Source organism: Equus asinus, chromosome X (genome assembly GCF_041296235.1).
Source record: "Equus asinus isolate D_3611 breed Donkey chromosome X, EquAss-T2T_v2, whole genome shotgun sequence".
NCBI classification, from domain to species: Eukaryota; Metazoa; Chordata; class Mammalia; order Perissodactyla; family Equidae; genus Equus; species Equus asinus.
In genome coordinates, this window is record NC_091820.1 from 94,134,146 (window position 1) to 94,278,324 (window position 144,179).

The 144,179-nt window shown below is 40.9% G+C and overlaps 1 protein-coding gene across 1 annotated transcript; it reads right to left on the reverse strand.

Annotated features, from left to right (window-relative positions):
* Positions 1-2,898: 2,898 nt before the first annotated feature.
* PCDH19 (protocadherin 19) lies at positions 2,899-98,569 on the reverse strand. The gene is made up of 6 exons (XM_014829977.3): positions 95,548-98,569; positions 92,613-92,753; positions 91,589-91,916; positions 44,272-44,330; positions 36,815-36,987; positions 2,899-4,146 (listed from the first exon to the last, which is right to left on the reverse strand). The coding sequence occupies exons 1-6, from the start codon at positions 97,692-97,694 to the stop codon at positions 3,548-3,550; spliced, it is 3,447 nt and encodes a 1,148-aa protein (XP_014685463.1). The 5' UTR covers positions 97,695-98,569; the 3' UTR covers positions 2,899-3,547.
* Positions 98,570-144,179: the final 45,610 nt, after the last annotated feature.

Sequence of the window (144,179 nt, forward strand, 5' to 3'; positions counted from 1 at the left end):
CTGGACCAGCTGCATCAGCATCACCTGGAAATTTTTAAATAGGAAAGAAAGCAAATGGGCCCCACCTCAGACCTCCTGAATCAGAAACCCTAAGTTGTGGGGTACATCAACCTGTGCTTTAAGAAGCCCTCGACCTTTAGTGGGCATCTGATCCATATGGATTGCTAGGCCCCATTCTCAGATTTTCTGCTTAAGCTGGTCCAAGGACAGAGAATTCCATTTCCAACAAGTTCCCAAGCGGTAGTGTTACTGCTGGTCCAGGCACTACACTTTGAGAACTACTGCCCTTCAGGAACTGCAGGATCCCTTGGCCCATTACCTATTTGGGCAATAAGGTGGGCCATAATTTACTCTACTGGCTTTAAGAGGATCAAGGGGATGGTAAGTTTCATTCTGAACAGATTCAAAGATTAGTCAACATAGAGAAAAGAAAAAAGAGATTCCACATATATGGTTCCCTTCTTCCTATTCCTTGTATATAGTATATTCCCATGTTTGGGAAAAAGCAATCAATCAATGCAAACTAAACCCTTTTATTACATGAAGAAGAAGTTTACCTGCCCAGGGATGTGCCCAAAGCAGTTGTTAGTAAAGAAAGTCATGCCCCAACACAACTCCTTCTCAAAAGGGACATCAGAGCAAGTGGAACAGAACTCCCTAGGATTTAGGGACTAAAATTACTCTCTCGTATTTAAATGTGTAACATGTTTACAAAGGGAAAAGGAAGAATACTTGGCCCTCTGACCTTTGTGGCTTTTCATCAAACATGTTGAAAAGAAGGGGGAAAAACATGAGCCAAGGGGAAATTTAGGATCCTTGCACAAAATTCCTATTTGCAGACACAGCCTGCTTATAAAACCAGTTTACAAAGCCCTCCTAGGACGCACTTGTGCTTCTGGGAGGATGTATACATCAGACAATTGTAGAGAAAAGAAGATATTTTCTTAATGAGGGTAAGTCTCTGAACACGCTCAATAAAGGGTTTGGAAGCCAAAAAATCTCTGACTGCCACTGAGAACAAAGTATTTTGATAGGAAAAAGGGATTGGTCCATAGTTTGAAACTGAATTCTGAGAAAAAATTGGAGTACAAAAGAAACCGAGAAAAGCAAAATCAATGCCAATCCTACTTGAACCATTTTAAACTTGGCTGGTAAGAGGCATGGCAGCCAGCGGTCTCTCTGGCTCAGCCGCCACATAACATATAATGTTCCCACTTGCCACAATCTTTTCAGCTCCCTCATTCCCACTGAGCATAGTAAGAAATACACCTGTACAAAAACTGTCAAATCTCATTTGAAAGTGACCTTGAGGTGGTAGCTAACAACATAATATCAGGATGGATCAGTTGAGGAACAGTCTAAATTCGACAGGCAGCCATAACTTAAAGGGAAAAAATTTAATTTTTAATGTGTTAATCAAAGTCACTTGCAAACAGAAATAAATACCTAATTCAAAATCTACGACTAAAATGAAATGAATCAAAGGGGAAAAAAGAGTGTATGAGAGAGAATGAAATGAGCCACAATGAAGGTGTTATGGTAATTGATCTCTAATTGTGTCAGTTTCAGAAGGAAATTTGCAGCCATACCAATATTTTGCATGAGGTAGTATTCAGCACTGAATAAGAAATAAGGATGAATTTGTAGCTTCATTATAGGTTCTTTTTCAGAAATATTCTCCCCTACCTAACCCCAACCCCACAGCCTTACCCACCCCCCTCCCTCAAAACCCTCTCCCTCCATAAAAGAAAATATTCCTAGTAATGTATAAAGCCAGGAACTCAGGCAACAATAACTAAAACATGTAAAAGAGCTGACTTATCTACCTAAACTTAAGAAAATAAATCCTCTTTTGCATTCTAGTGCTCTAACCTCTAAGTCTTTTTTCTGGGTACTCTCGAATGTCAAAAAATGAAACAAATGAGAACAGAACCACAAAACTTGTTTCTCTAGAAACAAGTCTTTTAAGACCAAGGCAGAGCAAAGGTGACATATTTGTTTATTTTTAAGTAACGAACTCTTAGGCCACAAGAATACTATGTTGGCTAGTGAATATTAATAGACAGTTAATAAATGGGGGAGTTGGAGCAATGTTAAACAAACAAAAAAAGAATGTGCGTAACGAACTTGTTAATAAAAAACGGTGTATTCCTAGCCTACAGCAAAGAGTTAGCTAAATCTAAGGGATTTTTATTTTAATAGTTTCCTGTTCACATTCTTAATTTAAAAAAGTATTAGTCATAAAAACATGAGTTCAAGTGTCCAAGTGTCTCCATTTAGAAGGCACAGAAATTGGATTTGTGATGCTGTTACTTGTTACCTGTCTTTTCCTAAATGTACACTTTGTACTGCTTACTCCATCCCTATTTATAATCCTACAATACAGAGCAACATGGAGTTCTCAGTTCCAGCCCATGATGTGCTTTGCAGTCTAATTGTAATCGTGATTGGGAAACACTGCATCAGGAAGTGTGTGTCTGAAAAGATGCTAATTTAGATCCCAAAATAGAGTCAGTCTTTTTGAGTTTTAGATGATTGGAGATAGGGAATTTCTAAGCCTGGAAACTGATAATTTCAGGAGCAACTTTCCTGTTTAGGGCCTGAAAATTAGAAAAATCAATCTCATAAAACTTTCAGCACAGTATTTCTGACAACTTCAAATTAGATACCAGAATATCCAAAAATGACTTTCTGCAATGATCTATCACGGATCTGGGCAGAAGACTGAACAGCAGGAAAAATACTCTGCAAGATGGTGAGTAATCACTACCTGGGTATCCTCCATGAGTGAGTATCCTCCAAGTACTCAGTCTACATGTGTGGTGTTGCTCATTCACTTGCCGTCTCAGTTGTTTGCGTTTTATTTTTGTCTGTAGTTTTATTTTTTTTTTTAAGAAAAAAACACCAACCTCTAAAAGCCTTTGGCCATCACCACACACATAGCAATTTGCAATATCAAATACAACAATAGCACAGCTAGCAAAAGGGTTCTTAAAGCAGGGGTGTCCACAGCAAAGTAGCGGCATTGGAAAGTACTTGAGCTTCAGAAACAATCTTTTGGGGGCTTGATTTCACGTCACTGAATTAATGAATAGTACACAATAAATGACCATTAACTTGTCTACACTACAAAACAGTGGCGAGCTTATTAAAGGTGTCCAGAGCTTTTTTTTTTTATCTTTTTTGGTTTTTTTAATGTAATCCTCCACAAACCATGGTAATTTATATTATCATTTTGACATAGAAAAATATATAAATTCAAACACTTAATACATAATACTTTTCACAACTGAATTTGTCTCTGTTTCCTCAACATCAAGGCCCCATGAACAACTCAAGCCAAAGCCAATTTGCTCCAACTGAACACCCCTGCCTGATGAAACGAGAGGGATTGTCACAGAATGATAGTCATTTATAAACAATACATTTAGGGAAAGCTCTGAAATACAGCCACTCAAGAACCAACCATTGGTGAGCAATTAAAACGATCAGCTCCTGCTTCTTCGCTAGCCAGCATGGTTTCTCTCTCTTCTTCCTCGAGACTGGTTTAGAGAACGATATCCTTCAGACGCTTCACGCCAGGAGACTCTTTGTCGCGACCCTCCTTCAGAATGGGGTTGACCTCATGCATGACTTTCTCGCTGTCAGCTCCACGGGGCTCAGCTTCAGAGGGACGAGAAGGGCCATTGTTGACGTTGTTGACATACTGCTCCAGGTCGCGGGCTGGGGGCGCCAGGGCAACAGTGTAAGACACGGAAGGCTTGGTGGGCAGAGGGCTCTTGAGGTGCAGGGGGGAGGTGACAGGGCTGATAGCCTCACAGCCATTACCTGCCTCCCGGATAGCGCCGTTGACCTTGGGGCTGCAGATGGTCACATCAACAGTCCTCCTGCCTTTCAGGGTGGGCCTCTCCTCAGCCGGGTGGTCGCTGACATCTTTTCCAAAGGTTGCGAAAGTCCGCTTGGTAGGGCCGCAGTCGTCATAAGCCTCAACATCAGCAGCAGTAGCTTCAATGGACAGGGCGATGACGTTCCTCACGTGCTCGGGGGACTTGGAGCGGGTGGGCATGGGGTTCCGGGGCATCCAGCACCTGTCAGAGTGGCCAAGAATCCGGCATTCTTCCCTGCAATGAAATCCTTCATTCTGATCTGTTTGGAGAAAAGAAAATGTCAATTTCATCAGCTTTTCCCAGGAATCATTGCTACTCCCCCGTGTTCTGGTTTCTTAGGTACTCACAGGCCCTCCTGGGAAATGGCACTTTTCGATAGTCCTTTACTGTCTTTTGGGACAAGTGTGAAGAATTGGATTTTTAAAAGGCTGTAAATCTTCCCCTGTATACTCTTCCCCTTTATTATTATTATTTTTATTGCTGTTCCTACTGCTGACAAAACTAAAAACCTAAAGGGAAACACATTATGATGAAAACATATATTTAAAAAAAAGTTTATCCTGAGTTTTAAGGTGCTGAGAGTCAGCATCTTTATCAACAACTCCTGCTAAAAATCAGTATTTGAAATTGGTTCCAGCAGAAGAGGAAGTGGAGGCAGCGCAGGGAATCCAACAGTCACTATATCTGAGAAACCTTGGCCATATTTTTGAGCAACAGCACTGCCAACCACATTTCCACTCTACCTGTCAATGATATACAGTACTTAATTTTAGGTTGATATCATGCTGTTTGAAAACCTAATCACATCACTTCTTTTTGACCGCCAGTCCCACCAGACAATCTCCTCACTAAGCCATTTACGTGACTTGATTTCCCATCAGAGGGTATATACTGAGATCTCTTCCTTCCATCTGACCCATAAGCTTCAACTGGCCCTATGCACACATCACCCATAGGTTGAGCATCATTTGATTATACCCAACTAGCCATCCCTCCTTATCTTCCTTATCTGCAATTTTATTAGGGTCACATTTCTTAAAGAAATCTTCCATGGATTACTTTAACCCTGACATAGAATATCTCAGCAGTTAAGATTCATGATTATTGGTGAGATATGTTTTTCTCTTTTCACATCAGGTTCACTTAGGGTTAAGGCTTTAATTTGGCTCTCAGAGAGGCTTTCTAAACGGGCTTCACCAAAGCATGGACCAGGGTTAACTTCTCTTCCTCTCCATGAAAAACTGTTAATCTCAATGTTTGGTTTATAGCCCTACTTTTCCAGATCCAGTTATATTTATGTTACATTCTTGCATGAGGATGACCTAAGGAAAATTTTATCACGTTGCACAGTACACCAAAATATGAGCAGCCCAACATTTATAGAAAACCTTGGGGCAGGATTGGAAGAGGTGGGGAGATAAGGAGAGATTGCAAAGACAAAAAAAATACACGCCAAAAAAAGTTGGAAATACATGCTATGACTGCTTTTTTGCAGGGGAAAGAAGTCTGTAATTCAGGATCTTGCCTGATATTTGTCTATATATAACACACCTTCCTTATACACTTGTATTCCTATTTTTTTTTGTTTGTTTCTTGATTGTTTTTAAAGAGTAAATGGCATAGCAAAGAGGTACTGCTCTGCCTCATTCATCAAAGGTTATTTTGATAAAGGGGCACATGGGAGGGGGCTCAAGAAATAATGGTTGAATAGGGTGTATACTTCATCATTTGGAGCAAAGGCGTTGGAAGCAGCCAAATGTCAAGACCTAATCCAGGCTGAGTCCAGATTTCCACACACCTCTGGGAACGGCCTTTGACCTTGTTTAAACTACCGAAAAGCCAACCAAAGGTAAGACCTCCTTCAGTGTACCTGGACACAATTTGCCAATTTATCTTTAAGATGGCCATTTTGAGCTCCCTTTCAGTGCTGAAGAATGAAATACTCAGAACATTGAAGAGTTGAAACCAAGTAACAAATGAGCATTATCACACACAAGATAAGTGCCTTCCATGTAGATAGGACAATGCTTCTGCAAACTCCAGCACAGTTCCACGTCATTGTTTCATGGTCACCTCTGCAAAATGAAGGGTTTGTCAAAGTCCTTTCTCTGCCTCTTCCCTGCAAATTCTCAATGCTGTCATCTGATAGCCTATCATCATTCAAAATGCCTATGTTCCTGGGAAGCAGGAAGTATGAAAGTAAGGGCAACATGTTGGGACATACTCTGGAAACACTTACTTTGTTAAGACCCAAAGACTATGAGTGGAAAAGTCTACAGCTGATCCACCCATAATCATTTCATCCAAATCTAGGGCTTTCCCCCGGAGACCCCAGGATTCCTCCAGTGGGACAGAATTCACATCTTCAGTTTCCCAAAAAGATATTTCTTCCTCTCCATCTCCTCTGAGACCCATCTGGCAACCTTCCAAGTAATAGCTCTAAAGAATTCGTGTGTTGGTTTAGGGGTGGAGAGTAAGGAGGTGGAAGTGGGGAAACAGTCCAATACTTAACTTCTATTTCTACAAATCTGAGTCCCCTAGAAGTCAGCCAAAAAAAAAAAAAATGTCCAGGAGGCTGTGGGATCCCTGTCCTTTTTGTCCCTAACTTAGGGCACAAAGGCATAGAGGCCTTTGAGCCCTGGAACCATGGACATGTGACCAGCTATGAAGAGGAAATCCCAGCTGACCTTCAGACTGATATTACAGGCCACTTGTTCGCATTCCTAAAGCAGACCAGTAGTGAACTACAATCTAGTAGAATCTTCCCAATGGGCTCAACATAAAGCTCTCATTTCTTTTAAGTTTTTAGTATCAAGTGGCTGTCTTCAAATTTGGAGACAGTTTTTTTTTTTCAATACAGTTAAGTAGGAGAATGCCATCCATGAATTACCCTGAATCCAAGTACAGTGCTCCTTCCCTATAGCAGGCTGCTTCAAATGAACCACATGAGGAGACCTGGATCATCAGCATACACAGAGGGAGAGCAGAGACCCCAGAGACAGACACCTCTAAGATCTTATAAATCTAGGAAGACCAGAGCAAGAAACTCAGTCTTCTCAGAAGCTTCTCTGCAAAGGAAGTGTTTGCTTTCAGTTTACCCCCTGCCTAAGAGAATAAGTCACTCCCTGGGAAGAGGAAAAAGTAAACTCAGTCAGCGCCCCCAGGAATGCAATCAGTCTAAGCCTACCCACCAACATCACTAAGCCTACCTCAGCCCTATATGAGACAGAATAATACGCAATTTTCTTGGATTAATTATGTGAACTTATTATGTGCACTGCTCTTACCTCATGCAAGTAAAGACTTGAATCTAAGAGACTCATTTACTCACAATATCTCACCCCTATCTTAGATCTGATATGTTTATTTCCTCAAATCCCTACCAAGCGCAGTGACTTGTTGCTTATCACTTTTGGTATCAGACAACACTTGGTGACATTTGTGTCAACACAATTAAAACCAAATCTAACCTAGCTGTAGTGTTTATAGCCATATGAAATATGAAAGAGAACATGGTGAATATGGATAGGCAGGAAGAATGTCTTCCCAGACGAAGGTCACCTACATTCATAAATGTACTGCAGATGAATCACCTTTCAAAAACCAAAACTTCAGTTTAGCAAGAAAATTAAGTGTATATTAAATGCGAGAAAGTCACAATACAAAGCCTCTTAAGAATAGCAATGAAGACAGACCAGATGTAAAAAAGCAAACAGACTACTTCTGGAATTGCAAAGGACTGGAAGATATTATGTGCCTACCTTCACGTAGTATTGTGGCTGGGGACGGAGGTACGAGACTAGAGAGGAATCATTTTGTATCATCGCAAATTAACTGTCAAGACGCTGGCTCCAGCTGAAACAGAGGTAGGCTAACAATTCACTAATTCCCTGCTAAGAGTCCTCTTATGAGCCTGTTTGTGACTCTATATGTTGCTACATCTTTCTCTGAAATTATTGTCCTGAGCCTAGGCAAAGCAAAATGTAAGACTCTAAAATCCACACATAGTTGTAGAAATTCAAACACATTACCATGTACAGATGAATGAAAGCAGGTGTCTTTAATTCAAATGTACACATGATTGGGGTGAATGATGAATTTGCAAATTGGTCTTCCCTGCTTCTGAACTTGTCTCTAGGATTTGCAAAAAAGTAAAGAATGAAGAGAGTGCACAGGTTCATAAGAGGGACACAAATCTCAAGGCCATAGAACCCCTTAGTTTAAAACAGATCAGATCATTTTAGACAACAAATAAAAAATACAGAGAAAAAATAAAGCTTCTTCAATCTAGGTAGTAATAAGTATTTTGGGGGTCACAATTTGTCATTAGGGATCTTGGTGACAGAATTGCAAAACCTCTGGCAAAAAAAAATATTAAATCTTAAATAAAAGCATCAGTCTTGCGAGAGCATGGGAGGCATAAGAGGCAGCAATGACTAAGTCATGATGGATGAGGAAGTAATTCAAATAGAAAAAAAGCAGAATATGTTATTTGTGCAGATAATAGCAAAACCTTTTGCAGCAATTACTCCCTTCCTCAGGACACAAAACTGCTGTCTCTTCAGATGTGGGCAAACAACGTGCTTCCACACTAGAAAGAGCCTACCCAAGGTCCCAACCAAAGTAAAAAAAGAACATGATGAAAACCCCATTGCGGGCTTCTCTAGACTTTCAAAGTTTTGGTGGAATAGAAGAGCTGAGAGGCTCTGTTGGGTTTGTATAGATGTCCAGCCACAATGGATGTGTTCAATAATGCTGGCAGTTCTTTACTGTGATTCAGTTTGGGTGTATGAACTCAAAGATCCCAATGATCAGAGACACAACTCCAACACTAAAATAGTTCAAGGTAACAGTTACAAGAGCAATGTGTTAGCTCCTCAAAAGTGATCTGCAATCAATGAGGCAGAAAGGGAAAGTTAAAGTGAGTTCCAGTTCCTGAGAGCTCAAGTCGTTAGCTCCTTCTAAGTAGCAGCAGTAACATAACCCACAAGCCAAGTGATGTGTAAATCAGAACAGCTTCCTGGATTGCACTCATATACATGCACTTAGCTTAATCTGTATCACCCCATGAACAAAGTAATCTATGAGCAAAGCAGGGCCAATTTCTGTGAGATATAATGGAAGGGATTGTGACAATAATTATGAAGAGGTTAAGTGCTGTTAAAATTGGTCATATGTACCTAATCAAGAAATCCTAACTGTTGAGAATTGTCCCCTCTTTACCTACCTAATTCCCATTCATCTGAAGTAGACATAACAAACTGCCTAGTAAATATTCACATCTATTTTTCATATTTAGAAACAGAACCCCACTTCTATTAGCATTGGCAATGTGCCAGCTAAAAAACTACATTTCCTAGCCTCCCTTCTAGATAGGTGTGACCATGTAACTAAGATTAGGCCAATGTTATAAAGGGAGGATGTCAAGAAAACTCCCTAAAAGGGGAGAGCTGATTTAGCAGGGAGACCCTTTTGTCCTATTCCTTCCTGCTTTGTCCTGTCTAAAATGGAGACATAATGGCTGGAGCTACAGCAACCATCTTACTACCATGAGGCAACCCTGAGAAATGCAAGACATGTACCTATGATGGCAGAACAGAAAGATACAAGGACTTTGGGATATTGAAGATAGTGTAGATGCACCTCACTAGACCTGAACTTCTTTTACATAAGAGGAAATGTAAGCCTCCTTCTTGTTTAAGCCACTGATTTACCTTTTTTGATGGGGGAGGGGAAGTCTTTATTACCCACAGTTAAACACTATTCATAACTGATACATTATCCCTGAAGTCCCAACTTAAATTTAACTTCCTTGGGGGAATCCTTCCCTGATCCCTTAGACTAAGGTGGGTCCCATACCACCTCCTTTTATAGCACTCACCATACTTGTAATTACTCGTTTAATATCTATATTCAGTGCTAGCTTGTAAACTCTAAATGAGAAAAGATTATATCTGTTTTGTTCCCTCCCATATCCACAGAACTTAGCAAAGCATCCAGCACAGAGCAGGTGCTCAATAACAGTTTAATTTAATTGAATGAAAAAGGTACAAGAAAGAGTGACAGCAACAGAACAAAACATCTTGGTCAACACATCAGATACTGTGCCACTGACACAACTCCTAAAAGTGGAAATAACTATTCTATTTAGTAGAAACACCATGGAAACCTACAAAGAAAACTATGTAGGTTTGTTAGAGGCAATATAGCAAACATAGCACTTGAGAAACATTACAGTCAAGTGTCATCTTAGCCTCTGAATGGTTTCCTGAACACTATATGCAGATCTTGAAGAGATCCATTATGGTTTTATGTCCAGTTGAAAATACCTTTGCCATGTACCTTGGAGTTTTCACTTCTAACAATAGTTAATGGGGCCTGTACTATGATAAGTTAACAACGCAATAAGCAGAAGTGTCTATTTTAGGAAATGAATGAGTTGTTCAAATAGCAAGAATTGTTTCTTGGCATCAAGTATGATTGTTGTTAATTCCTATGGAATATAAGCCAAAAATGGGACCTATGGCGAGACTTTTAGACCCACTGCAGATGCTGACTCTTTCTGGCATAATTAATTAAAATACACACAGCAAAACTCATGCTCCAGTCCAATACGCCAAAGAATTGCCAAAGGAAAGCATGATCCTGGAAAGAGTTCTTAAAAGCATTTTGAGGCCTGCAAAGAGTCAGGAGAAAGAACATCCATCCTCTATCTGTAAATTAACAAGGCAAGCAGAGTAGCAATGAGCTCAGTGGAAAAGGGAGAAAGGAAGAAATTAAAAAGGAAAGAGGAGGGAGGGAGAAAGTGAGGGAAGGAGGAAGGAAGGAGAGCAGGAAACACTATCTAGGCTTTAGACATTCCATCTTGGATTTGATCTGATTGGCATCTTAAGAACTAGGCTCCTTTTGGGTGTTTAGATACCATTTGATCATCTAGCGAAAATTCAATAAAGGCTTAAGACTGTAAAATGACAACTTCCCAGAGCCTTCCCAGGCTGTAATTCTGGGAGGAGTTTACACTTAATTCCTAAAGGATCCATAGTCTTGGCAAGAAAAGATGGAGCTCCATCTGTAAAATATTCAAGGGCACACCAGTGAAGGAGACATTTCTAGAGACTTGTGAACTGATGACACCAAGCTACCCTGTAGCTACTCCAGTGTGACAAGAAGTAACTCACAAATCACACTACAAACAGCGACTTGTCTCTTTCTCACTCCCTTCTTCTCTTTCTTTCAGCATTTGCTGCCATTTTGGTTCCTTACTAATGCTTTCTTTTTGTTCTCCTGTTCCTCAGCCTCCTGCTTGTGAGCAGCCCTTCCTACAGCACTATGGCCTGGCAAACAACAGGTAGAAGGAGTAGGATGCCAGATCTATGATTGGCATTCAAAACACCTATGTGGTATTATTTGACAGATGTCAAAGAAGAGCTATCCAAATACCAACCCTTGTGGCATGGAGAGAAATTCCCACATTTTTCATTCATCTGGGCACAGGTATTAAAGGTCCCCGTTAAAACAAGAGCCACTATAAAATTGAGATTATCAGATTTTCTTTGGTCATTTACAAAAGCCCTGAGTGAAGGGGACCAAGGATAGGAGAGTTTTGATGGGGTAAGAAAGGCTAGAAATGTCTGGAGGTGGAGATAGCTCAGGAAGGGCAAGGTGAGGAATAGGGTATGGGAACAAAGTTCCCAAGACTGGCAAAGGGATGTTGCCAAAAGAGAGAAGATAGGCAGAGAGAAAAGCCATCCCTGATTAGCATTGGCTTGGCATTTTCAAGATGGCTAACTAGTGAGCAGGAATTCTGTAAAGTTTAGTTTTAACTTGGGATAGAGACACCGGCTGAAAAGACTGATGAACCCCAACCTTGTCCTAGACCATTTGACAGATCGGCATCAGTTAGCAAGTGCCACCCAATATTTGGCCTCCGTGACGCCAAATGGCACATACATAAGCCTCTCCCCTTATACACAGTCTATACACCTGAAATTCACTGACTCTTAGTGCAACATTAAAATAGATTAAAAAGATGCCCCTTTCAGAATTCAAAGCAATTGAATTATCTTCAACGGAATCTTCACTGCTGAGCTGGTCGAAGAGAGAAAGTTAAAACATATTGAAGTGTAAGTGCTTGAGAATTTAATATTTATGATAGATGATAGTGTGGCATGTACAGTCATACAATCTAACTTGCAATTTGGGCAATCACAATAGTTCCTGGAGTTTTCATTTTTATACTGGGGCTCGATTCAACTCAATCCATAAAGAAGAGATTTCAAGATGTGTATAAGTATAAATCACTTGTGCTGATGCATGGGGAGCAAGGAAATGAAGCAGAAGGCTGCCTGGAAATTGAGACTGAGAAATAAGAGGTGCTGACAGTGACTGAGATAAGCAGAGATTGACTAGACTGGAATCTTTGTATTTTGGCTTCTATGGTGGAGAAAATTATCTGAAAAGGGGCTGAACTTCATCTAGGTGCTTAGAAACCATTTGAAAAAGCATCTTCACAAGGAAAATATGAGTTGTCACAGAAGGCCATTGAACTATTCCCCAAAAGGAGGAACACTGAGATACTGCAACTCTGAGCAAAGTGGGACTATTTTTGAAAGTTTCATTCTAAGATGTCCACAGAATTAAAGCCCTTAGCCTGTATCTGCTGGACACCTACAACGCCTAGGCACTTCAGCAAAGAGTTCAAACCAGTTGTTTTACTTTGTGTAGATTAAAAACAGTGAGACTGTTTCACACGTTCTACAGGTAGTTATGCTGCTGGGAAGAGAAGGCCTTCGGGTGATGCTTACAAGTAGCACTGAACCTAAAGTTATCACCAACTTGGTTTCACTCTTTCCTGGAAAATAAAGAAATTGCTAACACATCATTAGCTTGAGAGAAAAGCCACTTTAATGCTGGTCAGGAGCTTCTGGGTATTGGACAGAATATGTAGTGAGGATGGCACAAATAAGGCTGGTACAGAAGGCAAGAGGGACAGGGCATGTTAGCCAGGAGAAAAATCTTCCCTTTTTTAATGAAAATTTAATGTTGGAGGAAAAAAAGGCACCCAGCAGCTGGTGTTCCTCTTAACAGGAACTGACACTTCCTTCAGTTAAGTCCCAGGACATTCAGTTTGTAGAACAGTCAATGAATAATGTTGTAACTGTAACTTCTAAATTCTTTAAAGATTCTCAACTGCCAAAATGTTCATGTTACTGGGTGGAGAGGCTAAGAAACAACATTAGCAATTCTCCAATCATTTCTTCACATTTGAAAAAGAAAATGCTCAGGGAACCAATCACTGCCTCTTGTAATGATTCCAAAAGACCATGTGTGTCATATCATCAGCTAGGCAGGAATCACAGAAATGGTCACCAGAAGCAAATAAGAGTGTCAGACGGATTAATATCTATTAACTCCCTAGGTTGGACTATTTCTTACTAACAAAAGCCTCATGGAAAAGTCTAGCATTATCTTGATGTTTCAGTGTAACTTCGGCAACCATCTGGAATACTGTAATTGCGATGACACTGCTTCTGGGTATAGCAAACAGCACAATCGTTTAAAAAAATTCATTTCAAATATCTTCCTGGAAGCTAATAAATTTTATAGCAGTTTCAATCCTTCCTCATTGCAACAAAGAAAAGCTTAGTTCCAGACAAATTAAAAGTAAATTGATTGCCTTAGGGGAATCTATTCAAATATCACTTTTCCATGTTAAAAATCTTTTTTCCTAAAACATTAAAGAGAGAGAGAAAGAGAGGAGAGACAGAGAGAGAGAGAGAGAGAGAGAAAATGAAGCTTGGACGGGGGAGTGAGATGGATGATGGAGATAAAGAGTGTGAAAGGGATAGAAGCCAGTATATGAAAAAGAGAAGCTAAGGCAACAGAGGGAGAGGGAGAGACAACCCAAACCATTAAATCCTCGTTTGCAAAACCAGGTAGAAAGCAACTTAAAATAAAATGCAAATGTGTCACTGGGGTGCAGGCCTAACATTTGTGCTGGAATTTATGAATGATAACTATGAATAATGAATACCAAAATTGAAGGAATCAAACATCACATTCTATGTTTACTTGTCATTAGCCATCTTTCGTGGACAATGCTCAGTTTTATACTTTTGCTCTTTTCCTTAGAATTACTCTTCTTCCAGTTGTCCACTTAATCATAGCAGTAGGAGAAAGCAAGCTGTATTTTTCAGGATGTTGCCTCAAAAGCAATTATAAAATTCAGAAGTGAAGCCGATTAATCTATTCTTTGAGGAAGCTTGATTATTTGAAAGCACCTTGTGTTTCTCTTGCTGCTCTTATTAGGAAGAAACAGTCCTTTGTACCTTTAGCACATCGTGGTTCCAGTATGACTCCCTAGCCTTCAGCTTGTCCAACTCTTCTCTGAAAGAAAATGGCTGTTCCCCCAGAAGCATCAAGGAAGTCTTAGAATCTCTTTGGGCCACAGCTGTGAGGGCTTTTTCTAAGCTGGCTCAAACTTTGAACATAGGAATAGCAGAAGGCTTTTTGGTTGAGATGACCGGATTTAAGATACTCTGACGTAGCTCTAGAAAAATCTATGTAAAGCTGATATATAGTAAGCCTGGATTACAGTCACAAAAATATCACAGACACACACGTGCACACATACACACACTCACCCCCCACCACCACCAGTCCTCATCATCCTGAATATTCATTTCCATTCACAAGTTAAAACAACGGAGAATTATATGCCAATTATATCTCAATAAAGCTGGGAAAAAATTAATGGAACAAATAAAAAGATTACTAAAAACCAGTCTGGCAAATTTAAATGCTCTGTCCATTTAGCACAGATCATGTATCTTTATACCCTTAGAATAATCTGTTTTTCCAAAACATTTCATCTCCTGAACTCCAATTTTATTGCATTTGCCCCTTGTTGACTAAAATGCCAATCTTTCATGACCGGGTCTGTGAAACATGAGGTTAATGAAGGAATGCCATGCTGTGGCTGGAGAAGCCCTGAGGAGTCTAGTTCTATGTTCAGAAAACAAGACAGCACTGGGAGCAGAGAATTTGAAGCTTCATTGAAGCCTGCATGATTTCTATTCTCTGAGATTCCAATTTGGCAGTTACAGAGAGGGAGGGTGCAGACTTGTTTAATATAAGATGTTGGACTCTAGTACAAAAATATTCTAAGAGTAAACTGAAATTATTAATTAAAGAAAAAGCCTTCTTTGGCCCTGGAGCTTTCTTCTCCCTTTAATTCCACTTTGCAATCTTTTTTTATTTGCTTCTATCAGTTAGTGAACAGCAAATAATCTGGCTTGTTATTAAAACTGCAGATAAAATAATCAGCTTTGGCAAAATTCAAATGGTGCCTAGCTGAAGAGCTAAGGATCATCATCTGCTCATATATTAAGACATAGCACAACTCTTTTATCTCTCCTAATGGTCCTGGATTGGGGGCAGGGGGTAGAAAAGGGTTGGAAAGGAGAAAAGAGTGGGGCAGATGCAGAGTTATATTTTACAACCTCCTTCTGGTTTCAAAGAGCTCTCTGCTATTATTAATCTCTCTCTCTCTCACACACACACACACACACACACACACACACACACACACACACACACCCCACAGAATTATAATGCTGACATAGCTTCCTGGATAAGATGCTTATAGGACAGTAACAAACAAGGACATTGACAAATAGTTTTATTCTCCTGGGTAATCTTTGTCCCCTTCTTCCAGAGTTTATGCAGACTGAAAAGTTTATATGTTTAACACCCTGTTATCCATTCCAATATGGGAGGTCAGCAGGATTTCAACAAAGAAACCACTCATGAGTAATGATTTTACGGAGACAAGAGTGGGAAAATGAACTGTTTGAAATGAGTCTAATTCCTTGTGTGACGGCTAATAAAAAGAAACATCTGAACACAGTGCTTGAGAAGCATTTTTGTACTGTTCAACAGACTGAAAATAATAGCCTTTTTTCTGGTCTGCATTACCATTAATAACAGCCTTCCCTTCTGGTCATCTGTGTTTACAGAGGGAATAAAGATTGATACAAGAGCTCGCCTTTCTTCTGCACCACCCAACTAGACACAGACTGTCCCGATGATGTTTTTTTTTTGCACAAACCAACTTTTATTTTAAAAAGTAAAACTAATCAGAGTACCTAAATGTTTCAGAAATTACTTAGGAACTGTGAGGAAGCCAGAGAATTTCCAAGGTAGTTCTCAGAAAGATTGTTTGGAGAGTAAAAGGGGACACTCACATCTCACTTTTGTTTAAGGAAGCTCTTGAACTCTCCTGAGAGGAAATTTTCATTTGTTCTATTTACTTTCTCCTCATTGCACCCCGAAGATTGTCCAGAGCATGGGAATAGTAGATTGCACTAGACAGAATAGTAGATGCTCTAGATAGAATAATCCATGAACTGCAGGTTGTCAGCTCCCCTAGTGCATTTAAGATGGAATTGCCTTTACAAAATTTCAACACATTCACAGGCAGCGCGTAAGAGAAGGTTCCCCTGGAGTTCAATGGACCTTTTATTCCCACCTATAAATAATAAGTGCTCTCATGAATTAATTCTCATTCCTCTTTTCTCATCTCCCTGTCTCCATTCCGCAGTATTCAACACCTCTGCTGTGCTGAAAACAACCTCTTGTCTTACCATTCTGTTCAGACTTTGTCTTTCTTCCTTCAGCTTTGTAGCCTTTTCCCATCCCATCAAATCTTTTCTGCCTAGAAACTCACACCTCCAAGGAAGCTACAGGGAGGCAATCAGAAACAATAGCATTGGCCAAGTCCCTGACAGAAAATCTGCCAATGTGGAAAAGGCCTGTTCTCTGGGACACTTCCTCCTTCCCACCAAGGAAACTTCAGAGTAAGCCTGCTTGTTCTGTGGGGGCCCCTCTGAATATTAGAAACAGCTGTGTCTGGAATTTCCTCAGCAGGGTATATTCCAGCACCCCTTACAAGAAAATCTTGAGGAGAGGAATATTAATTGTACAACTACAAACATAGTCCACGTACCCTACAGAAGAGCCCACATCTCCCTATTAGGAGAGTGAATGGTTAACATTTATTGTAAAATAAAATTGAAACTTACAATTCCCTCAAATTCTAAAAAAGTTAACATGAATTTTATGTGTGCCCAAAAAGTCAAGAGTATTCAGTAAACTACTCAACTATTTGCTCATTGGAAACTCACAGTCTATCTAACACCGGTCCTCTCCTGTCCTTCACGTTAATATCATTAGGCCATCAGCCAAAGCCTGGGGAAGTAAGCTTCATCTTGGTGAATTGGAATCTCTAGTGTCAAATACAGTCAGCCTGACTAATGGGAACTACAGCTTGCCAAAATCTACAGCCTCCCTGTCTGTTCCACCCATCAAATATGCTTAGAAGTCCCAGGGCACAAACCCAGCAGTCTGCAGATCCCAATCAACTATCTATAGCTTAAGTGTAAGTGATTGTAGATGAAGTACAAGCCAAATGTGTTTCCTTTTTAGTTGTAGGAATTCCAGTGCTATTATGGCACCCATAATGCTCATACCTAATGATTCAGACAAGCATCGAGGAGCTAAGTGTTTCGGGATGCTCCGCACCGCTACAATTACAGCACTCAGCGTTGCACTGATAGGCATCCCTGTCTCCAGTTCCAGTGGCACCACATGCACAGTACTGACAGGATTGCCCCCTCCCAGGTTAAATACGATGGAAGATGTAGGGGTTCCCATATGCCCTGCTGCTAGTCTGGAGGCCTGTTTCTGCCTCTTCAGACTCCCACAGCTACTGAACAAAGGAATGCACATGTACACATCATGACCTACAACTCTCTAGTGAGTCTCTTATTTCCCTGACAAGCCAATACTGCATCAAATGGCAATTTATTGAATTTTCCTCCCCTTTCTATTCCTGAGTACTTCCCATATGATTCAAACTCAGTGCTCTACCAAACTAGCATTTCTTCTCAAACCAGAGGTTTCTCATCCTACAAAAGAATATTCTGTCTCAGAGACACTGCTTTGAAGTGAGCTGCTCAGGAAAATAGCTTTTCAATAGCCAGTTGTGTCAGGAGTGAATATAACTGACTGGGTTATCCCTAAATGCAATAGCATTCCAGTGCACTTAAAAAGTAATGCTTTATTTTCTTCCTTGATGAGGACCATGTCCTGACATTCACATCCAGTGGAAAGCCAACTGCCTTTGTGTTAACTATCATTGACTCTCCCCCAAGAATAACCTGGAGAATCCAAGGCATAGAAACCTGCCATCTCATCAGAAAGCCCATACCCTGGAGCTCAGGACTATGCACGGCCATGTGCCTCTTTAGAGGGACAGAACAATTACTAGATCCCAGACTCTACTGAACTGAGCAGAACCAACTTTGTACATAATCGTGGGTGGAGGGTGGGGATGGAGGAATTGGATGATCCATAATATTTGTATTTGTTATGGAGAAACCACATTTCCTTCCACGATAACAGTACTCATATATTAAAAGTCTTTAGCATTATTGAGCTAGTCATTATTTAAACAAATCTTAAGGACAAAGCTGAGTCCTTTCCAAACACAATATTTCTCTGCCCTTGCTTCCACTGACCACAGAGAGAATCAAACTGAATATAAATGCGGCTACAATTTTAATAGATATTTTATTTTTATTGTCATATTTAATATTTTGGCTTCCTTATTTTGTCCATCGTCTTCCATTTCTTTGTTTCCTAGCACCCTAACTGGAGCATCTTTGAGGATATGGCTTCAGATTTTCCTAACCCTTGCCTAGTTCTCATCCCCTACTGATAAGAAGCTATTAAGACAGTATAATTAACACCAGCTGCCCCATCTTCGCTTCTGACTCTAGGAGCTGAACAAGCTGACCTTGCAGGGTGTGGACTGGAGTGGGTGGAAGAATGTCTGGCTCTGGCCCAGCCATGGTGGGCCTCTCCCAAACTGCAATCCTCCTCCATTAGACAATACCTAAGTTCTTCAATCATGTTTACACAGCTGGAACTGTGCAGACCCTGAAAATCATGCAAAGCACAGGCCGGGTAAGACTGCTCCCTGCTTCATTCTGGATTTAATCCTGTTTATCTAAAGACTAAATGAATGTCTTAAATTCTCAGTGTTGGGGTAATGGCTACTGGGAAAGACAGACAAAGCTCCCCTTCTGGAGTGGAGTGTTCACTACCACGATTGCAGCAGCCCACAGGTGTGAAGCTTTCTGTCCACTAGTAAGTAAGCAGCAGCCAATAAAAGCTCAGTCCAGATGGAAATAGTAATAATAACAGGAAACACAACCATCCACCTCAGAAAACAATTCATTGTACGACTACATTGAAAAACTACTTATAGTGACAAGACTGGCACCACCTCAGTGCCGCAGAGTTTCAGCTATTCTGGCCCTGGAGAGTATGGGTGAGTCTGTTCTCCCCTTCACCGAACCCCTGCCCTGAGTTTGTCATGTTCCTGCTCACCAATATCAAGGAGAGCCCTCCCTGCAGCTCCATCAGCTCCAAAAGTTGGGAAAACATAGTGTAAGCTTGGTCCTAGGCATTTGGTAACCATTCCTGCTGAGGACCTAAAGCCATAGGGACTGATGAAGAAAATTTTTAACATTGCTAATTTTTGGAGTCCAAAAAACCAAAGGCAAACCTGTTTCAGCCACGCATCCAAAAGCAAGCTTCTCTCTAGAAGGAATGAGGCATACGTAAGTCAGATCTACTGGCGCAACTCAAGACTTAATCTGCTCCTTGCCAAAGGGAAGCTTACTACCCTGCAGCACATCTGAAGCCGGCTCTTCTCAGTGAGGTGTGCATTTGAAAAAGGCACCATCCCTCTCCCAGAGGTAGTACATATAGCATAGGGTCTAAGACTGTGGGCTCTGGAGCAAGACTGCCTGGTTCAAGACCCAGCTTTACCACTTAATAGCCCTACCCTATGGAAGTTACTTAAAGTTGTTCTCTGTGCCTTGGGGTTTTTCTTCCATCTATAAAATAGGAATAATAGCACTGACCTCCTGGGGTTGTTGGGATGGTTAAAAGTGGAAATACATGTAAACCAAACTAAAGAGTGCCTGGTACAAAGGAAGAATTCAATGCATGTTAGATATTGTTATCCGTCAGGAAGCTCTAACTCTTCGGGATAAATGGGAGTCCAAGCTGGCCTGATCCTTAGACTGTATAGCCAACTACTAGTAGGTATGAAGGAAAGGATGCTGGGAAAGACCCATGTTGAAGACATCACCCTCACCAGGCTCCCTTGGTGACCCAAATGCCACCATTAATTATTCCTTTGTATTATCATCACTTTAAGATATCAAATCCTATTTGGAAAAGGAGACCAGTGAGTTTTATTCCGGGTCCCTTGGAATAATTAGGATCTTGGGGAAATGGAACATGGAACAGGTGAGTTTATATGTGGGAAGAAAGAAACAAGCAAAGAAAGCCTGAGGGTGCAGGGCCCTGAGTAGAAGAGCTAATGGTGACAGAAACTATGAAAACCCAAGAAGATATTAGATGCCTGTGCACCCAAATGGAGGGGAAGGTGCAGGCAGATAGACATAGTGGCAGTGTAGACACAATTTTGCCAAGGGCTCACCTATGCATACTCCTTCTGAGAACGTAAGTGCAATGCTCTTTCCCTCTGTGCTTTCTTTCCTCCTAGGCACAGAGCTAATTCTGACTCTCTGCTGTGGTAGATCGCATCACTTAAAAAACACACACACACACACACGCAGAATGCATTCAAATTTAAAAACCAGACCTCAGAAAGGAAATATTGACAAGGCGCCTAATATGCTAAGTATGAGGAATTAAATTGAATGAGGCACTTGGGGCGGGGAGGCAAAAACAGGCTGCACCACACACATTTGGAATGACAGTACTAAACCGACAATGTAAAAGGCTTTTGGTTGATTAACAGGGAGTGGAACGTGATGGGGGGAGTTGGAGTGGAATGGAGAAGCTAACTTGTTATCTTAGACATAAGGGAAAGGTATGATAAGCACAAATCCCAACAATTAACAATGGAAGTGAGTAATCATAAAATTAAAGGCTGGGGGGCAGATAAAGTCAAAGCACCTGGGGAAAAGCAGCAATTGCCTTCTGAAACACAGGCACATAAAAGTAAAACAAAAAGACAAACGGGCAAGAGGGCTTCTTAAGAACTAAAGTAGAGAATCTGTGAAGTGGACAAATGAGGGCCATTTAACTCACTGACAAAGTACATTTGAGATCTTCTTATCCTCTATTTCTCCATCAAAACCACATCAGGGACATTAGGCTAGGTTCTCCTCATAGATGAATCAGCATCTCAAAAGGCTGAACGGTAGAATCACTGGAGATAATAAAGCAAATGGAGCTCTGAAAGATTGCTACATCCCCCATTTCATATGAATCGGGCCCCAAAAAGACTGAAAGGCACCAAAGGCAATGGGAATAACTCTAGCCATGTTAGGAGTTCCATCACCAGGAGATGGGCTAGTAGTCCTGAACTAATGACCAGCTAAGAAATCAAAGGCTACAGCTAATCATTCCATTTTGGGAAAGGCAGAGGCAGCTGCCAAAGCATCAGAGAGGGAACAGCTGTGTTCTTCACTTAGGGGAAAGACCTAATTAAGTTGAAAATTGCAAACTATTCAGAAATAGATGATTCAGTAAGGGAGAAGGAAGATGAGAACAAGAATTGGGTGTAAAAAGGAAAGGAGGATCATTTCCACGAAAATACACATACTTAAAAGCAGAGTTAAGCTAAACACATGCAAACAAAAGTCAAAGAGGAGGAAGAAACTCAGAACGTTTAGCACAAGCTAGCTTCACCAATGTTTCATCCTAATTTCCCTTGCCATGATGTAAGGGTTTTTACAACCCAAAGCCCCATGACTAAGAGTCAGATTTTCCATCCGGCTTTGGTCTTAGAAATACGGAGAAAAATCCAGCCAAAATGCCTTCTATTTCCCCAAGAATCTTTTCATACTAAATGAAAACTGAAGAGTCATAAAGAATAGCAGCAATAATGAGCCCCTACAAATCATTTCAGTCCAAACTTTTCATTTACAGATGAGGAAACTGGGGCCCCAAGAGAGGAAGTAAGTTGCTTGAGATCACAAATGAAGTTAGTAACAGATCCAGGACTGGAATGCAGACACCTGAATCAGGGCTTTTCCCCCTATACAACAAAAAACCCAATAAAAGGAAAAATAGGAAACAGCTCAGTAACTATTTGGAGGTGAAGAGTGATCACAGGGTGTTTTAACAGTGTGGAAAGTAATTTTTAGATCATCCTTGAGAAATGACCATCACCACAATGCCCATACAGTACCACAAAGAACAACCTAGAATGACTGGGCCTCAGCAAACTTGCAGTCCAATAAGCCAAAAAGAATGGAGCCATCTGATAAAATTTATAACATTCACCTTAAGGAAAATATCTGATCCAAAATAGCCCAGATCAGAGGAAATGATGAGAGGAACAGAGGCTAAAGACTTGAATTTCATCAGGTATTTTTTGGAAGAAAAAGTTTTAAACCCTAACCTGAGCAAGAAACCAGCAAAGTTAGAGGGAAGGAAACTTCAAGAAGACTCAAGCTGTGATTCAACTGAAGTGTTGTGGTCAACGGAATTGCAAGTGACACAGATAACACAGCAGACCAACTCAAAGAGTAAAATGTAAGAAACAAAGTGAAAGGCCAGTATCTATCCAGATGCCAATGCTGTAGACACACCTGGGTACTATCAAACATGCCCCCTGGGCTAGTAGGCAGACCGGTTATTTCCTTCCATCTTATAGTAATGCTTCTGATGCCCTGATCTTTCTGGCTTCACTGTTCTATGCTGCTGCATTTTCCCTAAGCAATATCTCTCCTAAACTGGAGGAGGTAGCCCCTTCATAACAGGAATGAAAACTTCCTGCCAGTCCAGTAGCCTTTGAGATTTCAAATGGAAAAGCAGAACAATGCCCTGGAGTCACATAACAAATCCAGGAAACACAAACTCTCTTCTAATCCTCGCCCTGTCTTAGAGTAAATCATTTCCCCTCCGGCATCTGTAAAATGGGGTGGATAGGAACTGCCCTGGGGATCAAACAGTGGTGGATGGCATCTGTTGTTTGGTAGTGTTCAGAGCAATGAGCTCATCACCATTTGTTCACTGAGGGCCTTCTCAATTCATAGGAGTGTGCTATGAGCTGTGTGTGTAGGTGGGGGGAGTAATAAAGGAGGGAACTGTACCAAATGAAGTGAAGCCACAAAAATCTTCCATAAGGGAACACTGAACCACTACAATCAAAAAAGTTCTTACTCAATGTCTTTGGAAATGTCTTTATGTTTTGTAAAAATATAATGATGAAAGAGTTGTCCCTAAAAGGGAAGAGGATAGAATCAGGCTGAGCTTAAAAGGGGGAGGGTTGGAGGAAGAACTAAATAAGAAACACCAAGGAAACAAGTGTGTGGAGAGAGGGGGACAGGGAGAAGAAGGGGGAAGGAAAGTCTGTAGTAAAGTTAGCAGTTTACAACTCACCCCATAGAGAAAGAATACGAGATTTGGTTTAGAGTGTTAGATTTTAAGAACAGACTGACTATAAGAGGTGTGACATGTTAGCCAAGGAGAAGGAGGAGTCTTAAACTTTGTTTAAGGAAAATGAAGACAGTTATCAACTGAGAATAGCCACCTTGCTTAGAAAAAGAGGAATAAACAGACAATCTAAGTCTACTGCACCCTTAAACTTATTCAGCCCTTAATACTAGGGTGAAAAGCCCCTCCCTTGGTAGAACCTCATTGGTCATTAGTTTTTACCTGTAATTTTTTTCAATAGACAAGTGACCCACTACTTCAGTTTCATTTTCATCCCATGCTTCATGACATTGCCATTGAGCAGCTTCCAAGAAAGGAATGCCAAAGGGAGGAAATTAAGATGAAAGAGCAATTACCCCTCAAAGCAAGGACACCATACCATCTGTTAACTTGAGTATGGCGCTCATTACAGATCCATGGCAAATGGCTGTATGCTCAGGAATCTGAAAAGACTGTGCCCAGAACGCAAAATACAGAATAAAAGAGCTTAGAAGTTGAAGGGTCCTAACAATTATCAAACCCCTCATTTTACATTAAAAAAATAGACAAAAAGTAAATTAATGTGATATAAACTGTATATAGGTATTGAAAAGGTGCCAAATAAAGGAGAGATCAGAGCAAACTAAGTATTTGCCAAGAAAAGCTTCTTATAGGACTTAAATTTTGCCCAAGATTTTAAAGTGAGAGAGATGTGGATAAGTGAAGAAGAGGGAAAATAAACCAATGAGAAGGACTTCATCAGCCTCATCTTACCACTATCATTGTTTGAGCATCCACTATAGAACAGGCACTTTTCTACCTGTTTTATATGCATTATCTCATTTAATCCTTACAACCACCCTAGAAGGTAGGTATTACCGGTATCCTCCATTCTACAGATGAGAAACCCAAAGACTAAACAGGACAAGTAACTTGCAGTTACATTGATCATGGAATGTCACGTTCAAGCTATGAAAGTTTTTTTCAGAATCTGCCTTTTTCAAAAACACAGTGCCTGTCCCTGTGTTGTAAGTTATTTTTGTATATCACTAATTCCAGACAGTTCTCTGTATGAGTTCTCTCTCTCTCTCTCTCTCTCGATCTCTCTCTCCATCTCCATTTGCTGGCAAACACAAACATGTCATAAGGTCCCTTACAAGCCAAGGCATTTTATGCCACAAAACCACAGCCTGTCAGCTAAATTCAACACACTATAACTAGTGAAGGTGAGCCACCTGAGTTACATTAAGATAAGACAGCTCTAAGCAAGGCAAGAGTAAAAAAGTATTCATTTATCAACTGTGCATTTGAGCAGCTCTCTCCTGGTATTTATACAGAGAGGATTTTATAAGGGGCTTTGGTTAGGGTTTTTTTCTATCATTAACAAATTCTTTTTTTCCGCTACAAAAAGAGGCAGGAATCCAAAAGCACATAAATTCCCATCATTACTCAGATGACACTGTCCCCATGGACCTGGAGTGAGCTCATTCATATGACAAGGAGACATGACCTTTCAGGTAGGAGCTGGGTATTTTTCACTTCATTGGCAGAAAAAAAGAATAGAAAGGATCCTTTGCAGGGTGACTTTTTTAGAAGAAAACTAGAAATGAAAAATGTATCCCCTCATTTATTTTTTCATGGAAGTCTGGACATGAGATAGGAACCAAAAAAAAAGAAAAGAATCAAAATGATGTCTGCCACACGTTAGCCGTCTAAGAGCAGTGAGGCAAAAGAGGGAGAGCAAGGAAGAAGGATTGGGGCCCTGGGGGTTGGGGCAAGCACATTTTTACACAGGAAAAGCAAAGCAGAGTCAATGTCACCAGAAAAGAACCAGAGCTTTGCTTGCCTCACCACAAGTGCTCAGGAATATGTGCATTTTGTAATGTAGATTAACGTGGGCCTCTCATCCAAGTTCCATAAGAACCTTTGGTGGACATCCTTTAACTTCTCAAACCAGAGCCTGGGCTAATTCAGAAAAACAATTTGACAGTGAAGGCAGCTTTTGAGCATCCAGACATTTCACAGTGAGTAAATCAAATGACAATTATCTAATGTTCCTTTGGACATTGATAGCTCTGGGCAAACTCCTGAGGCTGTCACCTTTGGTATCCCTTTTCTGTGCTTTTCCTCACTCTGAGACTCTTAGTGTTCAGTATTCTAGAAACCATACCCCACCACACACACACCAAATTCCAAACTTAGAAACAATCTAATAGCAGCCATTTACAAATTAGTGTGAATTTGAATAAATGATTCCCTCTTCACAAGGGTGGCTTGAAGTTTGAACTATAATTGTAAAATGAAATGCCTGACCCTCTGTTAAAGGATTACAGACTAGCAAGCAGATGAAAGACTTTGGACAGTGGTTTCTCTGAAATCATGCAAAGTGGATATTTCACTGACTGAATCTCTGTAATAGTAACAGCACTTTCTATTTTTCGAGCACTTACTATATGCCAGGAAGTTCACTAAGTGCTTTACCTGGATCATCTCACGACCACCCTGATAAGTAATTTCTATTTTTACTCCCATTTTGCAGATGAGAATATTGTAGGTTCAAAAAAATAAGTAATTTGACTAAGGTCAATAGCTATTAAGTGGCAAAGATAAGCATGGAACCTAGATTTGTCTTATTCCAAAATCTCTACTCTTAGTCACTATGATGCTATGCTTGCCTTTGGATTTACAAGCAGACTAGTGATGTCAATCTTGAGGAGAATGGAGTAGGGAAGAAGCAGTTTACTGACTCAATAGGACTTGCTCATGTTAGTCATAGCCTGAATTGATGGGACGCTGTCTATCTAGAAGACTCTAATGACAATTAGAATTCTCAGGTTTACCTGTGAAGATTAGCTAGATTGTACATATTAAAGGAAGTCTAGATTATGCCTCTCATGTCCATGCCAACCTTAGTTTCAACCACAGACATTTGTATCTTACTTCAGTTCTCTCTTAACTCCTCATTCTAACTTTCTCTACCTTTCTTAATCAGCTGAGATTCTGACTCTGAGTCTCAGTGTAAATGGCTATCACTCCTCTGTTAACTTTTTGGAATTCTATGCTTATCTCCCTCTCAGGGTTGCTGTAAGGGATAAATGATGTATTATAACATGAACTCCCTATCATGAGGATTTCAGGGACTTCTCAGGACTTTAAACATTCTATACTGATGACAGTGGAAACTTAAAATACCAAAGGGACTCCAAGTAATGCTGCAAGTAGAATATTAGGTTCAGTGCCTACATTTTTGGTATAAGTATTTTAATCTCTAAAGGATCCTAGATGATTAATATTAGGCTTCCGGAAGAAGTACCACTTTTCTAAATCAAATAAAACAATGTCTAACTTTGCAAATCTCACTTATTTAATAGACAGCCAATTTCTCATCTAGAGATTCTATCCCCTAGGCTTATGTAAGTCATTCATTTTAGGTAATTTTTATTTAGGACAAATGAGAGAGAAATATGGCACATAAAGGTGCTGTAAATGGATAAACAAAAGCACAGGATGAAGACATGGGTCCAACATGCTTTGAACACATCTCACAATGCTCTTTGCTCAATGACACACTTACTTCTGGGTGTGGAAACTGTCAAAGAGGGAGTGGGATGGGAGACTACAGCAGCAAGGAATGCTGCTCTTTCATCTTCATCATGCAAATTTAATAGTTTGAATGTTGGGTGGGCCCATTTGATAACCTATCATTTTGAGCTAAACAACTCTTCAACATAGACTTCCCTACTCCTAACAGTACAATGCTCATTCCTTGGCTCACCATCCTGCAGAAAGGAAGTAAAACACACCTCTAACCCCCTCGGGCAATCAAGAGGAATTTAGTCCAAAGCAGAAGGCAGACAGGCAGTCTGGAAGACAAGACTACACACCGGGAATGGGTATCTTCAGACTGTCAACAAATAATGTTGGTAGAAACATCTGCCGCCCACTTCAGTACCACCAGAATCTGGAGAGCATTATAAATTACACCAACTACAGAAGCAACTTTTCTGGCATTTTAATTACCAAAACATTACAGATTAATCACACAAACTTTACTTAAATGGCAAGTCAGTCATTTTCCTTCATGAGGGGAAACACCATACTAACGGAAGCCCTAAAGTGGATTGGGTTTCTTTGAAAATGGTGTTTTAAACCAAAGATCCAAAGCAGATAGTTTTATGGGTCTCTAATTAGCATCACAAAGGAAACACCAAAAGGTTAATAAGAGATGGTTAGTTTGGAATGGTGGTTTCCTGGTGCCAGCTCCAGCAGCTCAGTCTGTTTGCAGACTCATTAGCTGTAGAGATTGATTATTAGCTGAATTCAGGACGTGCTCACTTGCTGTGTTAGCAGTAAGGCTAGTAGGATTCCATACACCTACCCTACAGCTAACTAGGGCCCAACAGTAAGGTAATGTTTTCTGCAGCCAAAGAAGGAAGGTTTTCTTTACCTTCAACTTCAGTTGACATCAATTATAAATCTGAAAGTGTTTGGTGAAGCTCCGAGAGGCAAAATGAAATCTTCTAAGTTGACACTTGGCACAAACAAAGGTCTGGCTGCAGGTCTTTAAAATCCACTTTGTGCATAAACACTGTATTTCTGAATTCTCATTTTGCCACTAAAAAAAATCATCCAGTGTAACAATATCCAAACTCGATAGGGTACTCACAGATAATCACTCAGCTTCTAAAATAGTTTGATGGGCAGTGAGTCAAGCAAAAGAATTTGCATTTCGGGTTTCACTCTGGATTTTGCCTTCGATTTGTGTTCTGATATTAATAAAGTCTTTAAACCTTCAGTGTATCAATTTTTCTTCCAGAAAAAAATGGAACAGGTATTTATATGAAGCATGTCTCTGGAATAAAATGGCTCCTTGAACTAAAAGGGCTAAATTTTCTAGCTAATGAAGATAATAATAATAGTTCCCCCAAGTTTAAAATAGCTCATGTTTGCTTATGAATGATGGTTCAGCTTCTGCATCTGATTTCCTTTGGTTTATCAACAGTGCGCAGCCTGACTCTTATAAGCTGGAGGCATTTTTTTCCAATAAGTTGATTTTTAAATTAAATTAAAATCAAAACCATTCTTTTGGTTCACCTCCCAAATTAGAGCAACTGACATTCTCGTTAATGATTCAAAACAGCAGGTGGTGATGTCTTGGAACAGTTTGACCAGTCTAAATATCTTGGAACCTATACCATTCCTCTTCCCTCTCTTTTCTATGTATTAAAAGGGAAAGATTCTACTGTTCACACAGGTTGGAAACTCACACAGGGTGAAAGAGGAGGGGAAGAAAGCCAGTGGTCAAATATCTATTATTATCTAAGTTAAGGACAGAAAGGGGAGACTATATGAGCTTAGACATAGAGAAAGTGGCCACACAGAAATTGAAAAATTATCACTGGCACTGGATTTGAATTTGCAAACTCATGTCTGGGAAGCTGCCCCGCTGCAATCAACTAAGGTTATCAAGTTTCTCCAGGTGATTACAGCAGTGTTTGTTTACAGATACCTCTTTAAAAAGAAAGCAACATAATTAAGTTATGCTTTTATTGAAAGCAGATTACAGTTGCACTCCTGCATGACTTAGAGTCCAAGTACTAGAGAGTGAGTTTTAAGAACCCAAGCCTTAGCTACCCGGGGTAGGTGAAGATGAACGTGTTTTTAGGGTTCCAACTTCCGCCAAACTGAAATCTTCCTATTAAACTAAGATAGAAACCTTAAGAGTTTCATTTGCCACTAAAGTAGATATTACAACAGTTAAAAAGAACTACCTAACAATAAGACGATGTCATCTATTATTTCAGACTTAATAGCTTACAAGTTTGTTGTCTATACTGCTATGAAGAATAATGGAGTAAAACTATTATTTCTGATTACCAGGAACCCTCCAAAGACAAAGTGTCTCTCATGAGGCCACCTCAGTGAGAAAAAAAACTTTGAATGAATTCAACCACAAAGAGTTCATTTTCTGATCAACCCCTTTGGCCCCTTCCAGATTCAGTGCCTTTCAAATCACCTCTGCTACACACCATCTCACTTATTCCTCAAGCTATACAGTAGATCTTTGAATTGCATATTTTTGAGTGAAGTTCAGTGTTCATCATAAAACTTAAAATTCCACAACACCCTTCTGGCTTTGTGACCTGCACACAAATGTCCAGCCCCAAAGGATTTGCTCCAAAACAACTCTCTTTAGCACAAGCCACGGGGAACTGCTTTGGATTCTCTCTACATGGCAGAAAAATTGGTTTATGGGGCTCCATTCTGCCCAGTTGCAAAAGAACCTGTTTCATGTATCCACCTCGAGCTGTGTGTAAGCCTCTAAAAAGCAAATTTTCTGAGGGGTCTAAAGGTCAGCTCAAACCTTTTCCAATCTGGTGCTTGGTGATCTTTCCATGGCTGGAATTTTATTGGAGGTAAGCCTCATAGGAAGAGAATTTGAAAAGTCTTTCTTGTCAAAAAGCCACGTTTCCAAAGTGGATGTGTCAAATTAGCTTTCCTTGGGGACCAAAGTGAACAGGTAATGAGGCATCTGCTGACGACAGAGACCAAAAATACCTGGGACAAAGACCTGACCCTGGATGACAAGAAGCAACTATGGTAAGAGGGGAAAGCCATCTCACAAGTATTTTACCTGTACAAAAGAAATAACACATGATTTTCATATTCTTGAAATTGCTTTTTAAATTATGACTAGACCTAATTCCCCATATTTATTTCATAATAAAGGGGTTAAAGGGAAAATGGACAAAAAAATACTTCATAAATATTTACATGGCAAATTTAGATTGTTTTCCCATCCTGATGGAAAATTAATTTATGGTTCTTAATCATCTTATGATAGGACAGAAATAATGTTAAATAGATTAAAAGACTCAAAGAAGACAATCTTGATATTTCAATGGACTTTTTGAGTATGTGAAGCAACCTGTATGATCTAGCTCTACAAAACAATCTGATTTGATTCTCATCTGTTATCCTATTGTAAGTGTCCCTACTTATCATGGCCTACAGAACTTGCTTCATCATGAAGCAATTGGAAAATATTCACTTAGCAACTCACCTAAATATAGCACAATTTTATCTAGCATACTACATTGGGGCCTGGCTTCCACTATTCCTCCAAAGGGATCCCATTACACCAAAGTATCCTTTGAAATGCATTTTGCTTTCCAGCTCAAATAATCTTAATTAATTTCTTCACGGATCCTATGCAGTCTATTCCATACTGGACCATTTGTGCTATTGGGCCATAAACTCCTAGAGAATGAAATTCTTAATTGTTCAGTGTGCTCCCTTTATATAGCCATCATTCTCCAGTGCTTTCCAAGTGCTTAGAAATGCAGAAATTCTTAGTGTCAACCCATCAAGAAAGCCCCTGGCATTTATTCTCTTGATGAATAATGAATCCCTTACCACAGGTAATTATTTACAATAATAAATTTTAAAACAGATATTGAATATGAGACAATTAAAAGTTCCAAGTTGATCAGGAAAACATTCTTAGAAGAATAGTGATTCTACTTCAAAGAAGATGAACAGAACTGTCCTAAAAGAACTCTCTGACCAAAAGGCTCACGACAAAATAATACTAGCAAACAACTGCTAACAGCATGGATGTTTCCATTAGTTAAGGACAACTTTTTATTCCAGTGACTATCTTGCCAATAAAATGTAAATAATGCTTTGGGAGAAGTCCAATTATCTGGTGCAGCAATGTAGTTGAAATAAACAAAAACATCCACCTGTCACCTCTCTTCCCACCTGCCCAGCCATTGCTGAGACTAGGAATGGATAAAGTTTTTGGACATCAGATGAAAAGGGAGACTGGGCATTGAATACCATTGAGTGACGCTAAACCAGCAAGGTAACTGGTCATGTCACCATCTTACTGTGACATTAACAAAAAGTAAGCAGGAAGTTCAACCTCAGAGCAGATGGCTTTACAATGAAAATGTCTGCCATTGTGACATTGTTCAAATTAGAACATCAAAGGAGAATCTTTCATGATACTCTTACTGAAAATAAGATCTTGATTGTAACAGTTTTCTTTTATTGTTTCTATTGCTTTATCGACACAATATTAATAAGGTTTTTAATAGTCCCAGGCTCTATTCTTATAATCATTCCTAAAATCAGAATTATTCATTTCATCATTGAGCTGATTTTGGTCACCTCAGTAAACTCCAGATACGCAAAGTTAAAAAAAATGATAACTTTCATAGTCAATAACAGCAGTGGTTGACACATTCGATTCCTAGAGCCAGACACATAGTGGGCACTCAAAAATATTGTTGAATGAATAAATGATATATATCTGTGCATGGATTGTCCTTGCCTGGTATTAGAACACTGGATACCTGAGGCAAGATGAAGAAAACCTGAAAGTCACATATATAGATACACTGTATACATATGCATTCCTGTGTTCAAGTAATTAAACACTTCACCTGATATAATTACAAGGGGCTGAAGACATTTTTAAAAGATTCTATATGAGCAAAACCAGGGGGAAAATAACCACATGAATTTCAAAACAGTATATCTAGCCTCAAAGATGCTAATTCGGGTCCAGGGGGATCTAATCAACCTCTTTGTTGAAGTAAAGATAAAACTTCTTGACAGCAAATGCTATTCTGATAAAATGGAATTTTCAATTACTCTATGAACATCTGGTCCATGCTACCATTTCTGGAGCCCAGCATCACATTGCTTTGCAATGTCACAAAATATTCTCCACTGAAAATTCCCTATTTTGCCAAGAGACTAATTGAAATGAGTGTTTGAAAATTTAGTGAGGTGAGAGGTGAGTCAGGGGGATAGGTAAGAGGATAAAGAAGGGATGTTCAGTCACTGAATCATAATTTCATTAAAAGGCTAGTGGAAATGAAATTACACATTGTTGGTAGAGTGTTGAAAGTGTAAACATCTTAATACACCTGTGGTTGAAATTAGAACGTGCATAGTATGCAGCCTACAGAAGATTTTCATGGCTAATTTATAACAGCAGTTGCATTAGGCACAGATCAAGTTCTTCAAATCCATGTTTCACACAACAAACATGTTAAATGATATTCAGGTGATAAAACTAGCAAATGAACAAGTTTAGTAAAATGCAGAAGAACCTACACTTCCAGAAATAAAGCCATTATTATATTGCATTTGGGTGCATTTGGATGTGAAAAGCAGATAGATGTTATTGCAAATTTCTGTATGTTGCTTCCATTTGGTATCAATTAGCATGGGAGGGAAACCAATTCAGTGTTGTAGTGAACTTCAAATTAGGTGCATATTAGAGCAATTAAAGTCATCTTTTCAGTTGGTGAATTTATAATCAATAATTAAAATCATAGGTAGGAGGGACTGAGTGTGATTTGAAACAAATTAGTTGGGCTTGGAACTAGTATGTACAGGACATGATCCCTATAAACCCCAATTTGATATCAGGACTACATACTTAAGTAAGAAAAATGGGATATCCAAGTCATAGCAAATAGTCATGCAAAGAAGCAAGGAGGAGACAGAAGCCTATTAACTCCAGCACTACTCAACCCAGAAATAACCCTGATAGGAAGAGATTCAAACCCAGTGATACCCCCAATTGTGCAACAAACCCATTAGCCTCTGGCACCTCTGACCACCCTATTTGTCTGTTACTCTTCTTAGAGACTGTCTGCAGAAACTGCATAAAGCAAAAGTCTTGTCCCTGCCAGAAGGTGGTAATTTTACCAAATAACTCAAATTCAGGGAGAGAAGGCATTGGTTAAAAGATTTGAGTGTGACTCCCAAGCTTAGCACCAAATCACCTAAGGTGATTTAACAAATCAGGGGTAAAATCTGCTGAGTGACAACACTTACTTATTCTCAAGGCATCTGAGAGCTACAGAGAGATAGAATTCCACAAAGTGCTATATGCCAGTAGAAAGTATGGGATAAAGAATTGTCCATCACTTTCTTTTCTGAGAAGCCATAACAACAAGAACTGCAGTGCTTGGGACAAGCTGAGACATACTAATTCAACAGCACTGCCGATGATAAATGAATTTGTAATTCAGTCACCTGGCAATCAGGAAATTCAGCTCAGCCAGTTCATCAACCCACTGACCTGGTCTTAGGCATGTAGAGAGTGATACTAGGATTGATAATAATCCAGAAAGCAGAGATTCCTCTCATTTTCGCTTATCTCCACCCTGACCCAGCTCACGGATGTCTTTGGTTGGGGTAATCAAAACACAATCCGAAGTCAAGTGGCTAAAGCCCTGACTTCTGCCCTTTGAGTGTGAAAGTCTTCTAGACATTCTCCTTCCTTGGTTGAATATAGTGATTCTGGGTTCCCACCTCAAGGAATGTTCTCAGAGAAGGGTTAGTGAAAATTAAGCGTTACTGAAAATTAAGGGATCTTCTTTCCTCTGAGAGTAATGAAGCACCCTTGACATTCACACTGAGCATTCTTCTGCTGTAGTAAAGTTATAAGAACAAAGCCCAAAGAAACTTTTGGCAGTGGGAAGAAGCACAGGACCCAGGTGTCTCAGAAAGCAAGGAGCAAATATAGTTCGTACCTTTTTCTCACTGACAATCCGATATTAGCTCATTGAACAACCCATTCGTGCTCAAAGGAAAAATTAAGAGATGCATAAAATTATCTTTACTTTGGAAATCTTGAGATTCCCCATCAATCATGTGTCCACATATGTGCAAAGAAAGACGCTGTGCTAATATCCTGATTAGAAACATCTCAGAGAAAGCTACAGACATGAAATCAAAGGTAAGCCAAACTCCTCAAAACAGAGGTATAAGACACACTCTATTTGGTATACTTGGCCCAACTTTGAAGTGGTTCTGGTAGGACCAGAAGAAATATTATCAGGATCAAAGTTAGTCTGACAAGGTTGTTATAACTCTTGCTCTTCTCCAGAGACATCCACTCAAGCCTCAAGAATAGTTCATATCTGAAACCCCCAGGATTTCAGAGCACTTGGGGTTGAGATACCTATCACAATATCAATCTTTTTCCTCAAGAAATCTTTGAGACTGTCAGTGCAGGCATGAGTCCACAGGAGATTCCATTTTCCCTCCTTACCTTTCTAAATTGGTAGTCCTCAGAAGCAACAATACCATAATTGCCCTGGAATGAATCTAACTAGAACCATTCTCGTTAGAATGGTTACAAGATCAGGTATGCATGGTAAATTCAGTCGCTGATTGCCTTTCAACCACTGTACCTTAGGATAAAATGAGAAACATTCACTATGTGAATCCAGGTTTAAGACAGTAAAATGCTATAAAATGTTAATTGTTAAAATGGTTGCTGTTTTTTGAGGTGGCAATAATCAACCCAAGTGAACTGGTGACACAAGAGTTGTGTGGCTAGCCTAGAGTTGATTTAGGATACAACAATTAAGCATCATTATGGAAAGCTCAGAGGTACTGGGATAGCATAAGGTAGAGCCTGAGATGTAAGCAAGATCTGAGTTCCCTTTGTACCTAAACTTTAATGACTCAACCAAATTGAAAAGACCAAACCCAAGGGTTGTTCAAGGTTTAGCTACTGCTGGAATAATGGAAAAAATGAAGACACATACATGCAAATAGCACATTGAGAAATAAGATGTGAAAATAGAATAGCAAAAAGTTTGTGTCTATGTGTGTGTGATCATCATCTTATATATAGGAGAGTCTTGGGATAACGCCACACATTTGCTTTAGAATACACTCATTATTATACAATCTATACAGCATATATACACAATATATCCCATTTGTAAGAAGCACTCCCTCAAAAAGACTAGCTGCGATCCACTGATACTGTTTTCCTAGAGAAACGTGACAAAAAAATTATAATAGTTTTCTAGCCAGGCATAAAGTGAGAATCAATTATGACTATTTCCTTTCTTGGAGTCATTTCATTTAAAGAGCATCTAACTAAAACCCTTTCTGATATAAATGAAAAAGCATTTCTTTGAGACACAAGACTAGTAAATGATACATATCAGTCTGTATCCTGTGACACACTGCTAATCCTCTGAGAATTAAACAGTCTCTGTTTCAGTTATAGAAATGCTTAATTTCTTCACCTTTAGTCTTAGTAAGGTTGCCCAGAAAGTCTATTATCTCTGTGGATGTCACCACTCACCAATTAGGGAAGGCAGCAGTGCACAATCAGGAGTGACCTCTATATATTATAGACTTCGACACTTGGGTCTGCTAGGGAGGGGATGGATTAGACAATTTAATAGACTCTACAGTGACTAACCTTTTTTTCCCATGGAAAACATTTTCTTTTGTGGATTATACATTTTATTCCTTCAGATTCATTTACAAGACCCAAACGAAAGCATTTAATGATGTTTACAGTGAAATGAAACAGCTGAAGACCAGCACATAATCACCATATTTTGTTTTCTCATCTTTAAGTCTTTTAGCAGTAGGGCTTCCAGCTGAGCTTGCGTCTAGCTTCTCTCAAGACATAGCCAAGCATTCTGAAGGTTCACTGAGCCTAAACACCAAGCTGAATTCATAGTTCTTAATTGAAAAAGACAGGCTGTTTGCCTAGCATGCTTGCATCAGTAAAACATTGAAAACGATATTTGTGCCCAAGTCCATCTGAACATTCTGCTGTAGCTGAACTCTGCTAGTGCTTTTATACCCTGGTTTATGCCTAGCACAGTTTTAAATAGCTCCTCTTGCTAAAGCATGTGTGGCTGAGTTCACAAAAATAGACTCCTCTTCCGACATGAGGATGCTGCTCCTGACATGTACTTTGAGGTCTTTTCACACGCACAGAATGTTACATTGAGTCAGCCATGTTTTCTAATGCTGGTCTCTCCTATGACCAATGGCATGCATTTGTGTGGTAGCTGGGGGGATTTGGCATAGCAGCCCCACAGACAAAATGGGAAATTTGGTACTTTCTCTCCTCAGTAAAGAGTATGCAATCTGCCCTCAGAGAAGAGAGTCTCTCCCTGGGTAAGGTTAACCAGCCTGATATGGAAATAAAATCCATCCCTTTGGTCTCATTAGTGCTGTGTTCTATGCAACTTGATTGATCAGTTGAATTCATGTACTAAAGCAAAAAGAGGCATTTAGTCCTGGTGAGAAGGCATCTGTTCATTTCCTATGTGCTCAGTGCAGCTATTATTGAAGAGAATGTATTGCAATACATATATGTAGTCAGCTTTTAAAATGCCTGAGCATTATACAATCCTAGGAGATCCACTCAGGGAGAGTGAGGAAGAATCTTGTCAGGTATCAGAACACCTCAATACCCTACAGATGCTGCTGAGGCATGAGCAGAGTGCACACCCTGATAACACACTCATAGTACAGTAGCACAATGTGCCAACAAACACTCTAGGCTCTTTGGAATCTATGGTTGCAACTTACATCCAACCAGCCCTTACCATGGTCAGGCATCTGAGATCCCATGGAGGTCACACTGGTGTTCAGCACATCATTGACAGCAGTATCACAATACAGGCTCCGCTGGACATCATGCTCACTGTCAGTCTGGTCGCTCTCCTCATGCCCACTATCCTTCAGGCTGTTGCCCTCTAAGTCCTTGAAGGTGGAGCTGCTGGGTTGAAGAAAGAATGATAATTTAAAACTGTGATAGATCTGATTTTTAAAATCCTTCAGAGCCAGGATGATGTCAACACTGTGGTGAGGCCAACAGTGACTGGATTGCCCAACAGGGTAGGAAGAAGAGAAATTTCTGTGTAAAGGTAATGGAATGTAACATTGCAGAGAGGTTCCCACTAGTGGATGCGGATGCAGCTAACACTTTCATTCACTTTTCTTCACTGCGTTATTACTGGCAAGGCAGAAGAAGTTACAAATCTGAAATAATCACCTGAAAAGAATATCATCATTTTAAAAGGGTTTTTTTCTCTCCTTGTGTAACCAAAGTAAAATAATAATAGCTAATGTCTACTGAAGGATTACTATGCATGAGGCACTGTTCTAAGTGCTTGACACGAATTAACTTTTTTAATCATCACAACTCTATAAGAGAAAGGTGAGATTAACATTCCCATTTACAAATGAAAAAAACAGAGGCACATGGAAGTTAAATAACTTGCCCAAGGTCACACAGCTGGTAAAAATGTAGCAGATCTAAGACCAAACCCAGGTAGCCTGGCTCCAGTGCCTGGACCATTAACCACTATGCATACTCCCTCTCCAAAGGTGTCTACTGATCAACTGTAAAAATGAAAGTGGCAGAAATTGAGGTAATGCAATCAAAATAGAAAGGTTTATCAGGATCAGAGAACTCAGGTTTATTTTAACTGAGAAAGGCAGAGGGATAGATTCAATGAGAAAGAGGAGAGGCAACAGCTGTGAAGACGAGAGCCTTGGTGCATGGAAGGTAAGCTAAAAATGAGAACAAGAGAGTGAGCACTAATAAAACTGTGGGTGTAGTTATGCTAAGAACATAGAAACTTTCAGCTCAAGAGTTTGTGGGTAAATTTTTCTTGCACTTGTTAAATCAATCCACCATACAATACATTAAGCATACTATCCAAGAACCCCACACCATTTCTCATAAAATAGAGAATAATACATGAGGTACATCCACAGAGGCCCCACCTGCTATTTCTAATATTTGGTATATCCTGACAGAATCCACAGCTGTGCTACACCATGGACCATAAATTATGCATATGAATACCTAGTGAATGGTGAATCCATTCCCTAGTCAGCGAGGAAACAGCAAAGGCATACTCAAGAAAATGTGTTGTTGTCTCAACAAGAAAGAGTGGCACGTTTGTGAATTAGGACAAGTCCCAACAGACCTACTATACCTCTGAAAAGGGAGCCCTGTGGAGATGACACTGCAAACTCGCTTGATCTGCTCAACCTTGAATATCCACAGGCCTGGCTCTCAGAGGCTTTGATAAGAACACTCAGCACATATGATGAGGAGCTATGCCATGGCCACAATGGATGCATTGTCATTCTCCACACTCGGGTGAAAGGAATCACAGCAGATTTTCAACATATGACCAACCTAGATGTAGAATGCTTGCTGCCTTGAATATGAAAAGGAAAAGATCAAAAGGGCAGTAACTAGAAAGCCATAATTATAAGGAAATGAAGAGCAGGGGAGAATGACGCATTGACCTGTTTGCAAATGATTTTCAGAAAAGATAACTGAGCATCAACTGTATTAAAACTAAAATCACTCAATAGGCTAACTTACTCAGCTCCTCCAAATTTTATCATGCAGCTACTCAGTCCTGTGGACCCACCAGGATGCAGTTCTTTTCAAAAACCAATGAGCTTATAATTCTTTTATGGTCAAGATCAATTGGAAACACATGCTTTAAAGTGTGTCACTATTTCTAGCTTTATGGCACAGATTTTGGGGCTTCCTGTAAATACTAATTCCACAGCTTGAACAGATTCAAAGTTTGTTTCTTAGAAAACAATTTGGTCCTGCCCACATGCACTCTGGTACCTCAGCAGAAAGGAAATGACCTGCCTGGATGATATTACTGGCTCCTACATTTTAATAACAAGCATTAATTTTCAGACCTGCATCTCTGATATCTGAAGCATATGAAAATTTCTTTAATCCACAACACAAAATTATTACTTTAAGCCAGAGAAGTCAATCCTGAATTGACTGCATTTTAGCAGTTGCCCAAACCTGCTTGAGATATATGACCGTGAAGGATATAGTTAAGGACAATGCAATTAACCATCCCTTAGAGCAAGGTTTCTCAACCTTGGCATCATTGGCATCTTTGGCTAGATAATTCTTTGTTGTCAGAAGCTGACCTGTGCATTGTAGGATGTTTAGCAGCATCCCTGACCTCTACCCACTAGATGCCAGTAGTGCCCCTCCCAGAAGATACTATCAAAAATGTCTCCAGACATTGTCAAATCACCCCCAGTTGAGAACCACTGCTCTAGGCTCTTTAAATTCTATTCCTGTCACATATTACATTTCCAGACTGTAGTGGAAAGAGCACTGAACTTGGAGTCATTAGAACAAGTGATAATCCGTAATCTGCCACTTCATCTATGGGACCCTGGACCTGACATCTAATGTCTTTGAACCTCAATCTCCTTGTCTATAAAGTGCATTTGCTAAAACATACTTCACGAGGCCATTTTGAGGACTCAATGAGATACTATATATGAAGTACCAGGTACACAAAACGTTCAATAAATGGTTATTGTTTAATATGATAATTACTTCATATGGTAATGTCTTCATTGAGTTATAACAAAATGTTATTTCCTGGCTCCTTTTATAGGATTGATATAGGGGATGTATATTTAAAGAATGTTTCTATATCTTATGTAAACTACAGTCAGAGTTTTTCCACTGTGTTAATTTCTTCTAAAGTTCAGGAAAATGAAAAAAAAATTTCTCCTGTCAAATGTGTATGCTTCCTTTATCGACAAATGAGAACTATATGCCATGGTATACTTACCATTTTGTCTTGGCCTCTCGAAAGCTTCAAGGTAAATATAATGTTCAATTGCAGTGAGTTGGATGCCAGGGTCTCTATTTAGCTTCTCCTGATTGGTTTTGGATCTGCCTTTTTAAAATTTGATCATCTTTTTTATATGCATCTGAATATTATAAACTACATCAGAGCTTTTATTTTTTAGGTAGAAAGGAGAGAAATAACAAAATAGTAAAGGGTTGGCTACTAGAATCTAGAAGACTGGTACATGAGAAGTCATGTGTTCTTTGAAGAAAAGCAAGGAGTATAACTCCCCTCCCACAAATCTTGGAATAGTTAATTCTTTTAAAGATCAGTTTGCCCAACTGACAAACTAAACACCACTTGCTCCGATCTTGTAAGGACATTTAGTGTCTTAATGAACGGATTTGTGTAAAGCAGTTTCAGAACCAGTGAGCAAGATGCTACAAATTGTAAAACAGCCTGGTAAATGGCTACTCACCCAAAACAAATAGCGATTTATGCCAGGCATAAAAAATGCTGATTTCACTTGCTTTATTACCTGTGTACCTCTTGGGAGATGAAAGACTTGTAAACCAACTTTTGTGGGACAATAAATTAGGGGTACCTGTTTGCAACGGTACTGTAAATGCAAATGTTTCTATTACTGCTCTGCTGGCCAACAGAGGGACGAATTTTTTTGAAAACACCTAGAACAAGACTCTGCACATAATAGTTATTCATAAAATGCTTGATGAATGAACATTATTCAAATTTTGACTCATATTTATCCTTTAAAATATTAGAAATCTTTCCCCTAAAAAAGAATAATCTGAAAGGAAACAGGTCATGTCTTCCTCGTAGGTGACACACATACCCAGGGAATGCCATCTGAGAGTAAGAATGAGAAAGGAATGAAAGTCAACATAGTATTGTAATTATATTTCAGGAATACAAGGGAGATCCCAGAGTGGTTCCTGGACCACCTGTATCACAATCACCTTGGGAACCTGTGAAAACTGGAGATTCCCCAGGGATGGAGCTGGAGCCTCTATGTTTAACAAGCCTCCCAGGTGATTCTAATGCACATGAAAGGTCAGACATTGCTGGCTTAAAGGGGAGTTTAGTGCTAGTTTTCAATAGAAAAATGCTGAGGTTTTCTTCAACTTCTTTCATCCATTCATTCAATAAACATGTACAGCACTTGTTACAGACAAGGTACCATACCAGGTACTGCAAAACCACAGGATACTTTGGGTGGAAAAGGAAAGTACTACGCATGGTTTAGGAGCCGATGTTCATTTTTCATTTCCACACTGCTTCAGTCCCTTGTTCATTTCCTGTTTTCTTTTCTTTGAGCTACAGCCTCATGACCTGCTTGATATTGCTCCAAAAGCACCGCAGGGATGGATATCAGACAGCAGCACAGAAACCAGGCATGAGGAAAGAGTGCTGCAGCAGGGGCAAAGTACCACTGCTGGCTTTCCTTGCTCTGAGAAGATAGCAAGGAAACAAACATAGCAGGAAGGAAGTCCATCCAGAAAAAAATTCTGAACTGTCTTGGCTTGTTAACCTGAGACTCTGACATAAACCTTGGGTATACCCGCAGGTTGCAGGTGGCGTTCTAGAAAAAAAATATATAGAAATACAATGCTGGATTCCTCAGTGCAGAAGGACCCACTCGTCACCATTCCCAACTGTGATTTGTGCTAGGAGGACCCCCTTGCCCTCTGTCTCTCCATTGGTTGACCCGAGGTAGATAAATATGAGAGAGAAAAAGAAGCCTGCATGTAAACAGTCTGGCCAAGACAGTTAACAACTGCTGAAGAATGCCAAAAAGGGGAATCCAAGAAGCAACCTCAGATGAGTATAAAGTGAACAGAGGAAGAGAAAATGCATAGGAAACGAAGTTCTTATAGTTGGCCTGAAATTGGATTGGCATTCAAAGCAACAGGGACTTGACAGTAAAATTAAAACTGATCATCAGATTCAGAATTTTCTACCTGGGAGCTTTTTCCATGCGGGTAAATGGATCCCCAAGAAACCAGATATGGCGAAACCTCTTTCAAACATGGCTGTGAGCTATGTGAACATGGTCTGCATGGTTTTATCACCTGGTGTTAGTCTACTATGTTTTAACATTTTCCACACATTTTTACATTTAAAATGGTTAGTCCCCAGAAAAGCATAGCACACATGATTCCCTGTATCTTTCCAGGTATTGTGCTTTGTCTAAACTCAATTGATTCCATAAATTCCAAAGACTTTGTGGCTTTCCAAAGCCCTCGAGGTTCCAAAAACAGAACCTGGCAAAAATGCGTGTGTCCCTGAGCTTTCAGATGTTTCCTCTTCATCAAGGTGGTCCCTGGTAAGAAGCCACTATCTTTGATTTCAGGCAACATCGGCGGACCTCTCACTGAAAGCCCAGTAAGTTCAGGTTGTGCTTTTTGTAAGTGTGTGTAAACAAAAACATAGGATGTAATTAATCAAAATTAGAGGTTTCTAGTGAGTCCCAGAGCTGCTGTGGAAATACAAGTATCCCAAAAGCTGAATGTTTAAACATTAGTTTTCATCTCATCGGTCTGCCTTGTGCATTGGATATTCAGGCCTGATGTAAGACGGTGAGGGTCCCCAGGAGTCTTAGCTTTCTGCTATGAAAATCAGGCTCACCATATCAGTTTAACCTGACCGTAGAATTCCCAGGCACCCAGAGCTAGCCCAAGGGAACTGTGAGGTTAAGGCGAGTCACTGTTTTTACCATAAGTAAAAAAAAAAAAAAAAAAGGCTTTGAAATAACAGTCCCGAAGCAGAAAACAAAGCAGACTCCTGCTGCAAAGTTACTCTAACCAGTGCACAAAAAGAGGGGTTTTTTCCTCCTGAAACAAATCAGTTGGATAATTTTGAATCCCTCACCTTTTGTTTCTATTCCGTGAGCCATGCAAATATTCAAAATGGATTCCTCCAAACCCCTCAAAAAATTCAAACTATATGACCAGTAATACTAGGCTATCCATTTTCAGAAAATTAACGATCACTTACGGCTTCAAGCAATTCCAGACCAATACGAATAAACCTAGTACGTTTTCAGGGGTTACTGCAGCATGGTGAATTAAGTTAGGTATGAATTAAAGTTGCTTGTACAACAAGCTAGTTTATTCCTTGAATCCTACTCTTCTGCTGATGTAAATTTATGAGATTAGAGCCAGCACAATAATGGAATTTTCAGGTCTTCTCTATGGTAGCTCTAACATACCCTACTTGCCTCTCTGTATCATTTCTCTTATTTTAACAAACACACTTAGACCTCAATTTTAGCTGCAGAATAACCGCTGGACCCTTTGAGAGGCTATTTGCATGAAGCAGTAATAAGGGCATCATCTGAATGGTCAGTACGAGTTTTTCAGTACTTTCAGAGAAGTTCTCTGCTTTGTTTAGTTCTCCCTACTTAGAGGGCTCCCTGAACCCCTTGTCTTGCTCCCACTGGGGATCTTGGTGCCCACTGCACCAGGTGGAATCTCCCTTGTCAGGATTCAGCTCTGTATTCACATACATCGTGGTTCCATGGACAAGAGTTATGACTAACCAATCATACAAATCTCAATTTTGAATGCTTCATCTGAAACACTTCTAAATATTTTAAGAAATACTGAATCAGGCAAATATCTTTTTTTCCCCCTCTCATCTGCAAAGTTTTTAAAGAAAAGAAATGAGTTTATCTGCCCTTAAAATGATTTTGAACTTGTCAAAATAATGGCAATCTTGAAATTTACTAAAAGTTTCACATGAGAAAGTTTTTAAGGCCTCTCTATTTGAAGTGAAGGGCAACCAGAACTTTGATATCAACATGATTTTGAAAGTATCTGTTTTCTAATATTAGATTTCTAAATCATAACATAAAACTATATTTTAATATGATCCCAATTTTATTTTTTTCATTGTGTTTATGCATACATTTATGTAAAGAAACATGATAAAAGGCCAACAGTGATTGTCTTTGGGTGGTAGAATTACCAGTGATTTTTATTTAGTTTTTTAATGCTTTTCTGAGTTTTCTGAATTTTCTACAACAAGCAGATAGGTATTTATTTTAAAATCCAAAAAGGGCATCATTAAAAACAATTTAATCTGGGTGCTGGTTCGGTGGCATAGTGGTTAAGTCCACACGCTCCACTTCAGCGGCTGGGGGTTCGCAGGTTCGCATCCCAGTCGTGGACCTAGCACTGCTCGTCAAGCCACACTGAGGCAGCATGCCACATAAAATAGAGGAAGATTGGCACAGATGTTAGCTCAGCAACAATCTTCCTCAAGCAAAAAGAGGAAGATTGGCAACAGATGTTAGCTCAGGGCCAATCTTCCTCACCAAAAAAAAACAAAAACCTATTTTGCTCGTTATATTAAAACAAGCTTAGTTGTAGAAACAGGCAAGCAAACCAACATACCTTTTGATTAAATGGGCTCGGCTGTTCACATAGTTGGAGTCAAAAGAATAGTTTTCAGTCTGCAATAGGAAAAAAAAAGATTAAAAAGGTTACAGAGATGATTCATGAAAAGAGCCAAACTGTCCTACTTCAGAGGAATTTTTCTACCGGGCAAGAAGCAATGAATGAATCAGAAACTGGGGCCATAGAGAGGCAACACCCTGAGGAATGTCTGCCACCTCTTTGGGGCACTGGGGCTCTGTGGAGGCAGCTCTCACCCGCAGACTAGGATGAACTTGACACAAATATCCCCTAGAATATGGCCGGCTAGTGACCATACAACCATTTACGGGAAGATACAACATGACCCACAATCTTTACAGAAACTAATTGCTTCCCGTTTCCCAGTGGACACAATTCTGTGTCCATCAAATTGACTGGAAGTTCAAAGGTATTTTTATTAGTAGTAGATAATTAACAATTTAAAATATTTATTCCACAGATATGGAAATACAGGCAAGGTAATCCCTCACTGTGGATTTAAGCTCTGCACTTCCCTTTGTTTGAAGACATTTTGCTGGGCACTGGTTATTCAGGAAGGCCTTTGTGTTATCACAGATATAAAGGAAAACAAGTCTTATACCTAAAACGGGGGGAAGGGCAGTCCACAGGGGGTGCCAAAGCCTTTCATGTGAAACGTGAAGTTTGCAAGCAAACCCCTGTCTCAGCTCCTATCATTAAAACACCACTGTCTAATCTAGTTACAGTAGACTGCCTGAGCAATGGCTTTACAAAAGCAAATGCAGAATACCTGCCAGATGAAAGAGATGAGAGACGGCTTATGAGCACCCAGAGGTTGGGGGATTGAAGGGGGGAACCTTAGAAGGTGGGAACGTAGGGCAAAGTTGATACGGAAGTAAGTGAAAGTCCTAGTAAAGTGGATCTTACCCCCAACACTAAAGTGCTACTCTCGCGGAGCCATTGTACAACCTGAAAAATGCCCAAGCACATCTCCTCCACCCTCCTGCCATTCTGCCAGAAATCGCCACCATTCGCACCATTCCTGAGGGCTTTCTGAAGTCACTTCAACTGAAAATGCCTGGAAAAGGGAACACAATAGCTGGCTAGCTGACACAATAGCAGATTCCTTTCAGGTGACTACCTGTCAGACATTAACTGTGCAGCGCTCTTAGATGTAGCTTTTGGTTTCAAGGAGCACAAGAGTTTGGTAGAGGAGAAAACAGGACAGGTGACAGCAGATCCAACTACCACTTGAGCACCCAACAGCCAACAGTCAGGGCAGGGATGCTAAGTATCTAGAGTAGGTAGGCATGGGGGTGGTGAGTAGGTGGGAGAAAGGAGGAAAGAGTATTGAGAAGGAAACTAAATCCCACCTTTGTCCTGTACTTACTCAGGCATGCCCATCATGGCCTTCACATGCCCCTCCCTTGAAGATGAGCTGTGTTATATCCATTCACACTGCTTTTATGTAGAGGATAAAATCCCCTTTAGTGCAAACCACAAGTAATTTTTAGTGCTGTTGGAAGGAATGCATTGGGAGAGTAAAAATCAAAAAGGTCAGTTCATTTCTAATTTGTTCATAAGAAAATGGATGGTGAAATTCTTGCAAACATAATTACGGGAGGAGGAGACAAACTTGAAGCTGCATTGGGAATACAATTCTGGAAGTATTGCTGGAAAAGGTTATCCACCAATCAGCCAACCAACAAGCATTTCTTGAATTAATTTATTACACTAACATAATAGTCAAAAATGGTGTTGGGTAAATGTGCTCTTCTGTGATATTCAGTACACTATAGAATTTAACAAGTGCCCCATCCCAAAAAAGCATGCTATCCAATTAAAACAAGGAATTGATTAAGTACTCAGGAGTTCAATTATTAGTCTCACTGTGCAACCTTGGGCAAATGACAATTTCCGTGTTCCTCACTTTCCTCCTCTATAAAATAGCAATAATAGAGCACGGATCCAAAGAGGAATTTCAACTGCATTTATCATGACTCGTGGTGGTAACGGTGGGAATCCTTATCCCCCGCTTTCTACAGAACCTGAAACCCCGAGTAGGATCGGGAATTTGACCTCATTCAGGCACTAAAAGAGTAGTGTGCACATGTTCCTTCTCAGCCTCCTAACTTATTAAGTCATTTTTTAAATAAAGTTAATAGATAAGATACACAGATGCAAAAGAGGAAATCAAGAAGATACTGGCTTTGCAAGGAAAGTATGAGCAATATCCCAAGATATTGTCAGATTAAAGAAGCCAGTTTTCAAGCAGAATATTTTGCATAGCTTTGCATATGAGAGCGTCCAGCCTGTGTGCACTGTGCATCAAATATGGAGCTCTATGAAGGCCTGACCTCAACGCATGGTGCCAAAAACTATATGTTTTGGCACATAAGCAAAACCATACAAATTTTATCCCTGGTGACTACACTACTTCTTAGGCCTAATGGAATAATCTGTCTCACCATGAGGATTCCCACTCGCAGGCACTGAGTTAAAACAAACAGGTCTAGAAGGCTTGCTTGTGGAGACCTTCACAATTCTCTTTCCCTTTCTCTGGTCTATAGATTGGTTAATCTGGGCAGATATGCCAGGCATGATCAGCCACTGTAGGTAGGAGAGTACCATTGAAGCTTATCACCTTCCTATCTTTCTTTCTCCTTTTTTTACTCTAAAAGAGTAAACCACCCATTCTTTTGGATCCTGGCCTTCAAATGTAAATATTCCCTTCCCAAAACCAGTACAAACCATAAATGGGTAGCTATCCCATGCTGCATCCTCATGCAATTAGAAATACTAGTCATGAGGCAGGTTCCTAGAACTGATTTTCCCATAGTAGATGGGACTATGCTGAGTCATCCATTGTCTTTTGCCTTTGTGATCAGTCTCAGTTCTCTCTGTAAGGCAGCTTGGTTGGAGTTATGGGAACAACCTATGCACCAGAATTATTCTAATTGGATAAGATACACTATTCTGGCTTCAGTAGTCCTACATTCCAAACAACTGCGGTAATTGGCCATAGATGGCCTATGATGGGTCTACATATACTTAAACATCAAGTGTTCTTGATCATACTGAGCCAAGGTGTGTGCTCTAATTCAACTCCTGTGCATTGAAAAAGTAAATTTTTTTCACACTTCAGGTGGAGCAAAGAATGAGACTCAGACCACCCTGAAGAAGGAAATAATCTTTTCTTAATGAATAGTTTGCATGTCTTAAGCCAGTGGTTCTCAGCCCTTCACTGCACATTAGAATCAACTAGGGGACTTTGTTGTTGTTTTTTTTAATACTGTTGCCAAGGCCCCACTCCAAGAGATTCTGAGGTAATTGGCCTGGCGTAGGACCCAGGCAATGGTATTTTTTTAAAAAGCTTCTCAGGTAATTCTAATGTACATCCAGAGTGGAGAACTGTCCTGACAGAGGACTGGCCACAGGCTTTGACCTGATGTGCTGTGTTTTCTAAGGCAAACCCAGCTGTTTAGAAAATGTCACCTCTTCTGTCAGATTATCTGCCAAGATCATTTCAATATAGGATAAAGAACCACAACAGAAATATATTTTTTGAGAAATAATAAAAGAGCTTTTATTTGCATGAATGTATTGGCTCCTGGTTAGCCTTATTTAATCAAAATTTGCTTGACATTATTCCAATCCCCTTTCTAAGTATTCTAAATGGCAAATAACATGAAACATTTGAGAGGGGAAATTTTCTCTAAATGTCACATTAATTTCACTAGGAAATGTCCCCATCTCTAATGAGACAGCCAAGTTAACACAGGAACACAGCAAAGAGACAAGAACAACATTTGTTTCTGAAAAATCTAATTTTGACAGGAAAAAAAAAATGGGTCTAGAGCAAACTTTTATTTCCAATCTCAATGGCAAATAAGAGTCATTTTCCTATCATTTAATATATTTCACCCAAATCCTTTCTCTAATTAGAAGTCTCTATTCTAGGAATTCACTGAGAGCAGACTTCTCACTTGGCTTAGGTTTAATAAAATCTTGACTTTCTGAAGACAGAATAAACTCTTCTGGATAGCCGAGCGTTTTAGATAGCTTAGGGCTTTCCCTTTAAAGGCTAAAACTTTGATTTAAAATCCTAACTATTCTGCTTTGTTTCTGAAGGGGCTGACACCCAGTTGCTTATTGGTTACTTAGGAGCACTTTTCGGAACTTAAATCACTGTCCCATGCAGGTATTGCCTGTACACTCACTGACCCCAAAGTGCTCTGCTTTTTGAGTTTTTGCCTTTAATTTTTAACATAAAGTTCCACGCCAATTTACTATCAAACGCTCAGTATTGTTACTTCTCAGTGCTATCAGTAGATCAAAACCTGGTCCTCTTCCATTCCGAGTGTGATACTTCTACTCCACTGTGTTCTTGGAAACTATGTAATTATAGTTGTTACAATAGTCTAGAAATAAGAGTTACCTTCTGAGTAGAGAGTTGAGATGTTGTTGTTCTAAGAGAGAAATTACATGATCTTTAATATAGGGACTTTTGTGTAACATTTTGGATTTTGTTGTCAGTTGTTTTTTTTTTTTTTAACCTGCTCAGGAGCTTTCTTTGCTTACTACTTCCTTTTCTCAGCTCACTTCTGGATATGTGAGGTTTCTAGTGAGACTTTGGAGTGAGCTGTATGTTTTATGTCTCTATGTTAATAAGTCTGGCACATCAGAAGTCAAATAGTTCCACTTTGTCAGGCCCCCAAGGTACCAGAATGCCCTACTTTAATTGTCATTTTGCATTACTTTTACAGTTCACTGAATTGTGCCCTAGTCTCTGGAAGAGTGACTGTGACTCTCTCAGCACCACATTTATCACCAGGAGAGACTTCAACTCTAAGAAGAAAGAAGCCCAATAAACGCAGATATCCAGGACTAGAACCTTTGCCCAGTGGCACAAATCCCCACGTCACTACACAAAGCTAAAAATGTTACAGATGCTGAGATTAAAACAGAGATTCCTCAAAACTTAAGGTTTTCATTTCAAAATGAGCAGCCATTTTAAATTTATACTTTAAAAGTCTCAATAAATTGAAAAGCATTATAACTGCAATCTGCTACTTTTTAAAAAATTTTTAACTCTTAGTCATTTTAACAATACAAACAGGAAAACTGGAATCACGAATCAGATGTACAGCAAAGTGATTTTAAAAGGCTGGTCCTCTTTTTAACTACTGACATCTAATAATGATAATTATGCCTACTGATCAATGATGAAAAGACCCATAACCTTTTCTAAAAGTGATTGTTGTTTTAGATGTTCAAATGGCATCTCCTCACAAAGGCGTTTTTAGGAAATGAATTGACAAATGGCATTTTCCTACTTCCTATCCCTAACACATGAAAATGAAAATGTAAATTCTATATAAAAACAAAGCTAGCATGCCTCCAGCCAGAATGTATATTCAAAGACTCATCCATCCAGACAGCAGCAGCTGAAGCAGGAATTAGTGAAGATGGAATGAAAGGCACCATCCTCAGAGCTGCCATCACTAGAAAGCTCATATTTACCCTGAACTGGAAAACAAGGTAGCCTCCCACTAACCATGCCTACACGCAACCCAGCCCTAACTCTCATACAGACATACACACACACACAAACACACACACACTCACACACGCACAGTTGGACTACAGTGAACAATGCAGTGTAATGGGCCACCTGGATTTCCTCCCCATGTTTGTCACTGACTCACTGACAGCCTTGAATCAATCACTTTAACCCTCTGAGGTCTTAATTTATCCATCTATAAAACGAAGAGAATAATCCAAATGATGTCAATGTTCCCTTCAAGCCCTAAAACTTCTAGAATTCTAAAACAAATGGCTCTTATTCATTCATTCATTCATTCATCCATTCAATAAATATGCACCAAAATCTGAGGATAGAAAGAAAAAAAAAGACATAGGCTGCACCCGCAGGTAGGTCACAAACTAATGGACCTCTGACCAGGGATGGTTAAAATGTCAGCCATTCAGAAAAACATGAAATACACACACACACACACACAGACTAGCACACACTTACCTGCAGATAATACATAGACTTGTACACAGGCTACTGGAGTGCAACTTTGAGGATTACACTGCTACTTTACAGAACTCAGTGGCACCCTAATGGCTTGATGAGGGTATGTGAGTCACATAGGAGGATTTGGCCCTTATATTTGTTACATGTACAAACCTGAACCATAAATGCAGGGAGCTTCTCTCTCCTATCAAATGGGTTATAAAATTCTTAAAGTTCTTAGAAATAGCTCATCCATATGTCCCTTCCACTCCATTTCCACAGCCTTTATCGCCTTGTGCCTCCGTTTCCTCATCTCCATTTGCCTTTTGCTCCAGCTCCTTCTGCAAAATGCTATGTGGATAATCTTCATCACCCACTATTTTCATCACAGAACTTCTCTCTTTTTTTGTGTGAGGAAGACTGGTCCTGAGCTAACATCTGTTGCCAATCCTCCTCTTTTTGCTTGAGGAAGATTGTTGCTGAGCTAACATCTGTTCCTCTATTTTATGTGGGATGCTGCCACGGATTGACGAGCTGTGTTAGGTCCATGCCCGTGATCCGAACCGGCGAACCCCAGGCCACTGGAGTGGAGCGCACAAACTTAACCACTCTGCAACCCGGCCAGCCCCAGCACTTCTCTTTTTAAGGGTTCAAAGAACCCTTACAGTGGTTCCTTGTTGCATTTAGCCTTAAATCTAAATTAAATCTTTAGCTGAGCAGTCATCCAATACAAGTCCTCTACTTCCCCCATATCTAATTTCCCTCATTTCTAATATATCTACATCACTGATCATCCCACATTGCTCAGTATTTTCTCAGTACTTTGTGTACAGACTGTGCAATGTAATTATGCATTTTTTTCTGGTTGTATGATTATTTCATGTGTAGTATGTCAGTTCATCCTCCAACTGGACTGGAAGCTCTCTTTTGAGGTCTCACTGTCACAATGCTGGAGACTTAGCAAGTAGTCATGTAACGCATCAACGAATAGCCAGAGAAGAGTGAAAGAGGTTAATAATGAGGCTACTTATCACAATTAAAGCAGATGACCAATTCTATTAGGCCAAAGCAGTTTTTTTTCTTCAGAAAGCATCCATTCTGCACACTGTCTTCTGTAGTTACAATTTGTTCTCTGTCCTCACTCCCAACTATGACACTATAAATACACAGTAGTCTGGATATAGCTGCCTGGGATAAGATGACACAGTTAGGTGCTTTCTGCCCATCTAAATCTATCAGTCCTGCCACATCTCTGGGAATGACAGTAGTGACACAAGAAAGTATTTCCAAACCAGAGTAGATAAAATCTCTGTGAGAAGATAAGGCTTCACCAGATTGTAGACCTCTGAGTCACAGACTGACAGTGTGGCAGCTACTTTTCTAATATGGAAGAGAACTCTAGGATTCCAGTGGCTTTCAGGACAGGGCTATCAATGGGAAACACAGGCCATGTGGTTAACATCCAACAAGTCAAGTTGAAAGAGTCCCCCTCTTGGTGGCCTTTCATCATTACTCCTAAAATTTCACTGATGCCATTGATATGATCAGACTACCTAGAGGTGACAAAGGCAGCCTAGGGAAAGCGCTTTTCTCTGCCCTCATCTTTGATTGGGTCAAAGTTGTGCCTTTAGAAGAGCAACCTAGTTGCAAATTTTACTACAAAGGCCTCCTTGAGAAACATAGCAGCTTTCTGCAGGAATCCATGCAATTCAGAGGCAGAGCCTGCTGAAAGACCAGGCCATGCACCATCCCATTAAACAGATAAGCACAGGCTTCTGCAGAAGGCTCTGGGACCCTGTTCTAAGTCCTTTATGGGGCATAGCATACTCTAAAACAGTGTCTGCTTATAAAAAGCTCTCAGGAACCAGTTAATGCCTATTCTACAGACAAATGAAAAATCAACAAGACCTCAGCGTGGGTAAAAGTAGCTTAAAAGTAAATAAGATGACGAATCCAATCATGTGAGTCACACTATCTCATCCTACATAAACAAAATTCAACCTAAGAAGTAAATAGCTATCAACCACATTCGTCAAAGGAACAAACCCTGAGGTCCAATCACCATCACCAAATATGTAACTACAACACATTAAAGCTATTTTGCAGGCACAGAGTCCTTTCATCCCCAAATATCAAAGTACTTTACAAGCAGATGCCAACTGTGTTTCCTCTCCTTAAACAGCCAAAAGAACAAACACACAGGTTAAATGCTACAGCCACGTTAAATACTGACTCATCTAGAACATGCCACAAAAACAAGGACAACAAGAAAACTCCCCAGGAGCACTGTTCTTGGCATTACATACTAGTGAGATGGAAACCAAACTCAAGATGGTAACGTGAGGGAAGTGATTAGCCTGCTTTATACCTATTTTTCTCAGAGTGACTTTCTTGGCTACTTTCAGTGAATGGGTCAGGAGAGCACAGTCTAGCTGTCAGACAAAGGAAAAATTTGGCATGCATTAACTGGAGATGGTTCTCCAGACCTAGCTGGATGGCCCAGTCACATAGCCCAAAGGATCCAAGAATAAGCCACTTTCTTCCCTGGAACCTTGGTGATCATTTCAATTGTCCTTTAGAGGCACTGGCAACTATCTGTACAAGGTGACCTAAGGTGATTAGTGATGACTTATGGCGTAGCTCCAATTTCAGAAGCTATGATTTGGTGAAGCTAGTCCAACTGACAATAAGAAACCAGTATAAGACCTTCCACAAAGAAGAGCCCAGGGATCCACAGTTTGAGCTCTCCTGAATCCAGCCTATCTTTGACCCCTTCTGGCTCAGAGAAGACCCAGTACTCTCAGAACCTGAGCTGGTCCATTCCTTTCTGCTAAATTCTATTTTATTGGTGCCTCAATTCTTTGCTACTTAGTAGCCATTGAGCCCTGACAGCCTGCATAGTACAATTTCTATTGAGTGAGGCTTGCCAGCTGAAAAGACTTTCAAAATATTTGAAGGGAAAGCAGCAGGTGGCCCTGTGCCTGTGGACCAAAACAACACCCCCAAATCCAGTTCCAACTCCAATCTAATTATTTATATTATACATTGCTTAAAACCCAGTTGCCTCTACAAGCTTATTTAAGAGTGAAAGAGTAACAGCCTTTGGCATATCACTGTAAATTCACTTCGCTTGTACCAGCTTGTTGCTCAAGCCTAATATGTGATCATGCCAACAAAAAACAATCGAGTAATATACCATCTTAGAAATAGTGGATGTGTTAGCCTCTAATATTGATGCTTCCTAATGAGATATAATGGAATAGATCATTCTCTCATTGGTGGTCAATGAAACCCTCCACAGTTCTCTTTTGGTGCAGCTATTTTGATTATTGCCATGGCAAACAGAAGGGTGTCTCTGTTCACCAGAATGTATAGAGTCAAGTATGTGCACACACAGCATCCACTTAGATTTACTGTCACAAAAATATAAACACGTTATTTATTTCTGATCTTTTAAGTACTAATTTCAAATTTAATGAGGCACAATAAACATTTCTCCAAATCGGACTCCATGGTTGCTTTACATTGGCAAGGCTCTAATTATGACTGCAGTTTAAATCAAGGGCATTTGGTTCTGTTGAAATTATTAGGCACTGAAGGAAATCCACAGTAACCTTCAGTCTGTAGCAACTTAAACAAGCACTGTAGCAAGTCAGTGTTAGAAGCAAGACAGAGCTTACACTCTAGCATCACTTCGTGAACCATAAATGAGAAGCAAGAAGAAGAGGATTCAAGGACATAATGGAAATGTTTACTCATTCTCTAAAAACCCCTACCTATCCTCCTAAATCCGAACATTCCTTCTCATTTTCTGCAGGGGGGGTGGTGGTGAGGGCAGGTTAGAATTTGATCTGATTTGAAAACAGAGATTCATCACACAGCTACTATCTGACATAAGAGTGCTGGCAACCATGCACGGTAAAGCCATAATTACACCTTCTAAAGTGGCTAATATTATCAGCAGCTTGAAATTGTCAGAGTATTAGAAATCTGTAACGCAGTTATGCAATGCACCAACAGAACAACAATTACTAAAGCACCCTGCATTTATATAGAACCTTTTATCAGAAAGAATTCCAGAATGTTTAACAGGCTGTTATAAAACGGGATCATTTCCCCCCACCGCTGAAACACAATAGTCATTTTGCACCAGTAACCATAAATAAAAAGGGTTTTAAGAGAGAGAAAAATTTCTGAACCTTAGAGAAACCATAAGGAAGAGGAGTATTTTTAGACAGGCAGAAAACAGACACCCAACTTGGAAACTGGGGCTGAAGGTAGCTACATTTTCTGCAGAGCTCATAGCACAGAACGGAAGAATTTTGCTTCTCATCCAGCCAGCAAGACTTCCGTGAGGTGCTTAACGACCGCGATAGAGCAGGTGCCTCCTGTTAATAGCATCCTGAAAGAAGAATTAGCGTTTGGAAATAAACACAATACACAAAAACTTGCCATTTTTTTTTCTTTTTTTGCCTTCTAACCAACATTAACTAGTTAGTCCTCCTGCTACCATTATGAGCTAAATAAATATTATTAACCCCATTCACGGAAACAAAGAACACGTTAAGAGACTTGCCCTCTACCAGAGAGAAGCAGTGTCGTATCTGCAACTAGAATTCAAGATTTCTCACTCTGGGTCCTGTGCTCACACCACTAGGCCACACTTCATTAGGATTCTGGAAAATGCAATGAAATAGAAGTAATTAGGACTGGCTGACTGGGTGTACTGCTTGGGAGAAAAAAAATACCCTAGCCTGCTTACACATGACAGGTTCAAGGGCAATGAACACAACGAGAGCAATTTCCTCCTGCAGGAAGATTAAGAAATAATGAGGGGAAACACCTCACTCTCCCTCTACCATCAGACTCCTAGCAGCAAAAACCAGGAACCATTCCAAACTTAACTGTCAGGAAAAAAAAAAAGAAGAAGAATACTGTCAGACACATAGCACCATATTATGTCAGGCAGGCATACCCTTCAGCCTGTGCAGTTGATTTCTGCCTTCCTTTCCCCACACTCTTCTCAGTTGCCTCCTCCCCAGCTTTGTCCTTTCAGTATTTCAAATACTCTTACACACCTCTTTCTCCATTCACTCTTACATATACACACACCTTCTCTCAAAGGAAGCTGGCATACTCACTCCTCATCCTGGTCTGCCCAATACTTGTGTCTACTTGATAACAAAGAAACATTTTGTTTGGGGCTAAACCAGTATAAACAGGTGTGAGCAGTCATGTCTTAATTCACGCATACGTACACACAGATGCACACACATTATATTTAATTTCTGTGAAGGAAACACTGTTGTATCTTTGTGTCTCAATATTTAAAAATGCTTGTTCCTGAGAGACACAGCTTCGGTTAGGGCCAGAAGTCACCCTGGCGATTGTTTCTACAGATGGTTATAAGCTTAGAAAAGATCACAGAATATTCAAAGAAAAGTCCTGGAAAGCCTCGAAATACAGAGCCTTTAAGGTGAAAATAGAAAAAGTTCTTACTAGCTGTGTAACCTTGCAGAAATCACTGAGCCTCTCTGACCCTCATAGTCCTAATCTATAAAGTGGAAATAATATCTGTTCTACCTCTCTTACAGAATTATTATTAGGATCAAGTAAAGTACTATAAGAGCAGGTGCTTTCTAAAGCTGTGTATTACTACTCAAATGACAGGTCTCCTGATTATCAGGTCATAAACTTGATTTATCCTGAATACTTATTTCTATTTCCAACTAAATTCCCATTGGACATTATGAATAGTTTTCTTTCTGAGACTCCCTACTAGGATATTTTATCTCGTTCTCCCCCTATCTGTCTTACCAGAAAAAGAAATAATGTGGTGAACAGTCTTGTTTTTGGCGTGAGAGATAAAAATTATATATGGACCCAACTTCTCTAATTGCTGATTCAATAGGAATAGAAGGAGCCCAGCCTCCTACAGCAGACTCTTACCTAGTGTGTGTGTGTGTGTGTGTGTAAGAGAGAGACACTGAGAAAACTCAGCTTAAAGAGAGTTGAAATGACCTCACACCATCTCAAATTATGTGAAAGGCAAGATTTGAGACATTTTAAAAGCCTTTATAAACTAGTTTTCCTTCGCCCCATTTCCTTCCTCTGCTATGATTGAACTGTCACAGAATTTCTTTTCTTAAAAAAGAACGAAAGAAAGAAAGAAAGAGAAAGAAAGAAAGAAAGAAAACCTCATCCTAGGGTTAAGTAAAGCACATTAGCATGCATAATTCAGAGCCATCAGCTGGAAATGAGCCATTCAAAGGCTAGTGTAGTGTGTGGATAGAAAAACAGGGTTGGAGGACTGGGGCAGCTGGGCTAGGGCCTTCTAAGATCCAAAGCGACGAGAGAGATTTCAACTCATGACGGCCTTGGAGCCTGACTGTGAGCCTAATCCACCATTCCTTAGAGCTGTGGATCCAATAGCATAGACACATCTGGCTATTTAAATTTAAATTAACAAACATCAAATTAAATTTAGTTCCTCTATCAGAGTAGTCACACTTCAAGTGTTCAATAGACAAATGAGGCTAGTGGCTACCATATTAGACAGCAAAGATACAGAACATTTCCATCCTCACATAAAGTTCTACTGGACAGTGCTGCTTTAGAGCAAGACTGGTGGCCTGTGACTCGACCCTCCAGTTCTGAAATGTGACACACTTGGGGATCTAAGGAAACATAAGGAGTATACTTACCTCCATCACATCACACAACACATTGTATTGCCTATTTGTCACCCCTACTAGGCTGGAAACTCCTTGAGGGCAAGGACCACATCTTCCGTGTCTGTATCTTCAGCACCTGTCACTGTTCCTGGCACAGAGCAGGTGCTCACCGACTGTTTGTTAATTGAATAACAGCTGATGTTAGAGCTGTCTATGAGATAGGAAGAGCTCACCTGTCTTTCATAGATTGAATCTGAAACAAGATTTGCAAAGCTCTTTTAAGAAAGGCTGCTGAGGGGCTGGCCCCGTGGCCAAGTGGTTAAGTTCACGCGCTCCGCTGCAGGCGGCCCAGTGTTTCGTTGGTTCCAATCCTGGGCGCAAACGTGGCACTGCTCATCAAACCACGCTGAGGCAGCATCCCTCATGCCACAACTAGAAGGACCCACAATGAAGAATATACAACTATGTACCAGGGGGCTTTGGGGAGAAAAAGGAAAAATAAAATATTTAAAAGGGGGGAAAAAAAGAGAAAGGCTGCTGCGCTTCTGAGACTTGTATTTGTCTCAATGCTTCTTGAGAATTTAGATAGTAGGGAGGACTGGCTTAAGTCAAAAATAAACTAACTTTCTGTCTCCCCATCCCTCTATTCCCATCTCTTTCATTCATCCAAAGTATCACCAATAACCCTAAAAAAGTTAGAATCTCATGTTTATTAACATTAAGATGCCAGTGTGTAATACACATTTTATATTGGACATGATGCAATCCTTTAAATTCTTTAAAGAGGGTGTTTACAGTCTAACACAGTGACAAACACCTGTAGAGCTGTGTATCTTAATGGCCCAATTTTAAAAATTATTTTCTTAAACAGTACCTCATTGGTATGTCAATTGTTTTTCACAGAACCTTGACCTATGCTCTGTTCCAATAACCACTTAAGAAGTACACAGGCAAGGTATTACTTTCCCTTCTTAACAGATAGAAAAACTGAGGCCCAGAGAGTTTTTGAATCCAAGATCAAATAGCCAAGTATTGGCAGAGTCAGAGCAAGAACCAAAGACTCTTGCTTCCCGGACCAGGAGAACTTCCACACAGTCTAACTTTACAGACATAGGAAATTAGAAGCCCAATTGGCTGACTTACTGCTTTTGCTTTCAATCTGTAGTCCCTTCTGAGATCTATCCTTCATAAATTAAAAAAAAAATCCTTTTATGCAATATTAATTATTTCTTCAGGTCATGATAGAGCCTTCAGTTGCTTTACTGCCAAATGTGGTCATTTACAAAAGTTCTTGAAATCATTAGCGCAATCTGACAATGCCATGCTGTCCACTGCAGGCTTTGAAAACTCCCTTTTGGGCTCATGACCATCACAGAATCATATAACCATAGAGCATGAAAACTCAAAAAGACCTTGGAGAGTATCTAATCTGTCTGTCTGTCTGTTTGTCTCTCTCTCTCTCACACACACACACACATATAAACGCAGTATTTTCAAGATGAGGATATAGGCCTAGGGAAACTCACAACTACCCCAAAGCAACACAGCTGGTTATTAGAAACACAGGCATGGGTTTAGAATTCAGCTCTTCTGACACCTAGGCCAGAGCTCATCCCTCTCGACTTGCCTAGCTCCTTCCTGTTATTTCTTCTATGAAGTCCCCAGAGAGTAAAACTGAATGCTCTAAGTTCTGTCGACTAAATTTCTCACAGGAGGAGAAAGTGAAATTTAGTGCAAATGATGTTTGTAAATCATTTCTTGTCAATACCCTATCATTAAGAAAAGTAATTGTTCCTCAGTATACTGTAGAAAGAGGATGTATGATCCACCCAAGTAAACAGACTGTCTTTAGCCGAGTGATCAGGAGAAAGTCGAATGATAAAGCTCTGTGAAATATGGCCTCATTCTAGCAAATGACTTGCTTTGTTGCCACTTAAATTGCTCAGTTATAATTGCTAGAGATAAACTGCAATCAAAATACAGTATCTTCTATTAGTTTTGCCCACTGGGGATTGTTTGATCATGGTGAAATTATCCAAAAGGTAAATTTGCTCATTTTTACTGCCTCAGTGGAAACTGGCATTAGACCACTGAGGGGGCTAGAATGATGGCAAGTATTACTTCCTGGTGAGGGAGCTTTCTCTTCTCCAAACAGGACTGAGCAACTAAGTCTAAGCCCCTGCCTCTGTGAACAACTACAACTAAACAGGAAAGGAGGACTCTGCTCGGCCCACTTCCTCAAAGCATCCTTCTCAGGCTTACTTGCTTCATTGTGCTGGAGTCACACCTTTGTAGTTAAGACATCACTAATTCATATTAGGTGATCACTCACATAGAGCTAGGCTGCTGTATCTATTTTTTAAAAGGTTTGCTGGGCAAATTATGGTGTAAACATGATTACAAAGGAAGTGCTTAAACTACTTAAGAGAATAAATTGTTTTTAAGCACTTTAGAAGCAATTTACAAACAATAAATATGTTAATTGCACATCATTCTTATTTATTCATTAAAGCAGGTCCAAGGACTTCTACTTGGCAAAACTTCCTGGCATGGGCTTTGTTAGTCTACTTCTTATTACTCTATGAACTTGAAAGTAATAAAATTGCATTTCTTTTCTGTCTATAATTCCAACTGGCCTTCCCCCAAGTTAGTCTCAATTAATCAGATTCGACTGTACTACATAAAGGCTGAGTAAAATGACAAAGCCATCAGCCCTGGGTCAAAAGACATAAAAGTCACAGAAAATTCTGCACTATGTTTAAGATCTTTCTTTGCACAAACTTTAGGCAACCAGCAGTGAAAAATGGTAGATAGGAGCAATGAGTGGGGGTAGAAGGAAAAGCAAAAAGAGATCATTCAGAGCCCTCCCTACAATTGAAAAGATTTGCCTCATGCTTTCTGGCTGTCCTTGACTGCCTATTGCAGAACAAATGGCGGCTAATACAGCTCAGGGCCAAAATAATTTAATTCAATTCAACAAATACTGTTAAGACTATGTGCCAGGCCCCATGGTGGATGCTAGGTATACGGAGATGAATCAGATTCCACTCCTGTATTCAAGGAGCTCACATTTTCAGTGTTGGGGACAGGTAAGTGAAGAGACAATTATAATGCGGCGTTGTTATATATATATATATATATGGGGGGGGCTAGGGGGCACAGAAGAGAGAAACCGAGAAGAAGGACCCCCAGGTAACACTTGCCATCAGAACTGCCTTCAGCCACACGTGATCTAAGGGGGATGGAACTAGGGAAAACATTTGGAGAGAAGAGTTTGCTTCTCTCTAGCTCCAATTCTTGATTTTGCAAGTTAGTAGGAGTGTCAGGGAAGAGAGAGAGAGAACATAAACCGTGCTTAATAAAATCAAGCAACTTCCCAGCAGTCACAAATCTAGCTGGATTTGGGTTGGCTCTTCTGTAAAGTTTGGAAGACAAGTTACCTTCAGCGCAAGTGCTAGAAAAATCAACGTCCGAAGGGGTAGCTAATTAAACCACAGAGACTTATTTTTGAGCTTGTAAAGGTTTTTCCCAGCGGTCAGATGTTCATGACTTTCAAAATCTTTTTGTGGCCTTTGCATAAAGATGAATCCTGAGACAAGTTGACCCTAGAATGGACAGCCTCTTAAAACTTCCCCCAGTCTGCTTGTCAGGTAGGCAAGGAAGATGGAGCTCATTCCTGCAGCAGCCTGTAGGGGGAGACCTTCACTTTCCTCAGTATGTCAGACCCACTTGCTCTCAGCCCTACAAATAAGAGCTGACCATAAACTTTACAAGCTTGGTGGAGAGCAGAGCAAGGAGTTTTCCTTTCTCTTTTTATAGAGTCTAAGGATGTGGATTTTCTACTTATTCCCTTCCTCTTCTGATCACCTGACACTATGCCTTTTCTCCAGAAGAAGGTGAAAGTTCTTGAGTCACCTTCTTGCCTTCCAGGTGCTGCTGGAGCCCTAGTCCCTCCCTATCACTCACCAGCTGACTATGTGCCATCCCTGGAGGCCTGATCCCATCCACTGCCCCAAACTGAGAGAAGGTCACAAGAAGAAACAAGAGAAATCTTGACTTGCTGAGAAACACCGTCTCTGCTCTGAGAACAATATTTCTGTGTCTTCTCTTCCTGGATAACAGGGCTTGGATGACTCTGAAGCCAGACTCATTCTATCTACTACAGGCCTTAAGCCAACAATGTACACACTGTGTTTCTGTACAAACAGAGATTACTTTTATCTCTTCCCTCACAAAGTTTTCTCCCCCGTGCTTTAAAAAATAAATGAATAAGGCAGGAGAAGATAGAGAATGAATAAATAAAGGTATGAATGACCTCTCCCTATGTATTCTAAAAATAATGAGGATACTATGGCAGCCAACCATTTCATAAAATTTGCCTTTTGAATCTTCTGTCATTTGGGCTTGTTATTATTACTAGAAGTGCCTTTTAGACCAAGAACCTATAACACCAGAAAATCTCAAAATTGCCCACTACGTGTTCATCTTCTCAATATTCCCAAGAAGAAAACAAGCCATATCCAAGGTTTTTCCAAGATATTAACTCCTTCCTAACCCCACTAAAAGCACACTACTACAAAGCTGCAGAGGGTGTCAAGAAGGTGGAAGACTGCATACTAGCCATCAGTCCATCCTTTCTAGGACCCTGCCTCTGGCAATAGCGATCACCTGTTCTTTAAGGAGGAGATTAAATACAGAAATACAGAGCACGCTACAAGAAGAAGGGAAATCCCCCTGATCACCTGATGATCTATCAGGTTTTGGCCTTGCACCTGAGAACTGATTTTCCATGCTAAGTATGTGAAAGCTGTTGTGGTGTTCACGCAATTAGCTGGTCCTGGGTTACAACAGTATATATTTTCACCCAAAGTAACTAATTCACAATCCAAACATTAAAAAGAAGAATGTTTTGTGCTTTTGTGACCTTTCAGTTTTAGTCTCTTCATTTCAACCCATTTGCCTAGTGGAGACCAATGACAATGTTGGCTTCATGCAACTCACTTTTTGCTCTAGTCTGTCAGTGCTCTACTCGCAATAAGGCATCCAGAACTGAACATAATACTCCAGATGAAATCTGAGCAGCAAAGAGTTCAGAGAAGTGAACACCTCCCATAATCAGAAAACTATACTTCCTTAATGAGGCCTAAGATTATATTTGTTTTAGCAGTTCATTTAACCTTGACTTGCTTCCCTCATAACATTTCTATCCTTCCCAAAGACTCCTTCCATTTTGGCATTAACAGCTCCACTCTAGATTGGCATCGGGTTGGAACTTCCAAAAAGACAACCAGATAGGCAGGCAGAGGCACTGAAGGAAGAGTAGACCAAAAAGGAAAGTAACAGCCTCCAAAGCAAAAGAAATTCTACTGACAAGGAAAGGAAATGGGCTATCTAATGGTGTTACCAGTGTTACCGATGCACCCAGATACAGATGACAATTGGAGACCACCAGAGATAGTGGTGTGGAGAATATCACAGCTGTGCCTATTGCACTCTTCATTTGTAAACAACTAATTTCTCCTCCTCACCAAAGTAACAGCACATCACACATCAAGGCAGAAATCAGCATAAATAACCAAACTGCCGTCTACTCGAAGAATAAACTGAAAGGAAAAAGAAGTTAGCTAAACTGTATTCCACAGATGTCAATCTGAAAATCATGACTTTACTGCAGTCATGCTCTCTGGGACACACTCTCCCCTTTCCTACTCTTCTGCTCTTCTATCCCTCCCCACTCCCCAACCTCTCTGTGCTATTAAGAATTTGGTAAATATAGTCAATTATTCTAAAGGTGCCGAAACTCTCATTTCAACTTGTTTCCCAGTTAATGTACCATAGCACAGAATGAATCGCTATTACAAGGAACTAAAAATAAAAATGTTTCAGAGTCCGTAATTGGCTTGTCTTGTTGGACTTTTCAGGGAGCCAAAGTACCAGTTCCAGGCTATTAGCCCTTGGTTTGTAGGAAAATAATATAATATATTTCCTCATTAAAATACTTTGCTCTCCATGGTTTAAAAACAAAAAGGATGCATTTTATCCTACAATCTTTCATTTTAGGGGGTTGTGAAGCTTTGGAGGCACAAGGAAAGGAGAAGAACAAACAAATAGGCACTCTGCTCTGAAAATCAACCATTACTTTCATTCATGCTTTGCCTCCTTTTAAATCAGTTTTCTAGCAGCCCTGCAATTCACCATCAAAAAATCATTATTTTTTTCTCCAGAAAAATACAGCCATATATGTGTATGTGTTTAAAATCAAATGGCAGTAATCAGCTGGGTCAAAGGCTGAAGGTCTCTATACGCAATTATGGCAATCAGACATTTGAAATCACAAATTCATGGATCCCTAGACACAACCTAAACCAAGTGAGACGTTCTGTTTTGTAATCATGTCACCGTGGTCCTTCCTACCATAATCCAGTGAGATCAAACGTTCAGTGGTCTGTCTGTGGCCTTTAACCTAAGAGAATCAGTAGCTGTGTACTGGCCTCCATGTGTGGTACATGTTAGTACCTTATACTACTTTCCATCACATTTATCATGATTGCAAGTCATTATCTGTATAATCATTTTTCACTGTCTCCTGCACTCTACACTGGGCTCCATAAGGATAAGAGCAATGACTGTTTTGTTCTTAAATGTGTATCCCATGCCTGGTAGGATACAAGAGTAGGAGGTAGGGGAGGCACTAATGAATGAATGAACTGTCAGCCTGGCTGGAGAAGAGTCTGTGTGTGAAGTGATAAGGAATAAAATTAGGTCTCATTGAAGCCTTACCTAAGCATCCTATTTAAATTTGCAGAATTTCTCCAATATTGACAATCCCCCTTTTCTGCCTTATTTTTCTCCACAGCACCTGTCATCTAAAATACCATATATTTCACTACTTTTTTATTATCTCTCTCCCCCTACTAGAATGTTAACTCCATGATATTAGAAATTTTTGTCTGTTTTGTTCATTGCTCTTCCTGGAACCCTGAAAACAGTGCCTGGCATGAAGTAGGTATTCAGTAACTATTTGTTAAATGAATGAAAGTTGTTTATGGACTAGGCAAATGGCTACACACACACATAAAATTTAATACTAAATGTACAATACTCATTCTAAATTTCATAAGAGCACACCGGAAAAATGGGCCTAGAATAGCCTCCTTTGACCAGTTTTCAGCCTCCTAAGATGTCAGAACGTGGTCCTGTTTTACTAGGACAGGGATGCACAGAGGACCCCAACCACCTCCATCTCCCACGTATCCTGTGTAGTCTCTAGGCATCAGCAAGTCACTTCAGGCAACACAAAGCCTTTATTCCCTAACAGGGCAACTGCATGTAGAATAAAGAAGGAACCTGCCTTTTCCTGATCATCAGACTCCACTGTGACATGGGAAGAAAGTGCTGTGGCCATTTCTAAGATATTAACCTAATGCCCTCTACTAAAAGCTTTTTACTAGAATTGTCCTCAAGCTTGAATTTAACGGGTGAGTCAGAATGTTGCACCCTAACCTAGAATTCTCAATTGCCAAAGAGTCAGAGAAGCAAGAAAGAATGGGCGTTTCTAGTCAATGGGAGTTTGGGGTGTGAACAAGGTATCTGAAATCTGGAAAGTCCCAGAAGCCTCTCACTTTTGGGGGAAACTGTGCTAAGCTGGTATAGAAGAAAGGACTCTGGATCAGAGAGACACTTGGGTTCAAGTCCTGATTACGTGTGACCTCGGGAAAATTACTTAACCCTCATATACTTTAGTTTCTTCATCTGTAGAACTGGGATAATACTGTTTCCACTCTCATAGGGCTGTTTTGAGTATTAAGTTAGTATATGAAAAGCATCAAGCCCAGGAACTGACATAGATTCGGCGTCCAATTAATGTCCACAGTTCCCTTCTCTCCTTGTATTCCTTCTCCTTGTTTTACAGAAGAAACAGGGGGAAATTGATTTGCTATTCAAAACCATTATGAAAAGTCTCAAATTCCTTTTGTGAACAACAGTATCCTGTGAAAGGATGATCTCATTGGGAAAAACCATTTTATTTTTAACCTCTCCCTTTCTCTTTTCTTTGCACTATAATAAGGAAAACAACTTAATATGCTGAGAGGCACAGAGAAGAAACTTGAACTTTTACCCTTTACTTTTTTTAGGGAAGAGAAAGAGAAAGCTCTTCAAAGCTAGCCCCTTTTCCTTTCTTTGAAAAAAGAGCAAAACCACCACAAGGCAATGTTAGATGGTCCCCAAGGCATTAAATAAAAAAAGGCCTCCAGTAGAATTAAAACTTGGAAAACCTCACAGGGGCAGAAAACCGGCTGAGGAAAATTCACAACTTCCTTGAGAGGGAAAAAGAAGAAAAGAAAACCGATACAATGAACAGGCTAGAGAGCAAGGCAAGAAAGTTCTAGAGGAACAAAAAACAAAGCAGAGCTCTGCCAAAAGTAGAAGCCAGAGGGACAGTCCCTCAGGAACTCTCACAGGTGACTGAAAGGAAAGCAGCAGCCTCAGGGAACGGACTATTCAGCTCCTCTTTTTCGATGTGACTTATGCTTACTGACTCTGAAACATCCAAAAGTAGGAGAAGAGCCCATAAAAATAAGGGTTTCTCTAGGTGAGCCACCTCTGGAGGCTGGGGAGCTTTCACTGATTTAAAAAGTAGCTTTCTTAGAAGAGGAATGCAAACCTTTTTTTAAACTTTACCTCTCCCTTTTTGATAATGCTTAGGCAATACCTTGGGAAAAGGGGGCCAAATAACAGTTATTAATTACCCTAATTAACCCAATTCATAAGATATATTTGTATGGCTGTCATGACAACTGCTTTGACTAACTTGCCAAGAATAGCTGAGCTGTCCATTCAAATAAATCCCTGATAATTACCAGTCTAGTTTACTGGGCTTCTGTGATAATAATAATTAGTGCTACTATGCAAAAGGTCGCACTAAACAATTTATGAATGATGCATTTTGCATGGTGATTCTCTGAGTCACAGGCAATGTACAGAATGTTCACCATTATGCTATTAATGTGAAAGGGAGTGGCTAGATTTGAGGCAGTGACTCATTCTATGGTCTTTATAGCTAAAAACGAGCAACATGGTCAAAGTGGAAACTGTACTATGAAATAAGTCATGTCCATGGAATGGTAGGCTACATTGTAACTGACTGTTTCTCTGAAGCCATAATCCGTAAGTTACGGTCACTAGTTTTGGATTCAAAACAGGATGAAGTATGGAAGAGTTGGGTTACGGAAGTGCATACCCTAGTAGGAGTATTTGAGAGACTAGGAGGATGCTGCATTACTCATAGTAGGAGCTCAGTAAAGGTTTGGGGACAGTGTTAGGGAATAATAAAGTCCGTGTCCAGATGTGCATGTTAAGCCCTATGCAGTAAGGATACGCCTAAGAAAAGAAAAAGCCCCCTGACAACTGGTGAAGACTTTGGTCAAGTAAGTAGGTAGGGCATTTCAGTTGAAAGATCAATGTTTAATTATTCTCATGAAACAGTGCTATGGTCCAAATGCTCTGAAAAGTAACGCACCTTTGGAAAATGAGTTCTGAATGTTTCCATCATTTTTCCATACTAGTAAAATCTCTTTACACTACACAATTAGAATGGGAAATACAGATGTCACACTCGGGGTTTTAAAAACATCATACCTTTGACTAGTCAGAAAAAATAGGGTAAACTGCAAAAGTGTTGGTCCTGCCACCTCTTTCTACTTTGCCTTACTTTAGGTTCCCTTCCTTCCAGGGATTTAAAAAACATGACACAATACTTTTGTGTCAAAGAAAAAATACTTAAACCAGATTTTTGGTTTTTATTTCATTCCTATATCAAATAATTTTATTTACTAGCTAGGTCTTTTTCTAAACTACATTTCTTTTGAGATGACTATGTGTCATTTCAAGCTTCAGACGATGCTCCAAGTACTGTTCGCGTCAAATTAGAAATTTGGCATTAATGAAGCACTCTGGTTGAGTTGGCAGAAAGAAATACAAAACACATCCCTTTGTTGCCAGTAAACTTAATTTTTTTTTATCAACAGCAAATGCAAAGGAGGCTCATTTATGGTGAGCAATTACTGTGATGCTACAATAAAGCACCTGGAACAGTGCCTGGCACATGGTGAGTGTTCAAGGAAAGAGAACTTATATGAAGAAGGAATTAGGCAATATTTACACTAATGTGAGACACAAGATTGTAATTTTGCTGCCAAGTTGAGACTCTTGAGCATTAAGATCACAATCGGTAACACCCTCCCCCCACACACACACTTTCTGTTGTTTGTGGGAAACCATGACTCACTCCACTTTGCATTACTTTTGGTTCCCTCTCTTCCAGGGACGAATAAAATTGCACAATATCTTGGTGTCAAAAGAAAAAATAGAGATAGACTCCCCAGTCTGAATGTAATGTCAAGGCATGTTAAGCGTAGTCTATATGTGAACTTTTATTACTCTCTCTACGCCTGATGGGTATCTCTTAGGATCATATGATTCCTACTATCATGTTAGGTACATATGAAAGCAGGACTGAGTGTGTTAAGAGACCCAAGAGTTTTATCACAATTCTGCCAATATCTGCAGTGAAACCTGGTAAAATGTCCACTTTTCACACAATTGTGTTTCATAATGTTTTTTTCATTATGGAACAGAGTGGCGGCAATAATGGCATTATAAATAACAAGTTGCCTTCTAAGGTGCTTTAAATATGCCAAATAATAAACAATTACTAGGAGAGTAGTAAAACCAACACTTATTCTTCAAGCACATATCTCATTGCACATTTTCTGCACTGCCCTGCCCAGTCCCCACCCTAGTAGATTGTAAACTCCTTGAGGGCAAGGATTATTCCCCTGCTCACTTTTGTAAATCCTGCAATACCCAGCGCAGACTCTGATGCACAGGTGCTCCATATCACGCAGCTGAGTTGAACTCAACCTGTGAGCAGATAGGCTGCCTGAGGCACTAAAGTGTGCAGTCAGAGCTTGTGGAGAGCTGTGCATTAGAGAATGTGCAAGAGAAGTGAATCTGTAAGTGTGCAATTAACAACTCAGTGACTGCTGATGAGAAAGAGAATTCGATACTACGCAGCACCGAACACAACTTAACAAGCAGCAACCCATGTAAGAGAATCTAACACTCTACACATTGAGGAGAGGAAAATCCTGCTAGGCGATGCGGTCTAAGGGAATCTAATGTGCTATGAATGGAAGACAGCCTAATAGGGTTTGATTGGAAATGCAAAGAACTGTGTAGAAGGAAACCCTATACGGAATATAGGGAAGAAGGAATAAGCACTGGTGATTAACCAGACTGGTCACTGGAAGTTTCCCTTGTTCCAAAGATACAAAACCAAGCTGGATAAGTATTCAGCCCAGGATTGCAACTCTATTGAAAAAGGGCAGGAATGACCCTGACTATACAAACACTTCTTTTAAGTTGTTCATTTATACCACACAAACCAAGGAGTAGGCTGGGCCCGACTCCCAATCTTGCTTCCATCGTACAGAAGCCATCCAAGAGCGAGCAAGCTGGCAGTGCCACTCGCTCCATCAGAAACAGTTACTGTGTTAAATGTCCTTTGTGTTTAGAGAATTAGTGTTTTGCTGGCATGGAAAGTAAAAATGCTTCTACTGGGTTCACAAGCTAACATGCAATCTGCCCACGTGGATCTCCAAGACAAGGGGGGGATCCCAGAGCCCCAAAGGGAAAAGCTGAAAAGCAGTTTATTGGGAAATCATTTTGCTTTTAAAATAAACTGTTCTTCAATACAGCTCTTTTCCAAACTCAATAACGGTAAGGAAATTTACATGAAAAATGGCCTTTCGGAGTCATCATTATTATTTATGAGGAGCTATAACTGTGCCTGATGCTTTACAATAGGCAGAATATGCTAAACTAGACCTTGCCTGTTCCTCATGTGTAGTTATCATTATGAGATTAGTTGGTTATAAAGTGCGCTGCACTTGTACTAATGTGCTAGCCAGTATGACTACCACCAGCCAAGCAATTCTTTGTGGCACCAAAATTGTTTGAGCAAACCAGAACAAAAGCCAAGTTAAGACATCAGAAGGAGATTGGCATTAGGGGCAGACGAATGTGAAGTGCGTGGGCTTTTGTCAGAAGCTGCACACCTCCTCACTCCCTGCAGCTGGGCCCTGGATGTCTCTTCCTATTATGTCATTGACACAAACAAGTCTCCACTTTCGTCAGCACTGCCACGCCAAGACATCTTTGGAGGAGTTTAAACTAGCTTTCTTCTGCCTCTCACACATCATGCAGAGAACTGTCACAGACATATGCGGATCGCTCTTTACGGCCAGTGATGTTGGAGGCAGACAGGCCACAGCTGGACTCTCTGACCTTGGGCAGAGTGAACGGAGCACACAGCTAAGAGGAGACAATCCTCTTCGGACTTCAGCGAGGAGCAAATTCAATGAAGAAGTCAGATTGGGGAAGAAGATGAATCTCCCCCTGGCCATGTCATCCTCATTATTAGGACACGTCAGGAAGCAGGGCAGCTGCCATGAGGACAACAGCCCAGGGAAAGCAAAGAATAAGAGGAGCCCAGACTGTCTGTCTTGCTATTGGCAAAAGGAGTCCTTCCCAAATGAGTCATGCAGAGTACCAGCAACTCTGAGATCTATCACAGTAACACACACACACACACATACACACACAATTTCCTCCCGATCAGAAACACAATCCTGTTCTCTCTTTTATCTAGAGAGTAGCTTTTGCCCACCTTTACCAAATAGGTGGGGAATGGTTGCCCTTGATGGAAATATTACAAAGAGAAAAGACCAAGATGCATCCCTGTCTCTGAGGAATGTAAAGATGAAGAGAGAAAGCCAATGAAATTACAGTGGCCAGAAGAATAACGGCTGGATTTTAGTGCATCTGTGCGCCCTCTGCTGACTATGAAGCAGAACTTCACAGGAAAAAAAAAAGTTGGAACAGAAGATGAAGAGGGAAAAAACAGCAGAGACTGGAAGCGGGGAATAGGGAAGGAAAGACTGCTTTCTTCTCTGGGCCTGCTGTCTGTTTACCCAGAGGGAAGATGAAGAGGAGGAATTCCTTGTCTTCTTCTCTATCAAGAGAAGTCGAGAAAGAAAACAAAATCCTAAGTATTGCCTTGATGCTACTCTGATTCCACGACGTGAATGTGACTAGATAAGCCCTGTGTGCACCAGAAACACCATCTTACAGAGCTCATCTACACGCCACCCACTACCGTGTGTGGGCACGGCATGGACACAAAAGGCCATTGAGCCGAGACTGGGAGAATGGACTTGAATCACAACCCATCCATCTGAAGCAGGCTGCAAGCTGCTTCTTCCTTTACTTTGAAATTGATTCTTTCACGGCTGCTTTTCTGAAATGAATTTGCTTTCTGCAGAATTCACAGTAGACTCTGTGCGCCACCACCACCACCGTCCTGCCTCATCCCCTTTCCGCCTTTTTAAACATGGCTATGTGCAGGATTCAAGACTTCCGCACTAAGATTCAAACCACCTTGGGGGAAAGAACGGCTCCCTTTGATAGGCCAACGGTTTATCTCCAGATCCATACCTCACCAGCCACAGCATGCGATGTTTTCCCACTCACCCACCTGCTCTGATTCCACTGGCACCCTTGCTCCGCCTCCATCAAGCTCCTTCCCACCTCAGGGTCTTCACACATGCTGCTCCTTCTCAGCTTTCAACAGTCACCCTGTCCCCACACTTTTTTGCATTACTAACTCCTGCTCACCTTTCAAGTGTCAACTCAAATGTGATTTCCCTAATCACCTAGACTAGGTCAGGTTCCCTCATTTTTCTCTTTCAGACTAATATGATCTTTTCTTCCACAGCACTATAATTTTATATTGGAGTTTTGTCTCCCCATTCCATGAAGGCAGGGACTATGTCAGTGTCATTCACCACCATTTAACCAGTATCTAGAACAATACCAAGAAGACAGTTTAAAAAAATTATAGAATGAAATAAATGAATATCCATACCAAAGCAAGCTAAGTGATTCAACAAAAGGATTTGCTAATATTGACAGAAGCCTTAAGAAAGCATTTTGGAACACTTCCCCTAAAGTCTCTGTTCTTTGGTTCTTATTCCTCCCAAACACCCAGATATACTTAGTTACTTTGAGAAACGCTGGCAGAAATCTTATGCTGCAGCCTGCTTTCTGCTTCAGTCACCTTTAATTCTGTTTTCAAATTCCAAATCAAAACCCTATTCCCTGCTACAACTTACCATTGCAAGTGCTTATGCTATGTTTATTTAATTTTGCAAACCAAGGAATCGATAAAACATTATATTGATAACATAATTTCATTGTATCCCGCAAGTAGGCCGTCAGCTGATACTGAACCAATTAATATTGAACTCTATGTATTCTCATTTGATCTCATAGTCACATACAGTATTTACGAAGTCCATTATTCAGCAATAAAAAGGCCGAGAATTATTTGATCTATTTCTGAGCTTTCGGGTTCTAGGAAATTTTTTTCCCCATTTTAAAATATTATCTATAAGGCCTTTACCAAAGTGTACTCTGTGTGCAATATTTTGGCCCATGGCCAAAGATAAATGTTATTATTTTAAAACTCTTCTTCCTACTAATAGATGAGTAAATATGACCTATTACCTAATTTGCAAATGTTTAATGTTGGTAAGAAAATGCCAGAAGGTCTTAGCTTAGTGAAACTTCACATATTTGACTTAAAGATGGGTTTATGCAATCCACCAATAGAGACAGTTTAAAGTTTTCCGCATGGCGTACATCACCATCACAAAAGACAGCATAATCTGACAAACTGAAACCCCAGTAAGACCAGTGAGCGATTTTGTATCCAAGCTTCTTGTGGTCATTGAAAACAGGTTTTTTTCTCTTCTGCTCAGTGATAGGGAAATGAAATTTCCTTTCACGTTAACACTTACTTGATTTGATGCGGAGGGAATTTTTCTCCCCTTGGTTCTTTATTTGCACCAAAGGAAACTACATCCTAAGGAACATTTTAGGTAGACTGTCAAGGTTATGGGGCACAAGGTATATGATACACTTTTCTCTGCTACATCGTTATCAATCACTGAATTACCTTCAGCCTGAACAAGAAAGCAAGAACAAAGAGGGGAATCTGTTCGTTCAGGGAACAGCTTCCAAAATAAAAGGAACAGTCCACCTGAAATGAATCATTAGATAAGCTTTGTATTTTGCAGATTTCACAATGGTTAGGATGATGTAATATGGGCAATTACACACAAGCAACTAGAAACTTGTCGTCCAAAATAGCTACAGCACAGCTGAGGTTTACTCTGGGTCTGTGGTTTACAGCAAAGCAACAACCTTCCCTATGCATAAAAGCCACTACAAATTCAAAGGAAACCCTGAGCTGTATTTGGATATCATTTTAATTGTATGTGCATGGATTACAACTCCATAAGCTAGAAAGGGAAAAAACCAAAACATCAGCGTGTACTTAAATGAACAGAAAGTGATTGGTACTCAACTGCTGACTCTATGGGGAACAATATCCGGTCCTTTAAAAAAAGCAAACTGGTGTATCAGGGCTATGTACAACCTGATTCAGAAATAGTGGTACCCAGCTACCTATTATTTTGTTGGTGGCAATGGTTCACTTACAGTGACACCATCCTTGCCAGGGTTCATGCATTTCATTCAGGTTAAATATCATAATAGAGAATCAAACTCTTGTACTTCCTTCCCCCTCCCCACCAGCCTCCTGGCATTTCCTTAAAACCCTCAAAAGTATAAACTGGTCCCCAAGTGGCCAAAGTGGAATTGGAGCCCCTGCCCCAGGCCACTATATCCCTTCCATCCCCAAATTGAGAAAAGACTGTAAAATATCCTTAGATAAAAGACACCAGGAGCTGGTTTCCTGGGCGGAAAAAAGGCATGTCAGGGACAGAGCATGGTCCTGGGAACGTGAGCTCAAAAGCTCCTCATCATAAACTAGCTATTTAAAATTCATTTGTAAGTCACTTGCATGAAAAAAAGAAGAAAAGGCAGTGGCCCTGAAACAGAGCCCAGGTCTTCGGAAGCAGCAGGTCACAGGAGAAGAAAGGCTTCGGGCAGTGTTTATTAAAGTGCAGGTCACAACCCCAAGCCAGTGGCCCATGAAATTGCCATCTCTAGAGTTTCCTGGCTAATGGAGATGCCCAGCACAGTCACGCCGAAGAAAGGTTGAAAATGCCAGATTAAGGCCTAAATTGATAGCCACTGACTCTGGAAAGAAAATACAAGGGGATAACATCAGAGAAGGGCTTTTGGCTTTCCTGCCAGCACATCTAGCTAACTCTGATTCATGTAGGACCTCCCCGAACTTCATAGTTGAACTAGAGATGAGAATCATAGTAAAGAACAAGGAGAAATCTTGAAGGAGTCACTAATGAAAAGAATAAATATTGTCACGTAAAAGGGACTTCATGTAACTAAAAGCAAAAAAAAAGTATGCTGGGATGGAATTTATTTGCAATAATTAAATAGAGGCAAATGAAAGTTTTCCTTAATTTCAAAATTGGATTGTGTTGCCCTCTACAGTACATTGTTAGGGGAGATGAGAATCTGATTGCCTCTTTCCAGATCAAAAGGTAGAAATTAGAAGTCTTCTCAGGCATAAAGAGACGTAATACTAATAGTTACTTAATATTTATTGAAGGCTTACTATGTGCCAGGTGCTTGAATACTCACATTGAATCCTCCCAAGAACCTATGAGGTGGGTAGTATTATTCTCATTTCAAATGAAGACGCCGAGGCACAGAGAGTAACTTCTCTAAAGTCCTTGGCTAAAAGACTAGCGTAGTTAGAATTCTAAAAGAGGGTCTGCATCCCGTATCCAAGCTCTTACCACTATCCTGCTCTTTCTATGCCCAGATGTGTAAGTCCAAGTCCTGCCTTTTCTTCCCCTAACCACCCAAGTGAAAACGATGTCTAAGGGAACAAGAAGCGGGGCCAGCCTGGTGGCGCAGCAGTTAAGTTCACATGTCCCACTTCGGCGGCCGGGGGTTCGCCGGTTCGGATCCTGGGTGCAGACATGGCACTGCTTGGCAAGCCATGCTGTGGTAGGCATCCCACATATAAAGTAGAGGAAGATGGGCATGGATGTTAGCTCAGAGCCAGTCTTCCTCAGCGAAAAGAGGAGGATTGACAGCAGTTAGTTCAGGGCTAATCTTCCTCAAAAAAAAAAAAAAAAGAAAGAAAACAAGAAGGACTAGATATAAAATATAGCTGCAAATGTCAAGAGCTCTCCTACATACTCTACCAGCTTTACCCAGTTAGAAAATGTAATGGAAAAAAGAGCCCACTCAAAATAACAGCAAAACTATAAAATAGCTGGAAATAAAGTTAACAAGAAATGTAAGGAGAATAATATAAATTTACTGACGACATTAGAATGAAACATGACTAAATGGAAAGATGTCATGTTCCTAGGTAAAAAGACTAAATGTTATATGCAACTCAATTCTTCCTAAATTTATTTATCAGTTTGGCACATTTCTAGTCAAAATCCCAACATAATCAATTTTTAAACTTAACATGATTCCAAAGTTTATCTCAAAGAATACAGAAAAACTAAATTTTTTTTGAAAAGACAAAGAATAAGGAGAAACTAACCCTACCATGTATTAAAATCTATTCTAAAACATCAATGATTAAATCAGTGTGCTATTGGTACAAGAGTACACAAACAGATCAGTGGTAAAATTAATAGCTCAGAAAAATTCCTAGTCTATATAAAAATTTAATATATGATGTTTTTAAGAAGCACCAGAAAGCAGTGGGGAAGGGAAAGAAATAAACAATAAATGGTACAAAGTCAACCAGTTAACCATCTAGAAAAATATTTTTCACATTGTCACCTCCAACCATATGCCAAAATAAATTCCTAATGAATTAAAAATGTAATGAAAAAGTGAATTCATAAGTATACTGGAAAAAATGTGATAAACATAAAAATCTTGGGGCTGAGAGAAAGTTTCAATGCTTAACAGCAACAAAAGATACCACAAATTAAAGACTGCTACATTTGTCTATATAATGATCCCCAAACACTGTAAGTAAAAAATAAGCATAAACGGAATCAAAAGTCTTTGCAACAAATGAAATAAGGGAGATATATATTTTTTCAAAGAAATACAAATTTCAACTAAAGTTAGATACCCATTTTCATCTATGGAACTAATAATTCTCCCTCCCACCCCTGCGCCCTATCCTCTCCTTTGCCATTTTCCCAAAAGGTACCCACTCTAGTTAATTTCCTGTTTATCCTTTCATACAATTTCATGCACATATAAACCAATAAAATACATATTTTCTTTTTCTCTCCTTTTTCACACAAATGATAGTGTACCTATCTATTTTTCTGAATCTCTCTTTTGTTTGGCTAACAATAAATTTAGAGATCTTTTCACATCAATATATAAAACATTCATTTTTAAAACATGATATTGCTGGACATACATATTGTTTCCATTTTTGCTATACTAAATAATACATCAATGAATAACCTTGAGTTTACATCATTATGCACATGGCCAAGCACATCTATAGGATGAATACCCTAAAAACGGAATTGCTGGGTCAGAGGGTATATGCATTTGCGATTTTGAAAGACACTATCAAATTACCCTCCATTCGACTGGTACCAATTTATACACCCTCCAACATTGTAGGAGATGGCCTGTTTCCCTATGGCTTCATCAGATTGGTGGTGATATTTAAAATTATAATAATGCTCTGTGAGTACAGTCAAATGGGCTCTTATACACTGTTGGTGGGACTGTACATTGGTACTTTTCTGGGGGAAATATCAGAAGTCTTAAAACACATAAACCTTCAGGTAAAACAATTTCACTTCTAGGGAATTTATTCTAAGGAAACAATCAGAGATCATAATGCGATTTATGTATAAGGACATCCATCATAGTGTTACTTATAATAAGACAAAAATTTAAATAACTTAAAAGGTCAAAATTAGAGATTGTTTGAGTAAAATAAATTCTACCTACAGAACAGAATACAATTCAACCACTAAAAAGTATCTTGCTTATAAATATTTTCTAATGATATAGAAAAAAACTCATGATATAATGTAAAGATGGGAAAAGAAACAGAATGATTTCAACTAAAATGATCCTAATTTGAAAACAGTAAAGACGTGGAAGATTTTTTAATTAATTCAATAACTTATATTGGGCATTTATTTTTTGCCAGGCACGGAACAGAAAGTTAATGGTGGTTGCCCCTGAGTGGTAGGATTATGGATGATTCTCCAACTTCTTCAAGTATTTCTGTACTCTTCCATTTTTTTTCACAATAGAAATGAATTGATTTTATAATGAGTAACCAATAAAAACAATAACAAAACACACTAGGACCCAGCCTACCTTTCCCCCAGAGAGCAAGAGATTTCTTAATAATTGTCAAGTAAAGATCAGATAGTATACTACAACCACTCAGTCAGGACACTAACAGATGTGTCTTCAAAGATACCAACCCATTGTGATTGCCATTTGTCGCAGGGGGCTTTTGTGTATCTATATCTCCCTAGGTGGCTCAATCTCACTCATAATGGCACTGGTAAACAGAACACCTTAGACACACATCTAATCAATTCTGTTCTTAGGTCCTAGGCAACAGCAGCCATGGAGAGTGGAGGTTGGGGAGAGCTCCAAGGTCTTCAGGCCTATCCAGGGCCCACAAGCAAGTTCAGAATCAGACCTTCACACCCATCCTATGCAGCAGCACGTTTCACGGGGCCTTCCTCAGAGCCAATACCAAACCCCCATGGACCGGCAACTGCCCATAGGATCAGAATTCAATAAACAAAAGAACTTGCTTTCAATCTTCTTATCACTTTCTGGAGTTTTACACTCACTTTAGTGGTGATGTGAATTTGCATAGTATTACATTTTACTTTTTCAGCTAGAATACTCTGCTCTATCACATTAACTTCTTTCAAATCCTGGCTTAAATTCAATTAAATATTTTAATTTCCTGGAAATTCTTTTCTAATCCGAACAATCTCGTCTTTAAGCCATGCAAAAAGAAAATGTGAATTTTTCCTTTAGTTGCTTCATAATCAAGTTCCAAGCATTCTCAACGTTTCTTTAAAAGAGGACTTTTACATTAAAGAACTGAGATAGAAAAGAGAGGGGCTGGGGAGAAGGCAGTGGGGTTTTCCTTAATGTCTAGTCCCTCGTCCTGTGCTCATACACACACACACAAAAGCAACAGGTATTTATTTCTATCAAATACTCCATTCATAACGTGAAAAACATATAATTCGAATTGAAATTCATCTAGTTAACTGATTGCACATATAAGAAATACAGTTCTACCGAAGGCCATCGTCTCCATTTATCCAAGGGACAGACTACAGAATTAGGCCGCAGATGTTTCCCGTAGCAGGCAAACACTTCATCTACAATCAGGGTGACATTGTACAGATGACATTCTCATCTATTAGCTATGGAGTGGGAGGTAAAGCATCTGTTTGTTTGTTTTTTTAAATGAGAATTTTCTTTACAATATCTAAATAGTTCTGATATCTACACAGGGTCACTGAATAAACATTTCGCATTTAAGTGCTGTACCTAGTATGTGAGAAGTTTATACAGCCATCAATTAAGGAAGTGTCCCAAAGTATGCTAGTGTTTGTATTTATGCTGTTGCAAGTTAGGCTACTAGACGGGGAGGCAATCAAATAAACGTGACTTTCCTAAAAGGGATTGAATGCATTCCACTTTATTGAAAAAAAGAAAAAATTAGTGCATTTAGTCAAGGCTGAATTTGAAATTTTGAGCATCTTAATAACTGCCAATTCATTAATTCCCTCCTTTGTTTGTTCCAAACTGCCGGGGCTAGCGTATGCCTCAGAGCCAAGAAGCCCAAACATGAAATCAAATATTAAGAAATAATAAAAAATAAAAAGACCCTCCCTCAAACTGGCTATTTGGTCCTGAAAAGGGCACTGAAAAAATATATTTTGCCAAAAGTGGCCCTTAGACAAAGCCTATATCATTTGTAAAGAATTAAAAATCTGTACAGATCACAGTTAAATATTACTATTTTAAAATCTCTCACTCTAAAAATAAAATTTATGAACCAGATGTCTAACACTGGTGAGATAAATCTACTTTTACAACAGTATACATATGGGAAAGAAGAATGACGAAGGAAAAAATATTTTTCACAACATTATTTCTCACATTTAAAAGGTAAAGTGTAAAGAAAAGGGTTATTTTTAAACATAAACCTTCATACCTGTTATCATCTGAGAGAGACCGCCAAAAAAGGAAAAAAAGGAGGAAAATTTAGAAGGTATGATCTGATTGAAAAATGAAAATAAAGAACATAATTGATCTGCCCCTCCTTAGGATAACATAATCCCATCTATGACACCTCTTTGGTCCTTAATATTTACTCTGTAGTATAGTGGTTAACCATTTTACATAATTGTTTTTCTGATCTGAAAAATAGTACATGTTCAGGGGCCGGCCTGGTGGCATAGTGGTTAAGTTCGGTGCTCCGTCTGCTTCAGCAGCCTAAGGTTTGCGGGTTCACATCTCAGTCACGGACCTAGCACTGGTCATCAAGCCATGCTGTGGTAGGGTTTCACATATAGAAAATAGAGGAAGATTGGCATAGATATTAGCTCAGCTACAATCTTCCTCAAGGAAAAAGAGGAAGATTGGCAACACATGTTAGCTCAGGGCCAATCTTCCTCACCAAAAAAAAATAATAATAATAATACATGTTCAATGTAGAAAATTTGGGAAATTAGAAAAGTATATTTAAAAATTAGAAATCATCGGATTTCCTGCAACCTCAGATAACTCAATGTTTTGGTAATTTTCCTTTCAGTTTTTTAATATGGATATATATTTTTAAACAATAGAAATCAATCTATATATGCTGTTTTATTTACTGATTTTTTTTCAGTTAAGGTATGTTATACCATGACCATTTTTCTGTGTCATTAAATATTCCTCAAAATATTATTTTAATGGCTTCATAGTATTCTAGTAATGTATTTACCATAATATATGTAGTCATTCACATATTGATATTTAGGATACTTCCAATATTTTATTTCTATAAATTATGCTGAGATTAACACCCTTAAACATGAATTTCTAAGCAAATTTAAAATTATTTCCTTAGGATAACTTCCAGAAGAAGAAATATTAGATATTTTAGGGCTTTTAATGTGTATTGACAAATTGCCCCCAAGAAGCATTACATCAATTTCAATTCTATCAATTATATTCCATGTAGCAGTGTATGATAACCACACACTTGTCAATGTTGAATATATTTTTTTAATCTTTCCTAATTTGATAAGTAAAAAATGACATCTTGCACATCAAATTATTGTCCGTGGTTCACTTAAGGTCATGGATTGATAAGGAAAGAGCTGTGGAGACTTTAACTTCTATTTTATACACTCCTGTATTGCTTGACTTTTTAATAAGTATATATAGTGTTTGTAATTAAAAGTTAATAATGGCATTCCATTGCTATTATTTGGTTGCCAAGATTAAAATATTTTCATATCTACTGGCCACTTGCACGGCTTCTTTATGAATTACCTATTTGTGTCCTTTGCCTAATTTTTATACTACAATATTTATATTTGCATAATTTTTATATTATTATTGATTTGTAAGAGCTCTTTATATATCAAGGGTATTACTTAAATGTCCCCTTACCCAAGATATCTTCCATGACTTTCTTGGAGAACCCTTATTCCTGGCAGAACATGTATCCTTTACCCTTCTTTATTTTCCTCCATATCACCACCCAACATATTATATATTTATTTGTTTATTTGTGCCCATAGAAATATAAACTTAATGGGGACAGGGACTTTGTTTTCTTCACTATTATATCCCTAGCACCTTAAATAGTGACTACCACATAGTAAGCACTCTATAAACATTTAAGAACTCTATAAACACTCTTACTATGTGACTAGCACATAGTAAGCACTCCTAAATTAATAAATATAGGTTCTTTGTCCACTTTACGAATTTAAAATATTTTCCCAGCTTATTTTGTTGTTGTTGTTTAGCTTATGATATTTTGGGATATACAGATATTTCTTAATTTTATGTAGTCAGAACTGCTTGTATTTTTCTTTGTGTTCGTTTTCATTGCTTTATGCTTCTGAAGTCCTTTTCAATTTCAAGATTAGATGGAGATTTATCTATGTTTTCTTCTAATAATTTTATCATTTTAGTTTTCATCTTAAAGTTTTAACTCTTTAATTCATGTGGAATTTATTTTGTCATATACTGGAAAATAAAAACATATCTTTTCCAATTGCTAATCAATTAAAAGGCACCACTTAGTGAATAATCTTTACTTTCCCCACTGATGTTTTTTTAAAAACTATGCTTAACTTATCTTGTCTCCTCAGTGACAATATAAGCTATGATATAAGCTGGTCAATAAAATCTAAAAATATCTGGTGGATGGATGAATGGGTGAATATTTTCAAGCCAAATATTTTTTGAAAAGAACCCAACTACTAAACAGTAAGTCCATTCACTAAAGTCTGGAGGCAAATCATCCTGGAGGGCCAGGCTTTACCTAGAATAAATGAATACTCTTTAAGGTCAGGGCACAATAACCACTGTAGAAACTGCATAAACTCATCAGTAACAAAACATAATTAATAACACCTGACACGCTACAAAAAGAATTGCATAGAATTGGCCCTGCTTTCAAAGAGCCCTTGAAAAATCTTCTTTAGGGGGCTGAAAAGTAAAAGAGAGCTTCCCAAGGGCTCCCCAAGTGACTTCCCTCTCCCCTGAAATAGCAGTTTACTCCCTGAAAGAAATAGATTGCTTTGTGACAGACAGTGCCCCAAATCCTGCTGAATGCAATCCGCTAGCCTCCAACATGCATTGAGTTTAGTAATTCTGGAATCAAATCTACTTTAAAAGAAAATCTACCTCATTTTTGGCTCTCAAGCAAAACCCCAAGAGTCCCGTATATATGGATCCTGTAGGGCTCAGTTAACTGCCTATGGCCTGAAATTAAAAATAACAACAACAAAAACACATGTTTTTATTGAATTCTGGTTCTTTGATGATTATCTATAGCAAACAGCAAAATGAGCAAAGCCATGGTGAACTGCCTCTCATGCCAACAAATGCCACAAAGAGAATGACAATCAGTGAAATATATTGTTAAGCACGAATAGTAGCTAAAATATTTATCTCTGTTGCAAGGTATTAAAATGAGAAAACTTTCAAAGTGGAAGCTTCAAGCAATTGCATTAGAAGTTGAATAATTTGGTTAGACTGACCTTAGAATAGAATAAAAAGCTGCTTATTTCCATAATGTTGGCCTTCAACAGTATGAAAGGTTAGATAATTTATCATGATATACAAAACAGTTCCCAAGAATATCTAACTTAAAAAGGAGATCTCGGTGACTTCCAGCTCTGTGAATTTTTAGGTAGCATGATAATCAACATAATTTATATTTAAGTGAATTTGTGTTCTTCTGAAAGGTCTAGTTTGCCAGACAAGAGAAGTGTATCTCCTACTCACCCCTAACAAGCACAGAAGCAAGGTTATATAGTCACTGCTGCCTTCAGACAGAACTCACATCGGACAGGGAAACCTATTTGAATGGGGAGGCCTCGGAGTTTTGACATACACACTCACATCTCACGTTAGACACAGAATATGTCCTCCTCATTTAAAAGCTAAAGGGCTGCACCTATTATGTCACCTGTCACAGCTAAGTCCCTTACCCTCAATACCACCCACAGAGTAGCCATTGTCATCACATGGACTCAAACCTTAATGCAGTCAGCCATATGAAGCCCTTCAAACCAAAGCCGCAAAATTCACAGAATTACACTCAGCGCTGCAAGAGAACCTGGAGAGCCCCTAACCCAATCTCCTCACACAATTTTTTCAAAATTGATGCAGTTTGGCATCTGTTTGGATTTTTGAGAATTCTCAACATCTTGGAGTCTGGTTTCCTTAGGAATAATAGATTTCAATGAACTAAAGCTCCTCTTTTATGAGGTTTTTAATTCTGTTTCATCTGTTTTGCTGGTGACCTTCTCCCCTATCCTAGAATCATAGATTTTTAGATTGTCATCTTTGAGAATACTCAAGGGGACACACATTAAAGATAACTGTCCTGATGGAGTTTGCTAGGCTCAAAGGGTGAGGAGAGCAAGGTATTGCAAGTGTCACACACATTATTTGATCCCATGCCTCCAAATATGATACCATGTACAGCCACAAACCTTTGCAGTTCCAGATTTTTCTCCACCTTCCATGATCTCTTCTTGAGGGTGCCAGATGATCAGGTGTACAAATACTGAGCCCCTTGATGTCATTCTAACAATGCCCAGTGCCATAGTATTGATGGCTTACCAGTTTTATAAAGTTTTGCTCTATCAGGTCACTATACGATGTATAGTTTCTGCAAAAGCAGTTTACCTTTCTTTCCATTTCAGGAATTTCCTATTGTATTTATTACTGCAACAAAGCACAGGCCTTTTTCCACTTCTAAAGAATTACCAGTAGAGGCAAAATTAGAAAGAGTGACCTAGAGGTGTAAGGACACACATCCCATTAGCAAGCTCACAAGCCACATAGAAAATTGATGTTTCATATGTAGCATTTCAGACTTGTTTCTAAAGAACCATAACTATCATAAATTGTTTTGCAATTAAAAAATCAGACAAAATCCCACTATGAAAAAGCCATTATTTAATACTAATACCATCATGTTCTCTCCCCTAAGCTCTTAGGAACAAATGTTGCCATTAGCATACTCCATCACTCGAAAGTCTGTACTTGAGAAAATGGAAATGCACTAATTAAAGAAATGACCAGTACAGCAAGATCAAAGTCAATGCCAGTCTTCCGAGTGCGGCGTGCCTGTGTCCTCACCATGGCCTCTGTGCCTGGCAGCACAGAGGAGGAAATCAGCCTTCCAATAAGCCGTTCACCATTAGCTACAGCCAGATGCCTCTGCTCAGCCCTGCATTTCCAGAGCCCTGCATCCCTCAAGTATGTCAAGTTTCAAACATGAATGCTAGATTGTAGACATCTTCGGTTGTAAAAAAAAAAAAAGTTGCTCAAAGGTTAAGCCAGTCCCTCTGAATGCAGTCTGATCTAGTCTCCCTACTCATACGTCTCACTTAGAAAAGATATGGTTTTATAGCAAAGTACTTGTTCACGTAAGCAGCCCAAACCAAATTCCCTCAAGCCAAGTGAATTAAAGAGGAAGAAGAAAGCTTGAAACAGACCTAAGCCCAAAAGAGACAAAAAGAGAGACTGAGCCTCAGAAAATAATTTCCAAGGAATTGAAATTCCCTATAAGGTTTTCTTAAGCTGGGTTGCATACACAGCAATGATTATGTGGAAACTTCCTACTCAGAGCTCTCAATTAAAAATAGTCCCCGGGACATCTGTCCCTGGGTTATATCAAATTGGGGTGCCGTGGCCTCACATTTGAGGGGATCACACCCTGTTGTGACTAAGCTCATAAGCATTTCCTCAGGGAAGCAACCAGCAGAGTGTCAAAGGGTGGGGACAGAGGCTCTGAGGACCTAAGCTCATAGACATGTATACAATCAGGCCAGCCCGTAAAGGCTCCATCACCACAGCAGCAGAATAGTGGTTGAGAGAAGCATATAATGCTCTTTCTCTCCTACACACACACACACACACACACATATTCCCCTAAAGGGAGAGTCTGGCCTTTGGATTGAACTTATCTTCCTGCCAACTTACACAGGGAATCCATTTTGTTCAGAAGAGCAAACTACACAATCTGAGAAGAGGTGCCCTTCATGCTCTGGAAATCAAATTTAGGAGTGAAAATAATCCAGAAAGCAAAGACGGCCAAGGCCAGTGCTGGTGGCAGTGAGAGAGAGCAGCTTGCCACAGAACAGCGGCCAGATGGGGCCCGGTGGGAGAAGCTGAAAACTGGCTACCCTGGCACTCAGAGACTTAATGGAGCATCCGAAGACTACGCACATCAAGGCAGTGCTTAAGCATCTGACATGAGGAAGCCCTGGTGCTAGTCCATGAACACTGAGCTCAAGGAGAACACAGGCTTTACCCCAAGCTTCTTGCCTGCTTCAATCCCAAATAATCTGCTTGAAACTCAAGATAGCTGCCCCTAACACCCGTCTGTCTGTCAATCTGTCTAGCTCTCACTCTCTTTTTTTTCTTTCTGAAAAGTAATTTTCTCCCTCCCCAAAGGCTGAATTCAAAGGAAAACCTAAGAGAGCCCTTTCATTTTCCAAAGTAGTTCCCAGGCTCTGCTCAATCCAGGAAACCCTTATTGATTTGGGGAGCTTTCAGAACCTGGGGCAGCAAAGTGAGAGCCATCTCTCTTAGGAGTGAGGTCAAGAGGCTAAGAGAAAAAGCACCAAAAACCTTCCGGATGGGCTTCTTTTCCTTCCAGCCATAGACTTATGAAAAGTGGAGGGAGAGGAAAAGGATGGGAAGAGAATAGCTGTAACCTTTTATTTAATTTTTTAAAATTTGGAGCAAATATGAAATGCTAACATTTGTTAAATGTGGGTGATATGTATCTATCTCCTCTGGACTCCATGTGTTTTAAATGTTGCATAATTACATTTTTTAATTAAGTGAAATTCAACCAGGAAGACTAAACAGTTAGAATTCAAGGGAATAATGAATTAGTCCACCTTTCAAAGGTTTTATAAATCTTGGCATCCTGAGGAATCTCACTTTAAGCAAACGAGAGAGATGAAAAATCCAGACTTACAAAGGAAATTGGTCAAGAATTGGTTATTCACATTATACAAGGGTTCTTTCCTTTATGAAAGAATTCACCACAGCGTTTCTATAAATATGGAATGCCATATTTAATGTGGTTAATATGGGGTCCAATTTACAAAACAAACACTCGCTTGCAGCACAGCTTTTCAGGAACAAAACTACCGTTCAAAGGTATTTCCACAGGTCTTCCTGTGGAACCCAAGCAGGTTTTCTGTTATGTGAAAGAAAGCACTTCTCAGCTGCACCAGAGGAACTGCTGTCAAGCAAAATGGAGTTCAGTTTGGCCCCAAATGTTGTGTGCCTGGGTGAGTCATTTGCCTTCTCTGTAACTCCATTTTCATGATTATAGAGTGGAAATACTGGTCTCTTCTGAGACGTCTTCCAGGAATGCTGTGGAGCCGTGTGGTTCTAGCCAACATTTTAAAGCAAAATGCTGAATGACAGCAAATGAGATTTCCACATGGGAACCCAAGTTCTTGGAGCTGGCAGAGGTGTTCCCGCAGCTGCAGGACTTTCCTCACCATTCCTTGGGGGGACACAGGGAGGTGCTAGCAGCCTAGGTAAACCCACTGGAAGCAGAGTGACCCTCACCATGCAGCCCACACAAAAACCACTCGTAACTACACAACAGCCAAAGAGGAAATGTAACTTCAAGAGCATTTCCCTCTACAAACAACTGATCCTCTGGGACTTTCACTTAAAGCCTCTCAATTGTTCGAAGTAAATGAGGCTGACATTAAAGGCCAGCCAGTCACACATCAAGAAATCAAGCCTCCTCTCAGTGGGGGGAAAATGGCCGCTCCAGAGCCAGCCTCCCACCTCTCACACACAGGCCTCTTGTACAAATGGCTTCATTTACCCACATCTGAGACACTCAATCCAGCCAAGCTTGGCCTCCCCTAAGCCCTGGAAGCTGAGATACACATGCAGAGGGGTCAACATCTGAAACTCCAAGCAGACGCCTCAAATCCACTGCAGCGCCATAACTGAAAGACTTCAGCTTTGCCAGGAGGTGACTTCATCCTTTTTTAGTCCTCTAACTCCTAGCAAGCAATCCCCCAAGCCTCTAACCTCAGCCTCTGGGCGTAGTATACCAAAGCCATGGCAAGAGTAGGGCAAGGCTAGGGAGGGAGAAGTCTGCAGCTCCTCCTGCGTTATAAGACTGACTGACAATCAGAGAAAAACCAGGTGGGGCTACTGGGACCCAAAGCAAGTGGTCCTCAGATAAGAAGAATTCCAAAGCCTCAGAGCCTTCTATGGAAAATATCCTGGCTCCAGTCCCCTAGGGAGAGAAATCTCAGGATCATTAGCAAGCGCTCTAGCTGAGCTCAACTTTAGTGAAGGTGTATAGGGAGAGAGGTGATCTCTAAGGTAACCAGTTAATTGCCAATAAGGAATGATAATAATAAATTAGCAAATACTAATGTAAACTAGCTCAGTTCTGCGGCAGTTGCATGGAGACGACAGAGGAACAGTTTATTCTGGAACACATCTTGCAAGCAGATCCCCGCTGGGAAACTCGCTGCCTGGGCTAGATGTGAAACGGGCCAGTAAAGACACAATGTAGGCAAAGGTGGCCCTAGAATGTCTACTAGTAGAAGTGGAGCCTTTGATTTTTTAAGAAAACTGGAGTGAGCACGCTTGAAAAGATGTGGGCTGCACTGTTTTCCATTTCTTCCTTCTGCAGCCTGAGGGTTAATTTGGACCCTTAGGGATAAGACTTGGATGGTTCCAAGACCCTGTCATAACAAGGAAAGTAAAATAAAAAATGCTCACTGAAGGATTTGTAGGTTTGTTTCAATTGCAGGTTGTGCTTTGTGTCATTTCCTTGCTATACAAACCAGCCCCATCACACCTATTAATTTACGAGTGATTTCTGAATGTGACATCTGATAGGTTTGTGGCTGCTTTTCTAGTTCCTTAGCCCAGAGTTTCACTCAAACCACTCCAAATCCCTAACTTTAAAACTCTGTTTTAGGGATTAAAGCATGCTGAGCTATTTCTCACTTCTTCTTTTTCTTCAAAGCCTAACTGATGTTTTAATTTCATAATTTGCACTAAGATAACACGCATTGAGACTTTCTGTAGGACAATTAGAAGCATTCATTTTGGTCTGCTCCATACATCCTTGTTCTGCAAACTCTTCCACAGCCACTACACTGCTACTTATGCAACTGCTCTGTGTGTGACCACAGCAGAGTGCACACACACCCTTAGGATGTCTCATATCAAAGACATTACAGTTTGCTAGTGAAAAGTAGAAAAAAAGAAAGAGAGAACTCAAGATTGAGTTGGAACCCTAAACTCCTATGCACCTATATGACTAGAATTCTGGAAGCGCTTGCCATCTGTCACTCTTAGAGTTGTCAGCTCAGAAATATCTGACATTAGAAAACTAAAATTAAAAAATACCTCACCAAAGAGACTGGGTGTTTGGGCTATTTCACCCCTCCTGAAGGCAGGAAGAGGTCCCACCCAAGTCTCCATTCCCAGTAAACGAAATGAACTGTATTGTTTTCCTCCAACAATGACCACTGCCTGGGTGACAGAAAAGGTAATGCAGGAGTGCTGATGTACAAAGAAGTAACACTTTCCAGCATCCAGAGGTACCCAGTAGGCATGCCTCCATTCCATAAGATTGGAAGAAAAATTATTTGCTATACTAAGGAGCCCCTAAAATAATTGAAATATTTTTTTAAAACGTTAGCAAACTGACAACCTACTTTCTCTCTTCTCCATTCTTTGTCTTTCAACCTCATTTCCTCTCTCTTCACTCTCCCCCCACACACACTCACACACACACACACACACATTCACTTACACATACACTAAGTCTATGGACTAAGTGAACCAGGATGCCAAGGACTGCAAATCCCACCCTTCAATTTAAAATAGTTAAGAGATACTCGACATCACTAATTCTACAAAAGTCTTCCTCTAATTCTACAAAATTCTACGAAAGTCATCATCCACTTTCCTTCTTCAAATTTGTGTACAAAACCACAAAATCCACATAGCTGATTTCCTGCCCAACATCAGAGGGCAGGTGAATACTATACAACTCTAGGCACGATGATCTCTGTAATACTAAAGGCCGAGTTGCAATTCTCTAGACTAGTGCTCCATTCCTTTTACCTTGCCTGCCTAACTACATTTAAAGTCACTTCCCTTTGGTTTCTAGAGCCAGCAGTGTTCAGATGTGGCTAGGTTTGTACAATGATGCAAAAGTTACCCTCAAATCAGCACAAAACCTTGAGAGCTCAACAGTAAATCTCCATATAAACGATGGCCTGGCTGCCATGGAAGGAGGAGAAGGGGGATACTGAGGAGCCTACAAATTAATACTGGTTGGAAACGCTCTTGTATTGCTTGCAGGGAAATCACAGGGGTGATCTTAGCTCCTCAACTAGACTGTGAACTCTCTGAGGGCAGAAGCTATTGCTTATATTTATTTGGGATCCCCAGGGGACCTCCCACACAGCTCAGCACATAGTGGATACTCAAACAATGCTTACTGATTTGATCTAATGCCATGGTGATAAACTTCACTGTGAGATGGAGCGCTGGGAGGGAAGCAGTTCTGACTCCTCTATAACACCATTGTGAGTAAGTCCTGTATCTGACTCCGCAGCTAAGGAATGAAGTGGGTTCCTCACAAGGTAGTCCAGCAGAGGAACCTAATGCGTAGCAACTTTTGGTCCCAATCTGAAGAGTAAGAATGTAACATATGCTCAGGAAAGAGATGTTACCCTGAATTGAAATGACCTGTTTACTTGCCTGTCTCTCTGTAAGCTCCCTGGGGTCAAGGAGCAAGTGTTTTATTTTTGTATCCATGGCAAGTAGGACAGTGTCTGGCACATTCTAAGTGTGCAATAAACGCTACTGGGTTGAATAAATGAACAAATAAAGAATGGTTTAATGAAATAATATAAAGAAAAATGTAAGTGACATCATAAGATTTAATACAGAAATTTCCATAGACTCTTATCTTTATCACACTATAGTACGTATCACTCTGTGCTATAATTGCTTAATAAATGTTAGTTTCTTGGATGGATTAATTAATTAATGAGGAAAATGAAAAGAAAAAATAGGAAAGATATCAAGATATTACTATCGTAGGAATGAAGAATATCCGATTGTACCCCATAGCAGCATTTATCACTCTGTACTGCAAATAACCTATTTGTGTGCCTGTCTTCCCCATTAGAATGTGCATTCTGTGATATCAGAGACCATCTTTTTCATTTCTCTAACACCAGAGCCTAGAGCAGAACCTTACAAAGAGTAGACACTCAACAAATACTAGTTGAATGTATGAATCAATCATTTTTGCTCTCTCATAGGTTTCACCGTACCTAGGTATTTTACCTAGTCCATGTTCAGGGACCTCTGGTATGAGAAGAAGAAAAGGAGAAGTGTCATCTTCCCCATGAAGGACTTTGTGACAGATGCTTGGCTGTGAGTAGGTCTCTCCCCTTTCTGAATGGATTTGTCAGTTGAACTCTCCAGGACTGCATATTAGAAACACACACTTAACCTCACTGTGTCTAGTCCATGCTGTCTTGGATCTGACTAGCCCTAGACACTAGATCTGTGTGATTTTCTTAAATAAGGAAAGCATCTGGCTTTGTGAGTCAGGTATAGGATCAGAATTCAGACTTCAAATGGCTTTTCTAAATAATTAAAGCAATACTTTGTTTCATTCTACCCAAGGAAGAATCTCAGAAAGAACACCAAGATCTTAGGTAAACCATGCAGACATACTCATATGTCTCCTGCTCTTTCCAAGTATCTCATAGACACTGGGGCTCATGTTTTTCTAGTGCCTTGAACTGATTGCATAAATAATCATCAAGCCCTCAGGATTCAATCCTTCTGTCCATGTCCACAAGCAACAGCGGTCAGCACCTGAACCCACAACCTTGGCATCTTTTACCCCAATTGTTTAAATGTCCAACATGAATACTCTAACCACACCACTCTGTAGGTCTTATCTATATAGAACCAGGCTAAATTCCTCTTTGGTCATAAGTGTCTAGGGAGTCACACTTAGGTGTGCAGGTCGTTACAACCGTGATTCTCCAATTACTGTCTAGTGAAGAGATCTGTGATTTAGGGGGCACCTATGTGTCAGACCCTTTACATTTCACAATATCATATTACTCCTTGGACCAACCTTGCATGGTAGATGTGCCCATTTTGTAGATGAGGAAACAGAGACTCAAAGGGATTCCATAGCAAGAGGTGTCCCCCAGAGTCAAAATCATGGCCTATCTGATTCCACTACATAGCTCTACCTCTCCCTCTCCATTGCTGAACTCTTGGTGGTCCACAAGTTGTCCTCCAAAAATTCTATGGTCTAGTCCCTAGTAGTATTCACTGACATTCATAATTATAACTGAGCCTACCTAGCATAATACTGGATTTTCAATAAATCCTTATTTATAGGTTTATAGATTGAAAATATTGGCGGTTTTGTTGCTGGCAGATTATCATCAGTTTCTCATTAAAAGCACTGCTGTTTGGTGCCATTAATTCTAATGAGAATTATTTTTCAGGAACTAGGAGAAATAGTCAATGCAAGTGGTCCTAAAACTCTTTGCCCTATGAAATTGATACAAATACTACGAGACTATTTTATATGCATCAGCCCAAGTATGTCAGGCCGAATTATTTCTGAGCTAGGAAGGTGTCACTGAAACAGCACTTGCCAGAGAGGTACAGAGCCCTGAGATCTAGTCCTCTCTCTCGGTGTCCTGTTCCATGAGTCTGAACAAGTCCCTTAGCATCTCTGGACCTTCATTTCATCATCTACTGAAGGGCAATCTACTAAGATACCTGACTGTGAGGCTCAAAAGAGACAATGGTTGCGACGGTGCTTCGAAAAATATGGAAGTGCTCTCCAAGTATGCAGTCTTCCTTTCATTAGTGGCCCAGAAGAGGGCATATGCCTCCCAGTGCATCAAATTTCCAACCAAAGAGGGACTTAAGCTATTCATAGAAAAATGAAATCAACTTAAGAACTGTCATTTATAGTCTTCCACCCAGTCGCCCAATGACCATCATCCACATTATCATCCTACTACCCTGAAATATTTCAATAGCCAGAAAACAATGGACCACATAGTGTTAAAGAAAAAATACTTCTATTTGAAAATATTCATTTCCAGTAAATGGAAACAGAGCTAACTCAAATACATAGTTAATTCTTGAAATTTTCATTATTAGTGACAATTTCAACCTCTTCATTTGCCAAATGTCACCATAAGGGCTACCAAGAAATGGCAAAGTGCCTCTTTTATTGTTTTGTTTGCCTCCCCTTGACCAGTCCATCTATATTCTTGGCAAAGCATGTATATGGCCAAAGAAAAAGCATACGGGAGCTTTAGGAGGCTAAATCACTCACACACTGGGACATTGGCCCCTGAACATTCTAGGGTTCATCCATCTTTAACACTACTTGTTGACTCTTTCTCAGCCACTTTAACTGTACTACGGGTCTCACTGTCTGGCAAGCATGCCGTGTATCTGCCACAGGTGGAGCCAATTCATATTGTGCCAGAATACCATACAGGGATTCCAAAGGCTTAGATCCCTTGAGCTCCCACTCCCAACATTCACCCCTACAAAGGTCCCGTATGTTGGGTTACCCTTTGACCCAAGAAGCATGGGTAGCAAACCCTGACTACGGAAAGAGGCTTAGGCAGAGTTCTCCCCACCCCTGCCAGGGGACATGCCAGCATAGAGGCCTATGGGGTCCAGGGAGCAGCAGGGGTAAGAGGTCTAGGTGGACCTCACAGAGCCGCTTAGCTGTACTCACCTCAGGCAGAGGCACACCGTTGATGATCAGGTCTGGCTGCTGGGGGCCCTGGCTGTTGAAAGAGTGATGATAGATGTGGTTGGCACTGGTATTGCGGGTGTTCTGATTCTCCACATTCAGAAAAGTGCTCTCAGAGCGGCGGCAGCCCAGGGGCAGTGTTTGCTGGTGGTAGTCGAAATAGTTGAGGGATGAGGTCAGGGAGGAGCAACTGACAACATTCATCTTGTCTGTCTCCTCCACATCCCGGGGTACCAGGCGGATGTCATTCTTACTGATTTTTTTCTTCTTGCTTGATTTCTTTTGATGCCCATAGGAGTACTCAGCGATTCTATGTGACAGAAAAGGCAGCATGTATCGCTAACGCCCTCCCAAACCACGCATTGATTAACAAACATTAAGCACCTCAAAGGGTTGTACCCCATCTCTGCTCCAGCTTCTTATTCTGGCGCATTACATCATCGGGTTTCTCCCTGTGCTTTTTACATGCGAAAACAAGCTGAGGGCCATACAGTTTTCATATTAAACATAGTAACCTCCCACTCCCACCCCCCCCCCAAAAAAAAGTTTCTATACTTTGGATTTGGAATTTCTCATTCTAAGTGGCCATTTAGCAAGGGTGGGGGGACAGGGAAAGTTGAGCCTATGGGAGAGAAAGCATGAAAATGCTCAAATCTGGAGCTTCCCTGGAACCCAGAGGAACTCCTGGGTGAAATAAGAAGCAAGTCCTAATTTAACAGAAGAGGAGATGGAAGGAAATTAAAAAAAAAAAAAACCCTTTCCAGTTCCTCCAGGCATTTGCCATGTGGCAAACACCCTCAATCACTTCCTCTATGATTGACCTGATCAGTTTTGGACTAGGGTAGGAGATCAGACCCCGTCCTTCGACATATCCTCAAGTCCTCTCCTCCACACCCTCCTTCCCCCTGCCTTAGCCCTGCTCCCTTCTTCTCCCCACCCCACCCCCTCCTCTCCTAGAGAAATCTGATAGCCAAACCCATTTGAATGAGGGGAAATGCCTTTTTACCTCTTTCCCCTTAGGCTCACTTTCTCCTCTGCCTTTTTGTCTTGCTCCTCGCTAATGGGAGAAACCGAGATGCAATGCAGACACTTGCTGTTTTGTCCTTTTATAAAACAGCCGAGGAGACAAGTGATGGTTAAACAATTACTGCAAAGGAATTTAAAGGTTAGTGCATTCAGCATCCTTCTCCATTCAGGTGTACCTACAAGCAGCTGTGCTGCAACTGGAACATAAAGAGCTCAATTTAATTAACACTGACACAGGCCCAGCAACGTGCACCAAAGACACCAAGCATTAAGAGACTTGTCAAAAGAAATACATTAAAATGTAGCCAGATTCTCATTTATTACTTTGCACATAATGAATCAGCTTATTGTTTGGAAATTCAATTTCTAGGCAATAATCAGCAAAACAGGGTTAATAAGTAATACAGGTTGATCTTTACAAGGGAAAGACTGTGCCTGTATTTTCACTCGACAAGGCTAATTGTCTGAATACAAAAAGGAAGTCCAATTCAAGCAGCAATTGCAGATCATCTCGCAAGTCTCATAAATGAATGCATTTGAGGAAGAGGCTCTGCAGAAGCTGAGAACAAGAAACCTCTGCCTAATACATGGAAAGACAAGCTCTTGAACTTTAGGTTTCTAAGAAGTCTGAGCAGACGGGGAGATTGCATATCTCCAGAGGCAAATTCTTGCTCTGTCCCAGGGATCTTCCTGAGCTGAGCAGTTGAGTTCCCCTCACCCTTTCGCTCTGTGCTCAGGCAGACTTGCAGCGATGGCAAGCTGATGTTACTGGGGCTTGGGAGCAGATAAAATCCCAAAGACCCCAGGACTAGGGTTGATTTTCTTTTCTAATCTGTTTATGGAATCAATGGGAAGTTCTAATCATTTTGTTTACCCTTGATGGGTAAGTTTGGCAATGCCCCGTCCAATTATTCAGCTGAGGCATTCATCGCAACCCTTTCTGTATTGACCAATTATTTAATTAAACTGTACTTCATTAATCTCAAACCATCACAGGGAACAGGGCTCTTTTCAAATACACATGTGAGTGAAGTTAGAGAACATTGAGATTTACCTCTTTTGTTTTTCCAATTCAAATGCTCTGCTCCCTGTTTTAATGATCTCTCTGGCAAGCTCATGGAAAGAGCTCTCGCTTCTAGTCATACATCACCAAGAGGTGGCAAAGCCTTCAATATCTTTATTTCAAACTGATTTCTTCTTCACCAAGGAAAGGGTCTTGTGCCTTTACTTTATGCTGAGGAAATGCTTTAGAAGAGTCCCCTCTATCATTATCTCCATATAAACAAAATTTTATAGACCCCGCATTTTTCTCCTATAAAAATCGCCACTGGCAGTCACAGGTTTCAAAGGTAAGAGCAATATTAATTTCCATTTCTCCCATCTGAAATGACTCGGAGCTGAAGGAAAGAAAAGTCACGGCCATTTCACTAGTAACAGGATTAAAGCATTTATGAGGCATTGCAGCTGCTCTTTTATGGCACCTGATTGATATTCATGTGTGGTTAGCATTTGTCTACTAACTTGTGTAACGCAGAGAATAGTAAAAGGGAAACAATAATTGCACGGCTGTTACATATTCAGGGGACTCTGATTCACAGAAGTGTGCATTTCAAATGGTGTCAAATACAAATCGGACCTACAGAAACATATTTTGACTGATTAACATGCAAGCACAGATGGCTCAAAAGACACACTGGATGTGTAGGTGTGTTGGAAGCACACACACCTTGGTTGGAAATAGCAGCATCATTCATTTTCAGCAAACTAAAGAAACAACTTTTTTTCAACCGTTTCGATAAGACACTGCTGGAAAAAAATTACATGTGTCATCCTAAATTAGATTTTAGAAATACTTAGAATTAGTTGTTCTATCCAATTGTAAGGAAGGGCTTCAGCAAGACCCTCTAATGTTCTTATCAGGAAATCTTTTTAAAAAAATACTACACATCATTCCAGTTTACACATTTCTATTCCCCCCCCCTCTCTCTCTCTCTCTCACACACACACACACACACACACACAAACACACATCTTGCACACAGTTCAAAGAAGGAAATTCTAACACAATAGCTCATAGTGACATCCACTGGTAGGGACTAGATCTTAATGCCACAGCAGATACCCACATTAGAGGAAAGCACTATCAACTCCAGAAGATTGCTATTTTTACTGAAACACCTGGATGCAAAGTCTTGTCCCTCATTGGGATGTTTGGTCTCCACTCCACCAACCAACCAGATATTTGAAAACACAGATGACTGGTAGAATTTCACTTTACATAGCCAGATCTTTGGGAACTGGATACAAAACAAGCCAAGAACACACTAAAAAACACTAATTACCTGCTTCCCCACACATTCCTGTTCTCTCTTCCCTAAACTCTCTGTTTTCTACCTTAGATTCCCACTCACAGGCTATCTTCAGAGTTTCTCTCTACAACAGGATGGGGCAGCTGCCAGCCCTCCCTCTCCTTTCAGCACCTGCCCCCAAAACACTGTTCCCCAAAATCAAGTTGTAGTACTTGCTGGTTCTGCTGAAAATCAATCAATCTCCCTCCCTTTCTCTCCCTCTCTCTGTCTCTCTCTCTCTCTCCCTCTCTCTCTCTCTCTCATTTTTTTCTGCCATAACTTCACAGAGACAGCTGTGCAAATTTTAAAACGATAATTGCTTTTCTTCTCATCATCATTATGTGACAGAATCCATTCTAACAGTAAGTGATTGTCTTCCAGCAAATTGTCAGATCAAAAGAATTGATCAACTTGTACTGCCACAAACTTTTCCTCCCTCCAAAAAGAAGCGCTGTAGGTATGGTGCATGCATTTAAGTAGGAAACGAAAGCACTGGGATTTTCACACAGAGAGACAGATAACACCTTATTCATCCAAGACAAAGAAAGAAAGAAAAGTTGGCTCTACCTGCAGTTGTAGGTCCGGATCTCTTTGTTGTCTCGCTTGCACTTAATTGCCACGAAGATCATAGTGACAAAGAGGATGCCGGCAATGGAGCCCAGGGCAATAATGAAAATCAGGGACAAGTTCACCGAGCCCATTGACTCTTGGGCGTCCAGAGCAGGGGACAGGTAGATTAGGACGAGCGCAGAGGCGGAGAGAGACGTCTTGCCGTGGTCGTGGGCCACTACAATAAGCTCATAGGAAGCCTTGGAGCTCTCGCCGAAGGTCCGAGTGGTTCTGACTTCGCCATTGACCTGGTCTATTTCAAAGAAGCCGCGGTCGCCCTCGGTCATGTCGTAGGTGACCCGGCCGTTCTCGCCCTCGTCGTAGTCGTCTGCTTTGACAACGGTCACCAGGTAGCCTATGCCAGAGTTGCGGGGGATGTAGACCTCGGCGGTGCCGTTGATCAAGGGTGGGGCCGTGATGACCGGGGTATTGTCATTGACGTCGAGGATGATGACTCGAACCGTGGCGTTGCTCTGCAGCGAGGGCAGGCCGCCATCCTTGGCCAGCACCTTAAATTCGAATGCCTTGGTCTGCTCATGGTTGAAAGATCGCAGCGCGTAGATGTCACCCGAGTTGGGGTTGATGGAGACATAGGTGAAGACAGGCATGTCCCGCACCTGCGACGGCACGATCTGGTAGGAGACACTGCCATTGAGACCCAGATCGGGGTCTCGGGCAGACACAGAAAGCAAATAGGCGCCGGGTGTGTTGTTCTCCTGCACAATGACCTGGTAGTAGGGCTTAGAGAAGTGCGGGTGGTTGTCATTCTCATCGGTGATGCGCACAGTAAAGGACTTGGCACTCTGCAGCATGGGCACGCCGCCGTCACGCGCTTGGATCGTGAGGTTGTACTGGTCGTGTTGCTCCCGGTCCAGCCGTCCGTCCACCAGGATAGTGGAGAAGCTCTCATACTCCTGCAGCCGAAAGGGCACGTTACCCAGCAAACGGCACTGCACGCGCCCATTGAGGCCGGAGTCACGATCAGACACCCGCACCAGTGCAATCACGTAGCCCGGGGGGGCGCTCTCGCTCACCTCCACCAGCTCGCTGTTGACCGACAGCAGGTTGATGACCGGCGGGTTGTCATTGGTGTCCAGAACGCTGACTGTGACCTTGCAGTGTGCCGGGATGGAGTTGGGCCCCAGGTCCTTGGCCTGCACGTCCAATTCATACACGTGGCCCTCTTCATAGTCTAGGGCACCGGTGACCGTGACCAGGCCGCTGTGCGGGTCAATTTGGAAGAGCTCACGCGTGCGGTCGTTGACGTAGCCGTAGAATGAGTACACCACCTGGCCATTGGTGCCCTCGTCTGGGTCACTGGCGTTGAGGCGGATGACGGGCGTGTTGGGAGGTGAGTTCTCTGGTACGCTCACCGCATAGGTGGACTCGCCAAACACCGGGTTGTTGTCATTGGAGTCAGTCACCTTGATGCTAAGGCCAACAGTGCCCAGGTGCGGCGGATCGCCGCCGTCGAGTGCAGTGATTCGAAAGCTGTAGTGCGACTGCGTCTCGCGGTCCAGGCTCTTTTCCACCACGAGTTCGGCAAAGCGTGAGCCGTCTCCGCGCGTCTTGATCTCCAGACCGAACAGCTCATTCGGCGTGAGCTCATACGTCTGCACGCCAAAGCTGCCCGAGTCTGGGTCGTAGGCGCTGTCCAGCGGGATGCGCGTGCCTGGGCTGGCTGCCTCCGAGATCTCCAGCTCGATCTGTGCCGCCGGGAAGCTGGGCGCGTTGTCGTTCAGATCCTTGATCTCCACTTTAATCACGCAGATCTCCATTGAGCTGGACATGACCTCGAGCGAGATGATGCACTTGGGGCTCTGGCGGCACAGCAGGTCGCGGTCAATCTTCTGCTTGGTGACCAGCAAGCCCGAGCTGGGGTTGATGTCCACCAGGTGCGGAGCTGAGTTGGACACCACACGGAAGGCAGAGGCCTGCCGTGGGTCCAGTGCGAAGCCCGCCTCGCGCGCGTCCTTGGCCACGTTGGCGATCACCGTCCCGGCGCGCTGCTCCTCTTCCACCGAGTACTTGAGGTTAATGAGGGCGGCCGCCTGCGTCCACAGTACGGCCAACAGCAGCAGCACCGGCAGCAGGAGCGACTCCATGGCTGCGCGGGGCTCTGCCTGGCCTCGCCTCTCCACACCCCTCCGAGGCCGACGCCGCCGGCGCTCCAGCTTCCCGCTGGCTCGGGCCGCCTGTTGCGCGCGCCCCGGGGCCCCGGAGGCCGCGGGAGGAGTCCCGCCCAGGGCGGCCCGGCGGCGCGGGGGAGACACCCGCGCCGGCTCCAATGCTGAGGTTGCGGCGGACTCAGCGAGGGCTCGCGGGGGGCCCGGGGGCTCCGGGGGGCCAAGGGAGCGCCGCGCGGCCCCGAGCCCCCTCCCTCCAGCCCGGCTACTCAGTTTTCCCCCTTCAAAGTTAGCCGGGCGCGACTGGCCGCAGCGGCGCAGGGCTGCGGATCGGAAGGCGTCTGAGCGGCCGGATCCACACGCGGCTGAGTCCCGACCGCACTTGGGGCGAAGGAGGGGAGGGCAGTGGGGGCGCAGCCTCTCAGGCACTGCCCGGTCCGCCGCGGCGCACCGGCACTGGGGCTGGCGAGTGCGTTGTCTGTGCACCTGGCATGCGCAAGGACCTCCCCCCAGCACTCCTGGCTCACTGCGGAGAGAGGACCCGCCTGGAACGCTCCCTCCGGGGTCCGGAGGGGCCACGCTGACCTTTTCGAGGCCTGTTGGGGAGAAGGGGGAATCGCAGGCGGGAGTTCGAGTTCCTGTCAAACGCCGCAACGCCCTAGTATCTGGCTGAGCCGGACAGCGGTCCCGGGGCTGGCAGAGGAAGGGGGAGGGGAGAGAGGCTGCCGAGACGAGAGCGCGCTCCCTCGCTCTGAGACTGGCTTCGGAAAGCTTGTCGGGCGCGTCTGTCCAGGATCCGAGGTGGGCGCGAAGTGCCCCCCTTACAACAGCACAGTTAGACTGCGGGCGTTTGCGTGTCGGAAATCAAAGTTACCAATGCAGCCCAAGCCTCCTGGTCAAGTTGTGAAAACGGGGCGATGGCAATTTGTCCAAGAAAATCAAAGTCCTGGTCTTTCCAATGGCCCGGGGGGGGGGGGGGCGGGGAATGGGGAGGAGGGGAGGGGAAGCGACAACAGTACCGGCCAGGAGAGGCGGGGCCGCCGCCGCGCGTACCGGGGGCTTCTCCTCCTCCCCCGGTCTGGGCTGGGGTGTCGCTCCGAGGGCCGCCGCCGCCGCCGCCTCCGCCGCCGCAGCCGCGGGAGGAAACCCTCCTAGCTCAGTCGCATGTCGCTGGGGTCCGCCTCAGCAGCTGCCACGGTTGACGGTTACGTCGCCGCCAAAGTTTACTTGCGGGAGCGTCTTGATTCCATCCTCCCGGAGAGGCGCTGGCAGCGACGCGTTGGGCTCCACTCCCTCCCGGGCACTCTCGCACTCGGGAGGTCTGTGTCGCTCTCTCTTTCTGTCTCGGGCTGTGTGTGAATGTGTGAGAGAGAGGAAGAGTGAGTGTGTGGTGGGGGAGTGTGAGTGTGGAGTGTAAGCGAGCAGGAGTGGGAGGTTTTGGATCTCCGATGAATCCGCTCAGCCGTAATGCCGCGGAGCGCAACGTGCCAAGGGCCCGCGCCGGGCTAGGGACGCGGGTGCCAGTGCCCTCCGGGCAAACCCGGCATGGTGCGCGGGAGCTGTGCTGCCTTCTGCGCCCGCTCGTCCGTCTCCCCCCTGCGCCCTGCGCCCGCCGCCGCCGCCGCCGCTACTGCTGCTGCTGCTCCTCCCGATGCCGCAAACTACTGGCGGTGGAGTCTGGAGAAAGCCGGAGAGAGCCTGAGCTGCCGAGCCCGGCTACGCCAGGCGCTAGCCAATCAGCGCGCCGCCCAGCGGGCTTAGGGCTTGGGGCGGGGCCAACGCTCGGGGGGCGGGGTGGGGCGGGGCGAGCCGGAAACTTACACACTGGCGGGACCAAGTGATACCCTGGCCGGCAGAGCCGGGGCGGGAGTTAGGGGAGGGCAGGGGGGCAGGCCAAGCGGGGACAAGAGGGCAAGTTGGAGCGGGGAGGGGTGCGTGCTGGCGCTGCGGCTGAGCTTCCCCGGGAACTGCGCGCCGATCGTGTTTGTAGAGATTGCAGGAAAGATGAGGATTTGATTCTCTTAGAGTGATTATCTCCCTCGCATATATTCATATCTTGAATATAATCTTCATATTCTCTGCCCTCCTTTGTCTCTTCGCCCTAGAGTCGTCTGTCTGTTTCTGTCTTCCTCTCCTCTCCTTCTCTGGTAGTGGAAGGAAAAAAGGGAAGGAGAAAGCGCCCCCGAGGTGGTCATTCATCCGGCTCTTGGCCGGTGAGTCTTCACTTCAATTGAGAACCGCAGCAGCCATCCTCCCGGACCGTCACCCCAATTCCTCCTTCCCGGGCAGACGCGGCACTCCCCCCTCGCCCCCGCCCCCCGGAGCAGGGCCCCTGGCCTGGTTCGGTTCACTCTTGTCTGTGGCTTGTTAATCAAATGGAATCTGCGGTGCAGGGACTGAGCCGCGGAGAGGGCTGGACACATTTTGTTGCCCCTCACCCTACCCTGTTGGAGAATTTAGCTTCCTATAAATAAACTGTACGTTTGAGAAGAGCCAGTGGATCGGACGCCGCCGCGCCGAGCCACGCTGGGAGAGCCCGGAGCCCGGCGGGATCTGCAAGGCTTGCGCGCAGTCCGCGTAGGTCTCCGGCAGCTGGAGCCGGCGCCGGTGTGCGGGGCGCCCCAGCCTTCCGGCGGAGCCTCGCTCCCAGTGGGCTGCCAGCACCTCTCGGGCGGTGGTGGCGGCGGCGGCGGCGTGTGCCAGTGCTGGGAAGCGGGAGGCCGGCGTGGCTGGGGCTGACATCAAACTCGGCTTACCTTCCGGACTGAAGGCGCCCTGGGGACAGAGGGGGACTCCTCCCTGCCCCGTTCTGAGGCTCTTAATTAAGGTCACCGGCGGGAAGAATCAAAAGCACCCCGCTGAACAAGTTGGGTTTTTTCATCATAGATTGTGGGTGGAGGGGACCGGCTCCTGATTTCGCAATTCTTGGAAGAGTAAACCTCCCTTCTGAGGGAGTCGTCTGGGATATTTGGGAGTCTTGGGTGAGCAAACTCATAATTAGCCCAGCGATGTTGGCCTAAGCCTATGGGCTTAAAAATGAGACTCACTTTTACCCTTTAAAAAACATTAAACAAGAAAAGGAAAAAAGGCATTTGGACACAAAATAGCTTTTTCAAAACTGCCATCTTCTTGCAGAGAGGAACCCAGCTGCACTTAAAATATATTTCTCCTTCCAAGACGAGCTAGTTTAGCAGCCTTTACCTTGGCGGGAGGAAGGAGAAGACAGCTTCCTCCTAGAGAAAGAAATTATTTCGGGAGTGAAGTTGCGACCTCTGAACGTGCATCGGAGACCAAGGGGGAGGGTGTGGGGAGCATGATCCGTTTTCCGCGTGGAGGTCGTTTCATTCTTTCACATTAGGATGCAATTCAGCCCAGAACATCAGGGAGAAAATCGAAGCATCTGCAATGAGTATCATTTAATTTCGGTCATTTAGAGGGGCGGGTGGACAGCAGAGTTGTGGCTCCAGGGAGCCCCGCGGCCTGCCCTGTTTTCTGCAGACCCTGTTGGAGAAATGGGCAAGTAGTGGAGGAGAGTGACAACATGGCAGGCAGCGCGGGCGCACCTCGTGGGCTGCGCAAAGAGAAGGGCTCCATTTGATTTATCACAGTTATTTACCTTTGATGTCAGCGAGTGGGAATGAAGTGCATCTTGGTCTAATTAAAAAGGCCTAAAAAGGCATTTGAAATGGGTTTGCTATCTGATCACGGGATGTGAGTCCGGCGTTTGGCAGCTTTCTAAAATATTGCTTGGACTATTTAAACAGAACAATTAGCAGCATGCTAAAATGTTTGTATGCTATGCTTAGAAGCTTTTAGCTGTAAACTTTAAGGCGATCTGTTCCCTTTAAGTTAAAAAAGGATGATGCTGCTTCCTTGTGGCGAAGGCTGTCAGGAACCCACTGATCAATAAAAGTAAACTGGCGCCTCCACGGCTTGATTGAGCGGGAGCAAAGAGTCTGAGAAGTAGTCTTGGCCATTAACAATCCCCCAGGTAACGAGAAATGGAAGAATTACTCAGGTAAAATGATTAACATTGCCGTGGCATCTGAAAAGATGCACACAACAAGATAAGAAGGCTGCGGACCTCTTACCTTGGGGAGTGTTAATAGAATGTCTATATTCTGCTGTCTTTTAAAGATAAATAGGAGAATTCAATTCATGTACAATGTCGTTACCCTTGTAATTGCAATCACATTGTAAAGACATGTTCTGCATTTGCAAAGACAAACGCGCTCTTCGCTAAGGAGATGGCACTGGGTTCCCTGCTTCCTACTCCCTTGCTGTTCACATTGAAGCTGCCCCTCCTTTCCAAGCAGAGCACCCCGAGTACTTGCAGCTACACCCAACAGCTTTTACCAATCCAGGTGCTGAGGGAGACAGAGTCATGTGCCTCTGATTTCCCTCTTTCCCATCACCCCCAAGCTCAAAGTGATAGTTACACCTCCCCTCCAAAAGAGCTCTTCCATCCCCCCAGCCGGTTTCTACAGATAATCCTAACACTGTTTGCTCTCAGAATGTATTTTTTTCTAATAGGCACACTCTATCATGATACTCCAACAATGCTATTGACTAAATGAGTGGCTGAAACACCTTTATGATCAGAAATTTATTAATTAACTGAATAAAACCATTCTGCGTGTAGGAAATAAAAACAAAAAGTTCAGACTTAGCTTCCCTTTACTTCAATCCTGAAGAGAGCCCCACCTCCTCAGCCTCTTTAGAGACACAAGAGGGACATCTAGTGACCATCATCAGTATTTTTCATCCAACTTTTGCTGCTAAACATTAGGCCCTAGGCACCAACTACAGTGCTATGCTGCCTGGCCAACTTTCTGGGCCAAGACAGCAATTTGGGTCACTGGGGGCAGAATAAAAATTAGTAAAGAGATATTTTTTATCTATAAAATTTCAGCCACGCCACTGAAATAATGCTGAAGGGCAATGGAAGAAGAAGACCAAAATGGGGAAATCTTTACATTTGAATCAATCCAGTGCGTGAGGATAATTCTTGCAGTACCGATATTGATAAGGATAGGGTAGTAGGTTTTATTCAAAAAGGTTAAAATTGATGTTAGGAACTAAGAAAACAGGATATGAGAACTGTAGCACTGGCAAGTTTAAGGGAGCTTTCTGAAATGTGTTTTTTAAAATGTTTGCTTCAAGCTTTGAAGAGATTAGCTCTCAAATAACTCCATTCTCTTTCTCTCCCTTCCTCCTCCCATCCCATCCCTCTGCCCTTGTTGCAAAAAGTGGATCATCTTCTAGCTTGGCTTTTGTTGCATCTCATGGACATCCCATTCTTCCCAACCAATTTGACCGGCTGCCTGATGAGGTTCTCTTAGAAAGAAAAGCTTGATTTAAAAAACAGCCGAAGTCGAAGATAGAGATGCTTGTAACACCCTGTGACTGGATTTTGGTCTCCTGACTGTTAGACCAGTGAGGGCTTATGGAGGAGGACTACACTCTGAAGCCAGGCTGTGTACAACATAATTGTGTGGTATCCTTTACTCATTAAAGAGAATATAAAATGCAAAAGAACCAGCCAAAGTCTAACCTTTCCAGCCTGCATATCTGATCTCCTTACTTAGGTTACAATGCCTAGAGTACAGAGAATCAAGGAATGAAAATGGAGGAAACAGCACAAAACTGCAAAGTGTCATTACTAAAGTCATCATCTTATTTAATCTTTACGATATCCCTGGGAGGTAAAGAGACTCTGCAGATGTGGAAGCGGAGTCGCAGAGCAGTTCAATGATATGCCAAGATGACCTCATTACACAAAACTCAGCCACTTCCCTTGTGAAATCAACAAGTGCTGGCTGTGTGCCCAGCATTGTGTTAGGGACTGAGAATTTTTTTAAAGATAGTCCTTGACCTTGTGAAGTTTTAAATTCAGTTGATTAATTTAAGAGCGCATGTAATTCTACGTACTATAGATTTTGATGGAGGAGGAACTAGGGTGAGGTATATCATGTTAACAGCTTCCTGAAATACCGTTCTCTTCTGCCCAAAGTGATTGCCCAATTTATAGTTAGTGCCCCCCCACATACATACACACACTGTCCCAAGTATCACAAGAAAAGGCATTAAGAGCAGCAGCCAAGCATGTAAACCTGCTGGGCAGGGATGGGGTGCAGTTTCCACCATCCTGGATGCTGTTTCTGACCCTTCTGAAATACCAAGAAGACTAGAGAAGGGTAATAAGAAAAAGCCTTTGAGGTCCTCTGTACTTTTTCCTCCCAAACCCCACCCCAGTTGTCACCCTGTGACAGAGGATAACAGTGACAGCTAGGGAGCTGTAGCAGGAAAACAAAGAGTAGAGAAAATGTTCCTTATGTGCTAAAACTATTCACTACGGCCCTGATGCCTGCCTTTTCCAAGAAACACAAGAGAAGTAGGGGACAGTGGTGAAAAAGAGACAGAAATATATTAATCACTCCAAGTCTTCTCATTTTGACAAGGCCAGTGTCCCCGAAGAAGCTATGCCTAAGCCCCCTCCATGCTTACCCCTCTCTTTAGGAATGGCACTTCCCACAGGGCCAAACCCCTGCTGCTGTAAAACTCATAACTATCCTTAAATAAACACACATCATGGGGACCATTTAATTAGCAAAGGCTAAATCAGCAGATACATTTCAATAAATGACACTGCTCTCTAACACCCTCTGTACCACCCTGCAGTGACTACCTGTGATGTTTTGACAGCACCATTTGGGCTCGCAGCGTTATTGCCTCAACCTTTTCATGTGAATTCTCTCCAAGCAGATCCCAAATGCTATTTTCCTAGGTGCAAACTCACGCCAACTGTTATTGTTCCCAACCACCACCACTTATGAAAACAGAAAGCTCTCCCTTCAAAGGCACTCTGATCAGATAATGCTCAGCCTTCCCACTGTTGCCTCTCTCATCCCAAAGAGCAGGGTAAAAGTGACATTCCACAGCCCCCCCAGAGGAAATGCCTTTGTGACAACTTGGAAAAAGAAAACTATCACCAAATAAGAGACCTCAAAAATCAATTGAAATACGACCTGAATGCTAAAAAGAGGAGATACTCAAAAATGTACAGACTAGCGATGTCTTCTTTTAGGCCAAGCCATTTTTCTTCTGAACTGCTACGCACAAACTCTAGTGCTGTAACCTAGTAGGTGGATCCCAGGGACCCCTATACCATGTGTAACTCCCTCAGATTAGAGCTCCAGACAGAGGCTTGGCTTTTGACTCCCAGCCCCGACTTTTCTCACAGTCTCCTCTGCTATTTCTGGAGTGGTTCAAGTGGAACAGGAAAAGAGACAGAAATATCACTGAAAGGAATGGTTGAGGGTGCTGAAAAGACCCCTGACCAAAATATTAGCCGCAAAGGATGGGCCTTGAAGATCAGCTTTCCAAATTAAAAAAAAGAAATCTATCTTGTTACCTGGTCTTATAGGAGGCTGAGTTCTTTTTTAAAATGTCCATAGGACTGGAAAAATCAAACCAGATCTTTCAAAATTTCAAGATATATGATGATGGAGTTAGGATGAGTATGTGAACTCCAGGCTACAGCCCTCTTTTACATTAAGTCCAAATAGACAATAATAGCCAGGGAAGTGATGAGAAGAGGAACACAAAAGTCAATCTGATTAGCCAATTTCCTGGGCTTCTCTACTTATCCTGGGCAAAAGATGATCTCAGTGAGGACAATGGACCTATTGTATATCCTTTAGTTCTATGTAATCAGGCTGGGCCTAGGTTTGCTCTTGGTCCCCCCAAATCTTCTCCCAGAACTCAGGAGAGACTTTATGTAGCTTCCTGGGAGTTCCAGCTGCTCCACTGACTGATTTTTCACTGAACTAGGAAACTTCAATTTGGTTAATGTCAACTTAAGAAGGAAGGAAAGAAAACTAATAAACATGAAGAACTGCCAGTTTGACAGCTGCAGTTACATTACCTGGGCTAGCAATGAAAGTACCAAAGGCATGTCACGTATGCCGCTAACAGCACAACGCACAATATCTGTTCAGGTTGACAAGCCCTGGGGCAGTGGAGAGTAAACTGAAAGAGGGAGATCCCAGAAGGAGGCAGAGAGAGCACCATAAAGGGGACAGATAGAGCAGAAATGACAGAAAAATCCTTTTAGCAGCAGAGAATTTATGCACCTTTCTTGAATGAGAAGAAAACATTGGCTTGCCAGCTGGGAAAGCATCCCAGTTTGGGGTCCAAGAGTTTGCATATTGGGACACTGGGCTGGGGGAGGGAAAATATATTGATTTACATCTGTTGCCTGCAGCTGGAGCCAGAATAGCCATAGAGAACCAATGACCTTTCTTCCAAAAGCTGAGAGTTGGGAGGGGTAGGGAAAGAGAGTGTCCTGTATCACAGGAGACACCAGCTGGGCTGAGTGTGGCTGGTCTCTTTCAGCAAAGATCAAAAATGCAGCGACATCAGTACCAGGCAATATCCACTCAGGAATAGCAGCCTAGGCAGCAGTGATCAAATTAAGTCTCGAGCCTAATGATGGGTTGGTAAGGGAACTAACAGTCTTAGAGGGTAGCGGGCCCAGCTTGAGGCCTGTGCAACTCTGTGTGTTCTCTGCTCTGGGAAATGGTGGAACTTGAGAAAGCTTCACCGTCTGGCTGTGCAGTTTCATTTGGGGGAATAGGCAATCAGTTCTGGAAGGCTGACCGAAAAGAGTGGACAGGATGATAGCTCAAAATGAGATCCATCAATGACTTCGTTGCAGCCCCAGCCAAACAATCAAAAGCAAATAGTCAGCTTCTAAAATCAATGCTTTGTGAGATGATGAACAAGCCAGTGGATTCATGTGGGGGTGGGGTAGGAAGGAGGTTGGGGAAGGAGGGTAGAAAAATTCCCTCTTTCAAACCACCCACCAAAGCAAGCAGCTGCATTTCCTTGAAACAGCAGATTTGGTTCCTAGCAAAATCAGAACTGCAGTCTCCCAGCAGAGCAAAACAAAGGAGCAGGGGGTGAGACACTTTTCAAAACAGGAAGGCGTTTTGGCAACAATCACAGGAGGGCTGGTAAGCCATTGTGCTCTTGGGATCCATCTGCTGAGTTCCAGAACATCCTCCCCACGCTCCACCCCATCCAGCTCTCAGATTGCATGCCCGAGGTCAAGAGCAGGGTCATTCGGAAAGAAACTGTAAAGTGAAAAAGACAGACTCAGCCTCAAGATGAGAAGTGCAAAAGGCCCAGTCTGATTTCTTCCATCCATGGAGGATGTGGTGGGAGAGACGGCAGAGCCCTTCTGATTCTTGGTGCCATCGCAGGAGAGCAAGAGTAGGCTTAATTAAATTAATGGAAAATACATTTAAAATTAAAATGAATGTGCAACTTATAATCAGTGTAGAATTCACTGCTGTGAGAGACCATTGAAAGAAGCATAGTGACTGCATCTTTAAGGACCTGAATAGTTTTACAGCTATTAATAATTTTGTTAGTCATGCAATATAAGTGAACACTAGCAAGGTAATCAAATTGCATGCTCCATAGCAGAGATCAGGGTTATGTGGAAAAAAATCAGATAGAGAGTGTCTCTTTAATGCCATTGTACATGAAGACATCTTTCACAGACCCCTCCTCCTAATGTAAAGAGAATAGAATGCCATTTTGTATATATATATACATATATATATATATTTTTTTTAAAAGGAACACCATACTTGATCTCACAGTCTGTGAAACCACCAGATTAAAATCCCTGCAGAGGTAATCACCTACAAGAGTGAGAAGAAAATTCACAACTTTGAATTTCACATCTTTTCGTATACGTTGCAGGAGATTCACACATGGACCTCCATTCCTTTATAACTCGGGCTCTGAATATTACTTAGTGGACCATTAACCTGTTCCAATATAGCATTAGATTTTTCCAGCCAAGGAGAGTAAAATAAAGATGCTTAATTTAGTTCTGTTTTCCCTGAGAAATAAATAGCTGTCACACATCCAGAACAGCAGGGTTCATGAACAGCTTTGCAACATGGAGATCAATGAAATCTGATCCTCTCTTGAGAAAAAGAGATCTACGTAGAGTTTAACCAAAGATTTCCTACCATAGGCACACCCTGGTCATCAGGAAACCTTTGAAGACCCTCCCAGGTTTCCTGTTTGGCCTTGTTTGATCTCCAGTGAACATTATAATTATTGTAAAGCAGTTTTATAAATGTAAATTACTCATAAATGCAAAATAATTATGTCCAGCTTTGGCAACTAATTTCTGATTTGGGGAAGTTCCTATAGATTGGTCTAAAATGGATGGCAGACATAACAAGATAATTCCACCTCTGAAGCAGATTTACTTGTAAGGATGGTGGTTATGATGATGATATCTATTTCTTCCCTGTTCCTTCAATTTCTCATCCCAGTAAATAATATTTGCACATGAAAGAACTTTCATGTTTTGATACATCCTTATGTAATATAGGTCTCTTTCTGATTGTAATTAATCACGAACCTCACTTCAGTTTATTTTTTGTCCCCATTTAAGCCATCACCATCAGGAAATATTACTTACTGGACCTAAGTGCCTACACTTGAGGCTTCAGACTGAGAATACATAGCAGTGTGAGACATGGATCCTGCCCTCCAAGAGCTAAGAGTCTAGTTGTGGGCATCTTAAAAGAAGAACTATGAATGCAAGGAAGTATTTATTAGGTGTCACAGCAGCAGCACTCAGCATTGATATAACCTAAGTCCAAAGGAGTGATTGATGACCTAGAAGCTGTGGGAAAGTCTTTCAGGTGAGGGAAAGGGTGTTTGTAAAGGCACAATAAGCTGCAGTAAGTTAGTTGTGCTAGGGAAACAGTGAAGAGTACAGTTTGGCTTAAGTATTTATTTTACAAACACCATTGAAGTGATGTGGGGTAGCTATTAATAGCACAAGCTCCGGGGTTAAACAGATCTGAGTTCAAGTCCTGGTTCTACCATTTCCGTAGTTGAATGACCTTGGGCAAATTAACATAGTATCTATTTCATAAAGTTGGATTACATGAGATGATGCCTGTAAAGTGAAGCGATATCTGTAAAGCACTTCATGTTTTACCTGCCTAACACAGAGTAAAGAACTCAATGATTTTTAGCTGTTATATGTACTAAGCACCACAATGTGCCAGATACAATTCCAAGTGCCAGGCAACTACTAAAAAAGAGGAAGTCTCTGCCCTCAAGGATCTCACAGAAGTTTTGTATAAGAGTAATGGGGGTTGGGGCTGGCCCCGTGGCCGAGTGGTTAAGTTCGCGCGCTCTGCTGCAGGCGGCCCAGTGTTTCGTTGGTTCGAATCCTGGGCGCGGACATGGCACTGCTCGTCAGACCACGCTGAGGCAGCGTCCCACATGCCACAACTGGAAGGACCCACAACGAAGAATATACAACTATGTACCGGGGGGCTTTGGGGAGAAAAAGGAAAAAAATAAAATCTTAAAAAAAAAAAAAAAAAAAGAGTAATGGGGGTTGAGGTTGGAAAGGTAGATAGAGGCTATTGTTCAGAGCCTTGATTGCTAAGATGAAGAATCAGAACCTTATGTTGGAGGCCAGTGAAGTCAACAAAGGCTTTAGAATAGGGTAGTAACTAAATATCTTTTTTATGATTTGTGATTTACTTGGAAATAACAAATCACTTTGGCTTCCTCTACCTTCCTCAAGCTTGCCCACATTTTAGGTTAACTCATTAGGTCTTACACAAGTCAAATTTTAGTATAACATATACCAAGGCAGTATAACTAGAGCAAGCTCAGGAGCCAGGGATGCTGAGAATGGGTAGCAACACTGAGACCTGAGGTATTGCAAGTTGGAGGAGGTTGGTATAAGCAACGGGAACTGGATATCCGAGGCATTGTGTCCAAGGAATTCATGAAGTCCCAAAATGTTTCAGGGAAGAAGAGGACAGATTACGTTAACAGAAGATTCAGGTAGTAAGCACAGATGGAGTCTTGTGCTGGTTCCAGGAGATCTAGCTGTTTGTGACAGAGAGTACAGTGAGTAGGATCTATACTTGGAGGCTACACAGACATCCAGGGTACATCTCTAACACACTTCATGCTAGGGTAAGGGGTCTTTACAGTTTGCATAACACATTTAAATTATTTACTGTGTTTGCACTTTCATAATTTTTATACCCTAAACTAAATCCTCCATTACTCTGCCTTAGTTATGGCTTGGATGATTGACTTGGGCTCTGGGCCTGGACCTAGAGGTGGGTCCTATGAGTAGATCTAGTTGTAAGTAGCTGGATAGAGCAAAGGCAATAGTAAAAAGGAAGAGACTAACATGGAAGACTGGAATGTGTTGCCCTGGGATTTTGTTTGTAGCAAATGTTCCTTGAAATAAAATGTTCTATGGATTGAGATCTGGGAGAATTTTTGTTATAAAGAGATTTTATGGTAATAGGACCTTGGAGGAAAGAGATAATACTTGAGTTGTTTAGGAAATTTTTCTTAAATTATCGTTCATTCACTTGGCAAGTATTTATTGAGCTCCTACTGCATGCTAGGCACTGGGGAAAGGGGAATGAACAAGACAAACACAAATATGGTTTCTGCCCTCATGAAACTTTCAGGACAGTGGGGGAGAGACTGAACAAACAAACAAACTGACATTCACAACAATTTCAAGTTATAATAAGTGATATGAAAGACACAAAGATGGGCTGACATAGTGTTGAAGATGATGATGATATAGCCAGGCACAGTTCTAAGTGCTTTATGCACTGTAACTAATCCTCCTAAAGACCCTCTGAAGTATGTACTATTATTATGCCTATTTTACTAAGAAACCGAAATGCAGAGAGGCCAAGTAACTTGCCTTGGGTAACACAGCTAGAGGTGGACGGAGCCAGGGAATGGATTTATCTTGCTCTAAAGCATGTTTTCTTTACTGTACCAAAGAGGAGGATGGAGAAACCAACTTTAGAGCATAGGGTCAGGAAAGGACTCTCTGAGGAAGTAACATTTAATATGAGATCTAAAGACCAACTAAGGCAGTCTACATTGATAAGAATTCACTAAATGCCAAGAGACGGCCTGTTGAGCAAACTTGATTTTCTTCAAGATATTTGCTAGCGATTAGGCCAAGAAAGTTTCAGTGAAAGCACTAAGAGCTTTGTCAAAAGGTTACAGTGTAAGGAAAAGACCAGAAGGCAGAAGTTAGTATAAGTCTCAGCGGTATAAATGAAAATGATTAATTCTGGGAACGCTGACAGTAAACAGTAGTCCCCCCTTATCTTTGGTTTTACTTTCTGAGGTTTCAATTACCTGTGGTCAACCACAACTCAAAAATATTAAATAGAAAATTTCAGAAATAAACAATTCATAAGTTTTAAACTGTGCAGTTCTGAGTAGCATGATGAAATCTCACACTGACCTGCTCCATCCTGCCCAGAACGTGAACCATCCCTTTCTCCAGCGTATCCACGCTGTGTACGCTACTGGCCTGTTAGTCACTTAGTACTCATCTTGGTTATCAGATCGACTATCACAGTGTGGCAGTGCTTGTGTTCAAGTAACCTTTATTTTACTTAGTAATGGTCTCAAAGAGCAAGAGTAGTGATGCTGGCAATTTGGATTGCCAAAGGGAAGCCGTAAATTGTTTCCTTTAGGTGAAAGTTCTCAACTTGATAAGGAGAGAAAGAAATACTATGCTGAAGTTGTTATGATCTACAATAACTTTTATTATAGTATATTGTTATAATTGTTCTATTTCATTATTAGTTATTGTTTTGATCTCTTACTGTGCCTAATTTATAAATTAAGCTTTATCATAGGTATGGATGTATATAAAAGAACATAGTACATATAGAGTTCAGTACTATCTGTGGTTTCAGGCATCCACTGGGGGTCTTGGAACACATCCCCTGAGAATAAGGGGGACTACTGTATCCATAAAACCATGTATTGCTATGGTTTGCACACTCTTGTGGATGGAAGGTCCTGTAAATCTTCTATGTACTCCCACAATTTTCACCTCTGTCAGATCTCATGAATGCACCAGAAATGTGGTGTGTTCCAAGCCTGTGACATCCCTCTTTAGGCCCTGCCTTGGCAAAATAAAAATTAAATGTGTCTAAGAGCAGCCAGATGACCAACACTAGCAACCAACCTCTTCCATATGAACATAAAGCAAGCCTGACTTTGAGAGCGGATCCAGCAAATGACAGCTATCTTGGTGCTACTCACACAATTGCTTTAGGGCTGACATGTGGACCAACTCCAAAGTTCAGAGGACTATTCCTTTCTATAAGACCTACTCACCTTGTACTAGATTTCACTTGTCTATAAAAAGGTAACCCCTACTCTCTCCTTGACCACAAAGAATGTAGCAGATCAAGCACTTAAGTTAATCTTTATCTTCTGCCAAGACTCACAACTGAAGTCTGCCATGAAGAGTGACTATGGTGGCATCCAAACAGCAGTGTAGATAGTATCAAGGAGATAAGTGGCAAGACTCTCAGCGTAGGTTGACGAAAGGAAGATAGAGCAGCCAACCAGCTTTCCCATACTTTCCAGATCTTATAAAGCACTTACTATAGGATCCTAGTGTAATTGACAAGGAGGCCCTCAGTCTCTCTTGATACATATTTGTCCTCAGGCAAGATCTAGCACTGGTTAGACCTAGGTTATTAATGCACTGTTTTATTAAACATAATGGATAATTGTGGCTGATAAAGAGTATAAGAAGCCTGCTTAAAGATTCATTCCTGTCAACCTTGTAAATTTCATTCAACAGTCCAGAAACCAAACCCCGTTCCATAATCAAGCACTTCCCAAAGAATCAGGAGGCTTCCAGAGAAAAGGATTTTTCTCAGACAAGAGAGTAAATTCAACATTCTGTTCTGTGGATGACCAGCAGCTAGGAGTGAGGTGACTACTGCTGCTGAAATCCCCCTCAAGTCCAGATGGTGGCAGCGCAGCTCTAGCTCCAGAAGCTGAGGCTAACCTTTCCATGCTAAGCCTTGGAGTCGCTCAGCAGTTACAAATGACTAGGATCTAAGGGGAGAAGGAAAGTCACAGCAGTGACCAAGTCAGACTAAAACAGTTGTGGGGCTGTAACTGAGGTTCCTTCAAGCTTGTCCCTGCTCCTGTCCAGACACAATTCCACCAAGGCACTTGGATTCACTGACAGTAGTACCTTGGCTGGTCACTTCACAATGATATCCATACTAAGTAGGCCCAACAATGTTTTCATGTCACTCAGAAAGGTCAGAGATGGATCTGGTCTGTTCTTTTGGACTTCTACTTCAATAAATGGTGCCTCCAGAGGAGATTAGAAAGCTGAGAAAGGAAAGACATGGGAGAGAGAGAGACAGGAAAAGTTCCCCCTCTCTTTGGCTGGGCTCCATTCTTCTATCCCTAATTCTCAGCCTAGGAAAAAATAGTGTAGGGTCTTCCAGAATTGGCTTTGACCTACTCAAGGTGGTAGGGTGAAGTTGAACCCACAAAAGAGCTGGACTGCCATCTTCTTTTCCTCTCTACCACCCAAATCCTCATCTTACGAAGGACGTGCTATTCCAGGCATGACTAGAAAGAGGAGACAGCTCATGCCAGGCGTGGATATTATTTTCTTGGAAATTGACCTGTTCCTCAGTTTAACATCACAATAGTGATAAAGGTGGGGGAAAAAAGTATACACAAAGACCACAAAATTGACATAAGGAAGTATTCAGGACCAAACCTTATTCCTTGTGTATCATAGAGGAATAATAATGATCTCTTTATATTCCTATATTCCTAAAGAACTCTATTTTTTATAAAACACTTTCACATGCACTGTTGCATCTGAGACACCCATCAACTTTGTAAGATAAGTTGTAGAATATTATTTTACAGATAAGGAAACTGAAGCTAAGATAATTAAGAGATTTGCCCAAGGTCACTCGGCTAAGAAGTAAACAGAAGCCAAGACTCAAACTCGGGTCTGTCTGACTCCAAATTGAGCTCTCTTTCTACTATACCTGTGGTTCACAATCTTCTTCATGAACATAAGGAATCCTTTCGAGATTAAAATATTTCAGACTTCCACAAAAAGGGGTTGTTCTTTTAGTAGTCACTGATTTAATAAAATGAATCATGACGAGAAGCCACTCAATTCAATAATGCTTTTAAATGAATTTATAGCTTATCTGAACAAAATCAATATTCATTTAAAATGTTAGTTGATCACATTATTTTTCTTTTAGTGTGCAGAGAATTCTTGGAGTATATAGAAATTCATAGACCCTGCACCATGGTTGGGAACCACTTCACTAAACCACCAAGGCAAGAGAACTTGATTCTTACTCTGACCATTAAACAATATAATGTGGTGATTAAATACTTAGGCTGGAATAAGATTTTCTGGGGTCACAGTGATGTCTTCACTATGTAGATGCAGATACCTGATTCTGATACTTACTAGCAGTACTGCCTTGGGCAAATTCCTTAATCTTTCTGTGTCTCAGTCTTCTCTTCTTTAAAGTGGGTTAATAATAGTACCTACCTCCTAAATTTGTTGTGGAAATTATATGAGATTATGCACATAGAATACTTAGCACAATGCCTGACACATAGAAAGTCTCCAAAATGTTGGATATTATCTGCTACTAACCAAATATATTATCTTTATCAGGTCACTGAAATTCTCTTCGATCATTTCATCTGTAAAATGAAAAACATGATAGCTTAGTTGCCCTAAAGCAGGTGGCTCACCATGATATCTTGAGGCCCCTTCCAACTCTAAGATATATGGTTCTGAGACCACCGCTAGCTCTTCCCCATAACAACACTGTTACTAGCTGAAAGGAGCGATAGCAAGGAAATCTAGAAGCAGAGAAATCTATGAAAACTGAAATAATTCACAACAACCACCATGGAAACACACCTAATCTAGTATGACCTCTTCTTAACTTGAGTACATTTGCAAAGACTTTATTTCCAAATAAGGTCACGTTCACAGGTTTGAAGTAGATACGAATTTGAGGGAAGGGGCACTATCCAATCCGCTACTCCTGGGAATGTCGCTTAATCTGCCTACACCTCAGTTTCCTCGTCAGTAAACTGGTGATCAGTAAATTGACAAGAAAAGTGGGCTCAAAGTATTTTGATGATTATGGCAATTCCAAATTTTCCGGAGTCCATAATTTTTATGGTCTCCAAGCACAGTGTACTTGTGGGGGCCTGAGACAGCAGAAGAACTCACAAAAGAAATTCAGAAGTGTGAAGGATTGTGGTCTGTTGTCCAAATAGATCAGCTCAAAGCATTAACTGACCACGAAGAGCTAACTCTCACACTGTGCCAATACTATCGTAAACATTATGACAGCGGGGACCAGGTCTTTTATGCATTTTGAACAAGTAACACCTTGCACTGTAGGTGCTTAATAAATGTTTATCATCATCATTATCATAATTGTATCATAGGTTACCAGCAGAGATAGATAGTGCTCATTACAGCTGTGTTTGGAGATAGTCTCAGTGGGGGAAACCAGAGAGGAGGAATATGTTCTCCACACGACATGGATCGCCCAATATAGCAAGTTTTGCCTCTGGATAGCATCTATGGGATTTTTACACTGCTGTCTTCTTAAAACTCAAATCTGTCACCTATCTCCTCATAATTACAACACCCTGAAACACAAAGTGCCATAAATTCCAAAGATAATGATTTCCCTAACTTATTTTTACTGAGGAGCGTGAGAGTACGTGGAGAAGGGGCGCTCACAGGGAGGCATTGACGAGTCTTGGAAAAACAAACCCTGCGCTAGACTTCAGAAAAGCCAAACCCCACCCATGGACCTACTACTCACTATCTATGTAACCCTGATATATTAGTTTCCTAGTGCTGCTGTAATAAATTACCACAGGCTGGGGGCTTAAATCAACAGAAATTTGTTCTCTCTCAGTTTAGGAGGCTAGAAGTATGCAGTCAAGGTGTTGGCAGAGCCGTGCTCCCTCTGAAGGCTCTAGGGAAGAATCTGTTCCATGCTTCTCTTCTAGCTTCCAGTGGCTGCTGGCAATCCTCTGAGTTCTTTGACTTGTAGCTGCATCACTCCAATCTCTGCCTCAACCATTAGAGGGTCTTCCTCCCTCTGGTCTCTATGTCTCTGTGTCTCCAAACCTCCCTCTCCTTATAAGGACACCAGTCATTGGATTTAGGGCCACCCTAATCCAGCGTGACATCATCTTAAATTCATTAACTTGACTTCTGAAAAGACCCTATTTCCAAATAAAGTCACATTCACAGCTTCCAGGAGGAAATTAATAGAGGATGGGGGGCGCAACTCAACCCCCTACACCTGGGAAGGTCTCTTAATCTGTCCGTGCCTCAGTTTCCTTATCAGTAAATTAACGATCATTTCTCTGGCCATGTCTATCACACAATTATAAAATATTCCCTTTGGGGAAACAGTGTGTACCTGTGGAATTAGGCATCCACATTTGTGACTCAAGAACCAGTTTGGAAGGTGGAGAAGTCATTGGTTACCCCTTCCAAAATACAAGTCAAATTCACTAATAATATTTGTGGTTAGTTGCTTGCTACAGGAGGGACAGTTATAAGGAAGCAAACATTACATGCTACAAAACTACAGTCTGGGATTCTGTGAACCAATCCAACATATACATTGCATTATTTAATATAAATAATAGATGTTTCAGAGGTAATCACTTTTGAAAAATAAAATGCGCTATTCTTTAAATAGAAATAACCCTGCTAAGCCACAATCAGTAAAAGAGAGAATGTGAAGTGTTTTTTCCAGAATGAATATTCATCCAAACACTCTCCCTTGGTCCCTGTAGCATAGACGTAAACCCAAGACCAAGGTAAAGAGATCAGTCTCTGGCTACTTGAAGTAGCTCCCTGTGTATTCAAGACTCGTTTAGCAACTGAATACACAGTAGAGTGAGCCCTGTTCAATTTCTCTGAATCCTACATAGGTGGAAGTATATCAATAAGTTTATCATTATTTAGGGCTAATCAATAATGAGCTTTAAGGTTAAGTTGAACAAATAAAATGTTCTTGGTTATAGCTTCCTTCTGCTCGTTGTTGGTGTTCCATGTGCTCATGTGGGAAAAGGTGTACGTCCCATTAGCAATACTTTTGCCTCCACTAAAATGAAAAAAAGTGACACAGAGAACAAATCAAGGAATACCCCTTTGGGCTAATCCTTGAGTAGTTTCCCTTGGGCCATCTGTGTACTTAATGATGGATTGTTCTGCCACACTACGGGACTAAGAAAATCCATACTCTCTTTCAGCCCAAACCACCTACACTTCAGTAATAGCTTTGCTCAAAAGAAGGAGAGAATTGTTTCCTATGAAAATTAGGCAGCCTAGTAAAAGTTCTGGGAGAAGTTCCCCCCAAACAACAGCTGAGTGTCAAGCCATGCCTTCAAGGAAATATGTGAATTTGAAGATTTAAAGGCTGCCAGAATGATCCTCTTCTTTGATTAACCAGGTTGATTTTTCTAATCAAGCATCAAGAGAAAACCAGGTAGCTCAGATGATTTGAACCAGTCTATGCAATTAGGGTTTCTTTGGTACTTTCCAGAAGAGAAATACAGCCAATATGAACGATAGCACAGGCTCACTGGGATCAGTCTGGAATGCCTTGCAGGGAGATATTTGTTTAAAACAGTCTCTAAAATGAGTTGGGGAAGGAGGTTGTGGGCTTTGTAACATGAGATCTCCGCATATAGAGTTCAAGTGGTCTCTCTGCAGAAGTAGCCCCTCTCCCCTGATTCTGTTAGGGTCAGCCTGGACCCATTGTCAGATTATTTAAATTTACCCAAAAATTTAAATCATATTATATTTAGAGCATAAGATAGTCATTATGTAAAAATCAGAAGATTTTAGGACTTCCTATATTTATTTTACAGTTTAGTATATTTTCACTTTTGAATTACATATGGGGAGAATTGTAAGCTTTTTAGCACTTAGAGCTGCTAGGTGTTAATCTGGCCAGGACTGAAGCACATGGTAAAGAAATTGTTTCCCATGTGAACAACAGGAGCATTGTTAAAGGACGTTTGAGGAATCTGGTATGAGCTCCAGAATCTGGAGTTTCCGGAATTGAATGATTCTTTCTAGAAACAAAGACCCTTACCCATAGATTCTACCAGAAGCCTCCTGTCTATCTGCAGCAGGTTAGTTGGGAGACTGAAGGGAGACTCTCAGACTAGCTTCCAGAGAGCAGATGCCAGCTGGTAAGCCCTGTTTACCAGGCCATAGCAGGTCTGCCAAGGAGAAAGACCTCTGGAGAGGCTGTGGGTTGGAGACTCATGACTGTGGTTGTTCTGAGATGGTCCAGGGCTACAGAGCTGCCAAGCACGCACCTGCTCCCAGCATTGACATTAGGAGAGAAACCAAGCAAACAAACAGTCCCATCAACCAGTATTTAACCTCCTGTTGCTGGGAGCTGAGATTTCTTGATTCACTGAGGATAACAGAAAAAAGTACTGGAGCAGTAAGGCATGAGTTCTATATAGGCTAATGCCAAAGAGGTTAAAGTCCCGCCTCTGAAACTAGCCAGTACAAAGCACACTCAACCTCACAGTGTGATTAGGGGTCGCGTTTCACCTGCTTGATCATGAAAAGGAAGCTCCTCGAAATTCTGCATGCCTTTTTAAACAGAGGCTTCAGTCCTCATCCTGGGCTCTTGCCTGAGTCTATATTAGACAAATATGGAAATCCAGTTCAGGATTTTACTTCCACTCTCATGCACTGAAGCATTAACTCAAAAGCTTGGCCCAGTCAGACAACTAGATCTCTGCTTGAGCTGGTGCATTCACTTGAAATAATTTAGTAGCAGGAGTTTTCACCTCCAGCAAGCATAGGTAAATCCTAGATTAGCGGTCCTTGTCATTCCTAAATGGACTGCACATCTCCTGCTGCTGGGCCTTCATTAATAAACTCCGAATAAACTGAAGGGGGAATAAACAAGCCTTCTGCTGTGCACACATGTACTCACAACCTCCTTTACTTTCGTCTCTTGCCTCCTGGGATTCCCACTTCACGCTGGGTTCTTTGAACGGTATTTTCCTCAGTGTCTTTTTACTCCAATAACATGTCCGCTTCTTTTAGCTCTACTCTCTTCAACTCCTCTTTCTTTGCTTCTCAACTGCACGATGTCATCATCTCCTGTGGATTTCTTTTTGTTTCCTCTGTCGACAGTGACAATTCATGCTTAAAAACAGAGCTCTCCTATTCCCTACCTTTTGCTCTCCCCTCCCAACACAAACAACACTACATAACAACTCATGTCATTATAGATGAGGAAATCAAGGCATGAGTGATTTACAATGCCATATCCAGCCTCAAAGGACTGGACAGCTCTATTTCAAAAAGGATTGTAAAGAAGGTATTGACATGGGCAAGTTGGCAACAAGGAGTCCTGAGTTTGGTACTGGCTGGGTGACCTTGACAATTTCATGATAGTTTCCTACACTTCTGTGTTCCAAACTGCTAAAAATAAAAAAATACAGACATAATTGAAATGCCAGCTACCTGTTCATTTCTTGGGAGACTCATAAGTCAGTTACACAAAACAAAACTTTTATGAAAGTCACAAAGAACCCCATGAATCCCTCTCTGGAAAACTGGGAAGAGTATTGAGTATAGGAGGAGGAGACTGCCAAATTGTGCCCCATGAATCTGTCCTTAACTCTCTTCCCTTCTCACTCTATTCTCTCTTCATGAAATATCTGATAGCTAAAATTTCAATCTCTGTGCTGATAATTTCCAAATCTGTATGTCTGGGCATGACTTCTCCACTGAGCTCTGCACTTATATATCCAATTACATACTCACTGGACATCTCATACACACTTGGATGTACCACAGACATTTCATATGTAATTTACCCCAAATCTCATCTTCTCTTATTCCCTAATCCCTAAAGAAAACCATTATCCAGCCAATTATCACAGTCAGAAACATGGAGGTTAGCATCTCCCTCACTCCCATCTCCATCCATTCTACCTCTGTAATGTAAACACTTGTCCCTTCCTCTCCATCTCCATTGCCACCACTCTGGTCTTGGACATCATCATTTCTCACTTTTCATTACTGCAACAGTATCCTAACTGGCCATGAACCCTCACCTTTGTTCATGATCCTTCATATACTTGTCACTTTCCTCCAACACCAATATTCCACTCCTCCCTCCCACTGCAATTAAGTACTTACTAGTGTCAAGCCCTGGGCCAAACCTCTATATGCATACTCCCATTTCATTCTGGCAACAACCCTTTGAGATATGCATTATTATTGTCACCATTTTACAGACAAGGAAACTAAGGCGCAAAGAAAAAAAGTAATTTATTTCAGAACAAACAGCTCATTTAAATTCAATTACAGATCTACCAGACTCCAAAGCCCATGTCCTTTCCACCACTCTGCACTGCCTTCCTTTTTCTATCATTACATCTGGGATTCTTCATTGAACTTGTTTGGTCCTTCTCTCCCTCCTAAACTGTGTTTTTGTTTTTTTTTTAAAGATTTATTTTTTTCCTTTTTCTCCCCAAAGCCCCTCGGTACATAGTTGTATATTCTTCATTGTGGGTCCTTCTAGTTGTGGTATGTGGGACGCTGCCTCAGCGTGGCTTGATGAGCAGTGCCATGTCCGCACCCAGGATTCGAACTGATGAAACACCGGGCCGCCTGCAGCAGAGCGCACGAACTTAACCACTCTGCCATGGGGCCAGCCCCTCCTAAACTGTGTTTTGAGAGTGGGCACCATGTCATCCTGGTTCACTAATGTATCCCTAGCACTAAGCACCAAGCCTGGCATCTGGCAGGTGCTCAATATATAATCACTCAATAAAGATAATGGCTGATTGAAATCTACCAAGGAACGCTCTCCATAAGTTCACACATCTCAATTTTTCCCACCTCATGTCCTCACTGGAGCACTACTTCACATATTGTGCCCATATGAGGTCTAGTTTGAAACTACAGCCTGGGGAGAATGTGTTAGACTAATTCCACTGATTCTTTCCCCACTTCCTTTGTGATGGCCCAGGATACTTTTTAACCTGCTGGGTTTTCATACCTAGTAAAACCTTTTCTCAGTTCTGGCACAGCCAGGAATATGGCTGAGATGGCATGAATCCCAGCTACCAATAAGATTGGGGATGGGAGAGATGTGAAGGATGATTTGCTTCTCCCCTCTCCAGCTTAAGAGGGAAAAGTCTTGTGCCCCTCTGAGTTAGTCAGAGAAAATCAGGCTAACTTAATATTATACATTTTTGACCAATAGAATTTGGCCAAGAGCAACCCGTTCTGTTTAATGATGCAGTACATGCTCTTGACACTTGAACTCTGATAAGGACTATACAGGCACTTGGCAGCACACGTTCTATCAAGTAGTTTTGACAACTAGAAAGCAAACAAAAGGACAATTTAAATGTAGCATCACATCCACTCAGGCTGTCACTCAAGTGCCTACCGGTGATCTGACACCAAATCAATAGTATTATGGTTCATTGAAGTCAGATCGATGGTTTCACAAAGTTTCAGAGCAGCCGCAGCAGCACAATAGCAAACTTCATGTCTCCTGTCTATTATTACAAAGGTGGTAATCACTGTCTGGCTTCTCTCAGTGCCAAAGCCTCAGCACTCTACTGTCTGAAGACTCTGGGCCTCCAATTGAGATGACTAGGTATGCTATGCCATTTTCTCCTCACCCACCTCCTCCTTCTCAATTCTCCACGAAAAAATAAGAACTAACTTGACAAGGATTTCCCCCACCCCCCACAAGAACCAGAGAGAGCTCATCTTACAGATGCTCTGTAAGGAGCCGCCACAAGAGTATAAGTTCCCAGGGAAAAGACTACTTTTGAAGCTGGCTCAAGCTTGGAGGGTTTCAAATGCATCTTGGTCTCTTTACTCCCTGTATATTCAAGTTCACTTGATCTTGTGACCCTGTGAGAGGCTTATCTCTTCAACTAGTAGAAGACCCTCCCTGAATTGCCACTTCCCACTCTTTTCCACTTCCTCATTCCCCCAAAAGCTAACATTTGGGAGTGTCAGTTGTCCAAAAGTTTCTACAGAGGAGTTTAGTCGCTTGGGCAGCTTAATAAGGATTGTACAAATATAAACCCCCCAAAAAATTAAATGAGAAGAAAGCACAATCTCCAAATGCCCCCAGTACCCTGGAAAGGGGAACTAAAGAAGCCTGTTAAAGTTGAAAAGCCTCTAGTTACAAGGACAGAGTAGCATTAGACAGGTGGGTCAGACAGAGGGTACATTGATTTCAGGGTTCAAATGAATTTCTCCCCCGTGCCAGAGCACCTATTGCACTCACCAACTTAGCCAAAGGCTTGCACATCAATGAGATGAGGATGAATTATTGAAAAGCTTCTGTATAAAATGCTGCACTCTGCCATTTCCTACAAATCAAATTATTGAGAGACATATTTGATTGTAAACATATTTAGAAAATGATTTCATTGTCGTTACGTTGGTTTTGCTTGCTCCCCCACCCCTTAAATTTCGTTTGCATTAAAGTGCTACAAAGTTAAAAAGGTCACACACACAATCCCCCTCCCAACCAGGAGCTTGCACACCAACCACAGAAGTAAATAAATTCAATCAGCAAAAAATGAAAACTTATTATAAGCAATAGAAAACCCTTTAAATCATGCCTAACATCCTTAAACAGAATTGCCTCCTCCTCACCCAGGCCACTAACACATAGTTACGCTGAAAACAAATGGATTTATTTTTTTAGATGAAGGGACCCAAATTCTATTTATAGTTTTCAAGCCACAGACCTAATGGGGTTAACCAGGTTCCACTGTTAGTTCAAGAAAGATCTCAATTTCAATCACAGCACAGGGCCTACTGTCTCTTGGGGTGGAAGCGTGGCCCAGCCTGCTGGATCTCTAGTAGGCTGCACTCACAGGCACAAAAGCCCATGTAGCCAAGTCTGAGCAGATTCTATTTCTTGCTGCCTTGGGCAGAACAGTCATCGGAAAATGAGGCATCAGATGACCCAAAGGCCAAATTGCTTCTGTTGAGAGACATGCCTAATAGCATTCAACTAGGATGCCATTGCCCAAGGGAGCCTCTAAGCAATGCCTGTGGCTCTAAGCACTTGAAAAACAAAGAAATGAATATCGTTGACTTCCCTGCTATGACATGTGGTGACAAGGAGAAGCATCTAGTGGCAAGGGTGAAGGATGCGTTAATTCAATATTCATTCATTTTTTTCAACAACTCTGTATCGAGTGCCTGTTATATGCCAGGTATTGAATTTAAACCAGAATCATGAAGTCTCATCATCAAATTTCCAGAGCCTTCAGACTCAGTTTCCCCTTCCAACAATGACAGTAATTCAGGTTGAGTCATTGAGGTGTGTGGAATTTGATCTATTAGAAATGAGCCTCCAGACAATGTGAACTGGTAATTCATTCAACATGTATTTATTGATTGCTCACTTTGTACAAAGAATTGAACTAAACACAGTGATCAATAGGAATGGGGGTGGGGCGGGACACAAAGGAAAGGGAAGTCATGGTTTCTCCTCTCAGGTTGGTTAGAATGGCAGTGGGATACAAGGAAACAATCAGAGACAAAATCCAGTATTAACTCATTTGGCTCTGTTTTAGCTGCAACCGAACAAGGATATTTTGTGTTTTAAATTCATTTATTCATTCACTCACTTGATATTATCTGAACATCTGTGCATTCAGCACAATGCTGGGAACCTAAGAATATAGAGATAATGGCTTATATAATAACAGCAACCACTAATGAAATATCTACTATATACCAGGCTCTGTGATAAATGCTTTTATAGGTTCTTTTCCATCACTCTCACAAAATCACTGCAACTCAAATGATCTCGTGTGTAATAATGTATGGAGGTTGTTTTAGATACAAAGAAGAAGACCATCCAAAAGTATTGGTGCCATACTTGTAACATAAGTGGGTAAACAGCTCCCTGAGAAGTGTGATCTTAGGAAACACTATTATTTTACCAGTGTTTATGATAATTGTGTTATTATATTCATTGTAATGATAATAACAGGTGGGACCATTTATTAATGTGCCAAATGCTGTACCAGTGACTTTCCATGCATTATCTTTTTCATTCTGCACAACAACCCCATGAAGTATTATTGTTCTTATTTTACAAAGAAGGAAACTGAGGCACAAGGGGTAAAATAACTTGCCCAAGACTCCACAGCTAGTAAGAGGCAATCAGGACTGGAACTCTCATCTGGCTGCCTCTAGAGTACTATCCATGACCCTCCCTTCAAGGTCCCTGAATTGAGGAGTTTTCATTTTGGTGGGGAAAATGAGACACATCCAACACACATGTTAAGTACACGATTGTGGACAAGACATCTAACCACTCGGTTTCCTCATAAAAAATGGGGATAATAAAACCTGACGTACCAAACTTGAAGGGTGAATGTGATAATCAAGTGAAATATTCTGGAAGTCTGTTTGTATAGCATTTTGCAATTTGCAAAGCAAATACAAGAAGAACCATATGCAGTAATCACTGTGAAGTTCAGCTATTCCAACAGCCAGATGCCTAGGCGGCCTTGTCTGTGTGTTTTTTCTTATAAACTCTTCAGTAGTAAGACCCCATACTCTAACCAAAAACAAGAGGCTTGAGGTCTTAGCATTTGCTGTTCCGTCTGCCTGAAATGCTCTTTCCCTATAGCCTCCCATGCCTGCAATAATATCCATGGAGACCCCTTACTTCACTGATTTATTTTTCATGGTACTTATCACTACCTGAAATTATCTCATTTATCCCTTTCTTTATTATCTGTCGATCTCCACCCACTGGAATATATTCCCCTTGAGAGCAGCAACTTGTCTATCTTTGTTCATTCTTGTATCCTCAGTTCCTTGAACAGGGCCAGGAACATAGGAGAGGTTCAATAAGTATCTGCATAATAAAAATAATAACAATGCATGGCAATGAAACAAGAGGTATTACAAGGCTTTATAATACGAGTAGAACTGAGTATCAGAACCAAATATCAGTAAAACAGCAAGTGGGCATGTACTTGAGTTCCTCCTTGAGGAATGGGGAGCATCTGAATGAGTGAAGGGCAGCCAGGAGGGTAGCATGGATGCATCAGGAAACGGTGAATGTAGGACTGAATACGCCTTGTCCCCGGAACAGTGGCGAGCTCAGTATGCTAGAGGTTAGTGGGCTACCAAAGTAGGAAATGTACAGAAGTAAGTTGTGGGCAGATCTTAGAGATCCTTGAGTGGCAGGTTAAGAAGTTGGCATTTAAAGAGACTTTTCCTAGGAAAAGCAATGAAAATGATTTTTTAAAATGTGAAATAGGGATCAGAAGGGAAACACACTATGTTTTATTTTCTTCGTGGTTATTATCACAGGCATGAAGGCTCGAAGGAAGGGCATTCCAGGCAAAGGGAACAGCAAATGCGAAGGCCCCAAACCTCTTTTTCTTGGTTAGAATATGGTGTCTTACTACAAAGTGTTTATAAGGGAAAATACACAGAGAAGGCTGGCCAGGTATCAATGAAAGTGATACTGTAAATTATAATACTTATGCAGGTGAGAGTTTATAATGACAGCTACTTTTCTGCAGTAGACACAAAGATGTGCCGACAAAATCCCCCTCCAGGGAAGGCCTTACTGATCAGCTACAGAGAGTGCGGTTAGCACACGGCCTCCAGTTGTCAGCTTCCTCAGGGTCTATCTCAGCTGCAGAGAGACATCTAGTCTGACATCATCCCCTTCCTGGGGCAGGCTGTATCCAGTGACTGAGAAAGGCAGGGTTATAAAGGCCCGACCAATCTGGACTAAGAGGGGATCCCGGGGCCCGCAGATGGGCAATGCTGTCTCCTCATTTCCCTGCAGGGTTGGCTGAAGCTTTGTCTGCCCTGCATTGTAATTTGATGACATCTAATTTGACTTCCCCTGCCTAATTCCACTCCATACCCCTTCTTTTCACAGGTTCTGATCCCTAATAAACATCTTGCACCCCAAGCTCTATCTCTAATTGCTTTACTATATAACAGACTTCTTACATACTGCCCTCAAAACAACCCTACAAGATAGGGATTATTATACTTACTGCACAAAAGAGGAAACTGAGGCTTAGAGAGGATAGCTATCTTACCCAAGTTTACACACCTAGGAAGGGCCACGCCTAGAGAAAGCAATCCTTTTTTTTGTTGTTCTTTTTTTTTGTAAGGAAGGTTGGCCCTGAGCTAACATCTGTTGCCAATCTTCTTCTTTCCACTTGAGAAAGATTGTTGCTGAGCTAATATCTGTGCCAATCTTCCTCTATTTTGTATGTGGGATGCTGCCACACCATGGCTTGATGAGTGGTGTGTAGGTCTGCCCCGGGGATCCGAACCCGCAAATCCCAGGCCACCGAAGTGGAGTGCAGGAACTTGACTACTATGCCACTGCACTGGCCCGAGAAAGCAATTCTTGGCAGGAAAATTGTTCTCCCATTCACCATTCCCTACCCCAGCTTCCCTTTATTCAGATGTGATTACCAAAGATCATGTTGTCTTTGGCCAAGACTCCTAACCGAAAATAACCTCTGTAACATGCGCAAGATCCAAAGAATTGTGGCCACTGTTACTTTCTCAGAGTTACAAGTCAAATGTGCTCACCTGGAATAATTCTTCCATTTTGACGTAGGCTGGCTATGTGCCCCCAGCAAACCAAGTTCCTAGTACAACGGCTAAATCTGTCTTTTAGTCTCTTGAACTGTGCCATTTAACAAACCACAGCCTGGAGGTGCTGCATTTGCAGCTCCTCTTATGGCAGCTAGTTAACATTACTAGTTACAGAATGTGGAACCCTCTCTCAGCAGAAACTGCAACTGAGTAACCACTGCCAAATAAGGAAGGGACATTGTAGTCCCTCCCCGTGGATGCTGTTAGTTTCTCTCAATCAACAATACTGTAATAACTGTATAGGCGTCACCAGAAAATGTCTGAAAAGAGACCTGTAAATTCAAGTGATATGAAAGATGCCAGAAATAATAATGGAATCATCTTGGATATATATTTAGAAATGCTGAGGATGTTCAAGGCTGGTGAGAAACAGCATATGTGTTAACGTTTTGGGGATTGATACTTCCACAGCAGGAACAGTGTGTGAAGCAGAGGAGGGTAGAGGAGCACTAAAGTCCTTCTGGGTTGTGAATTACCTCTACCAGTGGGTTTGCTGTTGTTGCTGTTTATAAAATGAAATTGAGTTTAGGTAAAGCTAGTAGAAGCATTAACATGGTGTGAGAAGAGTGCTAATTCTGGGCATAGGTTTATTTCAGTCTTATATTAGAGATGAGGGCCAATTTTTTTCAGTCAAAGTGCATCTATTTCATATTTTTGCTACAAGATGTCAATGCAACATATGATTCCTTTCATAAAACTTTACTTTTAGAAAACTTCGCTGAAACACATTTCTTCTAAAGTGTAGGGGATTCCAGGTCTTATGAAAGGAAGGCCAGAGGCAGAGGAAGGCAGCCTGAAATTCTCTTGCCTACAGTATAACAGAACGTGCTTCAGCTTCACGTTGGACCATCCCCCAGGTGACTTCTCCAGCTTCCCTGAGATGAATTAGACCACTTAATTAGTGTTCTAGTTGCGTCTTAAGCCTTTAAAAGCTCAACAACAACATAACTAGTACTGTCATATAAGATATGCATTAAAATAGAAAGGGCAAACTTTAATAAATTAGCTGTAAGTAGACCAAAAATGAGTTCCTTTGGGATGGAAACCTAGTTTAATTAATAATTTTATCCACCACAGAGATTAACATACTGCCTTGCACATAGTAGGCACTTGATTGAGTTTTTTATAAGCCAATTGAAAACGATGTGTAAACCAGGTTGAAAGGAATTAATGGAGGCAATCCTTTGTAAAGATATTTAACCAAGCAAGTTACATCCTGATTTACCTACGGCACCAAGCTGTTGATCTCATGTGGCTCTCTTAATTTGAGAACTAAGGCCACCTACATTTTCCCATTGATGGAAAGGTTAACTACTCCAAGCCTTGTTGCCTACCCTCTTCCCATCACAGGAGTTCATCAAAAGGCTTTTAATGCAAGATCCTTTAGAAAGCAGAAATCTGTGTTTTCTGTCAACAACTGACTCATTTTAAATGATCAAATTCTGTGTGTAGTCACATGGTCTAACATTGTTCAAGTAATTTTTTCTAACCCAGAAATGGCATTAGAAATTTCTGTCATACAACAACAAACTGTTCTGCTGAACTGCTTTTTTAAAAAAATACAATTTATCAAAAATTGATTACCAACAAATATATCCAATGTTGTCTCCCCAATCTTTCCTACTTTAATCTTGAGGGCTCTGCTTTTACTGAATGTTTACAAGCCATAAATTTTGCCTAGAAACACGTCCCACTCTCCAACAATAACTACTCTTAAAAATCTCTTAGGTACACTTCCAGAAAATTTTCTATGCAAATACAAACATATGTGTAACAGTTGAATTTTACACAAATAAATAATGCCATACATATTGATTTACAACTTGCTTTTTTTTTTCTGAGGAAGATTTTCCCTGAGCTAACATCCATTGCCAATCTTCCTCTTTTTGTATGTGATCCGCTGCCACAGCCTGACCACTGACAGATGAGCAGTGTAGGTCTATATCCAGAAACCAAACCTGGGCTGCCGAAGCAGAGTGTGCCGAACTTAACCACTAAGCCACCAGGGCTGGCTCACAACTTGCTTTGTCAACTTAATGTATCTTGGCTATCTTTCCCAATAAGAATATTTACAGTACCTCATCCTTTTTATAAGCTGCATGGTATTCCACAATCTAAATATACCCTATGGGGCCAGACTGGATGTATATCGGTTAAGTCCGGGCTCTCTGCTTCAGTGGCCTGGGGTTTTCCAGTTCAGAGCCTGGGCGTGGACCTATGCACTGCTTATCAAGCCATGCTGTGGCAGGTGTCGCGCATATAAAATAGAGGAAGATGGGCACAGATGTTAGCTCAGGGCCAATCTTCTTCAGCAAAAAGAGGAGGATTGGTGCCAGATGTTAGCTCAGGGTTAATCTTCCTCAAAAAAAAAAAAGGTTCAAAACTAAATGTACCATAATTGACTGAGTTAATTGGTCCCCTGTTTATGGATATTTGGTTGTTTCTAGGTTTTGCTGTTACGCATGATCATCCATGTACATATTCCTTAGGGCACATGTAAGAATTATTGGATGAAAGGTAACGTGCAAATGTAAAATGTTGCGGCTGCTTTGGAAAATAGTTTGGTAGTTCCTCAAAAGGTTAATGGTAGAGTTACCATATGACCTAGCAATTCCATTCTGAGTTATATACGCAGGAGAAATGAACACATATTTTTATGCAAACTTTTTTACACAAATGTACACAGCAGCATTATTCATAATAGCCAAAAACTTGAAACAACTCAAATGTCCATCAACTGATGAGTGGATAAACAAAATGTGATATATCCATACAATTAAATATTATTCAAGCATAAAAGGAACGAAGTACTGATTCATGCTAAAACATGGATGAACCTTGAAAACATTATACTAAGTGGGAGCTCACAAAAGCTCACATATTGTGTGATTCCATTTATAAAAAATATCCACAATAGGCAAATCCATTAAGACAGAAAGTAGATTAGTGGTTGCCAGTTGGTGGGGAGAAGGGAGAATGAGGAGTGACTCCTAATAAATATGAATTTTCTTTTTAGCGTGATAGAAATGTTTTGGAACTAGAGGGTAATGGCCATACGATCCTGTCAATATACTAAAAAAAAACTGAGTTGTACACTTTAAATGGGTGAATTTTATGGTACATGAATTATGTCTCAATAAAGCGGTTTTAAAAAGTAACATAAAGCCTTTCAAAAAAGGGTCAGTCTGGAATATATACACTCCACTGGAATACTTTATTTTGGAATATTCCCCACATACCCCAGAAAAAATTTGCCTTTATATAGTTTCTCCCACCAGACAGTTAAAATAGTTTTCCTCATTTCCTAAAGGAAATGACTGTGTTTAAATTTGAAGAGAAAAAAATTAAATCAAAGATTAGCTTTCAGAGACAAGCTTAAATGTCTTTTTTTTAATACTGTTTCCGTGTTGTTGTTGTTTTTTCTAATTATAAAAGTAGCACATACTCACTGTATGAGATTTGGAAAAGACATAAAAGCCTAAAAAGAAGAAAGTAAAGATAATCTGTCATCCTACCACCCAGAGATAATCATTGTTAACATTTAAGTGTATTTTCTTCTAGTCTTTTAATATACTTTTTGTTTATGAAATTGGAATCACATTCTGTATACACAGCTTCATATCTTGCTTTCTTATTTTAATTTTATGATATTACGAGCACTTTCTCATTTCAAAAACATGATTTTTAATGGCTGCATAATTTTCTATACTATGCCTATACCATAACTTATTTAACCAGTTTCCAATTTGGGGATATTTAGTTGCTTCCAATTTTTGCTGCTACAATTGTTTTTCTAGCTAAACTCTTTTGCACATTCTTAATTATTTCCTTATGATAAATACCTAACAGTGAAAATCCTGGGTCAAAAGTTATGCACATATTAAAGCTTTTGGTATGCCTTCTCAAATTGCCTTTCAAAAAAGTCAGACCAATTTATACCTCCACTAGAACTGTTTCTCCCTTAAACTATCCAACACTAGCTATGATGATTTGTTTTTAATTTTTTAATTGTTGTGGATGTGTTAGGTATTAACAGAGCATGTGAGTTCGTTGTTCTTTAAATTATGCCTATTGGCTATTTTTATTTCATTTCTTTCTGTCTTTCTGTGTATGTATGTGTAAACTGTCCATTTCCTTTGTCTTTTTGTCTGTTGTGAGGTTTATATTCTTCTTATGACTCTGTAAGAGCTCTTTAGATGTTAAGAATATCAAGTATTTGTCTATCCTATATACTTACCCACTAAAGGGCCTTTCCATGCCTATAGTACCAGTGTATTTCTCTGCAGTTTTTATGTCTTCATCAGAGCAAAGTTTTCCAAAATCCAAACAGGACAAAGGACAGAAATATTCCTTTTCCTTTCTTTCTACCACCAACTAGAAGATATAAGGAACCCACAAATGATCTTAAAAATAAATGGACCACGTTATTAGAGAAATAATTCAGTCTCCCCTATGGATTCATTAATGGCTCCTATAAACACCTTTTTTCACAGGTCCCTCTGGGCACCTAATGCCTGTTCTAAATCAACAGCCCTAGGGGCCGAGGGTCTGCCCAAATCTTCCCTTCCCACCAACAACTCAAACTGCAGCTTTCTGCACAGTCTCGGATGCTTGAACACTTGCTGCTACTTAAAGAGCAAACTCCGGAGATTCTAATCACTAGGTCTAATTATAATGGAGGGAAAATTTTCACTAAAAACTTAATAAGAGAAAACAATTACTGAACCAAATGGGATCCCATTCTCTTGACAGCCTGATAATGTGGATTAGGCTGTGTTTTCAAAACCTGACTCCAGAACCACATCTCTGAGCAAGGGAAACAATCTCTCCTTCTTACTATCCAAAAGGGAAGGGCCCTTGGGAGCCTCATCGAATGTGCTCACTCTGAACCGTGGACAGGCCTGGGGTAGGGAAGGACTTGTCTAACTGACAATTTGCTATGTATGAGGGACACCTGAAGGCCCTGAGGTTCAATGAATCCTTTTGCACCCACGGTTTAACCCCTGAAATACCACGCACGATGAGTTTAGACTAAACATCTAAGTGCTCAGTTCAAATGGAAGCAACTGCACGGAGGATGTTTTACTAGTCAGAGACACCTCCATGAGAGTGAGGGGTATTTGGCTCCCTCCACAGGCACAGGTGTGGATGAGGCATGGGGGAAGGAAAAGAGTGTGATGTACAGACTGCCTGAGGAGGCAAACATGATTGGCCCATAAATCTGCCCAAGGCCATAACTGACAAAGGAGAGCTGCAAATACACTCCATGTTGCTTCAACAGGCGCAAGTGAATGACAGTTGTTTTCTCGCAGACAACAGTTTTGCCATTTCTAGTGCTCCCTTTGACCTAGATAAGACTCATTTTCACCCAAGGAAATGAGAGAGTATCTAGATTTCTCTTGTTTCTTCATAAAAGAGCTTTGTCACACGGCTCTATCCATGGGCCGGGGACAGTTCTAAATGCTTTACATGCATTAACTCATTTATATTTCACAAGCATACTATCAAGATAGCTTGATATTATTGTCTTCACTTTACAGATAAAGAAACCAAGGGATAGAGAAGAGGCAGAACTAAGATTTGGACCCAAATTTGGGAGACTCCAAAGTTCTCATTCCAATCCGTGCTTGGAAGCCACTTGCCCATTGCCAAAAAGATAGTATTCATGCCAAAAGGTCATTGTTACCATTCCATTTCAGCTCTCATGTTATATTTTGGGTGCTCTTTTAGGAGTTAATTAAATGGAGGGAAAGCTTTTGGAGAAGCTTCTAATGGTTAGAAGCACAAGCCTTAAAATCAGACGGACTTGGAAGCATACTCCAACTCTGCCATACACTAGCTCTGTGAATTTCAGCAAGTTATTTAACATCTGTAAGCATCAATTTCTTCATCTGCAAAATGGATTTGATAATAATAATCCTTACTCCATAGGGCTGTTGTGAAGATTACATGAGTTAATATGTGTAAAAATCTCACTACAGTAACTAGAACCTAAAGCACTCAATAAATATTACTTATACATACTATAAATCTGGAGAAGACTTTAGGGACACTCCAGAGTTTAGCCTCAGTTCGACATTATTCCGAGTGGCAAGAAAAATACACACATACTAGCCCCACCAGTTGCACCACCATCCAAAAGGGAAGCTTCCTCCTGAGCAAGGGAGCCAGAAAGCAGTCACCTAGAGAGCAAGCCTCAACAGATGACAGCTGCAGTCAGCACCCAACAGCACAGTTTGTGTGCTGACGGCAGTGGTGGGGACAGAATTTACTACTGGATGGTAGCTTAGTCTTCTTAGTCACACCTGAGGAGTCTTCCCTTCAAACTCCAAGAACTAAGCTATCAGATACTCTTACCCTTTAGTTTGTTCCTCTTACTCACCTGGAGTTTATCAGGCTTGGGAAACTCAAGATGCAAGCCTTAATTTCCTCACCTTCAGAGACTCAAAAGGAGATAACCGAAATCATGTTTATATTCCCAGGTCAAAAAATCTAAATAACTCATAAACCCAGAGGAACGTATATTGTAAAATAATGGCCAAGGAAAGTAGATCTGAGTTTAAGCCTGGCTCTGTCACTTACAGGCTGTATGACCTTAGTCAAGTAACTTACCTTCCCTGAGCCTAATTTTCTATAAAATCAAGGACAGTAGTGGTTGCTACAAGTAGTAAGTAAAATGTTGGACATGAAAGTGCTTTGCAAACACTAAGGAATATACAAATGATGTTTATGCTAATATAGTCAAACATATGCAAAGAAAAATATTAAAAATCAAAATTGCTGCAAGAGTGGTTAACAACTCTAACAGGAAAACATCACCACTGAGTTATAAATCATGTATTACTCATTTATTAATACTATTATTTTGACTGCAAAAGTTTTAGAAAACAGGTATAATTTGAAGCAAAACAAGGAGTAAATAGAGACCCATGGAGAAATTCTGAAGAAAACGCGTGGGTAGGTTTTAGGACTGTAGATGGCACTAGTTCTTCAGAATGTCTCTTTTCTCTGTAAAATGTATGGCTTCCCTTTTTCTTGACTCGAGGTGGAGAGAGAATAAAGGATTACCCACGGTGAGTGGTTCTCCAAGACCCCAAAGGAAAAAGTGTATATAGGTACATTCTAATCTGGAAAGGACGAATCCTGCAGCCATCCTGACTCTGCCCAAACAAATCCCATTCTTATGTCTCTGGATCCCTCTCCTCAGCTGAGTCCAGGCAGTCAGGACCACATTGCTGCCATATGGCCACTAGGGGCACTCTCTGTGCCCCCAATTTCCTGGAGACTAGTGTAACCAGAGCAATTTTTCTTCTTAGCTTTGCTGAGATAGGGTAAAATTTTTGAAAAGTGACCTCATAGAGAAGCTAAGGAAAAACAATACAGAAATAAGCAAAAACAGTTCAAGAGCAGAGAGACCAATGAGTTTAGAGAGCAGTAATTTCTTGTCTCTACTTTTATAAACTCTAATCATATAACTTGTCAGTTATCTACTAAATTTTAAATGAACATATTCTTCAGCCAAACCATTCCACTTCCAAGTCGCTACACAGAGAAATCCTTGCACATGAGCAAAACCAGGCATTTGCAAGGATGCTCCGGACAGCACTGTTTGTAAGAAAGAAAGAAGGAGGGTAGCAAGGGAGGGAGGGAGGGGAAGAGAGAGACGGGGAGAGGGAAGGAGAGAGAGAGAGAGAAAGGAAGGAAGGAAGGAAGGAAAAGGGGAGCATTTACAACAACTATGGTTTATCCAAACAATAGAATATAGAATACTGGGCAACATTTAAAAGGAGATAGATCTGTCTATATTAACACAGAAAAAGAGTTGTAACACATATTGTTGAGTGAAAAAAAAGCAAACTGTAAAACAATGCATACAGTGGAATATTATTTATGTGAAAAAAACATAAAACCAAACAATCTATTTCTATTTGTACATATATAGTCTGACTCATAGAAAAATTTCTGAGAGGATGCACATCAAACTGATAGTCAAAGATGGGTCAAAGAGAATTTTTGCTTTATCATTATCATGTGCATTTTTTAAATGAGAATATATTTTATAGACTTATATTTTTCTTTTTAATTAAAAAACATGACTGTAGCCTCCAGCCAAAGACCAGGAACCCAAAGTGACTTGCAATGGGCACTGTAAGAGCCAGGGCCATCCTCATTCTTGCGCGGGCAGCTCGGATTGCCCACTCTGGTCCACTCTGGTCCTACTGGCAGCCTCTGCAGCTTTTCTAGGTTCTCCTCTAGTCTTTGGTTGGAATTTCCCTTTCTGCTGCTCTTAAAAGCATTTATTTATTCATCATTAGTTCAATCCATCAACTATTTTTGAGTGCCCACTATTCACTAGAGGCTGAGAATAAAATTATAAGTAAAAACAGACACAGCCTCTCCTTATGATCTGGAGCTTAGTCAGTACTCTAGAGTGGAAAGAGCTTCGGCACAGTACCAGGTTTCAGTTTCAGCTCTGCATGACTTGGGATGCAGTGTCCTCATCTGTAACATGGGATGATAAAGCCACCCACCTCACAAAGTGGTAGTGAGGATTCAATGAAGTAGCACAAGTAACTCATGGAGCAGAATACCCAGAATATAGCAACTACTCGGAGAACATTACCCTGTCTCCTTCCACATACTTTGTATTTTCCTGTACTAATCTTTCCAAAATAATAATAGTTACTATAGTAGCAAACATTTATATTGCTTTTACTATGTGCCAGGCACTATTCTAAGAGTTTTACATCTATTAGCTCATTCAATCCTATCAATAACCCTATGAAATAGAAACTATTATCCCCATTTCCAGATAAGGAAATTTAGGCACAAGTTAAACAACTTGCCCAAGGTTGCATAGTTAATAAGTGGCAAAGATGGGATTTGAAGCCAGGCAGTCTAGCACCAGAGTCTATGTTCTTGAAAACTGTTCTTTGTTTCTCATAAATGTCTCTGTGGCTTTGGGCTCCCATCCTTCCTCTTCTAAGACCGATTTCTCTTTTTCTTCATTCAGTCAGCAGATACTTATTGAAGACCTACGATATGCCAGGCACTGTTGTAGGCATAGTGCTATAGCAGTGAACTAGACCAAGTCCCTGTGACCATGAAGTGTCTAGTGGGGTACAGCAGGTGAGAAGTGGTGAGAGACAATGAATTAATGTATAGTATAGCATCATGTAGTGGTCCATGTTTGAAGAAAATAAAGTAGAGATGAGTCTTATTTACTTTGTCTGAACCACAGTCACTAGCTATGAATTAAGTCAATTTCTCCTCTTTGGAGAAAGTCAGGTTTGCTGCTTGTTATTTTGGGCTCACAAGAGGGCACACGGCTTCTGTGACAACTTCTCCCTCGTCTCATACCCTCTTGCCTGCTGAAAGAACAGAAAGCTGCAGCTTATTCTTTCAGAAGCCTAAGCGCCTAAGGAGCCTGCTCCCCTTGTTCCTATTTCATAGGAACCAAATCCTTCTCAGTCCACTTACAAAGCCAAGATTACAATATACGATGAGGCTGGAGAATGCTCAGGTCTCTCTCAGCTCAGGTTCTCAGTTCTTCCCACATCGCAGAAGCTCTTTTCCAGCCCTGCTTCAAGTGGATAATCTCATAATGTTCCAACCAAGCCAGTTTGACATGATCAGGAAAGCCAACCATGTGATTAGAGGGTTAAAACTTACAGTCCCCCTCCCTCTCCTGACCTCCAGGGAGAGGAAAGGGACCAGAGATTGAGTTCAATCACCAGTGGCCAATGATTTAATCAATCATGCCTAGGTAATGAAGCCTCCATTAAAACCCAAAAGGACAGGGTTCAGAGAGTTTCCTGGTGGTGAACATATGGAGGTGCTGGGAGACTGGAGGGCTAGGAAAGGGCATGAAAGCTCTGTGGGACTTCCCACATACCTTGCCCTATGCATCTCTTCCATCTGGCTATTCCTGAGTTATATCCTTTTATAATAAACTGGTAATAATCTTGTAAATAAAAGGTTTCTCTGAATTCTGCAAGCCACTCTAGCAAATTAATTGAACCCAAGGGGGGTGGGGGTTCATTGGAACCTCAGATCTATAGCCTATAGGTCAGAAGTATAGGTGACAACCCGGACTAGCAATTGGCCTCTGAAGGGAGAGGGCAGTCTTTAGCACTGAACCCTTAACATGTGAGATCTGATGCTATCTTCAGGCAGACAGTGTCAGAATTGAGTTGAATTGTAGGACATCCACCTGGTGTCACAGAATTGCTTGGTGGTGTGGAAAAACCCTCACACATTGGAATTGGGTGCAGAATATTAGTAACTGTAAGCCTTGATTTGCTCCTGTGTAAAATGGGAATAATCATACCTACCTGATAGGGTTATTGTGAAGATTGAATGAGATAATGTATGTAAAGTGCTTAGCATAGTAAATGCTGAGTAAATAAATGATAAAAAATGTTGATATCAGGGGTTGGCCCCATGGCCGAGTGGTTAAGTTCATGCACTCCATTTTGACAGCCCAGGGCTTCGCCGGTTCAGTTCCTGGGCACGGACATGGCACAGCTCATGCTGAGGCTACGTCCCACATACCACAACTAGAAGGACCCACAACTCAAAATACACAACTGTGTACTGGGGGCTTTGGGGAAAAAAAGGAAAAATAAAATCTTTAAAAAAAGAAAATGCTGATATCCTTCCAGGTCCTGTTCTCGGCTGTCCCTTCTCATTCTTTGTATGCTCCCTGGGAAATCTTATCTACTCCATAGTTTCAAATACTGCAAACATGTTGATGACTCCTAGATTGCACTCTATCCCAGAGATATCTCTAGAGCCATTCAAAGTGCTTGTCAGCTACAAGATAAGGAGCTTGGCCAGAATGATGCATATCAACATGCCCGCTTCCTTCCTTGAGAAGGTCTTTCTATCAGAAAATCAGCTGAACTAAACAGAATGCACAGGGAAATAGCTGATCTCATCACATACCAGCAGCTAAGAGTTTGCGGACATACATGGAGTAGCGAAGATATTTCTAACTGGATGTTCCATTACCTGACCTCCCCACCAACGATGAATGGCCAGCTAACAGAAAGCCAGTATCTTTCTAGACAGGTATTGCAGACATGCCCACCACCATCACTGCTACTATCCTTAGCTACTATTTCTGATACTTGCTATCATCACATAGGTCCCAAGTTCCTGTATCTGTGTGCAGAGCTCCCTATCTGACTCTAGGCATTTGGTGACCCTCCAGACTACTTCTCTCGTAGTTTTGGAAACTTGGCTTTCCTGAACAATTTTTAGCTCTGCTCACATTTTCAGTTTTGGCAACTCCACTCTTGCCCTGGCTCCGTAGATCACAATCTGTACTTCACCCAAACTACCCATCAGAGACTGAGGATTTGATAGCATCTTACCTAGAGCCTATGGTTTCTATGCTCCCCTGTCATTCACCCAGAGTCAAGAAACTGCAGATTTGTGTATGAAGTTAAAAATGCAGCTGGGGATCCTGCTCTACCTGCTCCATGAGATTTCCTCAAGTTAATATTGGAAGAGGAGCTTTGCTAGCATACACTTTGTAGGTGCTCCACCAGGGAGGCAGCTACGTGCCATACCCACCAAAACTTCTTGATCTGCTTGAAATGGCAGGAGAGGTTGAGCTTGGACCTACCTCTCAACCTCCAATCACAGAAGAAGGAGACATTCTGAGCTCCCATGGAACTGTAGGTAGGACGCCCTCACTCCCAGCTAACTCTTCATCCAAAAAGCCCAATCACCAACCCAACCAAACTAGCTGCCAAGCTAATGGGCAGCCTAGAGACCCATTGAGTATAATCCCCCACTGAGCTGCAATTATCAGCCATCACAAACTCCCACTTTCTCCTCATTCTCAGCCTCTGTTCAGTGAAGATGCACACCTTCAATCTTGCATGGAAAATTACATACACCCTGTAATTTATTTCCCACTGTGACCACCAGAATTGTCTATCACCTAGTTAACTCTTACTTATCCTTCAATCATAGCTCAAATTTTCCTTGACAGCTCAGATCTCTCCCATACCCCATTATAACGTATTCATTCACGGCATTTACCAAATTCACAATTTTTATATCTGCTTGTAACTGTACACCCACGTGTTTGTGATTCAGCCACACAAATGGGAACTATACAAGGGCAGAGACCATGTCTAGTTTTGCTCACTCTCTATCCTCAGCACCAGCACAGTACTAATCATGTAGTAGCACTCCAATAAATATTCACTGACTGAATGACATGAATGAATTACCAGTGTGGATCACTTCTTGCTAATCCGTGACCTCTGGAAACAACTCTGCAGCCTAGATATTCACAAAGGAAAAACAAAAGGGCATGTAACGTGGCCCAGTTCAAAGTGGGCTGCAAAATGAAGACACTTCTTTCCAATTCAACTTCAGGTTAAATACATAGTCATATCTTTCAGCTTGTGTAAGGTCCCTATTGTCTTTTAGTGATTATTGAATAGGATCTGTTTCTTCTCTTGTCAACTTGGGTACACTGGGAACTACATTTCCCAAAATCCTCTTCCCTGGATGTTGTTTGCTTAGAGTTAGCCAAAAGTGATGTTGTGCAAGATTTTGGAGGCAGAAGTAAAGCAGCGGCCATTACACTACAAATGTCATCTTTGGTTAGAAGCAGTGAGAAACAGAAACAGAGGTGTGGGTAGGTTCCAATTTGTTCTCATGTTTTCCTGCTCCATCTCCACCTTTTCTTTCCTGCTGCAGGCTCACCACCAGATGCTTCACTTCAACTTCGCAGAGGCAGTATAACCATACAAAGGCAAAAGCTTCCACAGTCTTCTACATCATCCCCCTTCTCAGCACAACTCTCACAGCATGACATGCCCGGCTTTCAGATTTCCCCGGAAGTTTCAACTCTTACACCTGCTCCGGAACTGATTAGAGACCTTTCTGGTGATCTTTGAGCTCCTCTTTTCAGACCTTTATTTCCCTCCCACAATATGTTCTTCTCCCAGTTGTAAGAGATCTAATTCTTATCATAAATTCCTTATACCATAAAACTGCCCTCCTGATTGAACTCTGACTCATACAAGATCCTAAACAAACTTCTGAATTGAAGTATCACTGGCTTTATAAAAAATATATGGTACTAGAGTATTTAGAATTATCTCACCTTGCCTTACTCTCACTTCCTATACTTCCTTTCTCTCCCATCTGCACTTCCTCATCTCCCAATGGGAAGGAATATGAAAAGCTTTCAAATCCATTCCCTTACCTTTACTCTTGTTAAAAATTTTTTTAAATTACTCAAGTAATACATGAATACATTCTCATCACAAAATGTCAACTAATTGTGTCTCAATAAAAACATTCAAAATGTCAACCACAAAGTGTATAAAGTAAAAATGAAAGCCTCTCTTCACCATCACTCTCCGCTCTATACCACTCCACAGAGATAACCCAAACACTCACAGTTTTGTGTATATCCTTCTAGAATTTTTTTCCTATACGTGAGCAAATACATGCATAGAATTGCAGTATTTTTTTAGAAAAATTAGATCATACTCTGTACATTTTTATGCTACCTATTTTTTTTTCATCTAAAAATATGCCTTGGAGAGCTCTCTATGTCAGTACGGATAGGTCTATATCATTTTGTTTACAGCTGCAGAGTAGTATTTCACAGCAAGGAGATACGATAATTTATTTAATCTTTCCACTACAGATGGACCATTAGGTTGTTTACAATCTTTTAAAACTATAAACATCTTTGTATAAGTCTCCTTGTGCAGATGTGCAAGCATTTTTATAAGTGTATTTGCTGCATCAAAGTATATTTGCATTTGAAAATTTGATATAACAGTGCCAAATTACCCAACAGAATGGCCATATGGGTCTACATTCCCACCAATAGTGTGTGAGAGTATCAGTTTCCCAAACCCTAATTAACACTACATATTATCAATCCTTTTACATTTTTTTGCCAAGATAATGGGCAAAAAATATCGGATTTTTGTTTCATTTTTCATTCTCCTGATTATTAGTGAGAAACAGCATCTTTTCATATGCTTATTGTCCATTAGTACTTCTTCAATGAATTGCCTATTCATTAGCTTTGCTCATTTTTCTAATGAGTTGTTTGTCACTTTCTTATTGATTTGTAGAGCAGTTGGTATATTATGGATTTTGATCATCTGTCTTTTACATATGTTGTAAATATTTTTTCCAGTCTATTTTTTCTCTACTCATTTTGTTTCACGGATCATAAACTCAAACAATTACAAGGGCGGGGAAGATAATGTAATTGTATGATGCTCACCAGGTGTGAAACAGTAAGGAACAAGGCAATAATGTCCACCTAAGGGTATTAACATTCCAAAAAAGTACTTAGAACTCTGTGCAGGACAAAGTATCTTACATGTATTGGCCACCAGTTTGAGACCTAGCTTTCGGTGAGTTTTTGTTGTTGTTCAAATGATCAGAGGTGGAGTGTTTTAGTTTGTTTTTCATTTTTTTCCCTTTTTATTTTATGTTGTTGAATTTGTCAGTGTTTTCCATTGTGGCTTCTAGGTTTACTTTGGTATATTCCTTATGAACGCCTTGTTCTTTTGTGTTTTGGTCTAAGACTTATATAGATATTTTATGCTCATTTATTCAATCCATCTGGAATTCAGGTTATCATAGAAAACTAATCATATTAAATTATTACTTTTTGCCCCCCAAAATCTTTTACTTAAGAGTACTAAGCCTTTTGTTGTCTCCTCAGGCAAGGGAAAAAAAGAAAAAAGAAACAAATGGGATTACATCAAACTAAAAAACTTCTGCACAGCAAAGGAAATGATCAACAAAACAAAAAGACAACCTAACAATTTGGAGAATATATTTACAAATCATATATCTGATAAGGGGTTAATATCCAAAATATATAAAGAACTCACATGACAAAAGATCTAAATAAAATGGGTTATAGAAGGAAGTGACTCAATCTAATAAAGACCATATATGACAAACCCACAGCTAATATCATTCTCAATGGAGAAAAACTGAAAGCCATTCCCCTGAGAACAGGAACAAGACAAGGGTGCCCACTCTTGCTGCTCTTATTCAACATAGTAATGCAGGTTGGACAGAGCAATTAGGTAAGAAAAAGAAATAAAAGGGATCCATATTGGAAAAGAAGAAGTGAAACTGTCACTCTTTGCAGATGACATGATTTTATATACAGAAAACCCTAAAGAATCCACTAAACTTTTAGAAATAATAAATGAATACAGTCAAGTGACAGGATACAAAATCAATATACAAAAATAGGTTGTGATTTTATACACTAACAATGAAGCAGCAAAAAGAAATATTAAGAATGCAATCCCATTTACAATTGCAACAAAAAGAGTAAAATACCTAGGAATAAACTTAACCAAAGAGGGAAAAGATCTGTACACTGGAAACTATAAAACATTCTTGAAAAAAATGGAAGAAGACACAAAGAAATGGAAATATATTCTGTGCTCTTGGACTGGAAGAATTAACATAGTTAACATGTCCATACTTCCAAAGCAATCTATAGATTCAACGCAATCCTTATCAAAGTTCCAACAACATTTTTTCACAGAAATAGAACAAAGAATTCTAAAATTTATATGCAATAACCAGAGACCCTGAATAGCCAAAGGATTCCTGAGAAAAAAGCACAAAGCGGGAGGTATCACACTCCCTGATTTCAAAATATACTACAAAGGCATAGTAACCAAAACAGCATGGTACTGGCACAGAAACAGACACAGAGACCAATGGAACACAATCAAGAGCCCAGAAATAAACCCACACACTTATGGACAGCTATTATTCAACAAGGGAGCCAAGAGTATACAATGGAGAAAGGTAAGTCTCTTCAATAAATGGTGTTGGGAAAACTGGACAGTCACATGCAAAAGAATGAAAGTAGACCATTCCCTTACACCATGCACAAAAATCAACTCAAAATGGATTAAAGACTTGAATGTAAGACCCGAAACCATAAAACTTCTAGAAGAAAACATAGGCAGTACGTTCCTTGACATAGGTCTTAGAAGTGTATTTTCAAGCACCACGTCTGATGGGGCAAAGGAAACAAAATAAAAAAATGAACAAATTGGACTACATCAAACTAAAAAGCTTCTGCACAGCAAAGGAAACCATCAACAAAAGGAAAAGACAACTTAACAATTGGGAGAAGATACTTGTAAACCATATATCAGATAAGGGGTTAATATCCAAAATATACAAAGAACTCATATATCTCAACAACAAAAAAACCAACAACCCAATTAAAAAATGGGCAAAAGAGCTGAACAGAGATTTCTCCAAAGAAGATATACAGATCGCCAACAGGCATATCAAAAGATGTTCAACATAATTGGCTATCAGGGAAATGCAAATCAAAACTACCATGAGATATCACCTCACTCTGGTCAGAATGGCTATAATTAACGATACAGGAAACAACAAGTGTTGGAGAGGATGTAGAGAGAAGGGAACCCTCGTACACTGCTGGCAGGAGTACAAACAGGTGCAGCCACTATGGAAAGCAGTATGGAATATCCTCAGAAAATTAAGAACAGATCTACCATATGATCCAGCTATTCCACTGCTGGGTGTTTATCCAAAGAACTTGAAAACACAAATGCATAAAGATACATGCACCCCTATGTTCATTGCAGCATTATTCACAAAAGCCAAGACTTGGAAGCAACCTAGGTGCCCATCAAGGGACAAATGGATAAAGAAGATGTGGTATATCTACACAATGGAATACTACTCAGCCATAAGAAATGATGAAATCCGGCCATTTGTGACAACATGGATGGACCTTGAGGGTGTTATGCTAAGTGAAATAAGTCAGAGGGAGAAAGTCAAATACCACATGATCTCACTCATAAGTAGAAGATAAAAACAATAACAAACAAACACATAGCAACAGAGATTGGATTGGTGGTTACCATAGGGGAAGGGAGGAGGGGGGGAGGGCAAAAGGGGTGATTAGGCTCACATGTGTGGTGATGGACTATAATTAGTTTTCTGGTGATGAATATGATGTAATCTACACAGAATTTGAAATATATTACGATGCACATCTGAAAGCTATATAATGTTATAATCCAATGTTACTGCAAAAAAGAATTTTTTTTAATGGAGGGGAAAAAATTAAATAAATAAATAAATATCCAAAATATATAAAGAACTCATACATCTCAACAACAAAGAAACAAACAAAACAATTAAAAAATGAGAAAAAGATCTGAACAGATATTTTTGCAAAGAAGGTATACAGATGGCCAACAAGCACATGAAAAGATGTTCAGCATCACTAACTATTAGGGAAATGCAAATCAACACCACAATGAGATACCACCTCATGCCTGTCAGAACGGTATTATTAAAAAGACAAGAAATAAGTGTTGGAGAGAATGTGGAGAAAAGGGAACCCTCATACACTGCTGGTGGGAATGAAAACTGGTGCAGCCACTATGGAAAACAGTATGGAGATTCCTCAAAAAATAAAAACATAGAACTACCATATGATTCAGCTATCCCACTTCTGGGTATTTACCCAAAGAATGCAAAAATATATTCAAAAAGATACATGCACCCCCAAGTTCATTGCAGCATTATTCACAATAGACAAGACTTAGAAACAACCTAAGTGTCCATCAATGGGTGAATGGATAAAGAAGATGTGGTATAGATATATATAAAAAGATGAAATCTTGCCATTTGTGACAACATGAATGAACTTTGAGGGTATTATGCTAAGCAAAATAAGTCAGAGGGAGAAAATCAAATATCGTATGATTTCACTCATATGTGGAAGA

Bases quoted from the DNA above. Each gene is read 5' to 3' on its own strand.
- PCDH19 (XM_014829977.3), bottom strand. From the start codon at position 97,694: ATGGAGTCGCTCCTGCTGCCGGTGCTGCTGCTGTTGGCCGTACTGTGG. The intron at 92,754-95,547 runs GTAGAGCCAACT...ATTCCTTTGCAG, and splicing joins ATCCGGACCTACAACTGCAG to TAATTGTTTAACCATCACTT. The intron at 36,988-44,271 runs GTATGTTGGTTT...TCTTCAACCCAG, and splicing joins CGAGCCCATTTAATCAAAAG to CAGCTCCACCTTCAAGGACT.